Genomic DNA, 144179 nt, shown 5'->3' on the forward strand with positions numbered 1-144179 from the left:
GCAATAATATTTTGCTTCTGCTTAATTGTATTGTGGAAGCAATCAGTCATGCAGCAAAAGCAATTACATTTTTGTTTTTATCCTGTTTTCTTACTATTTCTGTTAATATCAAAGTGCATGCTGTATATGAGAAGGTGTTCTTTAAAGCACACTCTCTTTCTGTGAGAATGAGGAAGCAAAATATATCTAGTGGAAATGATATAAGTCTGGGTTTTGATAGCACAGCATAGAAAAAGAAAAGAAATGCACATTAACAAGTACCTCATCAAAAATATTCTATCAAAATATTTGTTATAGCTTTTGACTAAAAATAAATGAATTAGGAAATCACGTCTTCTCCCCATAGAAAATTACAAATACTGAACAAAAACAAAACACCTGAACGTCAAAAATACTCAGCTGAAATATTTTTATTCACATCTGCTGGTAACAATGCCCCATGGGCTTTCAAAAGTCTCATGCTACTACTCTCAGTAAGTTTGATTCATTAGCAAAGATTTTTCTTGTTGATGCACTTTTGCCATCATATAACATGACTATTTTTTTTAAACTATACTGAGTTTTCAGCTTGTCGGAGAAAATAACACCTACTTGCTAAAAGTTTGAACTACTATTTTTAAAAAAATCAGTGATTTATGTAATTGAAATATTTTACATAAAATCAAACTTTTTTCAAGTAGGTTTTCTCATAACCTTGAAATTTCGAAGATTCAGCACTAGAGAGTAAGATACCAGCCAATCAATTAAGCAGAAGTTTAAATCCCTGTTATGGGCAAGTTTGCCAGCCTCTAGATCAGACTTCCTAGAGCCCCATCCAAATTGACCATTAACACATCCATGAATGGGGCACCCACAGCTTCTCTGGGCAGTCTGTGCCAGTGTCTCACTGCCCTCTGAGTAAAAAAAAATTCCCCTAACATCTAATCTAAATCTTCCTTCTTATAAAACCATTTCCCCTTATCCAATCCTATCACTTTCTGGTCATGTTAAAAATCAATCTCTCTTCTGTTTCTAAGCTCCCTTGAAGTACTGGAAGGCAGTAATGAGTTCTCTCCAGAGCCTTCTCTTCTCCAAGCTAAAGAAGCTTTCTCAGTCTGTCTTTATAGGAGAGATGCTCCAGCCCTCCAGTCATCTTTGTGACACTCTTCTGTTCCCATTCTAACAGCTCCATGTTTTCATGTCTTGGGGGTCCCGGACATGGTTGCAGTACTCTAGATAGGGCCTCATGGTGGCAGAGTAGAAGGGGACAATCCCCTCCATAGCCCTTCTGGTCTGCTAGCGGACAATCTTGGCTCATGTCCAGCTTTGTGTGCACCTGGATCCCAAGTCCTTCTCTGCAGGGCTGCTCTTCTCCCGCTATATACGCATATCTAGGATTGTTCTGATGCATGTGAAAAATCTTTCACTTGACCTTGTTGAAGTTCATTTGATTCTTGTGGGCCTAATTTTGGAGCCAGGTCCCTTTGAATGACTTTCTTTCATTGTGTTATATCAGCTGCACCACTCAGCTTGATATCATCTGCAAACTTGCTGAGAATTCACTCAATCGCGCTAAGCCAATGATTAAGATGCTAAAGGGCACTGGTTTCTCACTGGAGGATACCACACACATCTGGCCTCCTCTTGGACATAAATCCATTGACCACTACCCTTTGGCTGTGACTATTCAACCAATTCTTTATCCATTGAATACTCCATCCTTCAAATCCATGTCTCTCAAATTTAGAGATATGGATGTGGCTGGGACTATGTCAAAGAATTTCCAGAAGTCCAGGTAGATGACATTAGTTGTTCTCCCAGCAAACATCAATCAGGTGGCTGAAATCCATCAAGATGAGAGTTGGAGAGAATGATGCTTCTTGCAGCTGAAGCGAGAAGGCCTTTTTCAACAAACTTCTCTTGGACATTAACCATTAGATGTCCTTTGTTGGTCTTGTCCCTGATTTTTATCCACAAGCTCTCAATCTGATCATGGCTGTTTCCTCTGGGATAAATCTGGGGCTTTTTTCTACTGCTTCTTAAAGCAACTGTTCCCTGGTTCTTCTACGTCACTAAGAAATACGTTCTCCTTTATCAGACCTGGAAGCCTTTTCTTGACGTCTCAAATGCAAGCTCACAGCTGACAGCAAACTTCTCTGGAGAGACTATCTGGGCAGCAAATGGGGGCCACATTTCTTCTCAGCAAGGAGACTGCAATTACTAAGACTGCCTTTTTTTTAGCAGTGATTCTAATGTAAGTCCTTGATTAGACCAACTCAGTGTGATTGTCCCTTCTGGGATCTGAACTTTTCCCACAGCCTCTCCTCTTTCCAGTTCCAGAGCCATATGTTTCTAAGATGCACTTAGGGGCAAGGGAGAAGAGTATATCTGCTTTGAGCAGAGGCAAAAGTCCAGTCCCCCTCATCTTGTGCATAATAATGGTCTGTCTTTCAAGGCTTAGCTTCCTCCCCTTGCAGAGACTTAAGACAGACCGATACTCTTTAATACCTTCATCTGTGACATTGACAATGGGGTCAAGTACACCTTTGTCAAGTTTGCTGATGACACCAAGCTATGGGGTGAGATCAACACACCTGGGGATGGGATGCCATCCAGAGGGACCCAGACAGGCTCAAGCAATGTGACTAGGAGAATCTCATGAGGTTCAACAAATCCAAGTGCAAGGTCTTGTACTTGCATTGAGGCAATCCCCACTACGAGCCGGAGGGTTGAAAGGATTGAGCACAGCCTTGCTGAAAAGGACCTGGGATACTGGTAGATGGCAAGACATGAGCCAGCAGTGTGCCCTTACAGCCCAGAAAACTAACCGTATCCTGGGCTGCATCAAAAGAAGTGTGGCTAGCAGGTCAAGGGAGGTGATCCTGCCCTTCTAGTCTGTGCTGATGAGGCCTAACCTGGAGTACTGCATGCAGATGTAGAGTTCTCAGTACAGGAGAGTCATGGACCTGTTGGAGTATATCCGGAGGATGGCCGCAAAAATGATCCAAGGAATGGAATACCTCTTCTATGAAGACAGACTGAGAGAATTGGGGCTGTCCGTCATGGAGAAGAGAAGGCTCGATGATGGCCTGGCAGTGGCTTTTCAGTAGCTAAAGGGGAGCTACAGGACAAGGGGAAATGGTTTCAAGCTTTGAGAGGGAAGATTTAGGTTGGATATAAGGAAAAAGTATTCTACAGTGAGGGTGGTTAGATGCTGGAACAGGTTGCCCAGAGATGTAGTGGATGCCTCATCCCAGGAGACTTTCAAGGCCAGTCTGGACCAGACTCTGAGCAACCTAATCTAGCTGTGGTGTCCCTGTTCATTGCAGGAGAGTTGGACTAGATGACCTCTAGTAGTCCCTTCCAACTCTAAGGATTCTATAATTAGATGATAAGACAGGGTTGTTGATCTGCCTGTGTCACTACACAACAACATGTGTCAATCTCGGTCTCCGATTGCTGGATACTTCTCAGACAGATGATTTCCTCTTGCAACCTGACCACTGCACAAAAAGTTCATCAATCTGGGCACATTTGCACTCATGACACCCTCTTCTTCCCTCTGACCTTGGGGGGACTTCCAGATTTTGTATTTCCCCACCATGTGAGGTCTAAGCAGCTCTTTTACACCTCAGGAGGTCTGTCTGGGTGCATGCATCACCCTGGGAAATTTGTGCCGTCCAGTTTGGTTCTCTACCTTGGCTTGGCAGTTGCAGTTTGTGGTCACCATTCTTTGTTTAAATAAAGTACGGCTCTCTGCTGTTCCCAGATGAGAGGAAAGAGAGTTGCTTTGCACTCTTCCTGAATGTCCTCACACAAAATGCTGTGCCATGTCCTGATTACTGGTGCTTAGGATCAACTTTTGTACATGCGGGGGTGTTATGCCACTGCTCCTGATGATGGTACTCCAGTGGAGAATTTAACTAATGAGTTTCTCACAGATGTGTGTAGAAATTTGACTTTTCAGACATTAACATTATCAAATAAACAATATTCAACATGGAGAAGACCTTTAGAACCTCAATATCAATCACAAGAAACCCACCCAATCCTGAACATATATAGTAATATATCTCATAATTTTATGAATATTCTTGGGATTAAGTTTTCATTTACAAAAATTACCACAGCAAGAATAGCTTTCATTCATTTTTATAGGGCAAATTATAGTCTCTACATAGTGTTTACTACAGGATTTTTTAAAAGTCAGAATTCATCAAATTTAAAAAAAAAAAAAGTAAATAAGCAAAAAGTTTTCTGAATACTTTGAACAAGAAACAGATGTTAAAGTGCATTTAGTAATGTCCACAGCAAGAGTTAAACTCTACATTAGCCACCAAAATCAAATTATTCACAATCTATCCAGACATCATAACCCAGTGAGCATTCAAAATAATAGCTTTTGTTGATATCTCATTATATTACTCATCAAATCATAAATTTAATACATTTTCTCACATTTAATATGGAATCATAGAATCACAGAATGGCCTGGATTGAAAAGGACCCCAAAGATCATCTAATTTCAACCCCCCTGACACTGGCAGGGTCGCCAACCACCAGACCATGTTGCACACAGCCACATCCAACCTGGCCTTGAATGCCTCCAGGGATGGGGCATCCACAACCTCCTTGGGCAAATTATTCCAGTGTGTCACCAGCCTCTGTGTGAAAAACTTCCTTCTAATATCCAACCTAAACCTCCCGTCTTAGTTAAAACCATTCCACTTGTCCTATCACTATCCACCCACATAAATAGTTGTTCCCTTTCTTGTTTATATGCTCCCTTCAAGTACTGGAAGGACACAGTAAGGCCTCACCAGAGCCTTCTCTTCTCCAAACTAAACAAGACCAGCTCCCTCAACCATTATTCACAGAAGTGTTCCAGCCCTCTAATCATCTTAGTGGCCCTCCTCTGAACCCATTACAAGAGCTCCACATCCTTCCTGTACTGGGGACCCCAGGCCTACGTGCAATATTCTAGATGGGGCCTCACAAGAGCCTAGTAGAGGAGGACAATCGCCTCCCTCTCTCCGCTAGCCACTCCTTTTTTAATGAAATCCAGAACACAGTTGGCTTTCTGGGCTGCAAGCTCACACTGCTGGCTCAAGTCCATTGTCTCATCCACCAGGACCCCCAAGTTCTTCTCCACAAGGCTACTCTCATGGAGATCTTCTCCCAGTTTGAATAAATACCTGGGATTGCCCTGGCCCAAGTGCAGCACCTTGCAATTGGCCTTGTTGAATCTCATTACGTTCTCATGGGCCCACTTTAAAAATAAATTGGATACATTGATTTTTTTTACAGGGGGATTGACCAGAAAATTCTACAGATATATTTGCTAAACAAATAATTTGATAGATTTTACAATTTTTCAGAATAAGGTGTTGATGTCTTTTCATTATTCACCTAGCATTTAATAAGTAAAATATTGGATCTCTTACCATTACTGAATTTTTCTTCCCTTAAATGAAATACTTTGGCATTCAAAATAATATTATGCAACTTTCTTTAAATCTCTTTTGTTTGAGTCTTGAGCCTAATAAACTGAAATTCAGTTTAGTAAAGCAGAGAGGATGATGTCTGCCTTGGGGAAACACGAGAACTGTGGATATGGGGTGCACAGCATGGCAGTGTTCAGTAGGACTCATATTCTGGCGTCTTGGATTTCCTGTTCTACGCTTGGGGCACCCTGCTGCGGTACATTTAATATTCAGGATGCAGTATCTAAATCAGTGCACAGCACAACCAGTTGTCTTTTATACAGTAGAATTCGCTTGAGTCAGCTTAAAGTACTGTTTCAGAAAAAATCATTTTAACTGCCAGTTTCCTTAAAAAGTTAGGGAAAAGATCTACTTGAAAGGTCACCTTTACTCCTTCCCTGTGCTGCCTTGTCACAGTTGTGATTAGAAACCCCAAAAGGACCATCAACTCATGAATAACCTGCTGCCACTACAAGGTTGGCAAGTCCGGGCCGTTCTAAGCTTCTCCAGTTCCTGAGGTCTGTTTCATGCCTGAGATGTGTCATGTCCCGGGGCTGGCAGCACTCCGACACCCTGAGAAGATACACTGAAGACATACTTAGAAGTATTCAGAGGAGAGGAGTGAGTGGAAAACAAGATCTGAAATAGATTACTGAGGGCTTTTCATTTTGGTACTAATCATTTGATCAGAATGTTTTGTTATACACTAAAACAATTAGGAAAAAAATTGCCATAGAGCTTAAAAACCACATCTACCATAATGACAGGAGCAAAACTGAGTTTGTCTGAACCTAGAAACAAATTACCTCTGTGTCTACCCAAATATTACAGAAATAATCTTGAGACAGAACTAAGGAATCATGGTTCTATGATTTTTTGGTTATCGGTATACCGCATCATAACATCTTGTAGTGCTGGGAATTAAGTTAACGCTCAAGTTCTGGGTTCCTGTCCAAAAGAGAAGAAGAACTACATACTCCAGGTGGCTTTGCAGTCAGAGAAGAGATATAACCCCTGGCAAGATCATATGACCTGCTCTTCTTTGTCAGGTCCTCCTCCCTGCTGCTCAACTGGACTGCACATCTCACCTCAGTGTTATGGTGAGGCCTGTCCATCCTTTGGACACTCGAAATTCTCTCTTTATATTTGATTTATTAGCTTCAATTCTAATTATATTATATTATAGTGTGTTATCTTGCATTCCGATACCATATTTAGTGAATTTGTTTCTCCTCATCATCCAGATCCTTGCCACATTTTAAATTATTCTGGGGTCCCCTGTTTCCCTTTTCCAGAGGCATGGATTTTATGAAATCCTCCATCCCGCTGGTCACAGAACTGTGCCGAACCAGCCCATAAACTGTTGACAAATTATAACTGCACTCTTCATTGAAAAGGTTACTATTTAGCCCCATTGTTGTTATCAAGATGGTAAACAGATATGAATTAAAAGTAAATAACAAATGTCTCTACATAAACTCATGCAAGTATACATGAAAGATGATCCAATACAGAGGACAAAATATAGCTCTAAACTGGAGATCAATGAGTTAATGAGAGTGTCAGTGTTGGTTAATGTAATGCTCTGCATGGAAAATGAATCAGGACTTACCTTCCCATGGTAAGGAAAGTGTAATTTTAAATTGTCTCTGATATCTACATGCAACAACTGTTAGCAAATATTGAACCTGTAATGATAATCACTGCATTTTAATTACTGAATAAGTTATGCTGCATACATTAATACACTTGCAAGTACTTTTCAACTTTTCAAATGCTGAAAATAAAATAGCAATAGGATAAGAAAAAGAATCCTGTTTTCTCAAAAGCATGCAAAAATCAAAGGAATCCAGTTCTCTCCTCGAGTAAATAGCAATTTTATTCAAAACAAGAAACAAATGAGTGGAGTTAAAAAAAAAAAAAAATCATATAATGACAGGCATGCCTTCCTTCTGCTTATCTTCTACCTTTTCCTGAACATCTTGTTCAGATGGAATAATAGGGCAATTGAAATGACATAGTATGACCTGTGTACAACACTCACTGTAAGCTGCATTCCTGAATATTCAGACTTTTTTTTTTTCTTGTAATGCCCACTTTGGAATCTAAAGCCCTATTCTGAAAATTGAATATCTTTGCAATCATTTTCATATAGAGCAGAGCAAAACAATGCTGAAAAACGCTTACATTTAAATAAATTAGAGCAAGCTAGCAAATTCCAGAAGTTGAGATAGAGAATGAATTGTGGGCATGAGGAAACTTTATCTAAAAAGAGTTCAAAGCATGTTTTATCTCTGAATTCTTGAGAGGTGAAAAGAAATTCAACAATAAAGGCAGCAGTAATAAAGTTAGCTTTTTTACACAGTAGCCAAACCTTTGTGAGGGCAGATCCGCTGCATAATCCCTATTTACTGGAGTCTACATTCCTGTAGGCAAATATAAATCTTCTGTTCAAGAATGTGTGCACAATAGAGAAATCTCTCCTTCAGCGCAAGGCTTCTTCACTACAGCTCATTGTCAATACAAGATAGCTGTCTGTGTATGGAAAAGAAAAAAACACATTGTCCATTGTAAGCTTAAGCCCTTGTTCTAAAATGAAGTTTACTCTAATTTGAAATAAGTCTTTCTTGAGTCACAGAATCAATATATTTTCAGGTAATAAATACATATAAATAAACTCTTGGAATTTTCAGTACGTAAATTACAGAAATGACTTTTTTTTTTTTTTTTTTTTTTTGCGTGTTTATTAAACAATTTCCACAGTATTTACATTTGATAAAATTTATAAAGAAAACAGTATTTCATCAAATTAATGTGGCATACAGACATTGAATATAACCAATGAAAGTTCTCTTTTCTGGAATACACAATGTATTGCAACCTTTAAAAATTAATGTTTCTTTAGGTCACTCTGTTCTATATGTTGTCACACGTGCTCTAATAATTGTAAAGCTTTAGTTAAGTTAAAGAATATTTTGCACCAACATGAGTGCAAAAAAAAAGGGAGAGGAGGTTGATTTTTTAACGTATTGTTACTCATTCATCTAAAAAGCTGGTATAACATATCTGTCATTTTGTAATTATTTTGTGATTCTCCTAGAAGACATACTACTTCCCTTGGTAGAGACTGTCTGAAGATTTCATTCAGATTACATCCTTCATGGAAGAATGTAGCTTAATGAAATTAATTATTATACAAGTTTATTCTTTATTCTTTAATAAGTCAGTTTACTTTGTAATATATTATTTCTAGATATAGTATATTATCATAGATACGATGTTTTGGCCATTGTTGCAGTATATGAGAAAGAGACAGTGGAATAGAAGAAGGAGGGAGGGTGGGAATGGAGGAAGAAAGAAAAAGAGAGAGAAAAGAAGGAGGAGGGGAATAAAGAATCTCTTTACAGTCCTTTCACTCCCTTGACATGTACTGGGAATTATTTGGCCTCAGTAAACCATCTCATCATTGACCAAGTGAAAGCTGGTAGATGACTACATGTCTGCAAAGATTAAAGGTATATCCTACAGTGTATTAGGCTTGGTATATTCTCTAGAGGTCTTTATTGTGTCTCACGGATGTGAATGTAATCAGATGATTTAAATAGAATGGATGGACTTTATATGCATAAACTGGATTTTGACTACTGCTCCTATTTTATCCCTTAGAAGTTTTCAGGCTGCTGTTACTATGCAGAAGTATTTCAGCTTTTTTTTTCTTTTTCTTTCTTTCTTTCTTTTTTTTTTAAATGGACTCATTTTTTCGCTCTTCTCACCTTCAGGTTGTAGGATTAGAACTTTTCGCTTTTTTTTAACTTCCCTTCCCTTCTCTTCCCTTCTTTTCCCCCTTCCCTGGCATATACAGTTTTTGAACCTTGATGCCTATAAAAATATTTGAAAAATATTAATTAAAATCTAAGAATATTTATTTTGCTTCTGTTATTACAGTATTCACATCTCACAGTGATTCTCAGCACTCTTGCTGAGAAGGAATTTATTATCCCCATTTACAAATAGTGAAAAATTAAATTATAGAGAGGATAGATGACTTGACAGCCATCATAAAAGAAATCTGTGGCATATTCAGTATTACTACCCCAAACTTTCATAATTTCCTTTTTTATATTTTGCTTCTTAAAGTCTTCTTGACTGTTTTTGAGTAATTGAAGATAAAAAGAGGGAATGTGTTGTAACTTCCAAGTGATGATCAGAAATGGCTTATGCTTTATAATTATTATTAAGATAACTGTATTTCTGATAATAACTGATATTATTATTATTATTATAACTGTAATTTTTGGTCCTTGTGTTTCTTTTCTTTAACTTCCATAAATATTCTGTGTTGCTTCCAGAGCTAATTCTATGGGCAAGGAAGTCAACACATTACCTTAGGCATCAAATCACTGAGCTGTCCAGTAAGTCTAAATTAGGTGACACTACAAATCATCCAGAGGAGATGGAATGCAATACAGGAGCCCATATGTCAACTTCATATGAGTCCAGTATCAGGTTAGTTTTCTTCAGACCATATTGGCAGAGAGAGACATGGCTTTGGCCTCAGAGCTGGAGCAGAGGAATTAATGGTAACTAGTTATTTTTCATTCCAGACCATCCTAGTGGAAAAGGTATTGGGTGGACTATTCCTTCCCCCTTTTCCATCCATGTGTATCTCACTGAATCAAAAAATCACAGCTACTTTTTGCAGACATCTATCTTTTCTTTCAGTTAAAAAATGCATTCTTGGAATTCATTATAAATGATATTTTGAGGTGAAATATGCTATACTCAAACAGAGAGCATACCATGAATTTAACATAAAAATAAGAAATGTTCAAAATATGTAAGGCATATAAAAGGGCATGGCATTTTACTTGCTAAAACAAGGTTTAATTCACAGAAGTTAACCAGAGATATATAAATTTAGTATTTTTTTCTCAAAAGAAGAACTCAATCTGTAAAAGGAAGGAGAAAAAAGCAATTATTTCCATGAGCCTAAACTATGAACTATCAAATTTTCTAATTTGGATAGTGGCTTCACTCTGAAGCTTAGCCAGCCTCTTATAATTTAACATGTAGCCCTGATAATCTGCTACATTGTGCACAATCATTGTGTCATTTCTAATTAAAATTGACAAACCCCCTGAAACTTCCCCTAGACAAATACAGCAAGTTTAGAATAGCTTGAACTACTTTAACTCTTTGAGACTGCATTTTTAAATAGGCACATTTCAGAAAAGAAATAATGTTCTGTAGGAAAATATAAAAGGCCAAGACAAATAGCCAGAAAATCATCATAGACTTCCTGCCTAAGCTTTACCATATGAGAAAATGTAGAGAAAGCAACATTCTCTTTAGATGTGTTAAAGATACCACATGCTTATTTGGATGGGGAATCTCTTAGAAAAATACAGCATTATACAGAATATGATCAGAGCGCCTATCTGGATAGCTGCTTGTCTGTTAGATTTTGGACTCCTACTGCAAAATACTGTGTGTGCTAGGACTCTGATAAATGGCTTAATTAATCTTGATAGAGGCAGCACTGGACCACTTAATAGATGAGCAACACTTGAAACCTTTTCTTGTCCAGCAAAAAGATAGCATCCTTGTAGTAGAACAAAAGATTGAATCTAGAGTGATAAACACCAATTCATGGATCAGGAAGCCACCAGAATCGTGTCTTTGTTTGTACATTGTGACATAGTTATGACTGTATTCCATTCTGTACTATATTGTAATTAAAACTAGTTGAGTAATTCAACATGTTTATAGAAAAAAATATCTTCTTGAAAATGCTGTAAGTCTTAGTGGCCAATGTTTTTCATAAAGGAAATGAAACAGTGCAAAAATTTTTACTAATATACACATATGCTGTGTACAGTTGCATCAGAGGGCATGCATTTAACATATTTCAGGAATTAGATTTTGCCTGCAGCAATGCAGTCCATTTTTTGAAGATACTGAGTAAATTCCCAAGACTATGCATGGGGGAAGGGGCAAAAAGAGTGGGGAAGGAATTAAACCAAATGTAGATCTGCAACTGCCTATATGTTAGTCAACTTCTGGAAATTGATGTTATCATCCTTGCAGAGAATGTACTGAAATAGCTTTTGTAGAGACATTTTATTCTGGAAGGAAAGCACAGTTTTATTGATAGTGGCTCTCTTTTGCTGCATGAATACAAAATATATGATGCTGAATCCTCAGTTATGGTTGAGATGCCTAGCTAGTATCATAAGAGACATATAATATAATAGACATACTCTGTAAGCTTCTACTTTGTAACTGTGTTCTTTGCATGTGTGTCTTGCAAGTAGAGAAATCAGGAGACAGAAATATGTGGTTTTGCATTTCTGTCTCTCAAGACAATGTAAAAAGAAATTAAAAAAAAAATAAAATAGAAACATATTCTCCATAATGCCTTTGATTTCTGAAAATGTTTATTTTTCTCTGTTTTGTACTTGAGTCAAGTGCAATGAGGTCCAGGAAGAGAGCTTTGTTTCCTTGAGATCTTAATGACAGAGAAAGCAGTTAACAGAAAGATAGAGTTCTATTTAAAAGTTCTCTGATCTAGAGATATTGAAATTATTGCAAGAAAAATAAAAGGGGAAAAAAATTGCTTTTCTCTGTTTCTATTTCTCACCTTTTCGTATACGCATTTTGTTTTCTGTTCCAAATGAGTGAAGATAGGAATTTTGAGGAAAAAATCTTCTATTTGTTACTTTAATTTGAAATCAGTTTTTGTAAGGTGCTTGTGGGAAAAAAAAAAAAAAAAAAAAAAAAAAAAAAAAAAAAAAAAAAAAAAAAAAAGATATTAAAGTCCACAAAATGTTATGGATTCTCAGATTTCCTAATGCAAGAAAATTAGCCTCTTTTTATATCTGTTATTTCTTTAGATTGAGCAGTGCATCTGAACTAGCCTCTGCTTTCTTGCTTTCATCCTTGTTTATGAGACATTTTAAAAACTTTTATCTCTGGCTACCTTTCTCCTCTCCTCTCCTCTCCTCTCCTCTCCTCTCCTCTCCTCTCCTCTCCTCTCCTCTCCTCTCCTCTCCTCTCCTCTCCTCTCCTCTCCTCTCCTCTCCTCTCCTCTCCTCTCCTCTCCTCTCCTCTGGAGATTGGATTAATGTAGAACATATTTCATGCACGTTCTTGTATGATGAAGTATCTGTTGGCTGACACTGAGGCTACTAGAAGTGCCCATATTTGCTCCAGAACATATGATAGTGTCATTGCAGGTAATGCTAATCCAATACTCATGATATCACCAAGGGACAGCTGCAGCTTTTCTCTAATTTTCGGTGTCGAATCCACACTGCAGACTAGAACGAAGTGGGAAAAATTCCCTTGAAAATAAGCAGAGCTGTCAATTTAGGTAGTGGCCACTGGGTGGGGCAAAAGTGCACATCATTAAGAAATGTATGTGCAAGGTGATAATTTATTAGAAAAAACAGGACAGAGGAATCAGATGGGAGTATTGAAATAATCCTATCAGACTATGAATATAAATACATCACACTGTATAATTTTCCATTGTTCCAGAATTCACACATATATAAAATAAGTACTTTAAAGCACACTGGAAAAAAAAAATGGCTGAAGACTTTTCCTTCAAATACTGTAATCATTTAAAAAGATGCATAGTTTATTTCTCATCTTTTTGCAGCATGGTTCACTGAAAAAAATTTGATTAGACCATTATATTAAGAATTTAATTTTATTGCAGTTCTTATTGAGATTAATATTTTAACAAATTACATTTTTCTTGTTCAGTTTAATATCTTGAGATGCTAAAAGAATATATACATGTTTTTAGTTATGAGCATGACTTTAGTCCAAAATAGCATGCTGTACTCTTACAGTCAGCATGACTTTATCTTCTTATAGATGGCCTTACCCATACTCAAATCTACAGTCTATTTCAAGTGATAACTTGACTATTCTGCATGAGGTCCTTGAAAAAAGACCTCTTACCCACGAGCTACTTTTGGTACTTTTCTGTGCAAAGGTGAATGTTTGGCCTGAATTCTTCAAGCCCTTAAAAAAGAATTCATAAGGAATAACGGAACAGGTATTTCAGGTATATTTAATCTCTTCCAGTCTTATTCCTGAAGCACAATAAGAAAATAAATAAATAAATAAATAAATAAATAAATAAATAAATAAATAGCCCATTTTGTTTATAATGCAACAGTGGTTTTCTAAACTAGCCAAACTGATCCACATTAAGTTGTCTAAGCGCTGAATCAAACATATAGCATTATCCTTCCTCTTCAGATGTAGTTTTTAATATATACATGGATATATATTTTATTTTTCCTCATTATTTTCTCACTTCTTCTTGACTACATATGCCTGTAACTCCAGAAAATCTCCCTTATTTATAGTCTTTTACTGTTTTTACAGAAGTCATGACATCAGTGGACAGCACAGTCTATAATACATTAATATATTTTGGAGGGAGAAAACAACACTGCATCTTATTTTCTAATAGTAAAAACCACTATATTTCCCCATGACAGGCACTGTTTTTTGCTGCCCTCAAAGCTTTCTTCTTTTAACAGAATTCTCAATCAGATCAACCTCTTACAGCTAAAGTAGATATCTGCCAACATTACCAGTCATTCTTGTCTTAGAGAGGACAGTTTCATCTAACTCTTTTTAGAGGCACTGACCACCTGCATGTGTTTCTACTTGCAGTGTTTGGCCGACAAAATGAACTGTTGATTTCAGTCCATTTCCTGTTAGTCAGGCATAGTAATTAGCAAAAATCATTAGAACAGATGTTGTTATCTGTTAGTGACTTTAAAATACAAGATACTGGAGAGCTGAACTACTTTGCATATGTCAAATAGTCTTATGCACATCATATTATTAATGATCCCAGACTATGGATAAATGAACTTAATTCTACATCGTTGTCACCTTTGCATTTTTTTTCAAAATGTTAAAAATTAAAGCGAAGAAAAGCAAACAAAATTGCAAATAACTGAGAACTTGTCCACAGAACTGGATGGAGTACAGTACTGTGAGTAGTGTTTTGAAAGATTACAGGACGATGAAACCTTAACTGCCTTTTAATCTTATTGCTCTGCTAATGAGAAACAAAGAAATTAAGAAGCTAACCATATGTGGAGATTACATGAAGAGGAATGACTCAAATATGGGGACATTGCGATAGATTCACCCAATAATTGTGTAATAAAGCTAGATGTTAGATATAAAACTCATAACTTCTGTCCTGTAACAACAAGAACATCTTCTCACTCCAAGAAATTGCCTTGCACTGCAAAGATAATAGTGCTTCTTAATAAATGTCATTACTAATAATACTTATAACTTGAAAGATTACAGACTGTTGTAGTACAACTGCCATTCAAACTGTATCTATTTATATGAGAGCTGAATCTTCTTTATAAAGCATTATAAACTCTGAAGAACTTTACAGACGTAGGTAGCTATGAATCTATACAAATGAGGATATTGAAATAAAAGTTTAGAATTCTGTTGGGTAACTTTCTCTATCCAACACTTATACAGCAAAAGGCAGTCTTCCGAATTTATTCATTTCAGGGACTCACAGTTGGATTGAGCATACTGTAACTAGTATATCCTTCTTCCAAACATATTGTTGCTTCCAAGCAACAACTCTGTGGGTTGTTCATCTTCCAAAAATCAGCCATGATCCAAGTTCAAAATAGCTGATGCATTTCCAGCCTATGCAGTGAGTACAGTGTAGATTTCCAACCAGATGTATATCTCCTGACTTATCGTCTTTGGCTTATGCCACTTTAATACTCTTCTTCTTTTCTGTAATTGTGTTCGGAATTATTTATGGCAGTACGTTCAACCTGGATTTGACATTCAATATACTATTGTCAATAGCAATTTGAAATATTCATTTAAGGCCTAAAGTAAATTTAATAAAAATTGCATAAGAGTTAATTAACATAAAACATCCAAATGCAAAATGCAAAATAAAATAAAGTTCATGTTTTAATCAGTAAAGCCTTGTTGCTTAACAACTCCTCCAGGCTTAATGTTCAGCTGAGCTTCAGGATCACACTCTTTCAAATTGCTCCACAGAGACATAAATCTGACTGTAACTACTGTATACTCTTGTGAGAGTGAGTACATGTGTATATTTCTGAGTAAGAATCTAAAATATAGCGTGCTGGTATATTGCATGTGAATTAATCTTTTCTGTAGTAGAAAAAATTGTGCTGTGATACGTTCCTATTTTTCTTATAAAACACTCTCAAATACCTTCAACTTTCTTTGTTTAAGGTGGTATCAGAGAAATTCAAGTCTTCTAGACTTAATTTATCTTTATAAAAACCAAATAATGTTACTGACTTCATTGGAATTTTTCTTATAGATAAAATAATAGTATATACCAACTTGTTTGAAATACAGTGCTAGCCCAATGTTTCCTCCACTGGAATGCCTTCACTCCTGAGACTAAACAAAAATTCTTTTAATAATCTGTTAAATCATCAATTCAAGACATACATAATTCAAAATAGCATCCAAATTCATACTTAAAAATAATCAAAACTAGATAAATTATCCAGGTTCTGTCCCATTATGCATTAACTTGCCCTGACTGATCTGTTGTGTTTCATCATGTTGACCATGATGATCATGTTTCACCTCTGTTGACCATGAATAGTGAATGAAAATGCAGCTTGAGATGTCTCTTCTTCCTCCAGTTTCTCACTCAAGTTCAGAAGAACTTGGCCACAACATGATAAAAGCAACATGGTAGTCATCCCACAGCTTCACTAGAGGAAGACTGTATAGCAAGGAATGCTGTTGTTTGACGGAGTAAGCAACTAAATGACCAGTACAGTTAGTTGGCCATGTTTTGGATTTAAAGTGAGCAGACTGAGCTCCAAGCAGATGTCCACTGACCTTCTGGAACCTTGTCCTGGCTGTTGTGCCTCTGCCTGGGAAGTCAAAGACAGAAATATTATGTAGCACTATATGGCACTGGATCTAGGTTGTAACAAACAGGCTTTTTTTTTTTTTTTTTTTTTTTTTTTTTTTTTTGTAAAAATATGTCCAACTGTTCCACAGATGTAACAAAAAAAACCTCCTCCTCTCCTGTTGTTTTGTTAATGGAAATCTGCTTGCATTGTTCTGTATACATATTAGTAACCTATGCTATTCTTAAATTTCTACTAAACAATTTTATTATCATGTAAGTTGTCTGAATTTTCCTTCCTAATTTTCTCTATCTGTGCTATCGTAATGGTACTAGTCTGTACCACAGATTGTGAGATTTAATAAAAGGGTTAGGAAGTGCATTTTGAGCCTCAGGTGGAAAGTTTCACACAAGTGCAATGCGTCTTTTTATTTTCTGAAGTCTATAAATGAATCTGCAGCTCAGAGAAAGCTTGCAAAAGGCAGTTATCAGAGGCAAAATACTTCACATTGTCTTGCCTAAGTCAAGCAGGAAATTTCTGTTGTGGAATTTGGATCATGTACAACTAATTGTATTCTAGAAATTGCCATGTTGCAGCAATAATTAAATGAAATAATGCAAATATTCATACTGAATATCCCCTTCATTTCTTTTTCTTTTTTTTTTTTAAAGCAGTGCAGTCTGTAACTCATCTGATAAGCACTAGTTGTAGAAAAAAAAGGCCAGACTTACTTCTACATATCGATATATGACTTGGAGAGTCACTGCATGAAAACTTCTGGAGTTAATGACATAGTGAATGGAAAAGATTTTTTTAAACAGAAATAGAAACAATGTATATGACATCTGAAAGTCAAGAAAGTCTCAGGTACATGCTTGATTTAAAGTTAAGTTACTAAGATGCAAGCTTTTGATGACTGACATTTACAGTTTCAAATGCTTTCTTAGGTATCAACAACTGTGCATCAGTATCTCACCAACAGACCCACCCTGTAAAACTGATTTGATTTTGAGGGTGTGGAGAAAATATAGTCAGGCTTCTTCAGATCTAATTTCCAACAACTTTTGTTTGATGAAACTTTCCAAAAGAAAGAGGCCTTCTGGATTCCCGAACCAAGGCATCACAAGCCAGAAGAATATCACAAACTGTAAAATTAACTATGGAAATGTAATATAAAGTAAGTATTGACATGGAACTCCTCTGTGTTGTACCCAAGGCTGCAATGTCACTTGTTTAAATTGAGTCTTTTTTGGTGACTCAGAGTGGAGAACTAGAGGAAATAACATACTTGTGAAGAAAATACGATCTAGGAAACTTTTGTTGCCTGACCATTTATATTTCCCATAAACAAGGATGATCCTGATTAAGGCATTCAAGAAATTATGGTAAGGATTTTAAGACTATTTCAAAGCATAATCATATGAACTGAAACAGAGCAAGAATATCAGACCTGGACCTATACATCGTACACTCTCTTCACCAAGTTCAGATACAGCATATGCTGTTGTAGAAAGAGTCACCATGAATTCTTCAATAGAATGCCCCAAAATCAACGCAAAAGTAGAGGTCAGAACAAAAGTGGAAGACAAATAAATTATTGACCAATCTCTGAAAAACAGCAAGGCCATGTTAAGTGCAGTTTATGCAGCCCTTTTTAAAGGAGAGATTCAATAAATTTACGGAGCTACAATCCTGACTCTCAAATGCAAGCAAATGAGAACTGAGTGAAGAATACATTTTATTCATATCAATCTTAGCTGTTGTGACAAAGACAACTGACCCTGTAGATGGCTTGTAACACAAGTACTATCAGTCACTGAATCTTTCATTTGCTGTGTTTCCTTACCTGGGATCTGTGCCCAGCAGCACATTTTATGTTTTGAGAGATTGTTCATCAGTTATAAGAAGGACTGTTCAGAGAAAAGCAGAGACTCTCCAGACAAGCAAGAGATATTTATGTGCCAAAATATAACTAAAATTAAAGCATTCACATACCACAGAAAGTCAAAAAGAGTTTTTTTCAATGGTCTTTTATAAATCTCTAAGTTTAGTCTAAGTTTACATGTTTCACAATTAAATGTCATAAAAATGTCAGAGTGCTTGATAATTTGCAGTTATTTCAGTATACAAATTATATGAAATTCAAAACCTTCTGAAAATCTATATATACAGACCAGACAATCCACTTCACTGTATAAAATGCATTTTAATTTAATCTTTCAATACTCATCTTAATAGATCTTACGCTGATCCAGCATTCACAATAATTTTAAATAGTGTGGTTTTATTGATTTAACTTGCAGTGTCCCAGCTGATCAGTTCCATGCATTTTTCCTCAAAACCAAGTGAACTGACTTGGAAAGTGGATTTACATCTCGTGTCTGAATATATCTCAGAACTACTGGTAAATATTAGATGAACCAAGCAACAAACTGAATTTGTCATGTTTTTGCACTCCTAATTTTCAGATCATATTTACTTTCTCAGATTTGATGCCAACATCTGTCCATATATGACCCAGATATATAGATGTATTTTGACAACGAAAGGTAGAATGATCTTGGTATTTCATTTTGATAAATAAAGAACCATCTGCACATTCACAGTTGTTAAAATCGTATAATATTGGGGTTCTTGCTGTCAACTTACTTCTCTGAGTAGAGATGCTTTGCTGAGGACAGAGATTTAGGTTTATCAAATCACTCCACTGTATTACATACCTACATCATTCAAATTAGTTTCAATAATGGTCATAATAAGCTAAGACCTATGAGATATAGTCTTCCTGGTTTGCACTGATTGTTTCTTTATAACCATAGACATAAAAATTCATAATAGGTATCATTATTGTGCTGGCTTTTTTTTTTTAATAAATGTATAGTAAACAAGGAAACATAAGTTCAGATTCTCTCTCTCTGCTCCCTCTCTCTCCTCTCTCTCTCTCTTTTTTTTTTAACTGTTCGCTATTTCTATTCTGCATTAAAATCTTAGCCTTGTGTTTTTACTCATGATTTCTTCATTTCACATTATAGCAAAATAGATGAGTGCACTGAATTGCTTTTTATAGATTTCTGAGCCTGATAGATGACTATTATTTTCAAAAGTATAGAGGGCATTTGATATCCAGTTCAATTCCTTCATGTCTCTATGAAAGTAGTAACCTCACCAGACATCAGTTTTGCAGGCTGTTTCTTCTTTTCATTTGAGAAGAAACGTTCTTTTAAAATGCATTTTCTTTTGAAGGGTCTTGTAACAAGCAGTAGTGGAATGACCTTTGCCATAATCTCTCTAATTAGAGATCATGCTTGGGACAAAGCAACTCTGTGTATCCACTATACTTCTAAAGAATAAATTTAGTTTCTGTGTTATTTGGGAACATTTCTGAGTTGACATTTTTGTATCACTGAACATAAAGTAGCTTATACTAGAAAATATAATGTTCAGGTTCTTCAAAACTGAATTTTCTACCGATGGAAAAAAAAAAGCATTGAATTTTTTAAGAAACTTTCTGCTTCTTATGAAGAAATCTCGATCTCTGTATACATAAAATCATTCAGGATGTTCATAAATGCTTCTTACTAACACAAACCAAACTGAGAATTCAATTTCATGGGAAAAAAAAATGAATAAATAAATAAATATATTTAAATATATTTATTTTGATACTCAAGGTATCCTATGTGAAGCTTGTATTTTATATTCAAAAATAATTTCAAGTGATTGTAGCATGCCTAAGCTATGGTTTTTTCCTGTTCTTACATGAAAGTCCTGTCCGGTCTTATGTGGCAATGTTTTTGAAGCAGAGAGGTTGCAGAGTTGGCCTTTGTGAGCAGAGCCAGATAGTGCTCCATGTCAGATCAGAGTTAACTTCAGCGGCTCCAAAATGGACCCACTGCTACCAGAGCTGAGCTATAAGAGCTGCTGTATGAGAGCAGATTTAAGAAAGGAGGAAAAAAAAAAAAAAAGTGCAAAAGCAACTTGAAGAAAGGAGTGAGGAAAAGTGTGGGGGAACAGCCCTGAAGACACCAAGATCAATGCGGAAGGAGGGCAGAAGGTGCTCCAGGCAGAGAATGGAAATCCCCTGCAGCCCAGGAGAGGCCCACAGATGTACAGACCATCCCCCCGCAACCCATGGGCACCACAGAGAGCAGACCTCCCCATGTAGCCGTGCAGAAGTCACCAGTACAACAGTGAGTGGTGCCTGAAGGAGGAGTTGCAGCCCATGGAGAGCAGCCCATGGTGGGGCAGGAGGACTGGGGGAGCTGCCACCCATGGGATCCTATGTTCAAGTAATCTTCTCCTGAAGAGTGGGCCTTGTAGTATGGATGTTACAGCAGTTCTTGAAGAGCTGTATCATGTGGGAAGTCCACAAGTGATCAGTTCAGACAGGATGGCATCCCATAGGAGGAAACCCATGTTGGAGCAGAGGAAGGAGGTAAAGAAGAAAGAGATTCAGAGATTAAGCTTCACAGATTGCAGTCCCCACTCCCAGCTTATCTGCACTACTTGGGAAAAGAAGGTAGAACAGGGTTGATAGAGGAAGGTGTTTTTAGTTTGCTATTAGTTTTTCACCACTTTAGTCTGTTAGTACAATCAATAAATTATACTAATTTCTCAATGTTGGTCTGTTTTGCCTGAATGGGTATTGGTGTGCGATTTCCCAGTCCTTTATCAACCTTTGAGCCCCCTTTTTTTTTTGGTAGCATTTTTTTCCCCTATTTTATTCGAGGAGAGGAAGTGATAGAGTAATGTGTTGGAGTTTATCTGTCCATCAGAGTGAAACTACAGTGGGATTCAAAGTCTATCCTCAGTCCCCTCCCTAAGGAAGTAGCTGGCTTCAGATAGTTTAAAGACCTGGAGATCTCTCCCAGTTAGTTCACACCATACAGTCTGTTCTGAATTTTGACTTTCTTTTTTTTTTTGCTGTTGCAAATAAAGATTCATTTGAGTTCCACAGCAGAGAATATTTCAGTATGTTTCAATATATAAATTCTTTCTATCTCTCATACAAAATAAACAAATAAATAAATAAACTCTCCAGGCAGAGGTGGATGGAGGAAAAAATAAAAAGGCATTTATACACAAAGTGAACCAGTAGGTTATCATGGCTGTCGTAGTAACAATCATAATCAGAGATACTGAAGGAGCATGAATGGTGTGCACAAACTCCAACCATTATCTAATTTCAATTCCCTAAAAGCATCTTTACTCCCATAATCTCATTTTCAGTCAATTAATTTGAGTCCATGTTCTGATTTTACTTCTCTGAGTTATTATTGTACTATCTGGGGACTATAGTGCCTTGTAAGAACCAGTAGGTATTAATACTTTACTCATAATCTTTTTCTTATTCTGGGCTTAAAACTAAATCAAGATCATAAGCCTTCAAAATAATTCAATTTTTGTTTGATTTAAATAATTTTGTTGATAGATCCTATGTACTCTGTCTGGAGAGTAAAAGGATTCTGAACAATGGGGAATGAGAGAAGTTCTTTCACCATAAAAATACAGAGCTTATATTAAACGTGAATTTTATTCCTAATTTATTGACATTTCAGTCCACATTTTCATATATCTGTTATCAGGCTCCATACAAATTAAACAAGGTAGAAGACAGTAGATTCCAGTGCAGTAGATGACTTTTTTCTTTGTGGTAAAGTTACTTAAGACTTGCAACTTCATTATGAAAAGAATAACCGCAGTTAATGGCCTCAAGTGGCCAAAAGAATGAAACTCCTGAACAGAACTGGGATAATGAGTTCTCATAGGGCTATGCTATATAGTCGCCGTGGTATTATGAGAATTACCTACCCCTTCAGAACAGCCATATGCAATTGGCCATGGACGCTGGTTCTTGAATAATCATTACTGAAGGGAACCCCATGAATGGCTGTGAATGGATAGAATGAGCACAGTTTGACCTGAAGAGTTCCTGTTAGTGGGCAAAATCTCTGAGTTGCTATCCAGTCTTCTGAATTGTCTTTGATTAACCCAAGATTGTCAACCAACCAAATGAAGGTATCTAATGTATGCACTAAATTGACAAGGTGATCAAGCTGACAATTAAAACTGCAGCCTGCGTAGAGAATGAAGCCATTTCAAAGTTGAACAGTCTTCTTTGGTTAACTTTAGCTTGTTTCAGGTAGAAAAAGGAATATGATGTGAATGTTTTTTATTTCCATAAAAATTATTTATTTCAAACAGTACTCACTTTTGGGTTGTGAGATGGAATAGTACTTTGTTTTATGACTCCTAATTAGCTTTTCATCTATAACATGACTGTGCATCATCCCCTCTCATCACTTAACAGCTTCAAAGGAAGGAATTTTTCAAAAAGTTCTTGAAATTCTAAATCAGTTATATTGCCTATTTCTATTATGTATTTTGTTAACTATTCCAAGGGGTAATAAACCTTAGGTTAAATGTAAAACTTTCTATAACGATAAGCTTTGTAGAGTCTTTTCACATTGTCAGATATTCTTATGGACTCTTGGTGAATAATACCAGTTAAGACCATACATATGCAGGAGATCAGACTTAGCTCCTCAAAGGTCTTTCCTGTTCCTGTCAGTACTGAAAGTGTCTGAAATATAATACATGTGATATGGATTGAACTTCTATGAAAACATGGCATAGCAATAACCAAACATGAGGTTTTTTTACTGGTGAAGTTTTTAAGATTTTAAGAGCTAGAGTATTTGGCTTTTAATCTACTTTATGCTGAGGTCTTTATGTATATGACTAGATATTATCAAATTATTTAGATATCATTAAATAATTTTGTACACATATTGGATATCAATATTTGAAAGCTTAAAGTGACTTAATTTCATTTCTAAGAAAAGGAAAACACAAGTTTTAGACTTGAAATTGTGGTGGGTTTTTTAAGTTTTCTTTCTTTGGTTGCTTGGTTTGGCTTGGTTTGGTTTACGCACGGAAAAAAACTGAGCAGAAGTTCATGTGATTATTTGTTTCCTTCAGAATGCGAATTCCCTGGTGCCTAGCTTATTAAAGTGCACATTGCTTCGGACTGACAACTGGCAAATACCCATACCCTTTCTGCTGGTGTTCTCAGCAGAGTTTGACATTGTCAGTCATACATTACTGCTTACATGCTGTACAAATCTGGCAAGTGTAGGCAGAAGCATGCTGAAGTGACTGATCTTTTCTGTCAGATTATTCCCAGAAGGCCCCATTTCCATCTCCAAAACTTGCCATTGAAGAAAATTTAGTAAGATTCTGTTCCTTCCCCTTTCTCATTCAGTAGCTATACTTCATGAAATTATAACTGCAGAAGATTGGGGAAAAAAAAAAAAAAAAGAATATATAACCCACAAACAGAATGAGATTAACAAAATAAAATAAAATAAAATAAAATAAAATAAAATAATATCCCACCAGATAAGCTAAAAGAGTCTTTATATTGAGATTCCCCAAAATGTATGTAAGAAGTTTTTTTAAGAAAATTTACAGTGAAAGTGTTATTAATGGTTATTTCTGCCCTACCATCCATATTTTTTATTCTGCCCAATTGTACTGAGATGGACTTGCTCTAAAATTTGAATTGGAAAGAAGAAAACAAATAAGAAGATTTTCTTCTCTTTTTTTTTAAAGCTTTGATTTAACTTGAATCATTGAGTAGTCTATTTTACAATGTAGCTTTACTTATGTGATGTCACTCCAGCTAACATTATGGTACGAAATGGCAAGAGGATGGGAAGGAGAAGAGGAATGTCTCAGCTTGCTTTATTGCCAGCAACACTGAAACACACAATTCCACATCTTGCATAGCTGAAATCAACCCTATTTAGTAGATCAGTGGACAGTTTATGTTGTCTTGTATATCATCTTACAAAAGAAAGTAAGTTTCCAGATGTAGTTCTTCAAAACCCCATATAGTTACAACTTTCATTGTCTCATAGAAAACAAAGATTTAACAAGCACTATGAAGATATATGTTATTTATTTACTAATTGTTTTTAACAGCAAAAGAAGTGGATTTTCTGTTGAAGATACAAACTCTTTCTGGACTTTATGTTAAAATTATTCTTTGAATATCCAACATTTTTTCCCCCTGATTTCTGTGCAAAAACAGTTGCAAGTAATAGGATGAAATACTAATAAAAGAAGATTGAGATAATTTTGTGACCATAATTAGTATCATTTTGTTTTGTTCTCCTTGTTAATTATTTATTAAGATTATTATTTGCACTTTCTGTTCTACAGCTGAAAAATTCTAAGTCAATAGGCAGAGTTTGACATATCTTTTCCCCTAGTTTCAATTTCTATAACTGCTAATTGAGTAAATACATCTTTTTCCTTTCTTCTTCAGTTTATTAAATTACCTCACAGATAACTGTACTTCAAAGGCCGTTGTGTGAAATTCAGCCATTCCATATGAATGCAGACCCAGAGTAAATATTATAATTCCTGATTTCCCCTGATCTTAAGTCCACAGTTTTATGAATTAACATAAATATATATATATATTTTATTTTTGCCAATCTTGTGGAATTACTCATATATACATAAAGATTTTGCTTTCCTGTCAAAAGCACCAAAGAGTGAACCCTTTTGAAGTGGTAAATTCTTGGTATTGTGTTTTAATGCAGTACTGTATTGTTTTGTTTGGCCTCAGCCTCAGAGAGCCATTGGTCTGATCCCTTGCAGAAAATACTGTGATCTGATATCTAGGACTAAACCAAATAAATGCAGGAGATTGACTGCACCAGAAGAAAGGGGGTGGGGGGTGGGAGGGTCATGGGGTGGGTTATGCCTTCATCTTTCACTGCTAATGCCTGCTGTGTGCTCTTATCTCATCTGCTAGATTAGAAAGAATTTAAAAAGAGGTAAATACTAAATTTTCTTCATTTGTATTTTTTTCTGTTCTCCTTGGATAACAGCTCTGTAGCAGGTTTCAGTTGCTGAAACAGGTTGAAAGTAGTTGGAAATGGTGATTATTCTTCTCTGAAAATTGATGGCAGAAATGGTTTAGAGAACTTGCAGATGACATTTCTAAGAATATTATAGTGGGGAGAAGCTTATCTGGAATCACATTTACTTGAGAGTATTCTGCTAGGAGTTAAATATCAAGTTGCTCCCCAGCCTGACCTGACAGTGTTACTATTTTAAATATTCCCCAATTAAATAATTAGGTGTAACTTAATAAATGTTTGAACACCATTTTCTTCCCTCTTTTCTCAGTCCAACTGTCTTGTACTTTATGTCATTATAGCTTACTTTTCAGCAAGAGCATGTCTTAATATTGAGTGTATCAAATCTAATCCTACGGTTTATTGTGGGCAGCCCCAGTTGGTCCTGTTCTAAGGTTTTCCCTCCCTTTCTGGTGAAAAGCGCATGTACCGTGGCCCTGCTGGTGGCCTGAATCACCTCAATTTGTTCTAGAAATCAGAGGCAGCTGCTCCATGTGAAAGGAGTGTGGACCACTGAACAGAGCATTATGACTGACCTCAGGCTGAAAGCAAAAAGCTCAGCCCTTTCTGTGAGGCCAGTCGAGCATGTGCAAACAGATTTACTGAAGTACAAAATGGTCCAGTGATTTAAAGCAAGTTTTCTTCTCCCTTTCTCCCTTTCTCCTTTCAGAAATGAAATGATAGAGGATAGCCTGGGCACAATCTTAGCAACATCTGTTGCCTTTCACTGGGGTCTTGGTCAGGGACAATATGTATTCAAAGAAATACTGACATTTTATTGAAAGAGAAAAAAAAGCCTTAAATAGAGGAGAGATTGGACATGTTTCCCAACACACACAGTTGGGTCTTTTTATGGGTCAGAATGCCTTTGGAGAAACAATTTTCTTCCCTTTCTCTCTTTTCCAGAGAAATTGTCAGAAAACAAATCTTCAAATTACAGAGCTCAGTAGACTTACAATGCTGAAGAACAGTTAAATTTTCCTTTGTTTGCTTTTATTCTGGGAACTAGAGGATGTTTGAAAACTGAAATCTTAACTATGCTTAATAACAGGACTGAAGGAATTTATGCTTAAGGTTGTTTCACATCTGTTACCATTTAATTTCTTTTCTCTTTTAAAACAGCAAAGCATAATGCTGGAGCAATTGCAGTATTTTAGTTCTATAGCTATGATTGATATCATTTACACATATTCTGTAAAGTTTTTGTTATGTTTGTTTTCTTATATGTTCCCCTCTCTTCCCTACACTCTCACTCCCTAAACATTGACTTCATTCTGCACTTAGGAAGAGGCAGTTACCTGGTTCTGTCTCCCTTTTTTCTTCACATATCTTTTCACAGGCAATTTTGTTCTGTCCAAACATGACATGCCTTCGTAAAAATGACAGATGAAGCAGCTGAGAAACTGGTGGGTATATTATTCTCTTGCAGGCATCTGCCTCTGAAAAGATACCTATTCTTTTGTTGGCTTTGGGTCTGAGGATGTATACCTCACCTTATACATGAAGCCATTCTTATCAGCTTTCCACTTTTTTGAAGATAATCACAGTAAATTAAGTAAAAGTTCCTCAAAAGAGGTCTAGTAGAGTTATTCAATTGCATATGTTAGCAACAAAACTTTACATAAATACAAAATTTTAGATACAGAAGGTAGTGCTAGAATCCTCAAGAAGACATCCTGCAGTGTCTCCAATTGTAATGAATTTTGGATTGATCAGACCATGGTCAATAAGATTGAAGAAACATGAATATGTGTGGGTGAACACATATTGGATGTGTGGATGAATGTGTATTGGATGAACACTCCATGACATCAAATGACCTAAAGGGATGGACTTACATGTGTGTTGTGTAGTAAATTATTAGCAGTTACCTATATGGTGGTACTTCTCATTCAGAGATCCTGTTCTTATCTTCTTATGTTCTATCTGTGCTCTGTGATTTGCAGAAATTTTTGATCTAAAAAAGTCTTGTCTCAGAAAGTTCACAGCAGAAATACACAGGACATAAACTACAGTGACTCAGAAGAGCAAATGAAGTACTTCTATTGAGAAAACAAAGCATGTAGAACCGGTAGCACTAAGGTCAGTACTGCTGAATGATCAAACATGGTGTCCTAGTGACCAGTGTCTAATGTCTCCAAAGGCCATACTGTGAAGGAAATACACTGAAAGAGTGAAGGGGGCTGAGTGGCTCTTGATTCTGATGCCAGGGCAGTACACTATTAACCTCCTAAACGTGGGAGCAAGAAGATTCTAGAGAACTGTCATTTTCTTTCACCTGACCTCAAGCCCTTTTCTTTCTCCTTCCATAAGCATCAGTAGATGTAGGAGGAAGTAGAACTGGTAACACACGGGTTTGATTCTGGCAGCATAACCATTGACATTCTGCCCTGGGACGTGCATTTTCAGAATGAGAAGGGATTTCTACCACCTTCTTTTAGGGTGGGACAAAGTGCTGTATTCCATGCCCTGAGCTTCTTTTCTGATTTACAAAGACTTGGATCTTTCAGAAAATTATTCTTCTCTTACTGAATCAATTTTTCTTTCCCCCACTGGTTTTAATGAATGCAAGAACAGGTAGAAATTATGTAGGATTAAGGGATCTAGAAAGTTTTAAACATTTTAAGCACAAAAGTGAGGTCTTGTCACTTTTAACAAAAGGAAAAAAAGATGAATATATTAGTTTGGTAGAAAATTGATATATATAATCATGTCTCCTTTGGTATTCACACCAATTAGTTACTACAGTGAGCAGTTCAATAGGATGAAGGTAGTCAATTCTTTTATCTAGCTCACCTACAAAATGTTTATATCTGCTTTCTATACAACAGCTTTCACATCACTTTAGAATTCTGTCTCCACAAATATTCAGGTACTAAATTTCAGTGTTCAGGTTAACATTCAGACATGAAAAGTTTGACTGTCTGAAAGTGAAAAAAGGGTCACAAGTATGCTTCTTGCTCACCATGTTTCCAGTGCTTACAATGCTTATTCTGCACATTTTGTAAATATTAGTATTGTTATATTTTATTTTTATTTTTTGAGGGAGAAAGAGAGTGTGTCCAATTACTGCTGTGGCCAAGTGAAAAATGTACAAATAAAATTTGCTTACATATTTGATGTGTTCATACAGAGGGGGCTATAAGCATCTTAAATATCAGTTGTGATGAAACATTGCCCATAGCTTGGTCCGATTATTCAGAAAAGTTTTCTAAAATTGTAGATATAAAGTCCTATTTTATTCTAGAAAATATTCAAGTTTGTAGTGACATGTTATACTGGAACATAAAAATCTGGTTTGGGCTTAGAGGTCAGTCAAGAAGTTATTCACACTAATTTTGTATAGATGATGAAGCATATAGACTCTGACCTAAAGTGATACATATTGCTGTGTATGAGCGTGTACTGATTGGAATTTTTTTCCGTGAGTAACTTAGCTGTAGATTTTCAGAAGACTGTTACACAGAAGCAGCTCTCTGAAGTCAATTGGACTTCCTGTGTTTAACTTTTCATAGGATCAGACAGATGCTCTCAGTCTAGAGTGCAATTCCTCTGAAAAATTGACCTCAGTTTTGCAACAGTGCAAATGCCCTGCAGAACTGAGCTTAATATCCAGCAGAAACTTATCTAACCTAATGTTTTTTTTTTCCCCTGCATACATCAGAAAAGAGAGAAGCGCTGATTATAAATCTTATAAATAAATAAATAGATAAATAAATAAATAAATAAATAAAAAGTATATAAATATAAATAGATGTTGATGCCTCTTCCCTATCAGCAGGATATTGCTAGCATGAAACATCAATCTGAGACCCCAGTGTTTATGGATGTATTTGTTTACAATCTGAACTATTATGTTCGTCAGTATTGTAGAGATGGTCATAAATGTGGCTACTGTCTATTAGAGAAACATTTTAAAATAGTCTCTACCACTGTAATATTAGTATTGCATCATGTGGTCCAAGGAAACACTAACAAATGGCACTTTGTTTACACTTTGCAGGAACAGTATCTTCTGCATTCTGCCCCCTTTTTAATTTTTATTACAATGTTTCATTTCCTATCTCTTAGTCCTAGCTCTTGCTTTATGAATTCTGAAGTTTTAAAAATAATTTTCACACATTTATTCACAGCAGCATTCTTCAGCTGTTGATTTTTTATTTTTATTTTTTTGCTATTGGTAACCCACATTTCTTGCAGAATGTTCAGTGCACAACACTGTCAGCTTTGTCCTGTTGTATTCTATTTGTCTCACTGTTGACCCTCTTGGCACAACCACTTATAATAATGAATGATATCTGGAGCCTGGCCACACAGACTACATTTTGGTCCTAGATTTCTTTGAAACCATCTATTTGTGCTCGCACGAAGTACCCATCCCTATGGGGTCATGATGAAATTCTCCATTTCTCTTTACAGCCTTCTGACAACTCACCACCATCTTCTTGAGAGATTTTCAATATTTCTTTCAGTTGATTTTTTTTTTTTCCTTGCTCTTACTGCAGTATGACTAATGAGTTATCCTCATTAACAGAATGTCTTTCTTTCAATTTTTGGCCATTCCTAGGATTAAATTTATTAACTTATAGATTTCTTACCTAAGACTTTCTCTGCTTCCTTTATCTGATCTTCCTGACAATAGAAACTCCATTTTAACCTGCATCCACATTTATTGACTTAGACAACAGCAAATTATTATTTTTACAGTTATAGTCCCCTAGATTAACCAGGAATATTTCTGAAGGGGAATATAATTCTTAAGATTATACCTGCTAACCACATATACCAGTGTGTGTGTGTCCAACACACACCAAAAGACTGTGAAAATTCAAGACAAAATACAGGGGAACAAGAGAAGAACAGCTAGAGCTATGATGGGAATGCTGAATTGGTAAAATTTCTTCCTATCTGTCATAGGCCATTGTGGAGATTTAATAAACTGACTTATTGAGTTGTTATTTTTATTTGCTACAGTTAATTTGTATTATTATCCAATTCTGACTATCAAATCTTCTGCATAAAGTCTTCTATAGAGAAGGCTGCTGAACTTTTTGGAACTGTTAGATATGTTCCAAATTTACTGTGGATCCATGTGGGTTGGAAAACACTCCTGCAATGTAGACAACAATGTACTTGACTCAAAAGCTCAGTTTAAACAGAGAATTAAGTCATAACTGGGTGGACAGTGAAAAGCAGAGACATTCCTGTGTTGAGATAAAGCCATTAGATTTCAATAGGCCTCTTGTTATTCCTCCTGCTAATTATAGAAATGAGTAAAAAAGATGACTAAAAATCAAACAAGCAATGCTAGCTGCTAGATTTGAAGCAGAGACAATGTGACCACAAAATGGACAGTGATCTCCCATGTGATATGAAGGTGAGAAGTTTACATCAGAATTAGAACCACCCGTAAATAATATCTCTGTACAGCAGAAGTCCTTACCTGAAAGTCTTGTATAATTGATTAACATTCATAGAGGGCAACCATGTGCTAATGGTTTTTTAGCAACATTTTCCTTTAAAAAAAGATCTTAAAGTGCAAGATCTTGTACAGCTCTTCCATTTGCCTCATGAAAGCCATATGAGATTTCAGGTAAAGCAACAAAAAGTTAGCATTTTGCCTCTGAACATGATATATTCTAGTATCAAACAAACTCTGCAAGTGGTTGCTGAGTGCGTGATGGAAGTTCTTTCTACACAGTCAATGAGTTATCAGCATCCAAGTAACCAGACACTGTATTTTGAATACATACTTTGATCACAAAAACAGAAATGCTAATATTGAGAGACTGACAGTGGCTTAAGGGACTGAGGAGAACCATAAAACTCTTTTTTTTTTTTTTTTTCCCTCAAGTAAAAATGCTCCCAAAGCAGTGATTACCAAAGCCCACATGGTCTAGGAAGTATTTGACAGAGTGTGAAAGTGTTTCCTGGTCAGTCCTAGATTTGCCTATGGATCACGTATACAGTACAGTATTACAACTCAGATTTTGCAGTGACACCCAGAACACTTTCAGAAGTCAAAGGAAAGGTGCCAGGAACAACAGGATCTTTGACACCTGTGGTTGGTCTTTGAAGGGCCTAGCTAAGACATAGATCTAGTTCTTCTTTTGACAAATGGTAAGCTTTCTTTTGGAAATGGTACACGCATACCTCTCAGGATGACTAAATGCACTATAAAACATATTAGAAAGAAATACAACAGCACTGTAAGTGTGGATTACAGCCAAAATCTTCCAGTTAATGTACTGGAATGCACTGACTCACTGGCAAAAGCCCACCAAGAAGACGGTCTAGAACAAATTGTATTTAAAAAATATATATTTATACATTTGCTTATGTTACTAAAAGTGGTAGATTGCCAAAAGTTACTAAGAATAATTGCTTCTTTATATTTGATTCTGCCTGGGCAATGAAATTAAATTGGCCTGCTTAGTCACACTTCCTTTTTGGAGTTACTGGACTGTTTTTCTCCAGTAAAAGTCAAAGGGTTTAATACATTTTATTTTGATGTGACAGGGTAAGCATTTAGGAAAAAAAAATAATGATACAAAAATATATATCCTATTTTCAACACAGTAAAAATAAGTTCAAATATTTTCACAGGCATGCAGTTTAATGATGGGTTTTGCTTGAGAGAATATAGATTTTTGGAAAACAAACTACATCCTTGAGAATGGTCGACTAAGTCAGTAAGAACATCATGAAATACTCCATGAGGGTCTACACATGAAAGCTTTTTATTTGGGTGATAATTGACTATTCCAATTCTGTTTAGTAATATCAGAAACAAAATTAATGAGAAAAAATCCTTCTAACCTAAATATTTCAAGTGATTGTAAAATTACTTTGTTCTAATTTGAATCTGAAGAACAAAGAGAGAGCTGGAAGGTGGTGGGTAACATCTGCCCCCTTATATTTTTTCTTTTATTTTATCTCACCCTCAAACAATGAAATACTCTTATTTATTTATTTTCATGACTGAGGTTATAGCTGCTAAAGTAAGTATGAAGATGTAAGGTTCCCAAATACAGTTTTCATGACAGAATGAATTTGAAAGAAGATGAAGGAAGGGTATTTGTGTTACTCAGCGAGCAAGAAAATAATTTGTCCTTGAAATTTGTCCTTCATGGATCAGTGCAAAGAGTCTTATTTTGATTAATTTGTGAACGATGAATTAGGGATTGGGAGAAAGAGGACAAAAGAAAGATGAGTCCTTAATTGCAATCTTAAGCAACTGTGTGCAATCATGTTTCAGGATTTTCTTGCCTGAATACATCCTATTACATTGTAACCACACGCTCAGATGCTACATAACTTTCAGAATGAAGATTGCTTCTAGTTGCCCTCTTTAAACTACCTCTTCTTTCCGCATGCCATATACTGAATTGTCTTGTCTGTAAGGGTGATATTAGAAATCACATATCTGAGAATGAAGCTATAAGACAACAAACACAGTGCTTTTACCTATTCTGTCTATAAAATATGCATACATGTAGATACTTCTGAATTCAAAGGATAGTAAAGTCCAGAAAGTAACATGATAGAAGATGTGAAAGGAAGAAAAAAAGGAAGAAAGAAAGATATATATAATTCTCTATTTTTTTTTTAATTTCATTTTAAGAAGTGACTTTGTCTTCACATTATTAATGTTGATACTACACTTCGTAGTATATAAATATATATGAGGAATTGAATTCAGTTATAAACACAGATTATTAGTTGGTTCATAATAGGTTGAGAATGCTTTTCTCATAAAGCTATAAATCAAAAGACATTGACCAAGGTTGCCCTTGGTATGATCCATTGTTCTAAAAACAGTAGGAGTTAAAAATATTTTTGCCCGTGGAAAATGTCAGTTCAGCAGCTCTGCCAGCACTTGGAACCTCTCTCTGCCTTTTGCAGGAATAGTCCTGACTCCTGGGCGATCACCTTTCAGTGGAGGACCTCCTTCATGCTGCAGACCCAGAAAGGCTTCAGCAGTGCTGAAACGAGGTTGAAAGTTTGTACTGCCGCTGTCCCTGCCGAACCAATCCCCAACAAAGGAGAGATTCATCTCCCAGACCGGCTTCCCCGAGCGACTGTGGGGCAGTGCGTGAATGCTTCAGGCATCAGCTAAGACGGAGCCTTCTCCTTCCCGGTGCGCAGCGCTCCATCCGGCACGGGCACACAGCCGTGCCTCGGCCGCCTCTCGCGCCGCTTTTCTATGGGAGCACCTGCTTTATTCATTCCATCTCTTTAGAAATACTTTTTTATTATCACTACCCCCCCCTCCCCCCCGTTTAAACAGTCAGGAAGGAGGGACGGCGGCACTGAGGGAGGCAGAAGTGAGTGGGCTGCCGTCCGCGGTGACAGACCCGTGCCGCTCGCTGGGGGAGTCGTACCGCGCCTAGCGGCCCGGGACCCGCAGAGGGCACACGGAGAAGGGACTCGCAAAGATGTCCTTGCCCTCCACACGCTCGCTGGCTTGCAACTCCCAGCTCCTCAGAACCTGCCAAGGAGATACGGATGCGAATAGGAGGCTTTGCGGATGGGAACAGGGGCAGCCTAGAGACAGAAAGAACAAAAATTGTAAAGTAGGGAACCCGGATACTTCGGATTTGTTTTGCTACTTCTCCTTCGCGCCCTGGGCGCTCGGTTGACAAGCTTGTATATTGGGGGTAGGGGGATGGGGCGGAGGGGATTAAAAAATATCTTAAACTCTCTGCCCCAGCTCCATGCTTTCAAATGCAAATCGGGAGATAGATTGGCTCGCGCCCCACCCCCTAGCCCTGCTCCTGATTTTTATCCAAAGGGCTCCATCTGTATATCCTGTCAAGGAGGAGGAGAGGCGGGGGGAGAGGGGTCGGGCAGGCTGCTCACTCTCTGGATCCCTTTTCAATAGCGACCACTGGGTCTTCGGGAGGTACAAAAAGTCGCGGTGCCTCCGCGCCCACGAAGGGAGCTGGCAGCCGGCACCGGCCGCTGAGCGGTGATATCCCCTGCCCAGAGCAGCATCCCCACCTCCACTGTCTCCTCCCTCCCTTCTCTCCCTCCTCCTCCTCCCGCAGCCAGGATCCGCACCCAGTCGGAGCTGGGCTTGGCACCGGCACCCACTTCTCGCTCCGTGCGCACAGCGGCTGTCTGCGCCGTGCAGTGAGTGGAGGAGGGAGAGGAGGAGGAGAAGAAGGAACAGGGGCAGCGGAGGCGCTCGTGCCTCCGCGGGTGCGGGCAGTGCGCGGGCGGGCGCGCAGTCCCCATGCCAGGCGGGCGCTCGCCGCCCGCAGCCCAGCCCCCGCCTGGGAGAACCCCGGCAGCGCTCCGCCGCTCGGGCACCGCCGGCCCTTGGGATTAAAGCACTCAGTGCGCCGGGCAGCCGAGGGAGAGGGGCTGCAGGTAAGTGCCGCCTGCACCTGCTCCTTTTCCCCACCCCCGTGTAGGCAGAGGGAGATCAGAGGAGTTGCGAGAAGGGCTGAGCGAGGCTTCTGTCCCCGTGTCTCTGCGCGGCTCTCCGCGGGAAGTTTTCACTCCGCAGTGCGGGGGGACGGCGGAGAAGGGGCAGCGGGAACATCGGGAACGGGCTGCGGTCGGGAAGTGCGAGCGCCGATGTTCTGCCTGTGTGTGCGCGCCTCCTGAAAAGAATAAGGGAACAATGGCATCTCCTGACTCTTTGGAGAAGTCTCACGGACAGGGGAGAGAGGGAGTGGGGGAAGGGAGGACTGTAGACTTCTGCACAGCGTAGTCAGCACCAGGCACCAAGTCCTCGGTCCTTTCTTTACCGAAGCTGTTGTCTTGCTGGAGCTCTGAGTTCAGCGCTGATGCTACAGGGCAACAGATTGAAGAGGCCGGGAAATCCGGACTTATTTCCCAGAGCTTTCCTTCTCTTATGTCAAGGATATTTTGGAGTTTGCAAACGTGGAAATGGTGGGAGCTTGTTTCTTTGATTAGTATTCAGTTGGTAGAGCTGGCTCTGCAGTGCTTGGCTGGTTGGTACTGACCCTTCCCCCTGCCCCGGCCCCCATCTATCCATGCATCCACATAGAGAAAGCACAAAAAGCAGATCGCGTGTACTAGCAATAAGCATTTTGTGATCTGGATCCAACTTGTAGTTGGTAAACAGAAGGAAATACCCTTCTCTGATAGAGGATTTAGCCTTTATACCTGTGCTTTCCAAAGGTGAGATAGTTCAGGTGAGCAAAGATTCTGTGAATGATGGCTTTCCCAGCAAACCAGTAGATTTAGGAAGGCAGGGCAGAGAATAGTGAGACACTTGATTCTGGGACTTGAAATGAAGATACTTTAATCTTTTTTCCTACTGGAAGGAAAAAAAATCTCATGTTCTGATAGATAACTTCTCAAGTCAAAGCAGAGACTTAAAAGGGCAGCGTATACTTAGTAGTTTCTCTAACAAGACATAGTGCCACACCATTTTTCAGCAAAAGCATTGGTGATCATTATGTTTTGCAGAAAATAAATTACTTTCTGGGAGGAATAAGAAAATCAATAGAGAAAGGAACAAAACTCCTACATGTCTATTTCTGTAACAGTCTCATCTTGCCAGTGGTGTGTCTTTTCTTTATCGTGTCTGCTAATTGCTCATGGGAAGTTTGCAAGGGTTCACTATGGCATAGGTAGATCTTATCCAGTTTCTGGAGAAGATAGGTCCATATAACCTCATGTGAAGAGTTATTCAGATGAATGGACAAGTTACATTAACAGCATGACAGCTGTGTAAGTAATTGAAGTTTTCTTAGATTATAACTTCCAAAGGTACAACAGGTCAGCAGATGAGTTGTAAAATGATGCTAGTTTGCTCTTAGCAATATCAGAGCAGTTTTAAAAATGTAAAAGTAAAGTCAGAGCATTTAGAAATAATCTGTGCACCTCATTAAAACTAGTTCAGTGTAATAGTGGTGTTAGCATCTTTGGAAGAAAAATAATAGTAAAAACTCCAAGTAAATCTAACCCAACTCCCAAGGGCCAAGTGCGACATCCTGTTTAAAGACCTTGTACACACTTCTCTGTCTCTCTCAGCCTGCATTTACCAGGGGATCTCATCTAGACATGCTTCTTTTTTAGGGGTGCAGAAAAAGGCTAAGTAAGATTTTTAAAATAATTACAGCAAAATCCACAGGTAGTAGAGCAGAGCAGAGCAAAGAATCTGAAAGCTGACTCTGACAATTTTTAATGTTAAATATCTGAAAAACTCTGGGTTTGAGAAGTTAATAGAGATGTAGAATGGCCTGGTATTTTAGGAAAATATCCAAGTTAATAATCTGGGCTACCACTGCATTGTTAGAAATGTGTCTGAGCTAATGTGAAGAAAAAAACGAAAAACAAAAAACAAAAAACAATCATTGGTAATGTGGACTGTTTCCTTGCAAAAGCCATTGAAGATTGGATTTTTAATCAGAGGGCATTTCACCCTAATAATGGGAGACTTTATTGTAATTAAAGTCTGCTGCAGGTCATTAGAAATGTGTTAACAATATCAGATGGCAGCCTTACAGCTCTTTTAAGTCTACTTTTATTGATATAATAGCAAAGCACTCTTGATTATTTGTCTTTGATTTAATAGCAAAGAAGTCTTATCCTTCCATATAAAAGGATAACAGTAAATCATTTATTTAGCTGCAGATTACCCGTGAATTATCTGGTGAGAAGAACAGATCCTTTTCATGTATAACTTTGAGTGCTTTGTCCATGTTTTTCTGTTTTTTTGTTTTTTGTTTTTTTTTTTTCCCCAGCAGTCAGACGCTTGACTCAAAGTCATTATTAATGCAAAACCTAAGGTTGTTTTACTCCAAGTTAAAGTCTTACTTTGCTGTAAACTTGGCTAAGCCTTTCCTCAAAGGTATTCAACACATATACAAACTCCAGTGTCAATGAAAATAGAAGGTATTTTCAATTTCAAGTGCTCTGTAGATGAGTACACTATCATAAGACTGTTTTAGAGACGGGCTGGTTAGGAACTTTCACTGTTTTTTTTTTGTTTTTTTTTTTTTTTTTGTTTTTGTTTTTGTTTTTCTGTTGGCTTCAGTGTCTGGTCAGCTCAGTGGTTCTTCAACAAATGTCTTTCCTGAGCCACCCAGTTTAGTGCTTATCAAGCACACTTTTTTTTTTTTTTTGGATGTATTCTTTCATGCTACTACTGGGCATTATTTTCTTGTAGCAATAAAAATCATTAAATTCTAGCTGACGAAGGGTGAATAAAATCCATGACGTTTACTTCTGTCCTGCCTGTCAAATCAGGCTTAACTCTGAGCAGTAATGCAGGAGTGCCTCCTCTGGGAATTCAGTGGTTCTGCAAGGAAATGTCACTAAGTCATTTCTTCCCCTAGGTATTATGTGAAATTTCTCAAATTAAATGAAGCTGCAGAAATTGAGCTTGAGGAAATTTAAATATTTGACTTGATTGGTCACAGAATTACAAATACTGCTGCTGTTTCTTTTCAATAATGAATCAAATTAGCATAATCCTTTCCAGCAACTTAGATCTATAAAATATACTATAGCAATGTGGAAGAAAAAACCAACAAAGCATTTTCATTTGGAGAAAATAATATAAATATTTATTTATTTTGTCAATATATCTAGAGAGAAGGGAGGAGAGGGGGGAGAAAGAAGCTCAAACAACTGGACTTTACAGTCACATACAGTATTATGATCAACTGCAGAGCACTGTGAAAAAACAAAACCAGTTTGGTTTTCTCTCTGCATATTTGTGAAGCCATATCATTTATCAAATTGTGTCTAGTGTTTTCCTGTTGTCTCACCAGGTTGTTCCACCTGAGTCAGAGGGTACTGGAGCCAACTTAGTGTAACAGTGCCATATGTTTGGAGCAGTGGTAGTTTCTTGCTTGATAACCAGATGCAGACTGCAGAATGTGCACTTCATCTACAGATCTCCCATGTGAATATTTAGGCCAACTAGCTGCAGGAGATTATGGTCTGTAATGTAATGTCATTTGGCACAGGAAGTTAACAGGTCTGATTTGGTTCCCAGGCCTCCATTTCATGGAATGGTCCCCACCTCACTTGCTTCAAGGTACCCTCCTACAAAAGGAAAAAACTATTTATTTATTTATGCGTATTTCTGTAGAAAAAGTACAGTGACCAGACAGTGCAATCTACACCATAATTAGATATGTTCTCATCTCCAAACACTTTGTTTCAAGGATCACAGAGTTCCTATGCCTGCAGAAGAGTCTCCTGTGATATTTAGATATGTTGCATTGCTATGAGACCTGCTATAAGTTCCTTAAAAGGAAATTTTCCACAGAAATTGGAACCCTTTCCAGTAGGCACTGTAAAACTGTATCTGAAAACATACATGTTTTGGCGAGGTTATTTTGTATGTCAGGGGCTCACCTGCTGGTTCAACTTTGTTTAAGTGATCCTGGTTCAAGATTCACTGTCAACAATTACCCTCAGAATTATGTCAACACACTGGGTCTTGTTTTCTTAAATATCTCAAGTGAGTGTGTGTGGTGGAGAGGATAACTGTGTGCTCTTGGCAAGCTAAAACAAAATTTACTGGCAGATGTTTTCTGGGCTGCAGTTCTAGAGATGGTGAGAGCTAAGTTTGACCAGTGAATTTTGTTATAGTATCAAAGACTGAAGCAATCTTACAAGAGCAGAGTAAGGGTGGAGAAGGCAAGAGGATTGAAAAATCTAAGTTAGACCTTAAATGGATGCTCTGATTTGAAAGTAAGTTTTCAAAACAGACAAATGTAATCCAGTCCAATGGAGCTTAGTAATGGAAAAGATTTGGGATTTCTGCTTCTGCCTGAAGAATTTTGTTGAAAAGACTTTAGAACAATATAAAGTGATGGACAAAATTCTATGTTAGGTTGACAAGGAAATAATGTGGTTCATATGTTCAACTGGCACTGTGACACTAGTAGCAGTATGTGAGTGAAAGTTTGTAGGAATTTGTACTTTGACTGCAAATATTAGGTGGTGAAAAAAAGAAAGGGAAAGCATCATGAACCTTCACCAAAGGCCCTTCAGGGCTGCAGGAATTTCAGTGGTGGGGAAAGAGGACTTCCACAAGGACATGTAGGAGACTGAAGACCTCTTTTGTCCATATCTACTGAGGCTCATGGCTACATTCAGATAACCAGAACTAGTCTTGGTGTGTTGTTTTAGAATTTATGAAATGAAACAAAATATTCAGAAGGATTTTCAGTGGGTGTAACTGATCCTTAATTGCTAGCAACAAGGGGAATTATTCCTTAAAGCTGAGGATTTTATTCATGATCTGAATGCTTTCATCATACCAAGATTGCCCCGTGGAGACCATGCATAATGGTGTCTTTTTGACTCTAGCAGATTTTTTTGGTGAAGTAGAGTAGTAACATTTTTCAGAGTAGCAGTGTTCACCAGATAACTTCTGCAACAAGGTTATGGGTCAAATACAGCCCAATTTTTATACAACAGATGGGAGAAAATGTAAATTTTATGGTTTATATTGAATTAAGAGTTTATTACTTTTTCGGATATACGTTATTCAGTTTAATGTCTTATAAAACAAGCAGCTATTTAAGAGCATGAAAGAGTAGGTGTTTGATGAATATTTTTAATGGACTTTTTTTTTTTTTTTTTTTTTTTTTTTGGTAGAGGGTGTGGAATGAGGTGGTATTTCTGTAGCTGTTCACTTAGCAAGTTACTGTTAGAGCAAAAGACACTACACATATAGTCCAGATCACAAAACATACTCTTTGAATTATACAGTGTTACTGTTTTCTTTTTTCTTTTTTTTTTTTTCGTATTTGTGAATGTCAGGGCTATATGCAAAGTAAATAGGGAATGCAAGCTTACATGTGGAAAGTAGAGCTTAGTGAAATCCATCTAAGTTTTAAAACTCCAATAGCTCTTTAAGAAGGCAAATCTTGAGAAGACATGTTTGCATTTTGGCCCATTTGAGGAGAGAAGTAACTTTACATAAATGTGAAATAACATACTAGACTAATGAATGACATTAATTACAAGTGCAAATATTTTTAGTTCATTTGTGCAGAACAGGATACCATTTAATAACAGAGAATGTTTAAACACAAAGTAATTGCAGGTCAGTTTTGTGTTTACTTAATACTCAGGCTTGTAAATAGAGATAATAGAGAAAGGACCTAAATCAGAGAATTCCATCCCCTCTGCTGCTGTCATTACTAGTCATATCTGTTACTGCAAGTGCTCCTGGATTAAAATTTATACCTTGATGAGGAGAAAAACACCAACATTTTAGCTTTCCTTTCAGTTTCGTGAATGCTGTGATGTTTCTTGTGAATTACATATTTATACTTGTGCACTTCACAGAGAAGGTGATGTTGAAGTGCTAGCTATGCTTGAACAAGCATATTTTCTTTTGTTTACATATAACCATATGCACTTCATATAAGTGTATACAATATGAATATATCTAAAATATCTATCGATATGAAGAATAAATATTAAATTCTTCAGCTTTTTTTCCCCAAATAAAAAAAGATTTTGTGCATTTCTTGCCACCCTCCTTTAAAAAAAATAAAAGCTCTAAGAGGTATAGAAATACTGGAAGATTTATTTTGAAGAAGAGAAGGAGTAGAGGGAAAAGAACTTCAGAGAAGTGTGCTGCCAGATAGACAAACAAAAATAATTGGGATTCTGGAGACTGTGTGATGAAAGGATTTTAGAATGAGTAAATGACAATATGTATATATTTTTTTTTCCAGGGGGTGTGAATTTTCTGCTTTTCATCATATTGTGCTGTCTAGCATATGGACTGTTTTTCAGTTGGTATTTTGGGTGCGTTTTTCAGTTCCATGCTGTGGTGTGTGGCTAGGGACCATGGCACTCCATATGGTGGCTTTCATACTTCCCTGCAGGTGTTAAAGAAAGGATATAAGAGAACACTGTTCAAGATAAAGGTTAGAGTGATTCTAGGTTTAATATGTCTGCTCAGAGCAAGAACAAGACATTTCAAACTGCTTAGTGGAAAGACTTTAACATATTGTAAATGTTTTACTGACATTTCTTAAGAAAATCCATTTCATATTTTTATCTCTGTTAAGTAACAATCTGCTGCCTCTTTGAAATAAACTGATAGCTTATCAATATCAGATGTGTTGAACCTAATGTAACTTAGACGCAGAGAGGGAAAATGAAGAGGTGGGCAAACAGCCCCTGCTGCAGGCAATGCTTTTCTTACCTGAGTGGGATGGAAGGAACTGCAAGTAGCACTAGGAGTGCAAAGATGTTCTCCTTGGTACATATAGTAGTCCTTCTAGTAATTACAATGTCATGTGGTTATGATTTACCCAATGGCCCACATCAAAACTGAGCTGCGACTATTTGGGATGAATCATTTTAAACTGGACTCTGCTACAGTTGCATGTTAATCCTGCTGGGAAAAGAATCTTGCTGTGTGTTGGAGTGGAGTCTCTTTTAACTGTAGCATCACCTTTTGGAAATTAGGATCTTTTGGTAAGGTATTCCCTGTTCTTTGTTTTGCCTGTGGGGAGACACTAGATTTTCACAAATGGAAGCTTTCAAATTGCTGCTGCTGCTTAGCATACGTGCTCCATGGGTTTGTGGTTTATCCCACTAGTCTCTAAGCAAAGACTTTCTGGTGCAGGGCAGTACCACAGAGGGGATTATTATAAAAAGGCTTTAAATACAGTCTATAATCAGAAGAGCTTTTTATTTGTTTCATGTTTGTGCCCTCTAGGTGCTTTGGCAGCACATAGTTCTGCAGCTAAAGAGCTTGACATACTGAAAACAGATATCAGAGATCGCGTTCCAGTCAGTTTTAATAGTAATGGCTAGGAATATAATAATTGAAGAACATTTAATGCATACATTATTTAATCTCTCCCCTTTTTAGATAAATACAATATAACAAAGGAGGCAGTCTTCATTCTTCCATGACTTCCTAAGTGGCAACAGTTCACTTTGACTGAAAGCCTTGTTATGCGTTTTAATTTCATCCTCATTTTCACCTTGTGTTTGGCAGCTCTTAAATACTTCTCATCTGCCTCACTGCTTGCTCAGACGAGAAGAATGCCTATTTCAGAGAGAATTGCTTACTTGTCTTAACGCAGGTGAATTCCCTAAAATGCAAAGCTGCATTTTCCTTCTGACTAACATAATGTGTGCTTTCATAATCCTTATATTAATATATCATTAGTCAGCTGGAGGATGTTCTTAACTGTAAGAGGAACAAGTAATAACTGATTTAATGTGTTAGAGGGTTTTTTAATCTTTACTGAATTCCACCAGTTACTAAATAATCAGGATGATGCACAGAAGGATAAAACTTCTGTGTGTTACCGCTGAAAAATCATCAGTCATTAAATTAATTTAGCAGTGAAAATATAAAATCAAATTGTTTTCTGATCATACATGTGCATAAGCACGTAATCTAGTCTAACACTCCTCTTATGCTTTAGGAATGCACGTAGAAAAAGAATGACTGGGTAGCTCTCAGAGCTTTTGAGCTGGTCACATTCAGATCTCTACAAATCCAAACATCTGGTCTACTGTGACTAAGAATCAATTAGATTGTTCTGTTTCGTTTTATACTCTGTTATTTTACTTTCCAGTAAGAGAGTTAAGCTAGCATATGTTCTTTCCATTAATATAGCTTCCTGCCTGTAGCTGGTTTATAATTGTGATGGTAATGGCAAGTAAAGCTGAGTATAGGAGGCAGAGGAGTTAAAAGACAAAACAAATAACTGCAAAATAATTACACTTGTTTTGCTTATTTTAAATAGAAAACAAAATCAGCCTTTGTCCTGAGGAAACAGATATACAGAAAGAACATACATAAGGAAATTTTATAGCTACAAATACAGATTTATCAGCAGTACTAATGCAATCCAAGGAACACAGTCTAAACTCTGAGTCTTAGTAGTAAACTCAAAGGTATTGATAATTAGAAAAATCATAAATTAACATTCCTGCATTAAGTGAATGTGGCAAAGAATTTGCTTTCTTAAATAAAATAAAGTTCTGACAACAGTTCTTGCTTTTTCTTCCCCAACAGGTACCTATTATGCCATTTATTTGGTGAAGACTGCTCAGCAGTGGTGACCTCTCCCAATCAACTACTCCATAAATTATTATCTCTGGACTCCCAGCTGACACCCTGCCGGAGGCAAGAGCTGCAGAGACAACTGGAATTGTGCCCATTCTCATCAAGGTTTTTTCTTACACGGGAGGAAAAAAAAAAAGATGAAGTTGGGCAAAGTGGAGTTCTGCCATTTGTTGCAGATAATAGCTCTTTTCCTGTGTCTTTCTGGGATGAATCAAGCTGAACCCTCGAGGTCCAAGTCAAAGCCCTACTTTCAGTCTGGGAGGACAAGAACCAAACGCAGCTGGGTGTGGAATCAGTTCTTTGTGCTGGAAGAATACATGGGCTCAGACCCACTCTATGTAGGAAAGGTAGGGGATTTAAGGAAACTTTGGAAGGTACAGGTGCCTGCCTTTCAATGAAATAATAAGGTGTAACCTGGAAATTGCAACTAAGTCAGTATGGTTGAAATACACTGGGATGGGTCCAAGTTATATATTTGGGGAAAAACAAAGACAAAAAACCTTCTAGCACTTCCAAGTAGAAATGCATTATGTTTCTGACTCCTCGTAATTTTCTAAGAGCTTTATATGTTGTCTATGCTTGTTTAAAGGAATACAGTGATGATAATATTTAACCATCACTGATACAATGGCAGTATTTTATTAATAATGTTAGTTATATTTTGTTGTGTGGGAATAGAGAAATATAAAAATATCCTTTCATAAAGACTAAAAGCTATCCACAGAAAACAGCTGCTCTCTGTTTTGCTATTTGAGAGTATTATGGTTGAGAGAGAAAGATTCAGGCATCTGGGGGTGTGACAGTGGAAAGGAGGGCACATCTGCAGCTCTGCTTGTCTGGCAGAATAGTACCTCAGGGGCCTGCTGCCCTCCATGGACAGTACAGCCCTGTGGCTTTGCTCACTCTCTGATGGGCACCAGACCAGCACAGAACAAGCCCTTGTGTCAGGGCATCCCAAATGGCTTGTTGTCAGCATCTGTAGCTGCATGTGGAGCACACTGAGAACAGCTGTGAACCCGAGACTTAGCTCATTCACTGTGCTGTGTTGATGAGCAGTGTGCTTCCTTCAGCAATTATGGAGTAAAAAAAAGAAAAGAAAACCCACCCCTCTTGTGTTTCTATGTAAGGTTTTTGTGTAATCATCTTAGTGAAAGAAAAACTCATTTCTCTATGTGATATCAGAATCAATAAATAGAGTTTCTCACTAAAATAGAGCAAAAGCATAGAAAGCACAGGAGTGACAGCTTTTGGCAAAATGGCATGCTTGCAGAAAAATAGTTGAAGTAATCTGAATTCAAATGCGTCAAATGTATGAGTGCTGGGAATTTCAGCATGCTTATTTCATCCTACTGAGAAAAAACCTTGATGTTTGTGTTAATGTAGTTAAGCACTTAGAGTTTAATCATGCCATCTGAATAATCGAGCTGAATGGGGATCTGCTGTCGTGATTAAAACTATGGTTGTGTTTAGGTGCTTTTGTGAACTAGGGCTACAACTTCACAGTACTGAGACCTTAGAAATAAGTGCTAGAATCAAAAATCATCTCCCCTTGCAAGGCTCACAAATATTTCTGTTAATTTGGAGAGTATGTAGCAGTTTTCATTTTGATGCCATGCAGCCACTACTTGGCTTTGTAAGTTTTGCCTTTCAGGCAAAACCATTTTCAGGTTGGAACTTCTCTTCTGCTTCTGGAAAATGACACATTTTGGCATTCTCTCCTGGTGATGGAAAAAATATATGTGCCTTACAAATTAGAATTTCTCTCCTGGAAAGGAAATGTCTAAGTATTTGAAAGAAATCTGGTTTTATAGCAATTCTTATATTCATATGATTAGTGTATTTTGGCCAAATGTACAGTGATAGTGCTAGAGTACACGATATTTTCATGCATGTGGTTATTTTTAGCCTCACAGTCTGCTCTTTCCTTGTCCTTTACAGATGTCCTAACATTTATGAGCAGATATCTTCTGAAAAACAAGCAGTCTTTTTTTTTTTTTTTTTTTTTTGTAACATCCTGTACCCAATGTTACCCAGCTTTTTTTTTTTTTTTTTTTTTAATCAGCAGTATGAATTCATGGCTCAAGAACTTGCATTTGTACCAGCAGTTCATTTTATAGGAAAAGCAGACATAAATCTGCACTTGCAAAAGGAAACCCTTCTTCCTGGAAACAGAGCCCTTGCTGAGCATCTTATGAGATAAGACATGCCCAGTTCCTAACCTTCACACTGGAGAGGCTTTTTACTATGTGATTCCTGAGGTGCAATCATGACCAAAGCTGCATTCCCATGCAGAGGAGCAAAGAGGTGAAGAAGTGATTTTCTTTCTGTGTTAACATATTATGTGCTCACTTCACCGCTCTGAAGTGAGCAGCAGTCACTTTCCCCTCCTAAAAATATTGCTGTCCTTGTTTCAAACCTTTCAGGTTAGGGACTGACGAGATTGAGATTTGGATAGGAAAGGTTGTTTTTTTTTTTTTTCCCCCCTTGGTGAGGAAAGTGAAGAGCTGCATAATATGTCTCTGATCAAGTGAAGTGGAGACAGCAGTCAGACTGCCTTGTATTCTGTAGAGTGCTCTGCTCCTGGGGAGGTCAGTCCTGCGCTCCCTGAACAGAAGTTCAGGATGCTTTGTGGGATGCCCTTCTGACTGCATACCCTGGAAGGTGGAACCTTGGTAATGAAATACCATTGTTATTTCCATGTTTGGCATTAATTCTGTCCTCCTGGGTACATACACTTTGACACTTTTAATCACTTTAACATGTGGGCTAAAATCCTATTGCTCTTAAATTATAATATGTTTCCTATTTGCTTCAGATAGATGAGATGCTTAAAATATTTTTCAGCCTAAAATATATTTTCAAATGTTTTCATACTAAGACTTCTTGTCTACACCAGGGCATATACTGCAAGGTATATATTGAAAACTATTTATTCTGAGTGGTGGGGGCTTTCTTTGGTTTTGTAAAAAATATTCATGTTCTTGAGGGAGCAAGGGCCTATTTCTTCAGTTTCTCTGGAGAAACCTCTTGAGGAGGACCTGTAGGAATGAGGGATGACGGAGATCTGTTGCTGCTGTTTGTTTTTGTTTTCTCTTCTTTTTTTTTTTTTCCAAGTTGGTCTTTTCTATCCATAGCATAAATTTTAATCATTCTAGGTTGAAACTTGAGTAAATCTGAGTGTCTTTTGGGAGGTGCTTAGCATATAACCAGATTGTCAACTGATTCATACACAATTTCTGTCAATCTGTCAGCAGAGCATATGTTATATTCACTGAGAGGGCTGAAGCATTTAACTGTTTAGCTCATTTACCTGTTTAGATAGGCCCTTTTATCTATCAGATGAGCCATGTGGGAGGTGAGGCAGTTAACTATGATATTTAACTAGCTGGAAGCATAAGTGTCTTCTGTTTTCCAAAAGCTATTTACTATTTCTCTTTAATATGTCTTGTAAAATGCCTTATTCTGTATTTTCCATATAAAGTACTTTGATGGAATCTATTTAGACAAACAAAATAATAGTTCAGAATAGTTTTAAATGACTAAATACTTAAAACTGGGGAGTATATGCTACAGTATTGATTTTTTAAAAAATCTGTACGTAGCCATGTAATTAAAGTATGTATAGATATGCACAGACAAAAAGAGATGCAACTGAAGTATAACTGTACGAGTCTGTTAATATCCTTTTTAGATGTTTGGTCATATTTTCTTGTTATACAACCAAGCAAACATCCAAAGAGTGTGTTTTTGTGCATTTATTTTGGTTTGATTAGTCTTCTTTAGTTTCGTCAGTGTTTCCCTGCTAGAGTGTTATCTTCCTGGAAAGCATTGGAATGGCACAAAAACTTAGTAATACTTTTGTCTTTTAAGAACAAACAAACAAGAAACAACAAACAAATTAAAAGAATCCCACAAATAAACTTAGTGTTCGCAGCCTTGTTTCATTCAAAGAACTTCATTTCACTTAGTACGAAGGCTGGCAGATAGTCTCACTTTTTTCATTTGAATGCAGACCAGCTCTCTTTTTTCAATGGCTCTAGATCTAGGGATAGATAAAGATGGGGACAGTTTCAAGTAAATTGGTCTCTAAGTTCAAATTTCAGGCTGAGAGAACTGGGACAGTTCAGCCATGAGAAGAGGAGACTCTGAAGTGAACAGATATTGGCATTTCAGTATCTAAAGGGGGGCTGTAAGAAGGGGATAGACTTCCTTGTAGGATCTATTGTGATATGACAAGAGGAAGTGGTTCTAAACTAAAAGAGGGGAGATTTAGACTGGTATAAGGAAGGAGTTTTTTATAAGAAGTGATAAAGCACTGAAGCAGATCGCCTAGAGAGGGGTACTGCACACCCCATCTCTGGAGACATTCAAGGTCAGACTAGACAGGAGTCTGAGCAACTTAACCTATCTTAGCTGTCTCTATTCATTGCAGGGAAGTTGGGCTAGGTGATTTCTAAGGCTGTTTTTTATTGTTGTTGTTATTATTCTCCCTGACATCTCAAAGATATGAAAAGAGAATAAGGAAATGGCGTTAACTGAGCGCAAAGACAAAAGGTTGATATTCAGCTTTCAGAAGCTCATTGGTAATTCTCAAAAACAACACTTAGAAATTCTGTGGTGCCCTGCATGTAATTGTTTTCTATAATATGTTGCAAAAGATAACGTAAATCCTAACCCATGTTTCATAGACAGGAAGATCTACAAAGGAAAGAGGGGCAAAATAAAAGGGAGGTTAAATGAATTAGTGAAGACCATATAACTTGTTAGAGCTCAGATTTATTGCCTTCCAACTATATTTTACCTGTCTCTCTCTCAGTGTTCTATCTCCCTTCTAAGTGTTCTAAGCAGGTTTGCTGCATTTAATTTTTAAACTTAGATCAAAGTGCTAAAATGCTATCATTTGCATCATTATTTGAAGGAGTAATACAGAATGAGCGAAACATTAACAACAACAACAAAGAAAAGTAGTGAACTTGATATATCACTGATTTCCTAAGACATTTTCAAGCAGAATTTTCATGCCAGACTGAGATAGAGAGGGGAAAGGGCACAATAACCAAAAGTGTATTTTGTCATTTGGCTTATAGCATGGAATGTCTATTTCAGCCTTAGAAGTTTGGAGAGATGATGGCTGAGCAGAGGAGAATACTATTTTTGTTTGTTGGGTTTTTGTTTTGTTTTCATTTAAGGTGTCAGGGTGTATGTTAGTAAGGTGGCACTTATTCACATATGATATTTTTCTCTTGCGTGTCCCTGTATCAAGCCATACAGACGCAGTGAGGAAATAGAGCTTTTTTTCTCAATTATAGCTAGTGTTTTTCAAATATCTGGTAACTTTTTTATTATGTAGGATAATATGCATCTTTGCTAAGATACTTTAAAGCAGTGAGTACTGTGGAAGCACTGGCCTCAGTCAAACTCAGAGCAATATGCTGAATACCAACCACTGAAACAGATGGAATTTCATCAATGAATGAAATGGATGAAGACCTCCCCAGTTGAAGTAATCTCTAGAAACCCACTGCTGCCGTTTACTGTCTCTTTTGGAAATGGAAAAAAGGGAGGAATTACAAAGGCTATATATAGACAAAAGGGTGCAGGCTACCGTATTTCTGTATAAGGGAGCAGGAAGTGTGTTGGGTGCAATTCCCTGTGGAACTCTTTTCCTCTTATTGACTGTGGAGGCAATCCACAGAGACCTGAGATCTTGCTCAGCCTCAGGTATTCAACCCTCCAAACAGTAAGATAAATATTTACACTTTCTCTGAAAAACTGCAGGTGAGCACCCAGCTGAAAGTGGCTACAGCTCTGCACAGAACTAATTTGTATTTCTGACCAAGTCATTCCGGGGCAAAAAAATTCCTCATCTCTTTTTACTGTGCACTACATAGAAAACAAAGCGTAATAACTCAGAGAAACTTCCTTTGTCTTTGTTATATATAAATATTTTTTTTCCTTTTCTATTTATGTTATCTTTACTTTTAGAAAAATCTTTAAAGCACTGTTTTATATATTCCCAAAAGTGCATTCTTAAAACTGAAAAAGCAAATCTACTGTGTTTCTGATATTTAGCCAACTCAGGGACTCTTTGTTGTTCTGTGCTGTGAAAATTGATAATAGTTGACCTTTTAAGTAAAATGGGACTTGCCACTTCTGTCAATATTATTCCACCACAAGTGCTACAAGTGAACAAACAAAATACTCAAGTACTGCTTCCTTACTGGATTGAATAGGTCTTGGCAAAGGGGTGACCCTTCCACACAGAAGTGGTATGTATTTACCGGCTCAGCTTGTAAAATAAAGTCACAAGTGGCAAGGATTTTTCTTCATTGAAGAGTCACTGTTGTCTCTGTGTTACTCCATGCTTTATTTTATTTGGATTACCCTGAATAAGAGTTCACTGACAATCTGAATGTTTCTACTTAGCATGCAGGGCTAAAGTGTCTCTGGGGAGAACAGTGAGATTAAGGCACACAGCAAGAATTATCCAAAGGGATAACCTCAAATCTGCTGCTTTTTTTCCTGATTTATTTCATTAGTCTGCACAGCTATAGTATAATTTCTTCTTTCTCTCATTATAAGAAGTCATTGTCTTGCTCACATAGTTGAATGGGTACAGAAATGGTTTTTATGCAGGGGATTTAAAGTGATGACAATTTCACATGCTCAAGCACTAAAAGACAATTTATATGTAACTTCATTATTAGAAGTGATAATAGAGTTGAGAGTCTTATGGTTGGATACTGAACTAGGACATGAAGCTTTCTGATCTTTTACTATAATATAGAACATTGATCCTTAACACGTGGCATTACAAAAGAGGAAGGTTAGTGAAGGTGATGACAACATCTGCAAATTAAGTGTCACTCATTGCAGTTTTTAATTCAGTGGCAGATCTATGCTAGTTATATAAACTTGTAATACCAGTTCTGTGTTTCATTAGACTGAGACTTTATTGACAGTGCTCTACTCTGGATTTTATGGGGCGTTATTTAAAACTATGTTTTATAGGTTTCTCTGATGAAAAGCAAGAGTAAAAAGTAATTTTGCAACAATACGTAGATTGAAGACTCCTGTGTGCTTGACTGTTTATCACAAAAGGCCTTATTTTCATGAGAGCTTGAGGAGCTTTAGAGTTTTGATATCAGTCAAGCTCATGCGGTTTCAGCTGATTTTTTTTTTTTTTTTTTAAGTCATATTCTTACATTTCTTCTTATCATATGTCAAGCTTGCTTTTAGTCATACTGTCTGTGCTATTGGCTGTCCTGTTCTTGAGTCTTCTAGTCTTATAACCTGTTGGAAAAACATGTCCATAAAACAGGGGCTACCATGAATTGTCAATGTTTGCATTATTCTAGTGCTAATGAAGTCCAGTCAATGAATCAAATTCCCACTGTACTAGGCACACTGCAAGCAAACACAACCCTGTGTCCTCAGACAGGAGTCTTGTAAGACAAGATTTAAGAAATAATAGAATCCAGTGAAATATGGACATATCAGTCAACATCCAGAAAACAGCTTGAGAAAAATAGCTTACTCTTGTGCATTGGTATGAAGACAGAGTATTGCAGTTCTGAATGTGAGTATCAACACTACGTTTTAAATAACATGAGCAGATAAAGGGGTGTTTTCTTGCCTTTGTGTTCCATCTTTTATGGGTGATAACTTGATGGAAATTTTTAAGTGCAGATCCATTTGATACTTGCATTTGTACAAGGCTACTAGTCAAAAAAAAAAAAAAAAAAAAATTCTTTCAGACCAATGAAAATAAAGGAAATCTTTCCACTGCTTTCAAAAGATATAAGTGTATATAAAATTTTACATCTTGTAGTCTGCTTTGTATTTTCTGTGCTGTTGGTTTTCTTTCTTATACCATGTATTTAGTATATTTTTCATATCACAGACTAAAAATTAATCCAGATCTACTGCTGATTTGTCTTTTGACTATTCTTTCTTCTTTGCTGCACACCATTTTGTTTTTATTTTTTTTTTAATATCATACTGCACTTCTCAACTTCCTTGTCCTTTTTTGAGTAATCACTTAATAAAACAGTACCCATGTATGTATGTATGTATGCCAATTTTTTTGGTGCTTGTTTTTACTGGCCGGGGAACGTATCTGATACCTCACTATTCAGATATCTTGAAATACTGGGAATGATAACCCAGCATGTTGGCTCTTAAATATAGCAGTGATTGAGTGCTGGAAAATCTCTTCACTGTAATAGAGATTTCTGTCTAAACAGTACGCACTTCCCTGGTAGGAGTGTCTGAACTAAGTGTTAAGGCTGGAGCAGTTGAGAGAAGTGAATAGGCTTCAGTCACAGTAATTCTTAAATACCTTATACTACCAGCACCTTCTCTGTTGCTTTTTGCTCTGGAAGGAACACTTATTGTGAAGTCAATTAGAGATAAGTTACTCTCAGAAAAATCAGTGGAATTTATGCTGCTAAGAGAACTTTAATTCTGTTCCGACTGTCTAAGTGGTCAGTATGTTCGTAGTATGACTACCAGAGCAAACTGTGAGTAGATGTTTAAGGAGGTCCGAACACTTATAGTCTAGCAACTTTGAGGCTATAAGAAAGAAGAACTTGTTTCTTTTTTATTTTTATTTTTAATTTAGCTAACTTTATTCCAGGACATTCATAGTAGAATTCTATCAGTCCTAGAGTGGAAAATACATTTCTCTTTTTAATAGCATTTTTAATATTGATTTAAACAGATTTTATATTCAGAGCTTTCAAATAGACTGATTTTTATTAAATATAGAACAGCATAACAATTCTTATTAATTCAGTGTTTTAATTTAAAAAAATGGTAGTTCAAGAGAAAAGGAACATCCTTATGATTTCTTAGTACAAGAAGTTAGAGCTCAGGAAAATCAATGGCCTTTATTCCCCAGGATACTACCAATGAATCTTTGCTGTATATATGGTGTTCTGCTTTTTTTGTTTGTTTTTTTATTTTATTTTATTTTATTTTATTTTATTTTATTTTATTTTTTCTCTCTCTCTCTGTGATTCACTGTAGTGCTGAATTTGGATTATTAGCAACTGGAAATCTACTTGTACTTTGTCAAATTTAAAAGATCAGATTTTGTTGCAGTTAGATTGTATGCTATCGCCGACATTTTGTAGTGACTTCATTTGGAAGAAAAAAAAAACATATAGATAAGTTAACAACAATGTTTCTTGTGGAGCTTTCCATTTTGAACAGAAATATACTGCATAAATATGCCGTTGCTATGCTATATTCTGAGAGTTGGGATGATGTGGTAGCAGCAAGCACATATTTCGCTGTAACCTGAGACTATGATAAATGTAGAAGAAATAAAATTGATGAATGCATATGATTTATGAGATTTTACTTATATGTTTTCAAATAATGAAAATATAGAAACTAGCCATTGCTCTTGCATCCTAGCTACAAGACTGAAATTCAAGTTTAACTATTTCCATGGTATTAACTTTTATTTCCTTAGCCATTATATTCTGTATGTTCAGCTTTATAATTTAAAGTGTATAGAAAATATCTATTTTGTTTAATATGTATTTTATTTGCGCAGAAAAAAATAACACAGGTTTTATTACTGTGTGTTTCTCCTATTCATTACTAAGACAAATTCATTTGGATAAACTAAAAAAGGTAATGATGAATCTGCATTAACACTTTGCTTGTATCAACAGTACACATCTGCATTGAATCTCCCTGTTGTTTCTGTTTACTATATTTCATTTTGTACTGTAGAATGGGATTTGAGTGGACAAAGCTAGACTCCAGTTAGTCAAAATTAAATCAGAATTATGAGATTCATAAATATATTTACTGAGCTCCTAACAGGACCAGACTATTCTTTTTGGTAGTCCAAAGAAAAAATCTAGAACACATAACATGGACACTAGTCCTTCAGCACCAACTATTTCACTCCCCATATTATTGTACTTGCTGATGCAGACTTAGATAATGAAGGAGATCTACTGATGACAAAAGAGAAACACATGATGAGAAGTTGTTGATAAGCAAAATCAGTGTAAACATGCTTATAAAATTGTATATTTAGGATTCATTCTTTTAAACGTTCATGACTCAGCTAAAAGATAGCTCTAATCGATATTCAAGTGATGGTTTTGCAGGTCTGTGCTGTTGCAAAAATAATTTTGCTCTTTACATTGGTTTAAAACATATGGTACAGTAGTAGCTCTATATAAATCATAAGCCATATAGCAAAGAATCAACATTATTTTATCTTCCAGATAAATAGGAATGCCAAGAGAAATACAGCTCTTTTGTATTTAATAGTTCACGTGAAGTTATTCATGTACCAGAAAATACAAATATGCTTTACTCTCTCAGGCTCTCTTTTTCAGGATGCTCCTCTGGGGTATGGTAGTTCAAAACAGTTGGGAATAAGGCACATTTTGTTTTGTTTTGTTTTGTTTTTAATGTGTATGGTCTGTTAAGTTCTGTATTTCATTGAGTAATTAAAGATTTAATCCAGAACATTGAAAAAATTAATTTTATCAACCTTAGAAAACCATCTGAGATTATCAGTTTTTGAATTCAGTCATTTGACTATTCCAAATTTGGTTTTGAGCTGATATTTTATTCCATTTAATAAAAGAGGAATACTGAGGATTGATTGGCAAGATTCTACCGCATATTCCACATTTTGATGATAAAAAATAGTGTGTTCCTTTTGTATAGTGATATAGTGTTCTTTGAGCACTGAAAGCCTATTTTATGATGTTTCATAGGGATAAATAGGATATATGTTGCAAAAAGTAAGAATAGTCAATCATAATGTTCTACCTATATCACAAGAGACCCTTTGGTCTTTCCTAAGTAGAAAGGACTAAACATAATGTCATTTTCCAGGTAACGTGAGAAGATTTTTCTGTGTGAATTCCATGAAGTGTTACCATAGTCATACTATCTCATTTACTCTTCCTATTTCAGTCAATCATGAGAAATTGCACTGAGTACCAGAGGGATATACAATTTTCTTGCTGTGGAGTGCATGAGAAGAACTAAGCCCATTAAATTATTTTCCATCTGAAATATTTCCAAAATATAGAAAATCTGGCACTTGGATACAAATGTAAGGAAGATAAGCTATTCAAACATTTCATACTGAGGTATCAAATCATAAATCTCCTGACTTGGCAATCAAGAAACTCACTATTTTATTTTTTCCTGCAGAGGAAGATAGGTACTATGTTAGGAAAGATTTACTTTGCTACACCTTAACAATGAAAAGTTTCCAAATGCAGCTGTGAAAAACAGATGGTAGTTTCTAAATTTTCTGTAATTATGGTATAATAGCAATACTAGAAATAAATTGAATATTTAACTTCTTTCTTACACAATTTGCACATACATGTGTGTAGAATAAGCATTTGGAAAAAAGCTTGGCATATTTTATGCTTTTTTTTGTTTGTTTGATTTTTTTTTTAGCTTCTTACATACCATTTATATCAAATCTTTAAAAAAAATCATCTTCTTTGGTGTTTGTAATCTTCATATATATTTAGGCTTTTGTCCTCTCCACGCATCTCTTTCCAATAACCACTCTAACTGTTGCTAAAAAAGCAATATACGTTTCACTTTCTTAGAAGTTTTCCTTATTGGAAAGCTTTGCAGTCTTTTGTTAATCCTTATGGCTCTTCTGTTCTTTCTGACAATGAAAAGTACAGGTACAAAAGTGCTTTACTATACTTTCAGCTAAATAGGAAATAAGCAGAGCAAAACTATTATATGATTGAAATTGCATAGTTTAAATTTGTTTCTTTCCTTGGAAGCTCATGTCCACTTCTACACTGTGGATCTTAAAGCCTTACTACGTTTCTCTTTTAGTCTCTCAGCTGAAGTGTTTGTTTCTCTTAAAAAAATTTGAAAAACGAAGGTATTATTAAAACTTAAAAAGTTATTTAAGCTCTCTCTTTGACCAACAAATTGAATTGAGCCTGGTAAAAGGAGGGTTTATGAAGGAAACCAACAGGAATGTTGTTAGTGGTTAATTGTATATGTAAATATGTGTAAACATGTATCTGTAAGAAACGCTTGAGACAGCTTATGCTGAAGAATAGCTGATTAGACTGACAGATTAATTCAGTTCAGATTTATCTTAAGACTGAGAGAAATGGTAAAGGTTCTGATTAAACTAAAATTAGTTTGAAAAATCTGTTCCCGAAGGGAAGGTGCAAGAATCATAGGAACCAAGGTAAAGGAATATGGTATGTTTTTTTCTGAATCCAGAAACTGATGTAAACTTGAAGAAGATACTGGAGCACTTGTTAAAATATTAGTTTAAATTAAGATATAAAAGTCATATGTATAGGTCTTGATTCTCTTTGTTCTGTACTAATTTTGCTATATTCCTGAATATAGGCATACGTTGTTTTAAGTCATGTTAATTCACCACACAGTGATTCCGGAAAAAATGCTTTGTGAGTAGCTAATGTTAGGTGACTTAGTTATTCTTAATATAGATGGGAAATGAGAGGAGCTAGTCAAAGGTCCAGTCATACTCCAATTGTGGAGAAGACTAGGACTGCCAAATAGCAGATACAGTTGAAATGGACATAAAGGTAAGTAAAGCTTATTTATAATGGAAAGGAGGATGTTGTATGACAAGGCAATCTGTGATACTTAAAAAGATGTGAATATTTCTTATGAAACACTGTTATGGACAGGAAGAATTTGACCTGAAGAAGCCTGAAACATGAGAAACACAAAGACAAACAAAATAAGACAAGACACAAAATCCATCTTTTCCAGGCTGTTTTTCCAAATTTTACTTCTAGAAACACAAAATGAAATAAATGATTGTTTTTCATATGGGATGGGAAAGGTTGATGGCCCAGCTGCTTTGTTTTGCTTTTAAAATGTCTGCTAGCAGGCAGCAAGAGCATGAGGAATACAGAACAATAAGATGTCCATCCTGATGAGAGATCCTCCTCAGACATTTAAATATTGTAGGGTCTGTATCTGCGGACAACATTAAAAAAGATATTTACCTGTGCATTTGTAATAATTGTATCTTCTGTATATTGAGATACAGCAGTTCACTTTCTAATTCTGCCTATTTTGTGCGTGCTTTGTTATAATTCTTAAACTGCAAAGAACAGTTTGGAATATGGTTGTGGACTGTTGCAGGAAGAGCTAATGTTGTGGATCAGATTCAATTCTCCAGAAAATTACTTCATAAGGAAATTAGCATGATGCAGAGGAAACATGCTGCATCTTAACCATCAAGGTCAGAAGTGTTAGGTTTATTACAGTGAAGAAATCTGTAAGCAGTAATACAAATTTTCTTGGAGTTCAGCATTCTTGCATATTTAAATAACTTTGCTGAAAACAGAACTCGAACAGAACTGAAACAAGCTCAGATGTGCCATCATAGAGAGTAGTGGGATGAAACCAGAGATTTTTTTGCTTTATTTTATTTTTCCCCATTATTTGTTTGATCTGCTGGACTTACAAGTATAAGCAAAGATGAATGATAAGTTTGAATCTTAATCTGTTCTTGAAATCAAACTACGCTTTTAGTTTCAGTGGTAACAACAGAAATTTTGGTATTAAGTAATATAGATTTTCTTAAACTCTAAATCACTGAGATGCTCTAATGTTTTATAGAGGACAGCACTATTTTCTGACTAATAATTTGAAAGGTAAAGTAAGAGTTGTTCTGTTCTTCATACTTCTGATGCCATATGTCCCATTACTCAAAAAAACGCTTTCCCGATGTTTTTCTTTAATCACAGAATCAGAGTCATAAAATAGCTTGGGTTGGAAGGGATCTCAAGGATCTCAACTCCCATGCTGCATACAGGGCCACTAACCTCCATATCTAATATTAGACCAGGTGACCCAGAGCCCCAACCAACTCGGACTTGAACAGTTCCAGGGTCGGGTCATCCACAGCCTCTCTGGGCTACCTGTTCCACCTCACCATTCTCTTGGTAAAGAACTTTACCCTGATATCCAACCTGAATCTTCCCTCTTACAACTTAAAACCATTTCCCTTTGTCCAGCCATTATCTATCCTTTTAAGGAGTTCACTCCCCTCCTTTTTATATGTTTAATGTTGAACTAAAAAAAAAAAAACCTCAATCTTTTTAAAGTTTCTTTTTAACCTCAATGGAGAGCTTAAATATCTTTATGGTGGGACTACCAGAACCACATGGAAAATCAGCTTAAGAACAAGAATTTCCACACCTTAGCCCTGCTCACAAAGTACAATACAAAAGTGTAATATGTGTCTGCTTACAGAGTACAGAAAATTTGTTCTTAAAAGAGACAATAGAATTATACTTTGCCAGTAGGTTAATTCCATGTGTGAGTAACTCTTGCCTCTTCTGGAGAAAATTTTGTTCCACTTATTGTTGCTATCAGTCCTGCTGAGCTAAGCTAGATGATGTCAGCAAATGGCATTCTATTACTTCTCAAGTGTCATCTATGAACTTGTTTTTTGTCTTTTGTTGAGTTACAACTGCACAACCCATCTGTAAACTATGCGACTACATTTTGACAATAAGACCAAGAATTGCAAGACAGCAGGGGTTTTACTTATATGATGAGAGGCATCATCCATTTCGTGGAATGAAAGTTTGTATTTACAAAACTCAACCAAGTCTGCACTGCAGGCAGCTTACTTGTATCTTGTCCAAAGTATATTTGAAATGCAAATTGCAGAAAGGCATTGTTGGTTTTGTGGTATCAATTTGTAGCAAGTAGCATGTTAGTAGAAAGTCTTTCTAATCTCTTGATTTTTATTTTTTTTTCCCCCAGTAGTAAGATTAGTTTGTTTTATTAATTCTGTTTGTTCTTTGATACTTAACCTTAATTCACTAGATTTGATATTGAGCTACTATTTTCTTTTATCTTGCAGTACCATTTTTTAGTGTATATATATACATATATTTACATATAGACAGAACACAGCTCTTACTCAACTTGCATGCTTTCTCTGAGAATATTGGAGCAGTTGATAGTGAATTCTGGTTCCTATTATACAACTATTGTTTTTGTCTTTTGAGTATTCCACCTTCTATAAAAGTAGCTGCAGAGAAGATTGAAAGATACTCCATATCTAGTTCTGTCAGTGACTACCAGTGTTTGATCACTTCTGTAGACAACTTGCACTGGAGTTTCTTGTGTATTCTTCACTGAAAACAAATAAAGCAATCTTTTTATGTCCTCTCACTTTACTGATAACATATGATTGGAGGTGAATAGAAAAAAAACAAAACAGGAAGAAGCAATACAAAGAATATATGCAGAAAAATTAAAAGCATATCAGGCAGCTAGCCAACCAGTAAATTCCAACAGGGCAGGGGAACTGTGGAACCATTAGGAGGACTTTAGGGCTCACCAGCTAGCAATGTGACGAATAGAGTCACATATACGAATAGAATAGAATAGAATCCTATAAAAATACAGAGAGATCAGAATAATAGAATATAGAATTTAATAGAATTGGAATTCTTTTAAAGTGGATGCAAGGGTGCAGCAAAGGAGCTGGAGACTTTCCATCTGCTTTGTATACAAAAATGATTAGATTGTGATCTCTTAGTTCGAGAAGATAGAAGTGAGGCATTATTCTGCCAGGATGAGACATGCAAATTGGATCAATTAAGCTTTGAAAATGCTCAGACAATCTGGTGGAGAAGTTTACATGCTGCATCAAGTGAAACTTAGAGAAGATCAGTCTGGATGCTGGAGACATTTATTATAGAGATTTTAAACTCTAATCTCCAAGAATAATTCATTGTTTTCAGATACCTTTATAGAAAGAAAATAATTAGATAGCATAATAAAGGACTCCGTTAAGACGTACTTGGTGGTACAGAAAAATTAGTAACAATAATCTCAGTTCAAATGACTGGGGCAGATGAGAATAAATTCAGATGATTGATGTTGTTGCAGCTAATAGAATAAATAATGCTAACAGTTCATACACCTTCATGTTGACCGCAGTTCTTTAGATACAGGGAGCATTCTTGTAAGGAACTCACTGCCTGTTCCATTTTTGTTAAACTAGAGTACACTTAAAAGGGAAACAAAGTGCAAATGATCATTAGATAAAAATGGTTTAATTTCGTCAGTGATCAGGTGAGAATTTGAATTATGTACGCAAAGTAAAATCTTGCAGAGTGCTAAAAGATTAGATAATTAAAGGAGTCTTTATGAAAATCAAAAATTTTTTAATATATGTGAAATACTGGAACCCTCAGAAATAGGTTTTTGAAGGAGGACTTTAAACATTTTCTGTAAAATACAGATGGTTTTCCAAATTAAAAACAGTTCTGCACAGTTTGAATTTTAGTGTAGAGACAGCAAGTGCACATGACCAACATAAAAAATAAAAATGATGTGCTTCATTTATTCATCAATAGCACATAAATTGATTGTGTTGCCAGCACTGAATGGAAATGACAGAGAAATAGAGCAAGAATCTTTTATGGTGAGAATACAAAGAACAGGCAAATAAATCCTGGGTTGGCATTAGCATTGAATAGGGCAAAATTCATATCCATGGATTTTTTTTTTAAAAAAAGCAATGAGTGAAATTCAGTTTTAATCCATAAATAACTTGCCTTCATTTTAATGTCAAAATATGATTTAAGGGGGAGAAAAAAAACAGTAATGACTGCCTAGGAATTTGTTTATGTTGTCTTTATTGCACACTCCTCACCAAAATAGAAAAAGCATCAGGAGATCACTGCCCTTTACACACAGCTGTTAAAATCCCTATAAGCTGGAAGGTTTTTATATACAATTAACCTAGCATTGTTCATGTAAAGGCAGTTCATTATGGTCTTGAAATACTAATGCATTATCCTTTCCCTCAAGTGTTTTCAGAAAAACAGCATAAAACATGGGCATTAAAAGCATTTATTTCCCAGCCTTAATCCTGTGGAGTGAAAATGCCTATCAAAATATGAATTACTATCTTGAGATCAGCCCTCCTAGGCCTGCAAATTTTAATGGTTTAAAAAAAAAAAATTAAGAAGAAACCAAAACTTTTAAAGTGTTTATTCACAAGGGATCACTTCAAATTATCTGAACAATTTAAAACAGATTTTCAAAGGTCTGTATTTATTGTGCATACCCTACTCCAGCTTGTTCTGAATACTGAACAGCTACAGTGTAAATTTATATAATGAAATCGCTTAAGCTTTCAGTGTTGCTTCTTACAATTAGTTGATGTGATACACATTGCTGTTTATTAAAGTACCCTTTCTTTGCTTGGGGATTAAGGCTGTGGTTCAGAAAGGCGCTTAGGCATATGCTCAGTACCAACTTCCATGAACAATAAGCAAGCCCTGAAATGCGTGAGCATAACATCAATGAGGATGCTTTCTTAACCTAGAAAATTATAAAATGCAGACTTAGTTTGAACTTACAAGGTCTTTATTCTTTGGATTAGTTTGAAAAATTAGCTGTTAATTAACTAGCCAGTATATACGAATTGATGGATGGATATGTATACTGCAAATATCTGAGGTAAAAACAAATAGGATAAGCCACCTTAAATGAAATATATAAGAGCAGAGGAAAAAAAGAAAATTTTACTGCTATTTTTTCATATAAATTATTTACTCATGAAAATTTTACAGAAAAATTTTATATTAAAAATCACGTATTATTGCTGTTTCCTTGACCCACTCTCAACTTTGAGCAGATATTACTGTATTCCCTGCATACCTCTCCAGGGACTAGTTACATGTGATGTGGACATCATGTCAAATTCTTAATTTTGCACTTCAAATCTAGGAATGGTCCCACTGATCTCTGTGGGAATACTCACAGCATTTGGTTTGTGGTAATGCTTTGAGAAACATCTAGGTAGTATGAATTATAGCATGTAACAGATGTAATCGTATGAAGGACTGTTCTATAGCATTTCAAACTGACTATAAATCTTTCCTAAATACAGCACTAAGAACTGCATTTGTCTAAACTTCTGAAATGTTTGACTGTTCTTATGAAAGGGAATATAAATTTAATTTTTGCAAAGCAAAATATAATAACAGATGCTGTTGCTCTGCCATGTATGTTGTCATCTCTTTGAGTAAAAATAAGTAAGCATATACCAATCTACTATTTCTGCTTTATTTTAATAATTTCATAAGTTCTACTTGTGCTGTCTGCCGTAGTCCAGCACTCTGTAAGCTTCCACAAACATAATTAGTCAAAGTAATTTCTTTAACTGCTTTACAGCTATCTATTTTACAATTGTATTCTAGCCTGAAAAGGTTTCAGTGTTTCCTGTTGACATAGAAGGTAAGATTACAAGTGAAATTTTAGTAGAATTAATTTTTAAGAGCAAATAAAATTTCAATATTGGATACAATGTAACATCAAACACCACTATATCCCGCTGCTTTCTCTTACAAAAAAAATGAAACTAAGTTTTTTTTTTTTAAAAAAAAAAAAGAGAAAAAAAATAAAGAAAGGAAAAAGAATAGAAAATAGAAACAAAATCCTGGAGGATTTAAAGCTTGGTACAAATTTCCTTGGAAGCCAGCTTCTATGAAAAAATCATTACTAACCAAAGAGTGCTGCAAGCTATTTTGGATAGTTGAAACAAAGTAATCACTCTAAACTATAGATCAGTAGTTTGATAAAGAAGAGGTAATATGAGAGGTGTTATTTCTTTTCTAAAATAAAGACATTCAGTATAAGTATGTACTTTATCTCAGAAATTACTTTAACAGCAAATGAATTTTTGTTTGTAAAGTTGGTATTATTGATAAGAATAGTTCAGCAAGAAGAGTGTGTGATTATTTTCCCATTCGGTGCTATTACAGCTAATTCTTTAGACATAGAGATGAAAAAGTAGATCCTTTAATGTGCTCTCATCTTTTGTGATTGAAATGCCAGACCTGAATTATCATGGATAAGTAGAACAATTGATAGAGGCAAAATGACTTATTGTCCTGTTGTTCTTTCCCTTATTTTTGTTTCTAAGAACAGAAAACAAACAAAAAGCATTCATCTTGCATTAGAGTGGATATATAAATTCTACCATTACTGTCTTCTTCCCGCTCTACTTGCTTCCTGTACCACAGTTTTGAAGTGCATTCATGTCTATTCTGGTCCCTAATAAATAAATAAATAAATAAATAAATAAAATCCAAGACTTTAAAATCATGAATTTTCTTATAATGTGCAATGCTATAAAAAAATTTTGAGATTATTCACTCTCTCCTTCTATTTGTATTTTTTTATATATAGATACATGTGTTTATAAACATATTTTTTTCTTTTAAAGAAAGTGTGTACTCAATAGTTCTTTATATATATTAATGTGTCAGTAGGAATTGTTTGATGTATAATGGAGAAGTAATTTGAGAAGAATAGTGAGTGAAGTTTCTTGAAAGCTATTTTTGTAAGCTGCTACACATGCATAAACCTTTTCAAGCTCATGGACATCTGCTAACCCAGAGATATTCTTCTGTGAAGTATGCTAGGGTCTTTGATATCCATTTGTCATGTTGCATTTTTTAAGCCTGTTCACTTTCATAAAAGATACACGACTAGTAAAGGAAGAGATCATCCTCACACAATTTTATTATTCTGCTGAAAGAGAGAGACTTTAGGAGAATTTTGTCTTATGGCTTCAGTGATTCTTGCTAACAAAATAATTCAAATCACTGAACCAGTAAATATGTTGGTTTAGTAGGTAATTGTAAATAGTATGGTGCAGTATGGATCATATGAAAATACTAGTGATATGTGTGGAGGAGAATTTATTCTCTCTCCTGATTGTAAGTAAATGTGGAGTCTCATATACAACTAGTAAGAACAGTCTTTCAGGATTATGTAAAAAGAATTTTACTCCAGTTGTATTTTGACGTGACTTAAGTGCTCTAGATTCCCACATAAATGAGTTTTGAGACTGTTTTCTTTAATCAAAAATCAATGCAGGCCAAAAAGGAAGAAGTTTTTATATGGTAAGTCAGAGAGCAAATTCACTACTCTATATCTTGTTTTGCACTCAAAATAAAAATACCGAGGAATAAATTTTTAGGGACTGACCACGGTTTGAAAGAATTGCAATATGCATATTTTTTGCATAGGACAGGCCTAGTTCAGAGTGCTCTGTCTTACTCATTCTAAATTCTAACAGACGTATTTTGATAAACTTCAAATATGACTGTGTGAGGGGAAAAAAAAGGCCTGCTTTCCATTCTACTGAATGTGTTATGTTGCCTGCAGGCTCTTGGTGGTGCTACAATACAGTAATGTTGTGCCTCCCCCCAAGCTGATTCTATGCAATTAGTATGTGATGATGCACAGTATACAGATGAGTTTTAGCTCCTGAAGCTACCAGTCTTTTAAGAATGGGAATGACAAATAGTCATTTTGGAGACCGACATGCCATGACTGCCCATTAAAACTCCCCAAGAATACTCAGCTGGCTACATATGTTCCATCTACAGCAGCAACTGCTTCTGAGTTCTTCCTGTAGCTATGCTGATCTTAACGGGTGGCTGCACAAGTCCCTGTTGCTACAGGGCATTTTGTGCTCTTATAAAAATTGGGAGTGGTATGGGTAGACACAGATTTATGAGTATTTCAGTGTCTGCAGATGTAGGAAGACACAGTAAGAATATGCATGTGTATGAGCATATGTGTATATATGCATACATGCACATTATGTTTCTGTATGTACGTGATCACTATTTGTCTTTATGAGGAGTTGTCACAGAAGTGCACAGAAAGAAGGAACTCTGTGGATGCAATTGGATATTATTGAACGAAAAATGTCAAAAATGTGATATGATTGATCTTAGCACATCCAGTTTTCAGTATTTCCTATTAATTATTCAGTTCACTAGTCCTTAGATGACAGTGCCTCTTACTCCTAAGGAATTCTTCCATCTAAACTTTATTGTTCACTTAGAAGCCTAGGGGGTTTACTTAGCAACTAACTGGAATGTTACAAAGTATAAATTTTAGACTTTTGGTCACTTCTATTTTGAATTTTGTTTGAATAACAATCATTAAGGGCTTAAAAAACTTCACTGTTCTCTTTCCTGCATCACCTTCCTTTTTCAAAGGGTTGACAAAATTAACATTCATTTTATTTTCTGTGGCTGAGTCATTACTTATTCTCCTCCTGCAGAACTACCAGTCAATGGGGAGTATAAGGACTACATACTACTTACTGAACTCTCCCATGAATGTGGCTGAATCTTTGACTGAAGAAATAGCATAGATAAAGAAAGGGACAGTGAAGTTTAACTGTTTATTCTAATTTTAATCACAGGAGAAGATGTCTGAGGAAAATCATAAAATTCATATTTCTTTAATTTCTTAGAGTGCTATTAATATTGAGTAAAGTAACAACTGACAAGATTCGTGTTACCACCGATTTTGAGTTCTGTTGCATTACACAGAGCATGAAAAGTAAATGCTGGTAATACTATGCAGCTTTACTCTCAAATACTGTTCTTGTTTAACACTTTCCAATCACTTGATCAGTTCTATTTCCAATCAGTTCTATTTATTACTTTGTGATTTTTTTTCTTTTGTACTTTAAGATTTATTTCCATACTTTTTCATTCCATTTCAAATTGTCTGTGTTCTTCTGTCCTCCTTTTCATTCTCCATCTTCTCTACCCCAACACATTCCTTTTGAAGGCTATCCTGTCTGTTAGCCACTCTGCTTCATTCCTGGTCTCAGAACTGCCAACATTTTTATCCTTGTTTGATTGTTCTTAAATCCACATTTCCTCCCTTCCATCTTTATCCTTTTTTATTTATTTTCTCTCCTGTCCAGTGCTTAATTAATCAGTCATCTGTGAATACATAAAAGATAAAACATTATACTTACTGGCTATATTACATCCTATTGAATATGAAGATCTCTGAGGCCCAAAAAAAGGAACATGAAATTTGTTTGCAAGAAGGTCAAAGAGGTGTGGGGTGCCACAGCCGGTACTCCAAACTGGAATACAAGCTTGAATTTGAAATGCATTTATTTCACATACTGAACACAAAGTGCACTTATGGGCTATTTAATCTTTCAATATCCAGTTACTTTTGGGTGCTTTTGGATAAGTATGTATTAGCTGGTGGTCATTCTTAGGTCTCTAGTGTTAGCAGTTGCAAGGTAAAAGGTTTTTGGAAACAGTCTGAGTTCGCGCAGCCTATAAGGATGAGGCTGGAAGAGTTCTCAGGAATGTCTTGGACCTCAGTCATTTCAAAAGCTTTTGGGTCTTCAGTCTGTTCTGGGCACTCTAGATGAAATTCTGTGGGTTTTAGTTCAACACAGAGAAAAAATCTTGCCTATGTTAACAGGGTTTTGAGTAAGAATGCTACAAGCTCCAGTCTACAGCATGGGACCTTGCTGTGTTCCCACATGTCTATTTTTGCTTCTACCTGATGAGAAAAATGTCTGGAGGCAACAAAACAGTACATGGAGTTTCTACTATGTCAAAGTGGAAAACTGTACCACTATGGCACTGTTGTCTCTGTCAGTTCCGTACCATATTGCTAACATTGCTGGGACAAGGAAATTCTGGCAGCATTACAAATTTATACCCCAAATTCCTTACATTTAATTTTCCTTTAATTACAAATGTAAGGAGTTTTGGATATAAACAGTTATGTTTACTTGATCTCTTGTCCTCAGTATAATGTGTTGAGCTGAAAAAAACAGAATTTAGATGAATATATTTCTTTTTTAGTCCAGGATTGTGCTATAGCTTTATACAAATTAATTAAACCAAAAGAAAACGAAAACCCATCAGGAACTTCTTTCTCACTTTCTCAGTGTTTCTTGGTGGGGGAAAAAAAAAAAAAAAAAAAAAAAAAAGAGCCTGCTGAACAGTACTTTCACTGCTGCCTAGGTATGAATTTAATCATGAATCACAAGGTTTTTCTGACATCAGTAATGTTGAAAATCTGTTTCTGTCCCACATGATGTTTGCAACAAGACCCATAAGGAAATACAAAAAGATGTCTAAAGCCATTCATAATGAAATATGGTTATAGTTTACAAAAGTGAGAGCTTCATAATTATCTCTGAAAATAGCAATAATACCAATAACTAATGTTTGTGATACTCTTACACATTTTAGAAATTTGGTGTGTGTGCAGACTGGATTTTAGTTTAATGTTTACTCCGATGACTGTGCTACACTTTAAATATTAATATTTAGATGTTATCACAATTAAAAATACTATTATTGACAGTGATAATCCAAGAGGAAAAGGGATTTCAAAGACCTTGTAGTTGCAACTAAAGTAAATATTAAATCCAAGAAGAGAAGTTTTAAAAACTTTGTTGATGTAATGAACAAGATTTAAAAGAAAAGGCCAAGTGAAGTCTTTGTTTGCAATTACCTACCTTTCCTTTATCTTGCAATTACAAGTTTGACCTGATCACAAATTCCTTCTCTAAGTTTCCCCAAAATGTAGCATAGGCATATTCTATATGGAGGTAAGAGTGCCTTTCCTTCACAGTCAATTCTCCATTGTTTTGTGACAGTTAGTAAGTTTTCTGTTGTTATGTCATAATAAGTTACAAAACAGACAAGACAATTGTTTCTGCTTGAATGTTCTTTCTTCATTTTGTCTTTTTTCTTCTTCCTTGTTTTTCTATACTTTTAGAGAGAAAGCAGGAATAAGGATGCAATTTAACCACTTCCACATGACCAAGGTATACCGGTGCCTGTATGGTCATAAGGGTGTATAAATTATTCCTTTCCCCTCTTTCTAGCTACTTTCATATGAAGAGAGGAAAGGGTGCAGGCAAGGCAACTCTATCTTGAAAAAAAAATAATTCAGTTGTTCTGAAGACATGTGCATGTTTCTTCTTGTGTCAGGAATCTATGGAGCTGGACTGCACTGACCATGTTGTGTTTTCTCTGTCTGTTTTTACACTGTCACCATTACTCAGGGATCCTGCTGCTACTGAAAACCCATCAACTCTTTATGTTCTATCTGAGCTTTTCTTCTTCATGGCCCCATACCTGAATGTGTAGATTTTGCACTAAAATGTTAGCCATGCTGCCACAGTTAGAAACATCAACAAAATTAGAACTTGGAGGAATACAAAAGCATATGAATTTTGCACCTGCTTTAAGGGGGCACAAAGTGAAAATCAGAGTAATAACAAACCCCTCATTTAGAACTCGGATTATTGGTGGCCAGATAAGTTGCTTTTAATTTAGTGCAATACCTCTGTTTACTGATTTTAAAAAAAAAAAAATAAATCCTTCTTTATTGAAAATAATGCTTTAACATACTTTAACAGAATGTGATGTACAGATCTGTACCTAATAATAGACTAAACTCAGAACATATTGAGTATTAGGGATACTGAAGGAAATACATTTCTTAGGTTTCAGTATTCTCTAGAATAATCATGGTTATAAATGCATTCTTTGGATGCGCTCTCTCTCTATCTTCTTATATTGTAACACCTGAAACTACACAGTATTTTGTAGAAATATTGTGCAGGACTCTTAGGTCCATTATTTTTGTTCTTAGTTGTAAATCTTTGATGCATCTACATTAATGACCTTTGAAGATCATTTTTTGGAGGATTATACTGGAAGGAACTGAAAATGGCATAAAACATATTTGAATTTTTTCAGAATAGCTTCTATTTTCATTGTTCTCTTGTATTTTAAGTTTTCCCATAAAATTACTGAAGAACACACAAAAATTTTGAGTCAAATCCTTTAGAGTTTTTAATATAGAATTGTTTGTACCATAGTTAGATAAATCATCTTTTCAACAGTTAGGTGGGTGGACAATGGTGCTTTCTTGCTTAAGCAAGGGCTAATGTTTTTTTCATAAAGAAAAAAAGTATAATAAAAAATGCAATTTTTTTTCACCTTTACTCCAAGACCCTCAAACTTGGAGTAACAAAGGCCATCACTAACCTCCTTACTAATCACTGCAGTAGCAGTTTTCTATCAATGGTTTCAAAAAGTGACTTTTGTTCAGCATGTCACTCTAGAGCATGAGCCACTGTAATGTAAACCTTCTGAAGTTTCATGGACTTCAGAGTGGATCTCCTTAATACATCTCCTGATATGTTAATCAGTTACTACCTGAGCAAATGGGAAATGCTGAAGCTACTATTCTTCTTTTTCTCTACTATGCGTAAGTCTTGGTGCATCTTTGAGGATTTACAGTTCTAATTTCGCCTCTGAAAGTCTCTTTTCTTTTGTAATCCTGCTAGAATGTATTTAGATTAAGACGCCCTGAATAGGAAGGTGAAAGGGAGCCTGTGCAGACCTACAGCTTGAGATCCAGATGCGAGTGCTAAAGTCTGGTGTGCTGATGGATGAGGCTTCACCCTCATGAGAGAGAACTAATGTTACTCTCTGCAAGCTGAGATGTAGATTCAGTTCCCATCTCTGCCTGAAGAATCTACTTGCACATCTCTAGTATTCAAACATCTGCTCTACCTGATAAACAGCTGAGTACGCTGATATCATCTGCTCTTTCTCTCATCTAACATATCCTTAGCTATGCCATAAAATGAGGAATTATTTTTACAGGGAGAACGGGGAAGTCTCAGCCATCACAGAAAGACCAATGCTCTGTCAGAATACGAAATACGGAATAAAACTGAATCTCTTCAGGGAGATTATAACATTGAATCTTTGTACCTCGTAGCTTCTGTTCTTGAGTTATATGATGCTGTGTAAGTCAAGGGATAATCTTGAAGTACAACATAGGGGAAAAAAAGAAAGACAAGCTGAACAGATTCTTACTTGCATACACCTCTGTTCCGATATAAAAAAGATGGGTACTTCCAGTCAAGTCTGAAAAACTAGCAAGAGCTACTGCTGCCAGATTTGTAAGATGAACAGGGGTATAGTTTATTGAGTTAACTCAATATTATGGCTGAGGAATAAGCATTTCTGTGGATGTTCAAAGAAACAGGGTGCGAAATATGTCTTCTCTTGATCTGCTCAGTGTCAGCATTGACTGATCTTGAGTGTACTGAGAAACAAGAATTTAAAGACTTGAGAAACTGCACCAAAGCATTCCCAGACTTATTCATGTATCTCAGGAGTTACATAGCAGTCAAATGAGGATAAGCTACATTTTGAAATAATGTACCCTAATCCAGTTGAGGCACCCTAGTTCTGTTTTCTTGATCCAGTCCAAAGCTCAGATTTATTTTCTATCTTAAAACTGAAATGGAGTATCCTGCAATTGCAAAACTATGAGATATATTAACAGTGTAAGAAATTTTTCGTCCATCTGAAAAATTCAAAATTGGTCACCAGTTCTTTCCTTCTGATATAGGAATAGCCTATAAAAAAGCTGTGCAAAGTTATGCTGAAGATAGCAATTTTCTGCAAGTGTACTATGGAAGTAATAATTACTCTCAGTGATAATTCCAGCTGAGAGGAAGAAAAATAAAAATAAATAAATAAATAAAAAGGACATTGTAATGATCATGATAGTAAATGTAATACTAAACTCACCATATTGAGGAAGAGCAAGTAAAATCATAAAAGGAACAAAGAATGTTGTCTTCACTTATTTTCAAATATAGTTAGCTTTTTAGCTAGCTAAAAAGTAGCAAGGAGCATGTGTGACACTTTGACATGATATTATGTTGCTAATACAAGTCTGAGAAAAATGAGGTTTGTGTAAGTCTGGATTCTGTAACAGGAAAGTGTGACTCAGTGGAGAAAAAGGAGCTACAAAAAATATGGAATCTTTGTGACTTAAAAGAACTCGCAGAATGAGGAAGAAAGCTTCTTTCTGTAAACCTGTTTTACTTTTCCAGTGGGAGATATATTTTGACCCAATGGGATATCTTTCTTCTGAGTCTGCTTCAAGTTTTCCAGGGAAAATACACTTGGCATTTGATGCTGTTGTTCAGACAGCATTAGGACATTTTTTAGTCTCTCTCGTTCTCTGTATTATCCTTAAGTTAGATGGCAATGAAGAATATATGGAAGTACAGTTATTGTTCTACTACATAGTAGTGAGAAACCAAACCATTGGCCAATCCATTCTCTTCATTTGAAATATTTTAGTGAACTGTACAGTAAACAATGGGGAAAAGAGTATGTAATATCCCATACAGACATAGGAGCAAACACTAACATCAAGTTTATAGTGACATATATTTGAAGCCACAAGCTTTAGTAAGGCAATTGACAAAAACCAATAATTACACTTAAGTGAGAGTAAAGGTATGTAATGTGTGTAAAGGTTTGTACGTGTGTGGTTGTGTAAAATTCCAATACAAGATACCTATAAGACAATATAAAATGCATTTGAAAATGTTTATAGAAGAGAGTGAAATCATTTTGCTCAAAAGAGCAAGCTGACAGATTCAAATGGTCCCTCTTGGGCTGTGTGCAATAAACATTCAGCTTATCTTTCCAAGAACAATAAAATTTCATGTACTACTGCTTGACATAATTATTTTTACATATCTCCATGCCACTGACTCTCTTGGAAGTTAATCTCATCTCTCATCAATTTTTCACCAGCTTCACTCTGATGTTGATAAAGGAGATGGTTCCATCAAATACATCTTGTCAGGCGAAGGGGCAAGTTCCATTTTTATTATTGATGAGAACACAGGGGATATTCACGCTACAAAGAGGCTGGATCGAGAAGAGCAGGCCTACTACACGCTCCGAGCACAAGCACTAGATAGGCTGACTAATAAACCCGTGGAACCAGAATCTGAGTTCGTCATTAAGATTCAGGACATCAATGACAATGAGCCAAAATTTCTGGATGGTCCTTACACTGCTGGAGTTCCTGAGATGTCTCCTGTGGGTAAGTGCAAAATAGACTGTTGGTGTTGTGGGAAACTTTTTACTACTGCCTTTTAAAAATTTCATTATTTTTTACTGTGTCACACTAAGATATTTAATTATTTATGAGCCACCTGCAACAGTTAGATATTTCAAGACTTAACTGGAAATAACATGCTAGATTAAGTATTTATTCCTTTCAAAATTTTGTGAAACTCAAATAGCTATGTAGGAACACAGCTAAGCATTTTATGATGTATTTCTCATTCCAGTGCCCAGAGACTTTGTTATATATTTCTCGTTAACAATAATAAATTTCACACCTACAGTATGGTATTCAGAGATGATAATATATCATTTTATTCAGATTAAGTTTGTTCTTAACAAACTCTTCAAATTCCTGCTGCTACATAACATTTTTTGTAAGTTTTGGGTATATTCTTAACAGTTAGTTTACTGTGAATCTTTCCCAGTGTTGATATCTAGTTCTCTGCAAAGAATATACAAGTGGAAAACACTGGGGTACAGATGAAGGTGGTTGATAAAATTCCAATGGATTCATAGAAAAATGGCTGGTAGAAGCTTCAAACCCTCTCAGAAGCTTTTATTCCTAAATTCAAATTAGGGAAGAATTTCAACATTAAGTCCACCATCTCTTCAATTTTAAAGAGAGCAAATGGTTATTTGTTGGCAGGTGCTAGTGTTCCATCAAAAGATGTCTGATTCAGGCCAGATAAGATACATTTTGATGAGTTTTAGTTTAATTTGAAATTATAAATAAGTTTATGACATTAAAAAGCATGAAAATTTTCACGTCAGTGGAAATATGTGTATGGGAACTCAGGTTCTTAATCCCCAGTTTAAGAAAGTTTTATGGTGATTGCGATCAGGAATGTATTTGACTGATTTTAGACCATATACAAACTTGATATTCTTAGGTAAGACTGAATTTGCTATGGTGTTCTCAACTCAATTTCTTGTATTTTTGCATACTAAACAATGCCTCTATATTAGAGCTAGAGAGCCAGAAATGACCTTTCCTGCCAGTGCACTGTGCAGCAATCATTACATTTTACATCTGAATCTCACTTTAGGAGCCAATAGAATATAAGTAAAACAGTGCTAATTAGTTTTCTATTTATTTACATTATTGAACAGTGAACATTTGATGCTTTCTCTCATTTAATACTTGATAGTTACTGTTACTGAAACACAGTGTGAATGTCTGAAGAAGCAGGGGTGGTCTTGGATAGAAGGGTAGACACCAGATTTTTTGAGAAAGATCAGGGATGAAGTGCAGTTTTGATATATTCCTGAGAAATTCCTTCAGCACTTGGGAAAAATAATTGGATAATAAAAAATTAAAACATAAATATTCAGCATTTTTAGAATATGTTGTAAATATTAATTTGTTTTATTTTAGGATTTGATTAACTGAGCTATAGAATACATAAATAATTAGTATTTTACATCTCTGTTTAGCTCTCTAAGGAATAATATTTCTACGTATCCTTCCTGGATTAGTTAACTCTCTCCTGTACACATATAGTGACATATGAAAAACTCCTATAAATATCTGAGGTTTACCTACACGCACAAATCTGTGCTGTAACGTGTAGTTTGCAATGGAGAAAATAAGGACTGTTTTAAAGGGAGCTAGTTTTGCACATTTTGCCAAATCTGTACTGTATAAATGACTGAAAGAAAGTCTGTCTCATGTGGACTGCATTATCAAATATATATTCAGCTTAGGTGGAACACTGCAAAATTACTGCTAACTGTAAGTGATGAAACTGCAGATGAAACTGCCCTTAGTCAACACAGATTTTGACAGTGCATGTCTAAATCTGTGTTGACTAAGAGCATTTTCATCTGACCAAACTTTGTGACTCTACATTTTAAACAACTTCACTGTTTGTATCACACAACTACTGATTTCTAAATTAGGGATTACTGTGAAGTTCTTGTGAGGCACTTGTCTTACATAGTCACATAGATTCATAGTTTATTCATATAACACAATTTTTAATTAATCAGCTACAGCATTCATGCAATTTTAAGGAGAAATTATCTTTTATTTAATATGAAATTATAGCATTCACAAGGATTTTTAATTGGATATTAAACAAAATGAAAGAGATCACAGGATTATGAACCCAAATTAACCATAAAGATTGGAGAATCATAACCTTTAACCAAAAGGGCAGTTACAGAAGTAAAATGATTCTGTATTACATTTCACAAATATTTTAGGATATTATCTAGGGCTAATTGAGGTCAATCTTTTTTATTATTTGAAATGACTTCAGGTCAGGTTAAAATTATGTTTGGGTCAGGTCCAACTATACTGATTATCCAGAAAAGAGTAAATACCTTTTTACAGTACATAGCAAGAACCTAAAAGATACAACTTTTCTGAAGATCTTTGTGGATTTTTTAAAATTCCTTTTACTTAAAAAATCTGACAGCATTATATTTCAAACAAACAAACAAAAAAAAGTTGCAAATTATACTTAAAAGGGGAGAATCCTTGTTATGTTACACACAAAAATAGCTGATGTGAGACACACACGTTTGTCTTGATAATAACTAGAAATAAAAATTCAACACCAAACATAGCTTTGTCTTTTTTAATTTTCAAGACTCTCCACATATATGAGCTTTACTTATTTCTCAACAAGAGAAATACTGTCTTTCTTGCTAAATTTATTATACTCGATAGAGATGGATTGAAATACTTAATATATATTTAAAACAAAGAAAAAAAGGAAAGAAAGGGAAGGGAAAGAAAAGAGAAAACCTCTACATCATACTAAGTCTTTGGTACCAGTGTCTAGTTGAGACTGTTGCTCTACATTCACAAACATCTGTTTCGGTTTTTCTGACCTTGGGCTTTATCTGTGAGTAAAGGAAGACTAAAAAGGCTGTGGGAAAGGGGAGGAAGGATTGAGCATAAAGCCTGCCTCAAAATCCATTATCCCCTGTTTTGTGCTCCTTGAGTGGAAATGCTTTATAGGTATAATTGCTTGAGATCTGAATGAATGCCAGAAGCTGAAGCAAGAAATGCCACACAGTGTAGATTAAAACATGGCTGGACAATTGCATATAGATATTAAGGAAATATTATGGATACTTTCATAGTAATGGTGTTTAATACTTCTAGTAGTAGCTGATATCACTCAGAAATGTGGCGACAACATAAAAGTGTTTTGAACACCATACATCATTAACTTCTATTAGTCAATGTCTTTACTAACTGGCTGTATTTAAAGGCTTATATTTAATTTTTTAATGTGGTTACATTATTCAACTTTATAATTCAATTTTAAGGGAGTGCATAATTTCAAAAATTAGCATTTCAAAAACCTGGCAAGCTGATTTTCCCTTAAATGTTAAAAACTGAAGTTACATACATTTCTTATACAGACCTATTTAAAACTTTGATCAAATGTCACGCACTGTAATAGTAAGATTTTTTTAAACACTGTTTCTAAAATAATAAACTCAGAGATGTGATGCTGGTCCATTTGAAGAATTGGTAACTCAAAATAAAATGAACCCTCTTATCTTGCCTTTATTTATCCCTATCACAGAAAAGGTCGCTATCTGCAACATGTCCAAAACATCTGTGTATCTTGACTTAGGTAAATTAAAGTACAAATATCATTCTAAATTAAAGGTCCTCTCCACAAAAAGTTTTCCCTTCCTTTTGCCCTAATATCATAACCGAAGTAGTTGTCAGATAATTGTGATTCTTTGATATCTACCAATATGTGTTAAAGTTTAGGTTAAAAATGACAGCTTAAACTTTCTGGAAAAATGGAAAAGTATGCCAGCCACCAAAAAGCCAGTTTGTTATAGCAATCATCAGTAAAAAAAACTAAATGGAACACCCTTTGATTAGCAGCACAGATTTTCTCCTCAGTATTTGCTGCCATTGATGAAAAAGTTTATGAAATGGTTTCAAGTAGAATTCATTTTAATTAAGTGATATTCTAGCTTTGCTACTAAGACGTAGATAGACAATTGTGGAGAAATCCACAGCTGAGAGGAAAATAAACTATTTTTCAATGAATTGACCCTATTTATCTTTTTGGCCTGTGTCAGATATGCAAACTCTAAGAAATATTTTAAGTTGAAGTTGTGAAGCTACAGGCTATAACAGTTTATTAAGGGTAGGGTTGGTGTTCTGTTTACACCTCAGCCCTGCTGCAGTAAACAAGGTTTACTAGATCAGAGAGTTTGCTGGATGGAAAAAAGGTTTGGTCCTGTATGTGGACTGCCAAATGGTACCTCTGAGTCTTAAGGCTGGACACTTGCATGATAGATGACCACCTGGGTTGTAAGATTAGGGAAAACATCCAGGAGTAAAGAAGAAAACAATTTAATTGAGGAGCATGAACTATCCTTTTGAAAAATGATTTTGTATTTGGAACTGTGATGCAACTGATCATTTTTCCTTAACTCATAAATTTACTGACTATCAATAGTATCCATATAGTTTTCTTGGTTACTCTTTCTTTAAAGAAAATTAAGATTTGAATTTAGGATCAGTCTATTACTAGAAAAATTAGGACGTCTCTGTTTTGCAATGATGATTCTCTGAAAGAATGCTTATTCTTCAAAAGACATCCTCTTTCTCTGTAATTATCTGGAAATCTTTACTGTTGATCTTTCAGTTCATTATATTTCCTTGCAACTGATTTTCCTACACGTAGCTTTATTCACATAGTTAAAGAACCTTTGTTAGCCTGCATATTCTTTTAAAAAATATTTTGTGCAAAAATCTCCCACTAAACATAGAACTTATGGAAACTCAAATTTTTTGAGAAAAAAAGAATAAAGAAATAATGATAACAGTAGCTGTTTTTTTCTTCAAGTTCTTTTTCTTCTATGAGATTAAAGAAAAAGTAATTAGTACAAAGGAAGTAGAAAAGTATCATCATTTTCTATTGTTGTTTACAGTCAAATAGGATGAGTGCAGAAAGATTTGGCATTAGAATTTCTGCCTAATTTTTTCTTGTTTACTTGTTTGTTTTTTTGTTTCTAGAGGATATATGTGTTTGAATGGGTAAATCTTCAGTTTAAGAGAGAGCCAATTAGATTCAGACACTGGCTTTTGTGTGTCTCACAAATGGTAGAGTCTTTGCTACATCAGTAGATTCTTACAGTGAACAAGCCCTTCTAAGCTTGCAGGATTTCCAAAATTTCCATGTTGAGACTGCAGAGCCTGTAATTGCTTTCATCTTGTATTGGTTTGAAGTTCTTGAAAGAGGCAAGAGCAAGGAGTAAATGCATAACTGTCTGTGAGGTTTATAAGTACTTTTCTTATATTTGCACACACGGTAAGCTTCACTGGCAGGATTTAGACACTTTGCATATGTGTTAAGCCTGGCTTTGTCAAAGAGTACAAGGTGTCAAATACTCATTATTATATCCTTCTACTCAAAAGCTTGAGAGACTGGAAAGTTTAAAATAGATCTCAGTATGAAATTGCATTACAGAGCAATCTGTAAAATCAGTTTGATGTACAGAATCAAAACTCTTAGATATTTGTGAACATAACACTGATGTATTTTAAGTGTCCTGTAACAGATAAATGACTTGATGGATTAACTAACAGTTTTCTTTTTAAACTTCCCATCTATTTAATGTAAAATTTCAGACTGAGAGTAACATTTTCTGTTCAAAAATATTATCGTCCACAAGAAAGAAAAATAGAATTTGAGATAGAATTGCAATCATAATACTTCGTCATTGACACTACAGGAAAAGAGGTCACACACGTGGGTTAGTTAGGTCATAACTTAAGTGAATAAATTTATCTTATGAAGGATGACTTTTGGTCAGAATTCATCCCAGCAGGTCTCATCCTTTCTTATCTGTACTATTTTATAAAGGGTCTCATTTATTCCTCTCTTTTTCCAAACCTTGTCCCAAAATCCATTTACAATTTTCTACTGACCTGAAGACAGAAAAGATGAGGAAAATGGATGATGCACAAACTATATAAGACATAAAAGATTTAAGAATTTTTCCCGAATCTTTCCTGAATATGTCCATATAAAACAGATCAGAGTGCAACTTCTGTAAAATTCACCCTAGTCACTTATTAGTACAGCTTCTTGTTGAAGAGTAATTTCTGGATTTGTTGCTCTCATATTTATGTGAAAAACTGTTTTCAGTTGGAAAATGATCACTCTCTGTGACAAATACTGTTCTCTAATCTTTTGACTAAATCCTGTTTAACAGGGAATTTGATCCTCTGCTGAAGGGGGCATCTGCCAAATTGCTGCAATATTAATTTGCAACTTAACCTCCAAATGGTTCCCTAAGGTGTTGAGTGGAAGGTCTCAATGTTCCAGACAATCTGCCAGTGAGAAATAATAATCCTTTCTGCCTATCAAAAGATGGTGACCATGGCCAAGGCCCTGGCTCCCAAGTGTTGTCTTATTCTGCTTTCAGCATACATCATGGAAACGGTGAAGAAAAATTAAAAAATGGGAACTGACAAGGAGAATACAACACATAAGAGGTGGATCCTGAACGAGATTCTCAGAAATATACACCTTTTGCTAAGCAGATAAACATCTTTTCTTACTAATTCCTGTTAACATATAGACAGTTCTTTTAGATACATTATATGGCAGATGATTACCAGAAATAGTACTAAAACATTGCAGATACAGTGTGAATAGTTTTTAAAGGAATTTAGTGGGAACTCTCAGATGTTTGTTGTCTGTCTTAGCTGAAATATAAACTCTTTAGTTTTCTCTTGTATATAAGTGTAACTAATTTTGTAGGATAAAATTATATATAGGTGTCTAATATTAAAAGATATAATGCATACATATGTGTTATATTTTAATCTCTAGCTGCTTATCATTTATAATTTTAATATGTTGACTTCAAAGGGAAGTCAATATTTAATACTTAGACATATTTCAGACATTGTCATTATTAAGAATGTTTCATTTCTCTCACATATTCTCCATTAACTAAACTCAGAAATAAAGAAGTGAGCTACTGAGCGATATGGGCTTTATCGCTTAAAGACAGAGAACATTTGGGAAGTCCAAATAACTGATACTACTGGTTTACAAATAGGACCTTATTTTTCAGGCTGAATTACAGAAAAAAAAAAAAAAAGAGTATTTATGCAAAAGACACCTCACACTCCTCACCCTGTTTCAGTTGTATGTTGGCATTGTATGTTGAATATAGTTTGGATGTGTGGATTTTATATGTACAATAGTTTCTTAAATATTTGCAGGTACCTCTGTGGTTCAAGTGACAGCCACTGATGCTGATGATCCTACTTATGGCAATAGTGCCCGAGTGGTTTACAGCATATTACAAGGACAACCTTACTTTTCTGTGGAACCAAAGACAGGTAATTTTCTACAAATTCTCTTTACCATAATGCTGAGAAAGTAGAAAAAGTGCATTAAAACATGCTGGGAACTTGTTAGTGTAGTCTCTTGGTTAATTGAATACAGTAGAGCTTTGTTGCTCTTTTGTATTTCTGAGTAGATTTTAAAAATCACACGAGCTATGTGATAAGCTTACATTTTTTGAATGGAAATTTTTATCTCCTTGTCAATCTTCTAGCTCGCTGATCTACTGTCTATTGCAGTATTTCTGAACAATAAAAAATTGAAGATGCTGTGAATATGTTTTATTTTCAGATTGTTCTGTAAATATACAAATATCACCTTCTCATCAGATTTCCTACACTATAGATTTATGCCATGACTGACTCTTCATTTTTCTTTTTAAAATAGAGTTTTGTTGTGGAAAATATATCTTTTCTTCATCAGTTTGAGCATTAAAGCATAGTACATCCCATTCTCATTTGACACACTATTTTACTGCTACTTTCAAAACATAATTTTTGAAGCATTTTTTTAATTATTATTTTTATAAATTTTGTGAATATTGCTAGCCATAGGAAAATGCAGTCCTTATTCCTCAGTTTTAACAAACATTGTCCTTCCTGTTGTATATTTTGTTCAGTTGTGGAACCCTCACTACAAAAAGGACTTTGAGTTGCTCAAGCACATGCAGACAGAGCATCAAAGCTGGTAAAAGGACTAGAAAACACAACATATAAGGAACTACTGAGGGAATTGGGGATGTTTTGTTTGGAGAATAAGAGACTGAGGGGAGAACTCCTCTGTCTCTGTAACCAAATAAAAGAAAGTTGTAGCAAGGAAAGCATCTGTCCCTTTTTTCAGTGATAAGTGAAGTTACACCAGGGGAGATCTAGCTTGGGTATCAAGAAGAATTTCCTCATGTAGAGGATGATCAAGCATTGGAACGGGCTGCCCAGGAAAGTGGTAGAGTGCCTGCCCCTGAGGTATTTAAGAGACTGATATTTAAAAAGCTGTGGCTATGTGAAATGTGGTTTTCTGATGGGAATCAGTAGGTCAGGTTGATAGCTGGACTTCGTGATTCTAAAGGACTTTTCCAAATAATATGATTCTGTGGCTTGATGATTTTACAGCATCATTTCACACAGTGTTTAAAAAAAAAAAAAAAATCAATTTGCATAATTTCAGTCTCCTACATGGAGGAAAATTATAATCTGCATTTCAGAGATGGATAAGCCACAGCAAAAGAGAAACAGAATATTTACCCTATTTGTCATTTAAAAATCAACCAATGAAACAAAAAGAACTGCTGGGTAACAGATCTGAATCCTAATGTTATGACTAAAATGTCACACTCTATTTAACAGCACCTAAACTTGCAGAAATCAGTGGTATCAAAATATTAACATATCTGTGCATTCATATATTTATAAACCTCCATATATTCATGAAAAGGTTCATCCTCTACAGGATTATATAGTACTTTCTTTTTCTCCAACAGATATGGTGTATAGTAGGCTTTTTTTTGTCTCTCCTTTTTCTTTAAGAATTCTTTAAGAATTGAGACTGAAATGTTTTCATACATTTTCATTTTGATGTTGTACTCAAATTTCCTTTATGCGTGATAATTAGCTCCCAAATGGTTGGTTATCATTGCTTGGCAATTTAAATGTAATAGAAAAACAAACGGGCTAGGTAAACTAATGTAGATACAATAAACTTATGAAATTGTATGTTAATTGTGCTTTTAAAAGTCTTGTCAAATAGGTGAAATAATGCCAGAATATCTGTAAAGTAAATGTTTCAGCCCATGGCAAGTCCTGAATTCAGAAGGGAAGAAAGAAATAAAACTGTGACTAAACATTCAGCAAATATCAGATGAAGAGTTATGTGCCCTAGTGTGCCTCTCCTTTATTTAGATTGTTTATGTTTCCTTTACTGCTGACACTGAATGCTGTTGGAGTATGTAGCTGCCTCTCTGGAAATCAGAGCTAGCAGTTCCACTATGTGCCAGGCATGAAATATTCATAAAGTCATCACATTTTGAATAGCAATATTTATTTTCTGATCTATATCAACTGAACTGAAAGAATGAAGCATGGAGCTTTCTTCAAGTTTACATTTCAAATCAAATAATTACAAATTGTATGCAGATTATCAAATGGATATTAAAAAAATACTACAGGTACTACAGTATTTCCTTTAATAAATCAGGACATCTTAATTACATTAATGTTTTCAAAATAGTTATTTATTAAGCAAATATTTGGTGAAATAAGGTAATTTCATATATATGCAAAGTGTGGCATGATATCAATATTAGTAAGTCTTAATGTGGTGAATGATTATTCAAAACACTGTGAAATAATTTTGAACTTGGAATCTTAAAAATGAGTACAGAATATTCTGTTCTTATCTGTAAGACAATGGGAAATCAAACACAGAAGAGTACATCTTCCAGGAAAGGAAGTGTCATGCAAATAACTATAGTTCAAGGAGAAGTAAACATGGTCGTGGACCCAAAGAATGTACTACAAACTAAAACACGCTGTTTTTGGACTACTTAAAGTAAGCTTGTAGCATAGCAGTTTATTTCCTACTAAAATATTGTAATATCAGAGTTGAAGTTATTTCCTCCCTTTTTGCAGTCATTGGTCTGCTGTTACCTTTTAGGGTCAAACTCAGTTTTCACATTAATGTATTTACTTCTGCAACTATTGACATAGCTTGTATTGCTGCAGGTATTATCAAAACTGCCCTTCCAAATATGGATAGAGAAGCCAAGGACCAATATCTGCTAGTTATTCAAGCAAAGGACATGGTTGGGCAAAATGGTGGTTTATCAGGAACAACATCAGTAACTGTCACTCTGACTGATGTTAATGACAACCCACCCCGCTTCCCACGACGTAAGTTACATGAATTGTAGCATTATTTCTAAACATTGCTATTTCCTTTACTTTTTATGTTATACCTAAAGAGAATAGGAGTACTTGACTTCCTTATTAAATATTTGAAAATCTCTCAGAGCAAGTTCTATTGTTATTATTATTATTGCTACAGCTACTACTACTACTTTGGAAAAATCTTTTTTCTTTACCTATTTCAGATCAGTTGAAATAAAGTTATATAGAGCAGGTGCATTTATTGATGTACTTTGCTTCTTCACTACAAATAAGAGGACAAAAAGTAAACACCTTAAAACTTTTCTATCTTTTGTCAGCTGGACTTCAGAATGAACAATTTCTTAACTTAACTGTTAGTCCTTCCTTTGTCACTTCAGCAGGATTTATCTTGTGCATGGAGTGTTTCCTAAGAAACTGCAGATCTGTAAAGTCATCTTCCCTCAACTATCTCTAACCAAAGTGGCTATCATCCCAACCAAAGAAGGGAATACACAGTTGTAATGTCATAACTGTTTATAACTAACATTATGTCTGGTATGATTTTTATTTTATTATTATTTTTTAATTTACACTATCTTATAAAGTCCTCACAAAATTAAGTTAAAGTAATGGCGGAATATATTAACTGTACTCAACTCCAATGATATAAACCAGACTTCCTGCCACTAAGAATTTGAAACAATGATAGAATAACAGAAGTTGTTTTTGAAAGTGAAGATATTATTGCCTTTTGACTGCAGATATCTTTTTGACAGCATAAATACGGTTTTATATTTGAATGAAAATACTGGAATATTCAAGATTGCAGGTGGTGACTTTACTTTTAAAGAAATGATTGTACCTTGGTTTCTAGTCATATTAGGAGTGTAAGCTCCCTAATCAAGATGTAGATTTATAAGATGATAAGGCTTTGTACCAATTTTACTTAATATATTTGCTTTATTTCCTTTATTTGTGGAAAACAAGTTGTATTGTTTACCTTGGAAAATTGCAGGCATTTGTATGACTAAGTGTTAAATAAAATTTATGCATCTTTGTCTTGGATTTCTCTCTCATAGAAGAAAAAAAAAAAAATCCATCATAACGAAAACCTAGAAAAGAAATTTAAAAAATCATATTGTAAGCTGAAACACATTTTCTGGTAGCCTGAGTAAATATTCAGTTGCATGAGTATAGATTACATTTTAGCTTGCAGACTCAGAAATCTCTGAATTTGTTATATTTCTGAATTTCGCAGGATCATATCAGTATAATGTCCCAGAATCTTTACCTGTGGCATCTGTAGTGGCCAGAATAAAAGCTGCCGATGCAGATGTGGGACCCAATGCTGAAATGGAGTATAAGATTGTAGATGGTGATGGTTTGGGAGTATTCAAAATTTCTGTAGACAAAGACACCCAGGAGGGAATCATCACAATTCAGAAGGTAAGTCTGAATTTTCTGACTGATTATGTTTGAAGCTGGGCAAGATAAGGGAAGGAAATGTGAAGGTACATGTGAAAATTGTTGTGATATTTTTGTTGCTGTTTTTTCTGTTTGTTTGTTTGTTTTATTGGGGTTTATATTTGTTTGTTTCTTGGTTTTTAAAAATTCTCCAGCACAAATAGAAATCTCAAATTTTCTCTCATTTCTTTTTACATTAAAGAAAAATGTATGTCTTACAGTAGAAACGTAAGGTCAGAATCCAAAATGAATCCAAAGCATAACTTTAAGAAACAAAAAATTCTCTTTGATTAATCATGTTCTGTACAGGAGATATGCAGTATTATCAATATTTATTTATTGGTAAGACTACCTATTTTGTAAGAAAATATTTTATTTCCTATATTAATCCGCAGCCCCAAAATATTAAAACAAATATTTTCCTTTTAGCTTTCAATATGTGCAGTTAAGTAACTAACAATTTAAAAAGAAAAACCGTGTTTACATAAAAATATTAAAACTCAGTTTTTTTGCATTTCTGCAACAAATTTTAAATGGTGTCCTTTTTTAAAATAAGTGTGGACTGAAATATTTTGGCAGAAAATTTTAGTTTTGAGGAGAATGATAAAACAAAAAAAGAAAATCTTGCACAGAAGAGCACGTTGTGAATATTTATCACTGGCAATGCTAAAAGTACATGGTCCTATCTCTCCTAAGTTATTTAATATCCTGTAAAATATAAGACTGATTTAGTATTTTAGAATTAGTATATTCCTGAACAAACGCCTATTCTTACAGTTTGTTTATTTGGATAATATTTCTTACAGAGTTACTCTTTAATCTTTGCAAATTTCATGCAACAATTTTCTTTTTTTTTTCCTTCCAAAGTACCAATATCTTTCTAAAGTAATATAAAATTTCAGTACCACATCTTCTTTGAAATAAGTTAATACTGCATGATGTGGCATAGTAACGGGCTAATTCTCTGATGCCGTGAACACCAGCTGAGAGCTGGTAACCATCTGTAGATGTCAGTGAAAATGCAGGACATTCAGCAATTTTGACAGGCTCTAATAAATGTAATATAAATCATTTTTTTTCAAGGGAAAAGCAATTGTCTGAGTCTTCTTGTAGACTGCTAATTCCTTCTTAGCGCATTTGAAATACAAGTGATGAAAAATTAATCCATTCTTTGTACAACAGCCAAACTCAGTGTGGATACTTCAACTTGTTCATTTTAAGATTTTTGAGGAAAGATCTGGAAGTGTTATGGCCACCCGAGAGGGAGGGTGCTTATCAGTATCACGGAAAGCAACACAGACAGTTGGGATTGTCAGCAGACTAGTTTGGGAGCTTATAAAAACATTTTAATTTTCAATCTATAGTTGTAGTCACCAATGCTTTTTCTGGGACTCTCTTAATTCTAGTGCACCAATAATTGTCCAGCAGAAAAATAATTGTCATTTATTATTTCTGTAATCACTTTCATTAGGGAACTGAAATGATTGTTTCAGTACTGAGTGTTTGTGAAAAGAATTTCCCTATGATATGGCTACCTGACTGCAATTTTTGACCGAAAGAAAAGCCCAAGGTTTGCAAATAATATTTAAACCTAGTAAATGCTGCTGTGATTTGATAAAATAATTCAGAATTTTTTCTTTGCAACATTACAAATTTTCTCTCATTTTCCTACCATTATTAAATACATTACCCCTGTTGTATTCAAACATAAATCCTCATGTTGAAGGGCACCTCCCAAATCTCTAGATGCTATTAGGTCTCTATTTGGATTCCAGGGAACTTAAATACCTTGCTCAAGGATGAAAGATCTTTCCTATTAACCTTGCAAATAAAATAGTACAGAGAGTCGACTGCAAGGGAAGAAAGAAGTGAAGAATCCAAGCACAGTAGCCACAAAAAACTGCAGCTTCTCCTCTTGAGGGCAGGCACATGGAATACCATTAATGAGTGTTCGTACGTTAAATGGGCTTCAGCTACAAAGGCTAGCCTGACAGAGTCAAGCAGACATGATCCTTGCATTACGATGTGAGCTTTTTAGTAAGGAATGAGGGAAGAAACCGTAGCATGATAACTATGTAAACATTTTACTACCTGGCACATGAAGTTCTGAACACTTCCGAGAGCCATTTGTTCTTTCCTTTTCATACCCCTTAATTCAGCTGAGACACTGAGAAACAGCTCAGCCTCCAAATGTGTGCCCATCATTTTAAACTTGTGCATGTCTATACAGTCAGATAATATTTTCTCAATTCACATCAAGCAGAAAGACTTCTGAAAAGGTATACTTCGGTTCTAAAAGCAAATATGCTCTTTAACTTTGCATACTTTTGCTGCAATCACATACACAAAGGCCACACATCCAAAACAAAGTAAGTATGATTGAGCATACAAAGGCAATACTCCATCCACTTTTGTGCTGGGTGTTGTGGAGGATGTTTAGCAATTGATTATCAGAGCTTCACACACAAGCTGAAGATTTTATGCTCTGTTCCTAGGATAACCATTTTGAAACTATTTGAAAAGTGGACTCCCACACTACAAATTAAGTTTTTATTTTAACATGTAAGGAGAAAAAAAAATTGTTAAAAAATATGTTAAGATTTAAGAATTCTGTGAGAAAATTGGGATTCTTTGTGCTCCGAGTGGAAGAAATATTAAATGAAAAATACCCAAGGATCAGCAAAAACTGCAATGTATGCATTTATGTATAGAAGGTAAAAAAATTCAACAAGTTTGAAAAAGACAGGTATCAATGACAGAGATAATATAAAAGATCAAATATTTAGGAATTTCCCAAAATTACTTGTCTGTAATGTCTTGACTAATTTGACTAATTTAACTAATTAATGACTATAGGTTTTTGGAGTGAAGGTTGAGAAAGTTTATGAATGCAGTTTGAATAGGTTTATCTATTTATTCATTCATGTGCATTTGTATACATTTTTCCTCTGTACCTCAAAGACTCTGAGACTTTAAAATACCAAAAGACAGGAAAAACAAGCATATATTTTTTTATTCTAACACTGATATTCATTGAAATATGTATTTTATTCTGCTTTCATTTAAAAAAAAAAAAGTATTGAACAATTTTACTTGTGTTAATGTAATTAAATATATAATGTCTAACTTGCACTGTAGTATATAACAAAATTCATTAACTGACTTCACATGCAAATAATTTATCTAACATGTATCTAGGAGGACATATCAAGTACAATAATACATAATATTAATAAAAATAATATATAAACAAAATCTTCAGACTTGTCAAATGAAACATAAGCTCCTACTTTACTTTTCTTCTGTACAGAGCAATCTAAATATGTCACCTACTCATATTCCATGCTAGAGTTCTGATGTTGCAAATAATGTAACAGCTTGGTTATTCTCTAACTCCAAATTATTTCTTCCTCTTCAAACCCCAACTCAGTACACACAAGCACACTTTAGTGAATTCCTAAGTAAAGCTCAGTTAGGTGCCTAAATTACCATAAAAGAGGATTTAGAAGAACATCAATATTAGATGATCTTTTAGAAAAAAATCTCTCACAGCTTCTGAAATGGAACTGGATATTTATATTCTACAAAAGTATTTGAAAATTTTATCCTCATTTACAATGAGACTCAATTTTCCGTCTGTAAAGTAGGATTAATTCCTTCCTATGATTTATTTGTAATTCTCATTCTACTATAAATACTCTGTTTGTAAGGATGCAGATCTTTTGCATGTGAATAGTATATCATTCCACAGTGATGAGAGTTTTTGGAAGGAATTTTTCAGAAGATATTAGATTTTATTTTATTTTTTTTAATGGGTTTGATTGGTCTTTACTGTAACACACTTAGAACTGAAGAAGCATTTATGGAAATGAATAATGTAACAAATTTTATAGTGTCCTTGTAAAACTATGTGTATACAAGTTCAAAATGAGTTCTTGTTGACTGTTTAAAGAATCCTGTTCATAAGAGAAATAAAGGGATTTTTGGCTTCATTACTCAGCAAATTAATATACAGACCATATAGAACTTCCACAGCTTTACTCCTAAAAATAGTGTACCGAGAGAGACATCATATATGTATGGTTTCAACTTCATTCACAAACTTGCAGTCTACGGTTAGTCTTCAGTAATAATAATAGCTGAGTTGCAAAATATCTTAAGATAAAATCTGATATACAATATGCATACTCCAACACCTTTATCGGTTACTTGGTGCTTCAAGTATGATAATGATAACTTAAAAGAACAAAAGGCTGCATGGTACTTTTTTATTATACCTATCATGTGGAAGTTTTTGAAAGGATATAATATCTGATTCAAGCTGTTTGAAGCCTATAGAGAAATTTATGGAGAACTTCATTGAAAAAAGTCTGAAGGCTCTGCTGAGAGCTGTCTTGTCATACTGTAGCAAATGACAAGCATGAAGATTTCCCACTGTATTGTTATTGCTCACTTTATCTTCATTTCTTCCCCAAATACATGGCTCTACTATCACTATCACCAAACCATTTGAATGTAATCTAGAAAAATGTGAAAATAAGTTTTGCAAGTACTTTCTCATAGAAATAGGCTGCTAAGATATTATTCTACAATCTGACGTTATTTTAAGAGTAATAATGGCAATTATAAAAATGAGGTTTTTATGTGTAAGCCTTTGACTGAAAAGCTATCTTTCTGTTAGTGTTAACATTTCTCTTTTTTTTTCCAGGTAAAAAATTTGCTTTCAATTCTGTATCAGAGTTTACAGTGTAAGAACTTGAGCCTACCATGGTTCCTTTGAAATATAATGTGCATTTGTTTGATGTACCGCAGTTTTCAATATAAAACCTCCACTAGACTTAAAAATGGGATTTTCACCTCTGTAAAGTACATTATTAAAAAGTTACCATACAGTAAAAAATGAACATTACAAAAATAGGTTTCCTGTGAAAGATAACTTCATATCCAGTCTCTGAAATGTAGATAACTTGTTTTGTAATTTCCTTCACATAGGAAAAAATTCTTACCTCTTTGAAGAAAAAGACAGACAGAAAGAAAGTAAACACAAGAACACAAGCCTGCAGTTGAGAGAAAGATAAATGGTCCCGCACAGGACCTAATCAGTTAACATTAATGCACAGATATTAATGAAGCTGTGAGGATCTAGTCAGAGCACTGAAGAACTGATGTATATACATTGTCCTTTCAGCCTTCCACAGTGATGTAGTGATTTGTAAGCTGCTGACTTGGTACTTCATTACTGGAATCTATGCTTTTGTTTTAAAAGGAAATTATAACAGTATAGTCCGCAGGCTAGTTGAAAGTTGCTTACTAAATAAAAAGCATTAGTAATAACTGGATAAGAGAAAGGAAAAAAAAAAAAAAAGAACTTCTCAATTCATATCATCAGTCTTTTAGTCTGTAGTACATAATATCTTCATTGTATTGTGCATTATTTGTTGAAAGATTTCTTTCAGATCAAGAAAATTTGCACACTCACCATGTCTTAGAAATTTTGTTTAGTTTCGTGAACTGGAATATGCATCAAAGCTTGGTACTTTTCTATGAATCATAGAATCTGAGATTTGTATCTTATTGGAGTAGACTGAGGATGATGACTTCAGATTTATGGTCACTATCACATCCCACAGGAAAAACTACTGTAAATAAATTCTACTGTAAAGAACTAAGGAGAAAATAATAGTGTTGCGATTTATAATCTTCTATCATGTGATGATGCAACCTTGCCCTTACATTCTCTACCTCTTCTAAGCAGCAGTGGTTTCATATCACATATGAGTACATCAGATTTTTTCTTTGATTGTTTTCCACTAACAAAGAACTTTTACAATTTCATAAACTGTCAGCAGCTTTAGGTACCTGATATAAGGGAATTCAAGGGTAGGATTCATATTACTGAAAGCAGATGTTTACATCTTTCAGTTATTGAGATTCATTTTCTACTGGCTGCTGAAAAACAGACAGTAAGTAGATGAGGTGATTTCTTCCCTAGAAGGACTTCTGCTCACAGTAAGCAATGTATGATAATTTTGAGAATATAATAATTTATATGGCTAACTTAGAGAAGGTAAAAATTGCCCTGAGTAAGCAGGCGTGTTAAACATCAACATCATTCGTTTTTCATCTTTTCCAATGAATGTATTCTCCTTAGTCCCTACAAATGCGAGATTCCACTCAAATATATGAAACATAATGGTTTAAATGGATATGTAAAACTTATGTTAAATGCCCACATGGAAAAGAAATGATTTTATGATTTTTAATTAAAACACTAAATATCTCATTTAGTCTTTTGAAATCAATACAGAAACATAAGAACATGTGCAAAATTTTCATTTAAATAATTTCTTCATAATTGTGCTTAGTTTAACAAAATTATGCTCTGCGCGTACTATGTATCAAATTCAATTTTTTCATCATTATTTTTTCTTAAGTAACAGTGATGTTGACATTAATATGTCATAAGAAGCTGTCTTGTCTCCATCTTCATTAATTCCACATGTTTGATTAAGTGTTGCTGTAATTTAAACTGTCAGATTTCAACAGATATCAGTGATTAATGGAAATAAGTTAGCCTTCCCTTCTACAGTGTATGCAACTTCAAAGTCAAAATAGTAACTTGAAAATATAACAATCCCCAGAATAGGCAAAGTTTTGTGATACTGTTATGTTGAATCTTGGAGTCACAAGATATGTGATGTATGTAGGAATATTTAAGTAGAAAAATCACTACTTATTTTGCCTTATAACTTGGCATACACTGGATAGGTATTTGTTATTTGTTTTTTTTTTGTTGTTTTGTTTTGTTTTTTCTTTTTAACAGAAAGTAACAACAATAGGTCCTCCTTTTTATTCAGTGGAAAACATGCCGAAGTTTAGAATATTTAGGTGTCATGACAAAGTTTCAACTTTTCTATAGTATTAATCAGTTGTACAGGGCTACTCAAAGCATCATGGGAAGATTAAAAATAGAAGGTGTGCAACAGCACTTATTAATATATGTTGAATAGAAAAATAAGCAGTATGAAGAGTACAGTATAAACTGGGCTAATTACTTGTATGTTTATTTATTTATTTATTTTAAACCCAACAGTTTCTAATGAAAACTAAGTTACCACAGAATTTTCTGTCTGCCGTGTCAGAGAGAATTATAGAATCATAGAACATCCCTAACTGGTAATCAACAACACCAGCTCTTGGCTCTATACAAGTCCACCCCAAAATCAAACCTTATGTCTGAGGGCAGCACCTAAATACTTCTTGAATTCTGGCAGCTGGCGACCATGACCACTGCCCTGGGCAGCCTGTTCCCACACCCACCACCCTCAGATGCAGAACCTTTCCCCTCCTCTGTCACAGCTCCATGCTGTTCCCTCAGATCTTGTCTCTGTCACCAGAGAGCAGAGCTCAGTGCTGCCCCTCACTCTTCTCATAAGAAGCTGTGGGCCCCCCTTCAACCTCCCCTCAGCCTCTCCTACTCGGGGCTTAAAAAGCCAAGGGACCTTGGCCATTTCTTATACATCTTGCCCTCTGGGCCCTTCACCTTCTTTTCCACCCTCCTTTGGACACTCTCTAATAGTTTTAAGTCCTTCTTATATTGTGGCACCCAAACTGCATGCTGTGCTTGATGTGAGGCTACAAAGCACACAGAGCAGTGCAAGTCAATCCCTCCCCTCACCTGGTAGAAGTGTTGGGCTTGATGCACCTCAGGGTATAATTGCGACTTTCGGCTGACAGGGCACACTACTGACTCGCGTACAACATGCATACTCATTTGAACACCTAAACTAAAGGTCAGCCTAATGTAACCCCATTTACTACAATCCCCTGAGACTGACCCCTCAGCCAATTAATCAATTTCCAAAACTGAATTCTGATTTGAATTATATAATTTGTTAAAACATTCTGCTTTTTTATTCAACAAATATCAGACTTTTGTCAATGACACTCTTCAGGTCATAATTTCTGTAGTCCATACAACACCGTTACAGAAAAAAAAAATATTTCCATGTGTGTCTGTCTTCTACCTAACTTTGCTGTTCATCTGGCAATATCATTTGCATTATTTTCTGAGAGATTTTTCATCTTAACATAGAATCATAGAATGGCTTGAGTTGGAAGGGATCTGAAAGCCATTCGGTCCCAAGCTGCTGCTGTGGGCAGGGCAGCTACCCACCAGATCAGGCTGCCCTGGTCCCAGTCCAACTTGGACTTGAATGCCTTCAGGGATGGGGCACCCACAACTTCTCCAGGCAGCCTGTGCCAGTGCCTACATCACATTACGTTTGCATTGTGGCTGTGAGGTGTGTTCCATGGCTCATATTTTGAAATCTGAAATATAAAGCCAAGATTAAGAGTCAAAACAGTGTCAGTAGCAATACACACTGACCAGTATCCAGTTGTATGAACTGTATTGCCCAGTGTTCAGACAACATAACACTTTTTGGAGAACTGAATACTTAATGCAGGAAGTGAGCGCTTGCATGAAATGAAGATCATATACTTTCCTGTTCAGAAAAGATTTTTGCTGCCACATGAAGTTTATAAAAGTTTCCAAGTGTGATGTATTGCAATCTATTTTTCATTTCTAAATCCAGGCTGTTTACAGCTGTATTGTAATGCCAGCTTAATCGCAGACTTTAAGATGCTCATTTGGGATTTATTTTACTGTAACTTGATGGAAAACTTAGACCCTCACATTTGTAGGTCAGCAGATGTGTATTTCACCTCTGCTACTCCTCTGAATGAGTGCAGGAATATTTTGCAGATGCTGTCAGATTATTTTTCAGGCCCATTTTAGATATTTATGATTTGTTCAGGATCAGAAGTGTTGAAACCCTTTTTTAATCTGTCTTATGCACTTAGAAATCTAGTTTGAAAAGACAGTAGACTAATCAGACTGCAGTTTTCAAATGCTTGGGTCTTTTGTTTCTGTTCTTAATTTGCAATTGCAAAGAAATATTAAGCTAGGCATTTGCTGCAAGCTGACAGACTAAGAATCTAGATGCAAAGTAAATTCTTTTCATATTAATACGATGCTTTTCTTCAATAATTTCCTTCGGTGTCTGTGAAGTAAAAGATTTTTTGATTCTGAAAAATTTTTTGTAATGGTACTGTTTTCTAGACCACAATTATCCCATGAATGCTGGAGGATAATTTTGGAATTCTAATGTAACATTAATTCCAAAGGAAACTCAAAATTAATTGAAGAAAATAAAAGTGGAATAAAGGTGGAAACAAATTATAAAGATTTTGCTTAATAAATAAAACAAACAATCTTCAAGTGTCTTCTAAAAATCTTATCATATATACAATGTAGTTTGATAGATTCCTACATTATCTCTACAGATTTGCACAGAACTTGAAGAAATAGTTGATAATTAATGTCAATGAATGCAAAAACAAAATAAATCAAAATAAAGTGTTTTCAGTGAGGTGTTTTCAGCAGTGAATAATATATTTATTTCTAATGTCTGTTACTATGGCACATTGTACTTGATACTTACAAGGAAATATGAGTAAGACAAAAATAATTCATTCACAGCATTGAAATGGTGAAGGAATATTTGATTCCCATTGAAGTCACAGAATGTTTTATTACTAACTCAGAGAAATCTTGTTTCATTCACAAAGCAGAATTTACACATTTATCTTTCCCATTACATCATTGAGGAATACTCACTAGAACAAATTTTAGTGGAACTAAAGGTTGATCTTGAAAAATCCTATGCATACTTTTCTGCAACAAAAAAAAGCATGGAATCACAGAATCACAAAATGGCTAGGGTTGGAAGGGACCTCAAGGATCATGAATCTCCAACCCCCCTACCACATGCAGGGCCACCAACCTCCACATTCAATGCTAGACCAGGATGCCCAGGGCCCCATCCAATCTGGCCTTGAACACCTCCAGGGATGGGGCATCCACAACCTCTCTGGGCAGCCTGTTCCAGCACCTCACCACTCTCTCTGTAAAGAATTTCCCCCTGACATCCAACCTAAATTTCCTCTCCCTCAATTTAAAACCATTTCCCCTTGTCCTGCAGTTATCTACCCTTTCAAGAAGTTGATTCCCCTCCTCTTTGTAGGTACTTTAGATACTGAAAGGCTGCAATGAGGTCACCCTGCAGCCTTTTTTTCTCCATGCTGAACAAACCCAGCTTCCTCAGCCCGTCTTCACTGGGGAGGTGCTCCAGTCCCCTGATCATCTTTATAACAAAATATAACTCACAAATATTCACAAGTCTATTATCTTCCATTTTTTTGTTTGTTTCTTTTTTTTATTTAGCCAATTTAACAATTTTTTAACAACACTAATGCAGTAATGAAAAATAACTTTAGTATCTCATGATTACCTCATTGTCATTTGGGTTGTGTTTAATCAGACTGAGCAAGACACCGCAAACATAGTGCTTGGAGAAAGCTGAAAGAAGAGCCATACACTGTGCTCTGTCAATCAGAAGTACTGTTTGGATGAAGATGGCAAAACTCATTTTTTACTTTCTGACTGTTGTGAGTTTTGCAGCAATGTTATGGGGTAATACAATTTTCAAATAATTTTTCCTGCATAGGAGTTGGATTTTGAAGCTAAAACAAGCTATACCCTGAGGATAGAAGCAGCCAATATACATGTTGATCCTCGCTTCCTAAGTCTTGGGCCCTTCAGCGACATGACAACAGTGAAGATAATCGTAGAAGATGTTGATGAGCCACCTGTGTTTACGTCACGTTTATACTCCATGGTGGTGTCTGAAGCAGCGAAAGTCGGCACTATCATTGGAACTGTTGCTGCCCATGATCCAGATGTCTCAAATAGTCCAGTCAGGTAATTAGAATTATAGTATGATATAATTACTTAGGTTGGAAAAGACTCAAGATTATCAAGTCCAACCATCTACCTGACATATTGATTCCCATCACTAAACCTCCTTAATGCTCCTTAGTGTCACGTCCACACATCTCTTAAATATCTCTGGGTTTCAGGAATTACCACTTTTTTTTTTTTCCTTGCAGAAGGAGACAGAGATACTCTTTGCATATTTTTAGTTTTATACATATGAATTGATAACATTTCAAAAATTAATATATTTAAGTCTCTGTAAAGAAGGTCGGTAAGAAAAACAAATAAATAAATTAGCAAAGATATAAATTCAGTATTCCAAAACAAAAATAATCCTCATTATATTACCTATATTAATTTATTTGTAAATTTAGGAAGAATGTGTATAATCAAATTATGTTATTTGTTCAGTTACAGACAAGATCTCTCTCTCTCTCTTTTCATTTTCTGATTGCATTATACACAAGAATGTAGTAGCACTCAAACTGTTTTACATGGCAAAGCACAACCAAGAACTCACAAGAAAAATATATAGCAATAAACTGTTTATGTTAGACAAATGGATAGGGTAAGACATCCTGTACTTGTCAGGATGATTAAAGGCAATAGTCTTCTGGCTTTTGTAAGTTCTGCTACAAATTAAATATCTTCAGTTGAAATAGAAACATATATGAACGGTATAGACACATGACGATCCTGAAGATCTTCCTTTTTTTGGCATATGGAGGACTTGTAGACTTTCCATAATCTAATGTCAAAGAGCATAAGGAACCTGTCAGAAAACAAAATAAAAAAATAAATTAAAAAAAAATCAAATAAACTCTGATTTTACGTTTTGCTACATCTGAGGGGGAAAAAAGATCTCAGAGGAAAAGACTAATCACCTGAATTAAAACACCAATGAGTTACCTGTTGCTCCTGTTATGCATAGTAGTAATATTGTCAAAGGAACATAAGAAGGATCTGTAAGGTAGTATTGTAACTCAGGAATTCTGAGGACATAAATAGCTGTAGCAGGAAGACAATAATGCAGTTGAAATTTAGTAGTAAGTTTCGTTTGTTATTATTGTTTGTTTAGGGCAGCGTAGAAAACATCACATTTGGATGTCGTCTTTTTTGGTGATGCTAAATTTTTACTTGCATATGTAGAATAAGACCTTGTGAAACTGATAGCTCCATTATTTTTGAAGCAGGAATTCTAATTGTAAAAGTAAAGCATGTGTTTTATTCCTAGAGGTGATACAAGTGTTCTCTCTTTCATACATATATTTGCAGCAGATTCAAAATAGCTGCTTCCTATCATGAATAAACTAGTCCTAGATGGATGAGTTGGCAGGGATTTACTTGTGAAATTTATCTGTGATGATCTTTCTATGCTGTGGCAGTGTTTTCTGGCATGGATGTTAGCATGTGGTATATAATACAGTTTTGCAGAACTGTGTAGAGAGGATTAAATCCAGTTCCATAAGTTAAGTCCATGCTCTGTATGATTTTGACTCCTGTGAAAATCTAGGGATGAATTTATTGGCCCTTTTAAATGATTTTTGGTTTTTTGTTTTTTTAACAATTCCATCATAAAAAGCTGTTATATCACCGTTTAACTGACGTCTGGAAGATTTCTTGTGTTTCAAAGCTGTTTGGAATTTGAAGGAGATAAAAATGATTAATAGTGAGTGTTTCTCAATATGCTTATGAACTTGCTATATATGTTATCAGATGCACTGACAAACTATATAGAGATGTCCTGCGTCTTTGTGATGCACATAAGAGACCAGACTCTCCTAAAACAAGAATCTGTTAAAGGGGATTAAAGCATAAAGCTTTTCATGATCAATTTAAAAAGTTTTATTTTTTAATCTCTAAATAAACACTCATAATTCCAAATATTGGAATATGGATAGATTAAAAATGTTGATTTGTTACAATTCAGAAAATGTTGCAAATAATAGATCAAATATAGTTAAAACTTTGACAATACAAAAAAAAAAAAGGAGGAGAGGAGAGGAGAGGAGAGGAGAGGAGAGGAGAGGAGAGGAGAGGAGAGGAGAGGAGAGGAGAGGAGAGGAGAGGAGAGGAGAGGAGAGGAGAGGAGAGGAGAGGAGAGGAGAAAGTTTGAAAATAAGAGGTTAGTTCATACGGACCTGAGAATTACTGATGTTTGAACTAGATTAAATAAAGTGTTTAAACATCCTGCAGTTCAAAGACTTTCAAGTTTTAACAGCCCTAAGGAATTAAAGTATTGAAAGTGTCTGAAATATTTTTTCAGAATTTGAGTATGGGTAAAATATTTGTAAAAAGGGTTAAACAAAACTGCTTGGTTCCTATGTATAAAAAATATTTTTGATTCTTGATTCATAACAATCTGTCAATCTGTTGTCTAATTTATATAACATGTTTTCTTAGGCTCTCACAATCTTTCCCTTCCTCCTCTCCCTTCCTTCCTCCCTTCCTTCTTGTCTTCCTTCATTTTAGTTTCTTTCTTTTATTGATTTTGTGCTTTTTCTTTATGTTTGTGCCTTTCTCACTTTTCTCTTTCCTCTTTCTTTCCCTTCCTCTCTCTCTCTCTTTCTCTCTCTCTTGCTTTACGATTTCTTACACTGTTGTAAGAAAGACCTTTGAATTTTCAATTTGCAGAGTAATAGCGTTAATAATTAGGAAACCTAAGGGCTGACAGGAGATTGAACCTGCCACAACTGACTGCTTTGCAGAGGTGGCAGAGACAGTCTCTAGGGAAAGCTTGACAGGAACAAAGCAGCTGAAGAGCACAGCTGACCAAATAAACAACAGTACTGGCATGAAAGAAAATAAAAATTGAAGTACAGTTCAAGTTGACTCTACAAGGAAAAAAAAAAAGTACAGAGAAAAAGGCAGAGCCTCAGTTCATGAAAACTTCTATTATTTGTATCTGTTAAAGTTTTTATGTCTTTCTCTTACTGTGAGATAATACAGAAAAGCAATGCTAAATGCATAACAGGTCTCTCTCATAAAGATTTTGTAGCCAAAAGGGTTATAACACCATAATACAACAGAGTAGAAACTGGACAGAACAAACACATCACGCCAAAATATCATTATGTCTGGAAAGTCCTGTTTTTGCACTATTGTCCATAATTCTTTCCTTCCACATTGTTAAAAGGTTTTGATTAATGCTATATCAATAATCTAATATGTTGTCAGTGTGACAGTAATTGTAATGAACACACTTGGTCTGATTCAGACATTTTAATTTATCTTGATCTAAATGACAGTGCAAGATTCTGACCCAATATTAAATTGAATGTCAAGAATATTCCAGCTGTAAATCTAATACTGCCTAATCAACTGTCTCTTTCTCTCAGAAAGGGTATAAGCAAAACACCCACAGGCAATCTGACCTTTTCACTCTTGCTGTTTTCTGTTTACTAAGAAGCTCATTTCTCCTTCCTAAAACAAGTTTGAAAACAAAAAATATGTTAAGCAAAAAAATATAGGGCATGAACTTAAGTTTCTCTAAAGACAGCAAAGTGCTGGGAGCTGATGGTGATGACATACAATCACGTGATCTACTCTCCATCCTCTACTCTCCATCCTCTTTTTTTTTTTTTTTTTTTTTTTTTTTTTTTTTAAACCCTGCCCCCGAATACCTGAAATTCTGAGTGGCTCTTTTGCTAGTAACAAAGATTTATGCCCAGATTGCAGGCCCTTGTGGGAGCAAATCCTGGCTGATACATCTGCTTAGAGAACTTCCAACTCACTTTATCTTTAGTTTGGGCTCAGGAGGATACTATTCCATGAGTAAGTGAATTTCTCCATTATGACAGAGAGGAAGAAAGAGGAACTCCTACAACTTCACTTGAGGTAACAGAGCCTGCCATGGTCAGGACAGGGCATTCATTGACTAGCTTGCATGCTCTTGCATTTACTTACAGCTTTGCTTCTTTTAAAACCCTGTAGAAAATGGACAAAGCCAAGCTCAATATGGGGAAACAATGGAAACTGTCTTTCTAATGAGAAATCAATGAAACATTTTTACAAGTTATAATTGAACATAAATCAAAAGTTTTCTTTCATCCTTCGCCTAGGTACTCAATAGATCGAAACACAGACCTCGAGAGGTATTTCAATATTGATGCCAACAGTGGAGTCATTACAACTGCCAAGTCTTTGGACAGGGAAACTAATGCCGTTCATAACATTACAGTCTTGGCAATGGAGAGTCGTAAGTAATAATTAAAAGATTGCATGAACTGCTTATGTGCAAAACTTGAGGTTTAGTTGCGCCAAGTGCATTACCATCAGCTGCACCAAGTGAAAATATTACAATGTTTAAAAACATGATAGACAAAATAGCTCTTCTCACTGAATGTAAAAGATACTTATGTGATAAAAAAAAACCTCACAGATATACAACAGATTAAGCATTCTCTATTTGCTTTTCCACACTTTCTATAGACTTTTAACTTTAGATGAACAAGTACAAAGGAAAATGAAATTAGTTATCAGAAATCTCACATTAAATACCATTAGAATAAAAGTAATATGGAATAGATTATATCAATTAGCCCCTCCTAGTTGTGACACTCATAATTGATTGCTGTTGGTCTACCACAGCACTCTTAAAAAGGATTAAGAACGTGTGAATACTTATGTGACGTCCTCACTGTTATGTAAGATATTAACAGATATTTTGTACTTGATAGTTTTTTTCAAGTAATGAAAAAAGTGATGAAGAACCAAATTCTTTAAGTGTGTACAAGAATTCTGTTAACAGAACTGTTAAGTGTAAACCTGTTCAGCTCTCAATACATTCTGTGAAAAACTATATGTGCCTTAATATTTGAATAATTTCTTTATTTAAATGTAATTCTTTTTACTAGTCTACTGGGCTACCTGGGTTGGCCTTGGGTGTTTGCTATCAGTCCATAACACTATGTCTCTGATGCTCTTTCATCCTCACTCTCTTGCTCCACTCCCCCTTCTTCACTGATGTTTGCAAGGCTGTTTCTTTCACATTTTCTCCCTCATTTCCCAGCTACTGTGCAGCATTTTGCATCTTTTCTTAAATACATTATCACAGAAGTGCAACCAGTGTAACTTATTGGCTCAGTTTTGCCCAAAATTAGGTCCCTTTTATATCAGTCGAGTGGAAAGTTAGTGTCAAAATTGCTCTATATTTCCCATGTGGAACAAAAAGAAAAAAAGAAAAAAAAAAAAAAAAGAAAGATGTGATCTATGTTTGAATGTATTTCTTTAAAAATTTATAATGTTTAATAAAATTTGTTTGCAATACACTAAAAAGATAGATACATCTTTTAATGTTTGTACAGTTTTTTATTCTGTCCTGCTACATCACTAATAGAAAAAAACAGTGGTAATAATAACAGTAATGTAGTCTCTCCAAGTCAGAAGTTTTATGTAACAGAATAGGTACAATATACCAAATGTTCATTTTCTTTATTCTACTAACTATATACTCTTTGAGGTTCATCCACCAACTATCTACTGTTTTAAATTAAATGGTGACATTAGGTCTTGCACAAAATCACATTTTATGTAGAAGTATACATCAATTAATAACACTGTTGAAAGGTACAGTTCTGTGTACACATTAAATACTTTGGGATTTGCTTGGAAATACAAATTCTCCCCTCACGTTTGTTTGTTTCTTTGTTGATTGTTTGTTTGATTTACATAGCTGAAAGAATTCTGTTTTTAACTTCTTAATTTGAATTTAACATAGATTACCTTCGCCCATAATAACTGGGCTATTCCTGATATAAGAAGTGCTGTTTTGTCTCACAGTGTATCCTTGCTGATGGTTGCACGTTATTTACTATTATCCTTCCATAAGATACAAATCAATGCTCTGATTAATGAGTTAGATTTTCAAATTAGCCTTGAAAATAAAATCTTGATTTCATTGACACTACTGAAAAACACAAACATTGTTCTAATTTGGTCCAGAAGATTAAGCTAAGATCTTTTCTCAGCTTTCTAAGAGGGTTTGTAATTGATTTAGCAAGCATATGCAAAGAAATGCAAATGAAAAACATACTAACCCAAAGAAAATTCTCATAGAATTCCACTTAATTAAATTGTTGGCTTTTTTTTTTTTTTTTTTTTCTTAATAGAGAATCCAGTACAGATTGGGAGAGGATATGTAGCCATAACTATCCTTGACATCAATGACAATGCCCCTGAGTTTGCCATGGAGTATGAGACAACTGTCTGTGAAAATGCTCAACCTGGCCAGGTATAGCTGTTGATACTTTTTTTGTTTATTTTTATCAGATAGGCAGTAATTTATTTTGAAAGTCTAACAGCTTTAAGATAAAATAGAATCAACTTATGGCAGTAAAAATGCTTTGATGTGCAGCACAAGCTTATTTTCCTTAAGTCCTAAAATTTTCACCCTACCTGGTGATAGAAGGGTGGACTGTTTGGTGGATAAGGAATTGCAAGGTCGCAGCCAAAATGTTGTGATCAATGGCTCTATGTCTGGGTGAAGGCAGGTGATGACCAGTGTCCCTCATGGGTTAGTCTTGAACTAGTACTCTTTAACATCTTTATCAGTGACACAGATGATGGGGTTGAGTGCACCCTCATCAGCATTTTGCTGATGACATCAAGATGAGTGGTGTAGTTGATAAAGCAGAAGGAATGGATGGACATTCAGAGGGACCTTGATAAACCCAAAAGGTGGGCACCTGAGTTCAACAAAGCAAAGTACATGTCTCGTTCACATACACTTGGATTGGGGTAATCCCAGATATATACACAGACTGGAATAAGAAGGTCCTGAGAGTAGCCCTGTTGAGAAAGAAATAGAGTTCCTGGTAGATGAAAAACTTAACATCAGCCAGTAGTGTGCACTTGCAGCCCAAACAGCCAACAGTATTCTGGACTGCATCAGAAGATGGTTGGCCACAGGGTGAGGAAGGTAATTGTCTCTCTCTACTCTGCCCTCATGAGGTCCCATCTGGAGTACTCTGTCTGGTCTAGGGACTCTAACACAAGAAGGATGTAAGGCTTTTTTAGAGGGTCCAGAGGAGGACCATGAAGATGATCAGAGGGTTGGAGCACTTCTCCTGCAAAGACAGGAACTGGGCTTGTTCAGCTTGGAGAAGAGAAGGCTGTAGGGAGACATCATTACGGCCCTTCAGTATTTACAAGGAGATTATAAACAGGAGTGAAATCAACTTTTTGCATGTCTTGATAGTGATAGGACAAGGAGGAATATTTTTAAACTAAGGGAGTAAAGATTTTGATTCAATATCAGGGGGAAATTTTTCACTGAGAGGGTGGTGAGGTGCTGGAACAGGTTTCCCAGAGAGTCTGTGGATGACCTGTGCCTGGAGGTGTTCAAGGCCAGGTTGGATGGGGCCCTGGGAAACATGAAGTAGTGCTTGATCCAGTGGTCGGCAGCAAGAGGGTTGGAACTTAATGATCCTTGAAGTCCCTTCCAACCCAAGACATTCTGTGATTCTTCTACTGAAGAGAAAAATGAAGATGTAAAAATGACACATTCTATGTAGTTTTAAAAGTTCTAATTTCCTTACAGCATAGCTAGCATATTTGGCTAAGCTCATTGTGTTTTAAATAATGTTAGGAATGATTACTTCCTCATAATTTTTCTGGGAAGTGGTCTCAACATTGACCTTGTTCAAAGGCAAAATTCCTATCTTTCCTAAAATGAATATACACTTTTATTTTTCTTAGGAGGTATGGACCATAAGGTAGGAATTTCAGAAGAGAGATATATTCCTAGCAAACTCTCTAGTGTTTTTAATTTCTAACATTACTTCCAAATAGTCCTAGATTCAACTAACTTTATGAAATTCCTCATAGTCCTAGACTCTGATGCTGTTTATCCTTGGTGTCTGTCACATTTTAAGTTTTCCATTTTAACTTATAAGATATCTAATTCTCCTTTCCTTCTCCCAGAATGCTAGTAGATGTCTCATTCACACAGATCCCACTTACTTATTGGGATTCTTTACACTTTTGTGCCTTCTTCCAGAATATTTTCCTTACTGTGGCAGATGTTGTTTATTATACATCTCAAAAATACAGCAAGATTTAAATTCTCAGCAGAAAAAAAAAAAAACAAAAAACAAACAAACAAAAAAAACCCTACATTTTTTAGCTCTCATTCATGAGAAACACAGGAATAGATAAAGAATATTCTATTGGCGCATCAGCTTCTTGTCCATGTGGTCCAGTGAGAACTCTTGTGTCTTAGTATTCATTCCTTTAAGGATTGTAAGCAATATTACAATCTTTTCTTAGAGAGAATTTTTGACAGAATTTTACAAAATAAAATTTTAAAAGTAAAAAAGAAAAAAAAAAAACTATTATTATGCTTAGGAGTTGTCATTTTTCTTTTCATAGTTTTTTCTCTTTAAAATAAGAAAGTACATAGAAATAATCAAAAGCATAATTTGTTATTTGCAAAATATTACAGTGCAATATCAATTGCAACAACTGATAACTACAATAAGGCTATGTTCGGTATACTCAGAAGTGCTTCTTCCACCACTGCACAGTTTATACTTTAAACACTGATAAATGACAGGACCTAATTATCTTGAGGTCCTGCAGAGCATTACTTTTACTGAATAAATTTCAAGTACAGGGAAAGTAATGAAAAGTTATATTTCAGTTAATAATAGTATCTATACCTGCTTGGGAGTTTAGAAAACCAAAACATGATGTAAACAAGATTCAAGGGAGACTTGACTCTTCAGTAGGTAATAGAGAGTTTATATAATGTGCATGTATTTATTTTCCTTCACGTGCCAAACAATTGAACACCTGTTTATCTCAAAACAGATCATCCAGAAAATCAGTGCCATTGATAAAGATGACCCACCAAATGGTCATCAGTTCTACTTCAGTTTAACAGCAGAAGCAGCAAATAACCATAATTTTACGCTTCAGGACAACAAAGGTAAGAATATAAAGGCAACATAACCTGTTTGTTTGAGTAAATATTCACGTCTAACACCTTCTGTTTTGAATATACTGTGCTGATTATGACCTACATAAACTTCTATTATGGCAAGAATGTAAATTAAAGTAGAATCAGCCCATAAATTAATTCTATCTGTAGACTATCTGTCAAGGGAATAAAGCTGTTGTCTGCATCATTTAAAGCCTTGAGCCAAACACCAGCTTCATTTTTTTTTTTCCAGAAGTCGCTCTTTTCACATTTTCCCCTGTATTTATATGTTTTTGTCTAGACTATACCTTGGGGCATTAACTGAAAAATGTCCAGGAATTCATGTTTTATTAAAATAACTCAAGGCATAAAAAATAAGTGCACAGGGTTGGTTTTTTTTAAAAAAATAAAAAAATAAAAAAAATAAACAAAAAAACCCACATATTTTCAATAGGTATACTGTCTACTGAAGAATGATTTTGAAAATGGAAGCTGCCTGCAGTATTTACACAGACTTCTTACTAACATTTCCCCACAGACTTATGAAAAGACTCCCATGGACGTCACATTTCTATTAGTTAAAATATCTGAGAACATGCTTCTAATTAGTGCTCTTATTGCACTGCATAGTATAGTAGCTGGTTATGAGTCAGTTTAGCTATGAGCTGAGGCAAGTAGAACTACATGTCACTCTGAACGCAATTCCTCCTATTTATTTCCATGGAAAATACAACCAGTACAAAGAGCACAATAAAAGTATCTGATAGAACATATTTTCAGATACAGAAAACTATTTCTCAACACAGTCACCAGTATCTATGCATTTTTGTCAGTGATGAACAAGAGCCTGTGTGCATCATCTGTAAAAATTGGCACCAGCAGTGGTGAATGAATGTTGCTGTGGCCACCACTGTAACACACCACATGCTCCCTCAACTATGCTCACATCTTCTGTTTGGTTTCCATAAATGTTCACAAAGTCAGTGGGTGCCATTTTTTCCAAGTGAAGAAATTCAATTCCACACCTTTTATTCATACACACTTTGAAGTCAAACAGAATTTTGTTGGACTGGCCCTCTGTTGCCACATGTTGCATGGCAATAAAATTTAACAGAATATTGGTGGGAAGGCTCAACATCTACTGCTATACCACCATTTTCCTCTGATGTTGTGGGCCAACAAAATAAAATAGAAGGTATTACTTTTAGACCAACACTAATGAAGAGGACTTTCACTGCTCTTTCTTATACCAGTACTAACCAAATTTGCAAAGTCATTTTTATTAATAAGACAAAAGAGACATACGGTGGACTAAAGAAAAATGTTTGTACAGATTTCAAAGAATTTCAAAGAATGTACATATGACCTAAAAAAGATCTCTCATGAAGCTGTTTATTGCCTTTTCTTGCATGTAGTTATTGACATACATAATGTTCTTCATACGAGAAGCTTACAGTTTGAAATGAGGAACTGTAAATAGTGATCAAAATAATACATTTCTAGAAATCTGACACTGTAACAAGTACTGTAAAGTATTCAATAAAAAGACAGTCTCTTTTTCAAAGAACATATAATATGCTAAGGTCAATAACAGATCCTTCTAATGCCAGTAAAATCAGTGGAGTTACAAAACAGTGCAGCAGTTGCCTCTTCTGACATTAGATTTATATATGGTTCTATATGAAGAAATGTTTGTATGGTTTTCCAGAAAGGTCATAATAGATGACACAATGAGTTACCTCTACCAGACTATCAATGTATCTATCTATAGAAAGACAGATAGCTAGATGATAGATAGACAGACCGACCGACCAACCTTTTCTATACATTTCTAGGAGATGTATCTCCCTACCTCTCAGGAGCGATCAACCTGTATTGAACACAGTGAGTTTTGCAAATCTTTTCTGGAACACACAGACTTTTTAGTCATCCAGCTCAGAGCAGCACTGCAGCACACATTTCAGATTCATTATATTAATCAACTTGTTGAATTTTGGCTGACATGGAAAACAAGTGCATGTCTTTATTATATGTGACATTACCTGTATCTGTGCGCCAATTGGATAATTTCTTTTTTACATTTTGAAAAAATCAATCGTTGGTCTTCAGAATCTACTCACCTATGAATATGTTTATGAATTCCATGCTATCTATACTGCAAGTAGTTGTAACAGAACTTTGGAAATTAGATATGAAATATATGCAAATAATCTATTTATTGAAGTGTGACTTTTTTTCTTCTCCTTATGATAATCGCATCTTCTATTATACATCAAGACTGTGGAAATGTGAACATACTAAAACCAAATAGACTTCTGCAATTTTGAAACAGTCTTTCATGAAGAACAGAAATATTTCTGTTTAGTTGAACTTGAATTTTCAGCTGATCCTACCTCTGTAAATAAAGAAATGTATGACCAGGAAATATATACTCATTGAAATAATACGAATGTCCTTCTAAATTCTTTTGAGTGAAAGTCTGTATTATTTATGTTCTAGTAAGATCAAGTATTTTACTTTTATCCTTTTATTCCTTCACCTAGATAACACTGCAACTGTATTAACGAGAAGAAATGGTTTCCGGAGACAAGAACAGTCTGTTTTCTATTTACCAATATTCATTGTGGACAGCGGATCACCTTCACTTAGTAGCACTAATACTCTCACCATAAGAGTCTGTGATTGTGATGCAGATGGTATTGCTCAGACATGTAATGCAGAGGCATACATCTTGCCTGCAGGACTTAGCACTGGAGCCCTGATAGCAATATTGGCTTGTGTTTTAACACTGCTAGGTAAGCCTTCTTTCCATCATTATTATCTTTTATTTAAGTAACAATATATAAGTATCTCCAGTTCTTTAGTTCTTTTCTTACTTTTTTTTTTTTTTTAATCACTACTACAATTTTAATAGAATATCTAACATTGCAAGCTGAACGTCATTTTGCATCATGAACTGCACAAAATCCTCAGTCTGGGACTTAAAAGTTCAAATGTTTTGTTTCTTTTACAAGCTGCCTCCAGAGGCATATATGAAATAACATTAGATGGAAAAAGATGATTTGCAACAAATGTATTATTTAAGAAGTAGACAATACAGTTTATGGAAGTATTTCCCTAGTTTAGTGTAATAGCTGGTCATTTTCAGATCAGCATATGTTCTTTTCAGAGAAATAACTCTTTTAAAACATTTCTTGAATTGTGGAGAACAAAAGACACTTAGGAAATACAATTGATATAATTTACAAGCTTAATTTGTTAAGCTTGCAACTGGAGGCACAGCTGAATTTTATGTTAAGCAGTGAAACTACAGCTGTACAAAAGACAGGGGGAGCAATCAGTTCGTAAACAGTGAAGAAGTGTCAAGAGCCTAGTTTAGTTAGCATTTCTCATTTTGTGCCAAATCCTTAAACAACATGCCTGCATGGTAGCATTAGAAGACTAAATCAGGGAACAAAGATGAAGAATCATCCTTGCATCTGTGAGATGCAGGTGAGCAGAGGTGTAATTTCACTTATTGTCAGAAAAATATAAGAGTCCCAGTTGTCACAGGAATTTTCTTGAGTGTTGCTATCATTGGAAAGGTTTCTCTATTTGCTGGATTCATATATCAACCCAAGAGGAAGAAGACTATAGTCTTCCCAAATTCATGTAGTCCAAGTGATGAATTATCTGTTTCTGTTATCCAAGTAAATTGCATCAGATCAACAGATTTTTGTTGGTGCCTTTGTCTGTGGCAGAATTTTAACCATGTGTAGGAGATTTCTCATTGACTGTGGGTTTTTTTTCACTATAAGGATTAGACCGTATATTCCTTCTCCTACAAATAAATGTTCCTTCTGTTACTTTGTAACAAAATAGCCAACAATATAAGATTGTTCAATCTTACTTAACATATCGTTAGACCTAAACTTAAGAAGAAATGGAAGTGAATTTTTTCAACAATTTTAATGAACATGCTTATAAATAAGTTTTTTCTTATAGTATTTCTAGGTCATCTGTATTCCCTAATGAACTTTATTTGCACATACAGGTTAAATGGCACAGTTCTAAAAGATACACAGTGCTATGGTCTTCTGTCAAATGACAGTAGAAAATTGTCCATTGAAAGTATCTGTCAAATGCATTTAAGTATTCTGTAATAGCAATCTATTTAATCCCAAACTGGAATGTCACTATTTCTGTTAATATATATATATGAAAAAAGAACTTCTGAAGAATGAATAAGAAACTATCACAGCTAAAAGTCAGATTGGCCTGCGCATGTGCTTTTCAGAAAGAGGAGTCTTATGCGTTAAACAGTATTCACTGGAGATACAGCACATTATTGAGTAATAATAACTCTCTTTTACTACTCAGTATACCAGGCCTTAAACACAACGAGTAAATTAACCTAAGCTTTTATTCCAATCACCTCTAGATTGCACCAAACAAGCATTTGGTAAAGAACTGAGGACAAACTGTGTGGACACAGATTTTGAATAATGGGCTGTGCACTGAAGAGGAATCTGGCAGATGACTGCCTTGCCATTGATTTTAGTTGTCAAGGAATTGGTCTTTCAAATTTATCTATATGAATGTGTCCACTGTTTATCCAAGTAGGCATTTCAGTGTACTCTCTTTGCTTCTTTTCTAAGCCATTCTTTTGGGGTACAGTTCAAAGTTGCAGGCACAGTTTACACTGTGTTTGTATATTAACCCTGGCTTTGAGTCCTGCAATTTGATGTTAGATCCTGAAGGCATTTTGTTCCCAGCCAGGTTTCAATATTCACAGGTAAGAGATACCTAAGTATCATGTATCTCCAGGGAAACCCCAAACAAGTCTTGTTTATCTGATTCCAGAGTCTTTCTTCCTGTCATTTGTTACCAGAGGGCAGTTTCTGGACCAGTTGCATGGTGTACTGCTAGGAATTTCCTTTATAATCCCATTTCCCTTTCACATACTTTCCTGATAAAAATAAAAATAAAAAAATCCTGAAGATCAAGTAGTATTGCATAAAAAATAGACTTCAGCTGTTTGTAAAGATGGATGAGATTTGCACAGATGTCAAAATGTCACGAGTAGATGCATTCTGGTGCTAATATCTTGAATTCTCAACAAGATTTTGTCTGCTGAATGTTAGTTTGGTGTGCTTTAATATTTGCTCTTGCTCCTTAGAACCATTTTTCTAATAAATAACCATTTGTCTTGGTGAATACTGAGTTTGAATCAATGAGATTTCTCAGTGTAATCATTTTTATTTTAATAACTGATCAGTTTTAGATAAGCACAAGGTTTTCACTAATGTTAAGAAGGAAAATTATTATTATGTCATATTAATTTGTTATGGTCACATATAACGTAGAAAGAACTATTTTGTTCAAAGTAAAATCATTTTAGAAGTTATAGACATTTTACTGAAATATATTTCACTCCATGGTTTGACTGACAGAGATTAAATTCTAAATTTTATTGCACAAGAAAATTCCAGTACTTGGTTAATAATTCAAAAACCTTTATAATTATTCACTTTGCAGTGAGGCTGTGCTTTAAAGAAAAAGCATAATAAAGAAATGTTTGCAATTCTATAAAAAGCATACAGAGAACTGTCTTATATTCTTTTTAGAATACATAATTCTTAGTGAAATAAGAAAGATTTACTTCCTCTTAAATTTGGATGGTAATTTAATTCAAGGTAATTTGTTTTTCAGTTACTATCTTCCAGACACAATAACTGCTTATGTTGAAAGTGTTTTGTATAAAATATATGCATAAAGTCATACACACACACACACACACACACACACACAAATAATGTTCAGTTGTACATAACCCAATTTCATTCAAAAGGTTAAAGATTTTCTTTGTATGTAAGCAATAGGAAGCTAGGTTGACATAATTCGCTTTCATGATTTTAACCTTCCATACTTCTGAATATAATCTATTCCTTTAATTTCCTGACTTTCCTTAGAAGTAGTAAAGAAAATCTCCTGTTTTTTGACATTAGACTTTATAAGTTAATAATACACTGATTAAATTTCAAAATATATATTTAAATTGTTAATTTTTTTTCAGTTGAGAGGCGGTTACGTTATTCTCATGGCACTTAGCAGAACCTAATTAAATCAACACATCTAATTGTGTAATTATTAAGCAGGAAGAAACAGTCCAGGTCATAAGGATCTTATTCTTTAAATGAATAAAAAGGGTAAAGAATGCAACAGTTTCATATGCATGGCTCTTTGTCTTACAGTTGGAGAACTGATAAATCAATAACTGTTTCAATCTGGAGGTAATTCAAATTAAGTCATTCAAAAGATGTCTGAATATGCAGTGCAGAACTTCTTCTCTGAAAATGATATACCTTACTAAGGTCAACAAGTCTGGGCAATCAGAAGTCACAGTTGCTTTGCAAATAGCAATCCAAACTGATTAAGCAATTGCGATACATGAAGCTTATTAACTTGGGAATTAAATACAGATTTCCTAAGCCATGGCCTCTGCTTTCCTAGATCTCATTGACTGTACTATTAACTGCATTATATAATTAAATAGGTTATTAGTGTGGTGGTTAGATGAGTAAAAGATTTCAGTCTTTGGCTTTACAACTCATGCAGCTAAGGCATAAACCAGTGTGCATGTTCACTTGCAGCTGTGGTGGCTTATTGTTATGTAGTGTGTACAGGGCCTTACAATGTTTGTGATCTAGGTCTATCATTTTCTGTACAGCTCTGCATGTAGGCTTCTTCAAATTGTATTGGAGCTATTACTTCTTCATAATTATGCTGCAGTTTTCTTAAATTCAAAGGACAGAAACAGAGAAGTATGCATGAGTAACATAAACCAGATTTTTCACTAGATCACACTAAATTGGAAATTTCAAAATAATTCCATTAAACAACTTGCAAATGACAAAGCAAAAATCTCTTCCTTCATTCAATATTATTTCAAAAACTGATTTAGCTTAACTGACACTATCGATGTTATGATTATAGTTGTACAAACACAAAAATAAAATTACATTTTATCACATAAATGCAGATGACAAGAATGCAAATTGACTGTTTTACCGGTTAAACAAAATCAACATCTTTTTACCAGTTCAGGTAAATCAAAACAAAAAAGTTATTTCAGATGTATATCAATTAGTTCTAATTATTCAGTCTTAATCCTCAGTTATCTCTAATATCGGTTATCAATTTATATGTTAAATCACACACAAAATCAGTCCTGGCATCTCTTTAGCATCATTCAAAGTATTAGCGTAGAGTGAAAGGCAATACATGTGTCCCTATGTTTTATTTTTTCTCTAAAGAGCCTAAAATCATTTTTTCTAGATATTCAGACCGTCACTAATTACTGTCTTACCTCTGCTTTGCAATAAATATAGGAGCAAAACCCATCACTTTGTGAGAAATTGATCAGTTTTAAAATAATTTTCACTTGATTTGGATATCAGTGACATTTGTTTTGTACTTGTATTCATCCTGCAGTTGCTGAAATGCAACTAAAAGCTTTGTTCATTGAGAGGTTAAACATTATTGTTCATAGTTGTTGGAAGGGCTAGAAAGTCATAATCTCATAAAGCCATCTATGCTAAAAGATTTAACCTTTAGAAGGACTCCAGGTTTCTCTTGGCTTCAAGCAAGTGTATGATGTACAAGGAATACTGCATAAAACATTCATTGCATCTTGATTTTTATTGCACCTTCAGGCAGACTTGCCTATAGAGCTTCATATTTTTTCACTTATTAACAGTTCTTTAACTTTCAAAATGAACACTGTTAAGAATGACAGTAGTGGAAAAACACGTTTACACTTGATTAAATAAAATGATTATTTGCTTACATACATGGCAATAATAATTGTGTCAGTAAATATTAAAAATACTAAAAAAAAATATGTTGATAGCAATTTTGACTTAAATGTATAATAGCACTGTGAGCAAACTGATTTGTCTTTCACTTAAAAATACCTTTTATAATAGGAAAAAGCCGAAAAAGTGAAGTGCAACTGTTTTCTGATAACTTTGATATGAAGATAGTACTGCTATCTGTTGTATCTACTACTCAATTTCTATTTTGCAAATATCAGAATATTTTGAAATTTCATAAAAGCATTCTAAAGGTCTAAGTCCTACATTTTCAAACTGCTTATGTAAATGTTATTGAAGCAAAGTACTCTAAACTAGTGGTGTATGAATTCAATAGACAAGATAGGATTCAGGGAGGCTAGAAGGATTCATAGAGGCTAAAAGTGAAAGAGCCTGGATTGATACTTTTAAAAATTCTTGCATGAAAGGAAACGCTTTCAAGAGTGTCCTATATTATATAAGGGCTGCTCTGAAAGTAAAGCCTCCTATTTTATGATGTTGGCCCACAACGTCAGAGGTGGATGTTGATTGTATGGCAGTAGAAGTTGAACCTTCCCACCAATATTTCATTACATTTTGTTCCCATGTGACAGATGGCAGCAGAGGGGCGTTCTGAAAGAAAAGCATCTGACATGGAAGTGCATATAAAGAAAAGATGTGTCACTGGAATCTCCCATGTGAAAAAAAAAGCACCCATGGACATTCATAAATGCTCCCTGAACATTTATGGAGACTAGAAAGTGAATGAGAGCATAGTGAGGTGATGGGTGGTGTGGTTCATCTGTTGTTGTTTACATGGAACTAAATAAGAGGTGTTACTTTCAGGGCGACCTATGTACAATTTATAGAGGATGCTTTTGAGACTGCCAAGAGAAGTTCATTCTTGATTTTATCTAAATGAGCTTTTTATTTTCCAGAAGTTTATGAAGCATTTAATACTCATCTCAAAGTACTCTAAGAATAGATGTCAAAACTAAGATATGTGAATGCACATAGCAATATATTCTGAAGTTTAAAAATAAGCAGTAAATCCAAACAGATCAATTGAATGTGGAATTATGCTTAGTGTTCAAGTTACTAATATTTTTACAAACATAGCAATGCCTTCTCTTTTCTAGAAGTATCATTATCTCAGCAAATGTTATCCTAATGCTACAAGATAATATTGTTTTGTAGGAGGATGATTCATGTCCTACATATGGGTGAAATATTACTGGCTTCCATGTTTTGTGTGCCATTAGTGACGCTTCTTTACCAAATCTGTGCTTGAAAAAGGGAAGTCTTGACTTTTTTGCTCACAGTATTTTTGGGTGTCACCATAATTTAGCATTAACTTCTGAGCTAAAGGAAATATTAAAGACTAGAATTTAAAAATAATAATCTTTTCTCATGCTAGCTGATCCAGTAAAATCCAGTGCTGACAGTTCTCATTAGAAATAATTCATATACCTGAAGTACAGTGCTTTGGACTTAAAAGGAAAGTACAGTCTTACCTAAAAATTCTTTCAATTTATGTCTGTAAAAGAGTCCTAAGTTACACATGGCTTAATAATTCAGTCATCCCTGATCTAGTAGTGTGGGTAGGTGTTTTTATTTTGTGGGTTTTTTTTTTGTTTTTTTTTTTTTTTCTCCCAGAAGGGAAAGAGATTGGCCATATACTTTAATTCAGGCACTTCCCAAAATGTGGTTGTTAAATTCTATTCAGTTACTTTATGAATGTGTTTTTACTGCTTAGGCAATTAAAAGTACAAGAAAAGGTCTCTTTTTTATTTCATGGCTGTGAGATTGTATAGTAAGACTGAATCAGTCCTGAAATTTATGTTTAGCAGATAACATAGGATATAGAATTAGAAATGAAGACATTAATTCAAAATGGCTTTGGAAATAAATTCTTTAACAAATGAAAAGCTCATGGCTTAAAAGCCACTTTAGAACCTGCTAGATTTGAAGTCTAACTACATAAATTGCCTGCAATTTCATTGTGTCTTTACCATATAAATTAATGAGTGCTTTTACCCCTATGAAAAATATGAGCAAACTTTAACATTTCTAAAACTTCAATCTTTTTGCATTCCAGTTCTTGTCTTGCTGATTGTCACCATGAGGCGACGGAAAAAAGAACCCCTCATTTTTGATGAAGAGAGAGATATCAGAGAAAATATCGTCAGATATGATGATGAGGGTGGTGGAGAAGAAGACACTGAGGCTTTTGACATGGCTGCCTTAAGAAACCTCAACATCATCCGAGACACCAAGACCAGGAGGGATGTGACACCTGAGATTCAGTTCTTGAGCAGACCGACTTTTAAAAGCATCCCAGATAATGTAATTTTTAGAGAATTTATCTGGGAGAGACTAAAAGAAGCTGACGTGGACCCTTGTGCACCACCCTATGACTCCCTGCAGACATATGCATTTGAGGGGAATGGCTCGGTGGCAGAGTCTCTCAGCTCATTAGATTCGATAAGCTCAAACTCTGACCAGAACTATGATTACCTCAGTGACTGGGGCCCTCGCTTTAAAAGGCTTGCAGATATGTATGGGAGTGGTCCAGACTGCTTATACTCATAGCCTTGGAATCTTTCTCTGAAAATGCACTGAGGAATACTAAAACAAAATATCTCAACCTTACAGACAGAAAAAAAGTTGTAAATACTTCTCCATTTTTAATTTTTTAGGTTATTTTTTTGCCTTGGTGGAGCATACTTTCATTAGACTTGTCCTAGAGACTGCACTGACCACAAAGTATATGAGCATTTGATATCATTTTTAATAAAATGAAATGCTCAGACACATTCAAATAGATAGCAACCCTTAGATACCTGCAGAGGTAACTCACTTTCAAGAATATGCTATGCATGGTAACCTCAATGAGTCAAGGCAGATGCCTTGACAGTATTGCTATGTCTAGAACACAAAGTCGATGGTATATGTATTAAAAGCATGAAATTTTTTAAAAATTACATATTCCACTACATTACAATATACAGGATTTGCAAATGAAAACTTTCTAAAAAATTTTCATTACAATGTTGTATACAGATTCCTAAGATAAATGCAGAAAACAGACATGAAAACAAACAAAAATTCAGATCATTTTTTATTTGTCCCCGTTTTTTTTCAAATCAATTTAGTGGGGAATCTCTGTAAATTTTGGGGTAGTTTTATGAAAAATAAAATTGCAATTTATTTTAAGAAATTCTGAATTTGTCAACATACTGGCGTATTTTATAAGCCACATAAAATGAGAAATATGGAGGGATGTCCTTAAGGTTGAAAAGTTTTGTGATGCTCATGTAGGTATATTTAAGGTGTTGCTATCTATTTGTTATTTTTTATTATCTCTTCTGATTTGTACAGGAGAATTTAACCTTTTTTATTATTATTTGACGTAAAGCATTATATTTATTTTGGAGCTCTAATCTCCACTAAATCCAGGTCCATTTTACTGCCTCAGAGTATTAGACTTGTCAGAACATGCTGATTTTTCTCCAGTCTCAGATAAATGTAGGAAATGAAGCATGGAAATGGAGAAATTACAGTAAAGAAATTGAGCCCACCATTCATCTCTCAGAAAGGAGAGCAGCTACAAGGACATGCAGTTGTTCTTCTGAGCCATTACAAAGTCTGAGACATTTAAATAAAATATTTGTATTTTGCATTTTTGGAAAGAAGACTACAGAGGTTGCTGGGAGTGGTATTAAAGCAAGATTTAATTTCAAGGTCAAACGTCCTATATGCTTCAAAGACTGCTTTTCTCCCTCTCTTTATCTTTTGCTGATGATGAATCACAGTAAAAGACTTTTAAATTTCTTTCTTATGTTAAGTAATGTAATACTATTAACTCCAGAAGCCACCTCTAGATCTTACTGCACACATGTATTTTCCCCAAAAGTGTTGTCTCAGTACACATAATTTCTACGCTGTTTCAGGAGTGCCAAAACAGAAGGATAACTGCTGTTGGTTAAAATACGGTATCGTTTTAAGTAGGATTTCTTAGAATAAGACAACTTTTTTATGATTCTGACTATTTATACTTCATCTTTCATGATTTATTATTAGATAATAAGGCATATATACCAGTAAACTAGTGTTTTTAAGTATTCTTTCAGATTGTTTTGTTTTAGGTAATCTGTAGATGAAATCCTAAGTTAGACTCTGCTCCTGCAAAATCTTTCGCTTATACCTAACTTGCAATGATTTGATTTGCCAGCAATTACTGAGAGGTATTCAGAATTGTTTGTAGGATTTTACTTGTGAACAGAAGGTACACCACAGAGAATGATGCTCACTCTAAAAGTACTTCTTTCTGAGAGAAAGATTATTGTACTAAAATTCTCATCTATGGGTGACACAAGGCTGGGAAATGGGAAATCAAGGTTTTGGAATTTTTGTATCCCAGCATTATCAATTAATGTGAAAATGGCCTTCAGCTTTATCAGAGAAAAACAAAATAATTTTAATAATCTGCAACATAGGTATTTAATTTTGAGTTACATTTTGGTAGACAATCTTTGATTCACACAATTCAGTAGATTTGCTTCTAGTTGTACTAAATATATATATATATATATATATATATATATACGTATATATATATGACAGATTTTGTAATGGAACTGAAAGATATTGCCCATGACTTTTCGTCATACGTGTAAGATTTTTCAATAAAAAATAACAAACCAAAAAAAAGAAAAAAAAAGAAAAAAAAATGGAGAGTGATCCATGTGTTTGTAGTTCAAAGAGAATGAGATATAGTTAAGCAAGCATTAAATCAGCAAGTTATGAAAAGAACAGTTTTAATTCTTTTTGTTTGTGGGAAGATAATTCCTTAATCTGGATTGCAAGTCAGCAATGATGCTTTTAGCACACAGCACTCAAAGGAGATTTATATCTGGTTTAGAGTAAGCAGCCCAATTCTCTTGCTTTTCTACTTTATATGCCTGGAGGGGGGAAACAAACAAACAAACAAAAACAACAACAAAAAGCAATGAAAACAAAAAGGTCCTTTGTTACGAAACTAATTTATTTTTGTGTATGTATGTGCTTTCTGTGGGAAAAAAATATGTTTATGTTTCTGTCTATTTAACACTATCCAAACTCATTATTATATTTGTTTACTGTTGCAGAGTTCTAAAGTAATCCAACATTTTATTTTATTTTATTTTACATTAACTATGCTTACCTATTACCATATTATTGCAGTAAGAGAGAAATTCCACATATTTGGTGACAGATGTTACTATACTACATACATATGGCATACAAAACACATTCACTACATACTGCTCTCTTTAACTTACCTCATATATGAGTTTTCATGGGTCATATTCTGATTCAAATTCTTCTTTTACTGTTATTTGTGATAGTGTGATGTTATAAATCATATTTTACTGAACAAACAATGGAAAATATAAGAAATACATTTTCTATCCAAGAATAATTTCAGAATTATTTGAGCTAATTAATTAGAAAAACTATTTTAAAAGAATTTCCATTTTATTTATTAGCTGATCTTTCTAAAAATTCCAGTATGACCTTCAGGTCACAATTCTTACTTAGAAATCCCTCAAACTTTGCATCAACTCCTAACACACAGTGAAATGCCATTGTCTGTTTCCTTCTCCTTTATAACAACTGAAAGGTCTTTTTTAAATTGAGATTTCAAGACCCATTTAAAAGTTTATAGCTTTAAGAGAGCTACTAAAAATATTACGCTGTTAAGAGTTAAGGCAAGACAGCTTTGACCTGTGTAAAATCTATGAAATTCAAAAGAGCTAAATTGTTGTAGGCAGTGGCCATTCTGATATTTTTTATGTAAAAGAATGAATTTATTAAATTTAGTATTTACTGTATTAAGTTATATTCCCATTCATCTATAACACAGGTCTTCCTAAGCCTAATAATTTCTGGCTGGGCTAGGCTGACAATCACTAAAGGATTTGAGAAATGTCAAGATAATTATATGAAAATTCCCATTCTCCAAAGTATTCAAAAATAATGTATTATTGATTCTTATTTGCATGTTGTTCTTTACATTGTTTTAAAGGTAGATGTGACTGTCATTCATAGGAATTTCTCTTAAAATTCAAGATGTCCTTATTATTATTTTATCCTATTAACTCTACATCATCAGCATACATCAGTAACAAAATATTTCCCATCCTTCTTATTTTTCTTTTTCTTTCTTCCTCTCCCTTCACTTTCCTTCCCTCTTCTCTCAGTAGTATTTACACACTTAGCTTAGATTTTAGAATTGTTGAGGTTCTTTACTGAGCAATTTCAGCATTAGTAATTATAATGTGTTCTTGAGGCATGGAAGAAGAGGGAAAACTTATAAACAGTAAAACATCATGAATTCAAAATGTCTCTATGTGCACTGACTTTAATGCAGTAGATTAACCATTGCTGTCCCTCAGTGCTCCCTAATGTATTCATATATTTTCCTGTCATCAAGACCAGCTACTCATTTATGAACATGTATGACATCTAGCCAGGTATTATAGACCATTTAAGTCTGACAAGAATGATCAGTCTGAATTTTAATGTCCTCATGGTAACATAATCATCAAAACATCCTTTATTATTATCACACTGTCAAAATTACATGAAACATTTACTGATGCACCTAGAAGCTGTGCGAAATCCTGATCATATTGAAGTACCAGCAAGATGACTTCCAAGAGGCATCAAGATTTATACACTGTTAGGAGAGACTGATAAATGACCACTGACAGAATCAAAGCAAGACTGCCAAATTGGTCAGGGTGCTCTTTCTTTTTGTGCAATCTCTTACTGTTCTTTCCCTTTTTCGGAGCTGCAATCCCCTTCTTTTTATAGTAATACCTTGGTGGAATATTTTTTAATAGTATAAGCTATTTTCTACCAGCTTGGTATAACCTTCCTGAAGTAAACAGTACCCTTGCTGACAAAGTTCATTATCTGATACCTGTGCACAGCTCTTCCTCCCTATAAAAAAGGACACATAGAATTTCCATGCTACCAAAATCAAATTATGACACTTCTTTTTAAAAATGACTTTGTGATCATCTGTAGCTTTATTTATGTCAACTATAGATACAACCAAGATCTTCCTGTTTCGCAGTCTGTTGCCTTGCTTGTTCTTGAGATTTTACTAACACAGAAAGGGAAGGTAGAAGAAAAAAAGACAGAAATTAAGAGCACCTGGTTTTTTTATTGCTTCATACATGACCTAATTTACCAGATGCTACTGGAATATAATTTCCTCCAAGGTAATAATGTTTCCATAAAGTGGAAGGATACCTTCCAAGTACTTGGCCTAGTCTCATCTTCATAAAAAAAGAAATAACTATTAAGGAGAAAGATTAAAAATGTAAGTGGCAAACTTAGTATGTAGTTTGCTATTCCTCAAAAGGTTTTTTTCTGTGTTTGTGTGTAATGAACCCCTGAATGAAAATCTCATATGACATCTAATCTATTGATGTGGTTACCATTTCTATGTATGATATATTCTATGCCTGGATATTTGTTCACATTTTAATTCCTTTAAATTTCTAGTAGATTTTTATTGTGACATATAGAATACAACTACAGGGATGAGAAAGTACTGTACATTTGCTACCAAGGACAATGTGAAGATTCAAGCAGTGAAAAAAATGACTTCTTTTAAGCAGTTTAGTTAAAGATAAACATTTTGTGTCCCCATTCCTCTTCCTTTCTCCTCTTCTGTCCTCTGTCCCCTGAAAGATAATGTATGACACTTAAGCTTTTGCTAATATATCATTTTCCTGTTTTCTGTACACATTCATTATCTTTGTAGTAGTCACACATAGAAGGTAAAAGGAGAACAAGCTAGCGTCAAAGTCAAAGCTCAAGAATTTGGAAAAAGATTTAATAGATTCCTGTTCTTTACTGCTATATGACCTTGAAAAAATTGTTCTACCTTCAAGGTAGAACTATGATTTGTCTTTCATTGTAACTTATTAATGATAGCAAAACAAAATAATATGAAAAATTGATACCTAGAAACAGCTGATCATGACAAATAGATTAATATATTATGTATGACATCAAGATTCTTTTTTACTGTGGCTTAACACAGGTCAATATACTTTATTAGTACTTTAACATTAACACAGAACATATCGGTTTATGCACAAAGAATTTTCATGAAATAATTTCAAATAACTGCAATGAAAATCTAGGGCTATTTCAACATTAAAAATAGTTTCTTGGAAATAAAAAGATATAAAAAAAAATCAGATTTTTTGTCTTTATGGGTAGATACACGTACAGAGAAGACAGGATGGAAACCTTTTAGCGTTTAACATGCTATAATGAATGTTTATGTAAATACAACTGAGAACAACTGAAAGCAAGACAGATACAGAAGAGGCATCCTTCAGTGACAGACTTTACTCAAGCTCATCTTGCCATTTATCACCATTTGTTAAAAATTGCTTTATTCTGGTGTGGCCTCTGTGTTCTACAAAACCCAAAAATTCAAAACCTGAATAGATTTCTTGTTTTCTGGTTAACTTGCACTAATGAAGAGATAGGGGCAGGGAGGGTTCAGATTGCATATTAGGAAAAAACTACTCTCAGAAAGAATAGTGAGGCATTAGAACAGGCTGCCCTGGGAGATGGTGGTGACATCATTCTGGAAGTGTTCAAGAAAAGTGTAGTTGTGGTACTGAGAGTTAGTGGGCATGGTGGAGATGAGCTGCTGATTGGACTTGATGATATTGATGGTCTTCACCAACCTTAGTAATTCCCACATGAGCCTATGATTCTATGATTCTGTTACCAAAGCTGCAGTTGACTGTCAATCTGTTATCTGTTAGCATAAGCCTGATGATGTGCAGAAACCGTGCAAAAGGACAAGGTCTTGCTGCCTGATTCTACATCCTTTCCTGTATGCGTCCATTGTTTACCTCTTTCTCAAGTTAATTCAGAGAGAAAAGTTTTATCTAATTGAATTATTTTTGTATTGTACTCCATATACTCTGTTCCAGAATCCAGACCTTCAAAACAGAAACATAATGTTACTACTACATTTGCTACTGCTAATAATAATAATGCCAGGGAAATGAGATGTTAGTGGACATTAGTCAGAAAAAGAGGTTCTCTGCCCAGATTTGTCACAGCTTTGCTCTGGTTGGTTGATTCATCCATCTTCGGCATCTGTTGCTATAGAGCTCTGAGGAGGAAAAGAGTGTTTCCCGTATTTTTGAGAATAAAAATAGCACATTTACATAATAAATGTGGGATTGTTGCAATTGTTGGCGGGTTTTGTGAGTGTGTGTGTGGTTTTTTTTTAATTTTTGTTGTTGTTGTTGTTGTTTAGTAGTAACTATGAAATATACTCATGGGTAAAATTGAGTCTGGAATAAGTCAGGAGTAAACAGCTCCTAAGTCAGCAGCAATGTAATTTCAGTGTTATACAATATGATGACAAAGGAGTATCAGGAGTCATCAAGCATTCCTGAAACTGATTAGGCTTTACGAAAACATGAATGCAATGCAGCGACCATGCTAGTGAGAAAAAATATTATAGGAAAAAAAATGGCCAATATTTTACAAAGTTGTATTACAGTGGAAGAAGCCATCTGTGTAAGTAATCAAAAAGGTTTGGAAAATTTATATTTTTATCTTTTAATTTATTTCAACAACTCAATTTTGCTAAAATAAAATGTATTTTGGTAAGCCTAACATTTAAGTAATCTGAGATCAGTAAATATAAAGTTTATTGACTTTGAAGCTCTATCAGATGAGGGAAAGTTCATTTACACTATTTGCCATTTAATCATAAAAAAACATAGTTTTGTAAATTTTAAAATACATATCTCCATTTGGAAATGTGAAATTAATGTCACCTTCAATAGCAAGTTCTACTGGCAAAGCAACATGCGGGAAAATGATCTTGATCAGAGTGTCTCATTCTGTACAGCCTCTGAAACTTATCTACCATGTGCATCAGGAATCACTGTCCTGTTGTAAGTGAAAAGGAGGCAGCTTAGGGAAGCAATAATCAGCTCTAGTACCAAAACAGGTTTTGCTCAGTCACTTTTTTATTTGATGGTGAATGAAATTGATATAGGTTAATACAAAAAAAAAAAAAAAAAGTACACTGGTAATTTTCAACTTGATCAAAATCTCTGACAATGGTTTAGGTGAAATAATTTGCAAGATTTGGGCCCCTAAACCTGGAGTGTTAATTATTTTTGCTAACAGTGACTTGAAAAGAATGCTAATGCTGCGATACTGAAATAAATTTCTAGTCTATTTAGTTCTATTTAGAACCTCACAGAACATGTTTTTCACTGTCTGCTTTTAACATGCTTAAAAAAAAGTCAACAAAGGGCATTGAAGATAAGATCAAAGAATTCAAAGATGTCTTTTCCTAACTACAACAGTTACTGGGATACTTTATTTGTCATCCAATAATTGGTGCAATATGTTGACAATAACTTTGTACTAGAAAGGTAGTGAATCATCCCAGAGAACAGGATGTCTCTCAATGAATAAGGCTACAGTTAACTCTTCAAATGTATTTAGGTGCATGATCCAGTGTACAGCAACTAAACACATCTAAGGACTAGAAGCAGGGCTGTTCCCTCATATTCTAAACTCTCTAGAGATCTGACATTTGAGCACAACACTTTTTAGGCAACAAAATGTGGCAAGACTCTCTACCTTAGGAAATCAAGTTAACAGAAGTAAAAGCTTATATGTAACTAACTTTTTACATATTTTGTTATGATTGGGAAAATAATCATAGTAATTATTTACCTACAAATGTCCAAAACAGAACATGAAACTTAAGCTGTACATTTCTCATTAACACTACATTATTTATGAAGCTTCCTTAAACTTTCTTGGGAATCCTTGGTAATTCACAGTGAATTATCTTATAATTCTAACTATCATTAAATTATTATGCCTCCTTTCTCCACCTGCTGCATCAAGAATTATATAGTAGGTCAATAATAAAGCTTTTTTTTATTGTTTTTTTTTTAATTTTTTTTTTTTTTTTTTTTTTTTTTTTACTATTTTACTATTTGTTTGTGCTTTTTTGTTTTGTCTTGGTTTTTTTTTTTTTTTTTTTTTTTAAATAAGAATTTTGCATTTTGACTGAACATGCTCAGGCATAAAATCAGACATAGTATAGAATAGCAAGATATCTTGCCTTAGAATACAGCTGTGATATCTCATGAATAATTTTATTTTATATATATATATTTTTTTATAATATTTTCTATACATTACAAGACAGAGAAAATTATATTGCTTTTACTCATCTTATCCAAGGCTCTTGTATAACATGATATTTGCATCCATCAGACAGAAGAGTAGGCATGTGAAAGATGACATGATGCTAGACTAAAAGGATGTGACTTTAACCAGGTTGTACGCAAAGCAGGAGGACATAATAATGGAGATGGAAAAAGTATGACATTTACTGCATGAAAGAACATTTCTGAAAGAATATTAAGATGACAAGACAAAGAATGTAAGAAGAATCTGCAAGGTTTGAAAATAAAGTGAAAATAGTCAAAATCTAGTTCAGTTGAACTTTTGAAGGAAAAGTACAACTGTCAGTGACAACGATAAAAATAGACAAAGGTTGGCAGGGTAGAAAGAGAAGTAATACCAGTATGTAATAGAAAGGATCAAGACCAAGATTAATCTATTGCAGCTGCCAAAGTAATATTTTGCCTCAGATTTATTTTTTTTAAAGTGACTGTTAAAAATACTGGTAACCAAAAGAAATACCAAATAAATAAATAAAGGTAGAGGATGTTAATAATGTTATTAATGTTATTAATGTTAATTTTATTAATAAATAAATTAAAAGGTAGAGGATGTAACAGAAATCTGAATATCTGAGAAAAAATGGAGACAAATCTTAGACCGCATACTCTAACGAAGTTGGGATACTCTGTTATCCTTTATTCCTGAAAAATTTATTCCTTGAAGTAGTTATCACTTAACACTGAAAGTCATGTATTACAAAGGAATGCTCTCTGAATGTGGAAAATGCTTGAACATATTTTGTAGACAAAGTTACCAAATCCATGGAATTCCCCAGACCCTTAAGCAAGTCACAAAATTACATTAAAGAGATATCACATTTGCTTTAATTCATATATATGTTTGTAAATGCATATAGATACGTATATTTCATGGTGGATGAGAAGCTGGACATGAGCCAGCAGTGTGTGCTTGCAGCCCAGAAGGCCAACTGTGTTCTGGGCTGCATTAAAAAGAGGGGTGGCCAGCAGGGAGAGGGAGGTGATTGTCCTCCTCTATTTGGCTCTTGTGAAGCCCCATCTGGAGTGCTGCGTCCAGGCCTGGGGCTCCCAGTACAGGAAGGATGTGGAGCTCTTGGATTGGGTCCAGAGGAGGGCCACAGAGATGATCAGAAGAAAGGTTGAGGAAAGGTTGAGGGAACTGGGATTGTTTAGCTTGGAGAAGAGAAGGCTCCGGGGAGACCTCATTGTGTCCTTCCAATACTTGAAGGGAGCATATAAACAGGCAGGGAAATGGCTTTTTATGAGGGTGGATAGTTATAGGACAAGAGGGAATGGTTTTAAAATGAGACAGGGGAGATTTTGTTTAGATATCCAGAAGTTTTTCACCCAGGTGGTGATGCATTGGAACAGGTTACCCAAGGAGGTTGTGGATGTCTCATTCCTGGAGGCATTCAAAGCCAGGCTGGATGTGGCTCTGGGCAGCATGGTCTAGTGGTTGGCAACTCTGCATATAAGAGGGGGATTGAAACTAGATGATCATTGTGGGTCTTTTCAACCCAGGCCATTCTATGGTTCTATGATTCTGAGAAAGAAGTTGATACAGTCTCTACAGAAGGTGATATTTCGAAAGTTCAATACTCATAAAAAATTACAAATAGCTAGTAATAGGAGACTGGCACCATTTCATCAAATAGATCAGACCGGAAGTAAATTAGAGAATGATTTTCATCAGTGGTTACTTTTGGGGTAGATTTGTTTAATATTTTTATTAGTGGCCTGCATTTAGGAAGTAAACATGTGTTCTGAGGTTTGCAGGTAACACAAAATAAAAATTATTATCCATACTCAGGAAAATCAAGTCAGTAATTAGAAGAATCAGATGAACTTCTGGAATAAATAACAAAAATAAAATAAATAATGGAAAGCATAAAATATGTACTTTAAGTTTAAATAGAAATTACAAATAGAAATTATATCAATTGTATGTGACCAAAGCAGAAACATAAATACACTAGTGAGTCACAGGGAGGATGTGTGACATGCCTGTGAAAAGGCTAAGAGATTTTGAGTGGCCCTGCAGTATTCTCAGCAGAGACAGGAAAACATTCCTCCCACTGTGTAACGTGTTTACAAGATCATACTCAAAATATTCCACACAGTCTTAATCACCTCATAATTGTGCAAATAACCTGCATTAGGTGCAGAGAAATACTGTTTTTTGTTGCTATTGTTTCCTTTTTTTTTTTTTCTTTCCATCCTTTTCCATCTTCTTGTAGACTTGTCAAAGGCTACTGTACAGGTTCTCAGGCTCTAACAATACTGTAAGTTTTTCAAGTGCTCTCTTGGCATTTCTTGCTCACTCAAGTCATAATCACATATCATTAAACTAGTTGTCAAGAAGTCATTGTCAAGGCTTAGTAGCAGAAAACATTGGAATGTTGGTTTCATTGGCTTTGCAGTTTCCTCAGCTAAATGATTTCATCTAACAAGTACCTACATTTTTTTTCTGGAATAAGAAAGTTGCAATGTCTGTGATGACCTTAGCTATATTTCCATATAATTTTGTAGCTTTTTATCTCATATGGAAATAATGACGACTTTGTTTTATTGAAATATGATTGTGTTGTGACTTGTGAGACATTCAGATATTTTTTGTGCACATCCAACTAAATGTTGTCTAAATAATAATTTACAGTGAACACTGGACTATATAGCTATAGTTTTTTTGTTTGTTTTCCTCTAGGTTCTATTTCCTTCTTTATTTGTTCCAATATCTGTGTTTTAACTATATTCTTGACTGTTTTCCCAAGTTGATAACAGAGGTAATACTGGAATTACCATAATTCTCACTTTTTAAATCATTAAATAACATTATTGAAAAGTATAAATAGTATTTAAGAATAGACAAAATACATGTAATATTTTAAAATGTAAGATTGATATTGGAAAGAGCACTGGTCTAATTGTTAGAAGGTCTTGAATACTGCTTGTGTACTTACCTACCAAATAATTGATTTTAGTCAAGCAATTTCCACTTTTTCCCATTACTGATACTCAGTTTCCCAGTTTATGTCATATCTGGCTGAATATCTGAATCTACCCATTACCATTAACCTATGATTTCACTCAAACTATATTTACTCAAATCCACTTTCCAAGAATTATTTGGGAAAAGACAACTTACTCTGACAGGCTCATGCCTTATGCTATTTGTGCACAGACTTTATCACTCAGTTATAACTGCTGCTATTCTTTGCTTTGCGGCATAGGAGGCAACAAGAAATTTAGAAGGCATTTCCATTATTTTTATTATAGTGTTTCAGGAAAGAAATGGGGAACAAATGTTCAGAGCTTAGAGAGGGAAGGAGAGAAGATCAACTAAGATTAAACAAAGGCAAGTCGTACTTTTAACACTGAAGAAAAAAGTGAAATTTTCACATTTTCAATGAGCAATTTTACTATTTCTGATTTTCTAAAAGCAGCAAGTAAAAGTCATTATGAAAGCAGAATTGTGTGACTATTTTTTCATATTATTTCTCAATTCTTGTTTCTTCCTCTGCTTTCTCTGATCAATTTTGGTAAGGAGGCAGCAGGAAATTGTAGGTTCTCAGTTCTTTTGTTTTCTGTTTTGAAACAGTGTTTAGAAATTTATGCATATGAGAAATATAGCTTTACATAGAAATATAGCTTTACAAAGTATATATTTTTGAAATAAATTTCACTCATCTACAGAAAGCAGAATGTCTTACAATGTCAGATTAATTTTTCTGACCTGTTACATTTGAATCAGTAATACAATTGTTTCCCTTAACTGGGGAAAGGTTAATGTAGAATGAGAATAGTAGTCTGTGATAAAAGTTTACATTTTTATTGGATGTTCTGAATGAAGAATTCAAAGTATTTTTCAAGCTTAATTGCATCTAGCTAGGTAATACAGTTTGATTTGCACAGAAGAAGCTGAGACCTGAAGCACAGACAGTTAAACTGATTTACCCAAGGCCACACAGCAATTCAATTCCAGTAACAAGAATAAGATTCCATAATTTCAGTCTTTTTTCCTGGCTAGATCTCATTCCTGTCAAGCATCTGTCTTATAGACAAATAACCTTGGTCTCAATTGTGAAATGAAATGAAAGGAAATGAAGTCACCTTATGCAATGTTATTAGCTGACCTGTCTCAATGAAATATTATATCCTCTAAATATGGTGCATAGAATTTTTTTTCTGTTCCTAAATATGTTAATAATATAATTCTCTTTCTTCTGGAGAACTTTTAGATATAACAGAAATGCTGTGTCACCAAATGTACATCCTTACAGCACCATCTTATGCAGCTGTCTAGACTCAAGAGCATAAGGGAGCAGATGTGATAGCAAAGGACTGACTGCATTAACAGCTTAAATAAAAAGCAAATGACATATCAACCAGAACTGAGAAGGAAGCGAAATACCTTCTATCTAAATATACACATGCAGCCGCAGCTGCTTCTGAGGTAACACAATGTGCCTTTCTCAATAGTAATTCCCAAAAGCAGGTGTAACTTTCAAGGGATGAGTCACTGCAGAAAGTCATTCAGACCCATGACATTTCTAACATCAGCAGTTAGTTATTTTAGTTGGTTTTTAGCTTGTTAGACTAAGCAAACTAAGCAAAAGTTTGCCAGGAACATAAGTACACTCTGCTGGCAATCTCCATCTGTGCCTCCTGAAGATTGATCTGTGTTTCAGTATATTGGTAAAAACAAGAACAAAACCAAGTAGATAGGAAAGTCAGGATAAGCAAGAGAGAGCATTTGATTAAGGTTTCATTGTTTGATAAAACAGCTGTCAATAAATCTTTTGTTCATCTTTTACCTTTGCAAAACTGGGCACTAGCCACTCTGTACGATGCTCAGTAGATATGGAATCCAATTCTCTACTGCCTGAAGGCAGTGTACTTTCTTACAGCTTTTCATAGTGTGTATAAAATATGGCTATTCTGATCATACTCATGCTTTGCACATAAGATAGTTATTACCTAGGGCAGTGTGGATTCAGATTAGGAAAAAAAATATATGAAAAAGACATTTTATATTGAAGTTAGAAACTATGGAATAATAACAAGCACGGGCATTTGCATGATCTATGAGTTTTTTATCCAGTGTTTGCAATGGTATTAATCAAATTCTAATTATGAATTCAAGCAGATGTTAAAATATTCAAAATGTATAAATTTTTCCAGTAGTTTGCCATTGCATTTAAAACTGCTTAAAATTATATTTTTGACATGCTTATAAAAACTGTAATGTAATAATATATGCAGAAAATATATTTTATGTACAGATTTAGAAAAAGATTCTTCCTGTATCACTTTTGAGCACTCTAATGTACCTATTAATTATTGCTGAAAGTATTAGTGAACTAAAATATCCAACAATGTACAGAATGAATACAAAACATCTATTTCTTCATTTTTTATAGTCTCTAAGTATATCTTACCAATATAAGCTGAGGGATGAAAGTACTGAACGCAGATCAAGGGACGTGATACTGTCCCTCTACTCTGCACTGGTGAGGTCTCACCTAGAGTACTGCATTCAGATTTGGAGTCCTCAGTACAGGAGAGACATGGACCTCTTGGACTGCATCCAGATGAGGGCCACAAAAATGATCAAAGGGTTGGAATGCATCTGCTAAGAGGACAGGCTGACAGAGCTGGGGTTGTCTAGCCTGGTGAAGAGAAGGCTCCAAGGTGACGTGATAGAGGCTTTTCAGTATCTAAAGGGGAGCTGCAGGAAAGCAGATAACAGACTTTAGCAGGTTCTATGGTGATAGAATAAGAATAAATGGTTTTAAGTTCAAAGAGGGTAGATTTAGTTTTGGTATAAGGAAAAGATCTTTTTCACTGAGGGTGTCAAATCATTGGAACAGGTTGTCCAGCAATGTGGTGGATGCCCTGTCCCTGGAGATTTTCAAGGTGGGGCTGGATAAGGCCTTGGGCAACCTGGTCTAGCTGTGCGTGTCCCTGTTCATTGCAGGGGAGTTGAAATAGATTACTTTTTAAAGGTCCTTTCAGTCTTGCTTTATAGGAGGGAGAGGAGGTTCTTTTTAACATCTGTGTACCCAGCGTGAGATTAAGAAACAACAGTTCAAATGTTGGTCTGACCAGTTCATTACAGATCTTAAACAGAGAGATGGGGAAGACAAGAACAGACACTATTATGAATTAGGGTAATGGGGAAGGGAAGGAGGGCTATAGAAAGGATGGGAAAGAAGAAGGAAGGAGTCTTTGTATGCAGCAAGAGGGAGATAGTCACCACCATGGATCCAGTGTGGTTTATATTTTAGTCATTGATCTTCAGTAGTGGTGGGTCATCGGCATTGTTCTGTTAATGACGGTGACCACTGCAATGAAGGCCACTTTTCAATGGCAGTACCAACTTATTTATAAGTCCAAAGTGGCTGAGTCAGCTCTCTTTGGAGTGGCAGCTTCTGGCTGTGGGATCTCAGCAGAAACTCCTTTGTTCCTATCTTCCTGGCCTTGCCAGCAGATAAGAGGGAGCAGGGAGGTGCCAACTTGTATCTTGCCTTCACAGGATACATTCCCCCAGTTTCCCACAGCAAACAGGAGCTATTTGGTCACAGGCTAGATCTTCCTATAGTAAACAGTCCTGAGCAATCTATTCCGAAGACAGACAGATCCAAAGAAATGTTTTCAAATGTAAAATTGTCCACACAGTGATGTTGATTGCCACACAGCAACATCCATCTCTCATCTCCTAGAGTCTTATCACAAGAACTACCTCAGAAAGCAAGCTTTGAGCCACAAAGTAATGAAGGATTTGTACACCTTCCAACTCTAAGGATTCTCTGATTCTATGATTTTATGATCTTGCTGATCTTAGTTCACCTGCTGCATGCTTTAAGGGCAATTTACAGTAAAGGACTGAAGATTTTCAATTGTCATTTCTTTTTTTGGATTCCTACTGTTTGAGGTCCTACAAAATCTTTTACAAGATGTGATTAACCATTTTATTCTCATTCATTCTTATATTTTTTGTTCACATACTAAAAGTAGAGCACTTTAGTGAAGGTAATACCTTTTGGTAAAAAAAAATAAATAAATAAATCCACAAATTATACTTTCCTCTCCTCTCATACCCTTTTGTTCTAAAGTTTTTGTAACAAATAAGTGGCAAGGATGACTAGATGAAATTGCAGAAGTAGAGTATCCACATTTTGCTGTGTTTTTGAGACATGGGAATATTTTTAGTGTAAACAGTGTAAACTAAATCGACATTTTAGATAACAAGAAAATGAAGTCATTCAAAGAAGCCTTGAACATTTTGATAGATATATCAGGTCACCAGATCAAGATGCTAGTAATAACATTAGAATGACCATGGCTCAGACTAAAGGACTCAGTAATCGAAAATGAAAAAAAGCTCAATGGTTGGTCTCACTTGGTGGTTACAAGTCTTCTCCACCTATGCATTTTGCAGAATGTTTTAAATGGATCAAAGGCTCAGATCATGAACCTACACAATTTTAAAAAAGCACATCTATTGATTATAAAAGGCAGAGGAAGTAAAATGACATAAATGTACAATTATTTTCACAGTGTGATATTTAGCTGTTCCTGGTGCAGCCAGCCAGCTTCAAAGGTGAATGCAAAGCAGCAATTCCAGTCAGTATATGGAGACAACTTTTCTGAACAGAAGTTATGCAGTTGAAGACAATTCTGAATTTAAGGATAATTGTGTCAGATCATGAAGGAGATACCAGAAAAACAAGACTATCTGACCCTTTCAAGAATTACAGCATACTGGAGGGAGTAATCAGAAGACACTAGTACTGTGCTAGTTCAGGGAGTACAAAGTGACAGGAACTACAAAGAAATGCTTCAAACAATTTTCTCTCCCTCTCCCTCTGTCTCTCCCTCTTTTTCTTCCTCCCCTGCTCCTTCCCCCTCCTCTCCCCTCTTCTCCTCCTTTCCCTCCCTCCCTTCCTTCCTTCCTTCCTTCCTTCCTTCCTTCCTTCCTTCCTTCCTTCCTTCCTTCCTTCCTTCCTTCCTTCCTTCCTTCCTTCCTTCCTTCCTTCCTTCCTTCCTTCCTTCCTTCCTTCCTTCCTTCCTTCCTTCCTTCCTTCCTTCCTTCCTTCCTTCCTTCCTTCCTTCCTTCCTTCCTCCCTTCCTTCCTTCCTTCCTTTCTCTTGCTTTCTTTCTTTTTGAAACTAATACAGTTTATGTCTAGTCAAATCATTCTGAGCTCTCACAGCTATAAATCAAGTTTGAGCATGAATGTTTCATATTTAATTAGTAGGTGACAATTTTGAATGTTAGCCACCAGCTGCCTACATAGCCAGTTAATTTCAAAGTAATTAGAGCCTCCTGCATATTAGTTCAGGTTAGCTGTTTCTTGCTTTATAGTTACTATTCTTCTGTACTATACTGATTAAACGGTAAAAAGACAGAGGGAAGCAGGGAAGGAAAGAAGGAAAGAAGAAGAAATAAAGATATGAAGCAATAAAAAAAGCAAGCAGTACTTAATTGCTATGTGATAAGCCCAGATTTTTATTATAATAGCTAGGAAACATAGTTTAGAGGGGGTAGGAAGAAAGAAAGGAGGGGATGTAAAGCTATTTTCATGCTAACATTTTTGCTTAGTCTTTTCAGTGATTCTGTTCTGAAAAATATCCATGACTTGATCCCAAGGCACAGACTGGGATCACAGTTAAGCTGATTCCACTGGCCCCAGAGCATCAATCACAAATTGCACAGATTTAACTGTGACGTTCTGACTCCATGTCTCCACCCCATATAGAATAAAGATGCAGCTGAGAACAAGCAAAGACCTGTAAGTCTGAAGTTTCAGTTTTCAGCCAATGAAACAGCCACAGCAGCATTCCCCAGCTGTGCTTATTGAAACTGCACAACAGTGATAATTACCAAATTTCTTTATTTATAGAAAACTGATGTCTCATAAATATCCAGCTGTGCTTTTATATAAGTTCAATATGTGCCCATGTTCCATTAATATGGACATTTGGTAGAAGCATTTTTAACTGTTAAAATGCAGGATTAAGATACATGAATGTCCAGTAAATTTTAATTAATTTTTAATGCAAAAAAATGCTGCCTTCCAGGAAAATCAATATGAATTGCTACCATTTTCAGTGAACTCATTCAGCCGTTTTTACCATGAGTTGTGGGTTTTTTTTTTGTTTTTGTTTTTGTTTTTTTTTGTAGCTGCGTTGTTGCTGTTTTGTTGTTGTTAATTTTTTCATTATTTGTTTTCTTCAGCCATATGAAATGACAAGAAAAGAACAGATTCACAGAGTTTTTGATTGAGATGGCTAATATGCATAGTCACTGACTATGCTAACTATAATGCTGAAAACACTGGCACCGAAAAATCTGTCAATGGTTTCAGGCTGCACAGGCTGAGCAAAACAGAAACATTGATTCAGACCAGATAGCTGTAACATTTAATTTTTTTTACTTGCAAACAAAAGGAGCAGCAAAACCCTGACATAACATTAAATGACTAATTTTGAACTTAGAACAGATCTTTCAGTCACCAAGGTACTGCAGAGGCAGAAGGCAAGTTGTCAGTAATTAAAGGCTTGTGGATTTAAGAAAAAAGCGAGGTGTCAGCATTTATGCAATGAAGGGTAAGAGAGTACCTAGGATCAATCTAGCTGACAACTGCAGGGAGTTCTGCAAATGTTTGCAAGTGACTTCTTAAGAAATATTCGTCTGAAAATGCCTGTACCTATAAATGGATTATGGTATCTAAAACTCCACATGTTTTTTCTTGTCAGTTCTGTCTGCTGGCCTTTTTCTATCTCGTCTAATAAGATTTACCTTAATTTTTTTTCGTCTTGTTTCAACGACCAGAGTAGCAACAGCAAGAAAAACAACCAGCCCTCCTTTTTTGACAGAAAAACATCTCTCTTTTTATTAATCGAAATGGCTCTGTAGGCTTTTTATTTATTCATTCATTTTTCACATTGCAATGAAGGCCTTTTTTGCACATTTGCATGTTGTGTGGCTGCAGAGTCTATATATAACATACATATACAAATCTGGCAAAGTTTTAGTCTACTGCAGATGAGCTGACTGCTTTGATCTCTTACCTCCCCCAAATAAAGTGCAAAGCTTTCAAATGCTACCCTGCCCCCATGTAGTCACTTGACTAAAATAGATTTTAAACTTTTCACCTGCTAATGTTCTCCTTTTCTGAAAACACAGTGAGGATCCAAAGCAATAAAAAAAACTGGCAGAAGTCCCAATGTCATCAAGGGAAAGAGGAGGAGAGAACTCTGGAAACTAAATTAGTGCTTAAAATGTCAGCGATTAAAATTAATTGAAATTAATTAAGTAACTCCCATCTTCTTGTTCTTCTTCAATGTTTATTCAGTTTTGATATCAGTACTACAGTAAGCTCAAGCACAGGCTGAAAACAGGTTGAAAGCTCTCAGGGCCAGTGATCTGCTGTTTCATTCCCAATCCGTTGTAGAATCCTGTCAGTCTGCTCTGGTTTTCTGAAACCTGGCCCATCAGTGCAGGTCCTTGCATTCAAGCTCATCCCACTGGGCAGCTGGGGACAGCAAGGCAGCCCCAACACCTTGGAGGGAACTAGGCCAAGGGCAGAGCTCAACTCTGAGAGTAAATATGGAGATCAGATCAGCCAAGAGGTCCAAAGTAATTATAAGCCTTAGGAAGGAGGAAACAGACATAGAAAGAACTGCACGAGATGACACCATGAGTTTAACTTCATTATGATTACCAGTTTTAATGTTTTTTCAGACTCAATTTATGTAAAGCAGAATATAAAGATAGACCTGGAAAGAGTAAGAAATGTGTTATACACTGCCAGAACAGGGAAAAGTAATTGTCACCTGAGAAACATTAACAGCTATGCTGGTGAAAGGGTTGGCAAAAATGCATATGTAAAAAGAACAAAGTAATTTATTTACCTTTTGATTTTTAATATTTAATTTTTGAGGGGCAGTTAAAGACAAATTTTTTGAGAGGAAAAAATTCACTGAAATTTTAGATGACATATACCTTTAAAACTCTTTATTTTTTCCAAACCTGGCTCTAGTTTAACATTTCAAGTGGGTTTTACTTCTAGGTTTTTTTGTTTTGTTTTGTTTTGTTTTCAGATTTCTCAGTTTTATTCTATAGCCAGTCTTTCCCCAGCTACTATTCTTTGCCTGCAAGAGAATGTGGAGTGTTCCTTGGTAGTAGCTTGCACTTTATGTCTTGCTTCTTGAACGCAGAATGAATTTTCTGTACTGGATACTTGCTGTCTCATCAGATCTTCCTCATTTTTAAAATGTAAGCTAGTTCCTACTGTCTTTTGATTCCTTTAATTTATTTCCCAAACTTCATTCTGAATTGAGTGTTTTCCTTCCACCAGCTGGTATTTGCCTGGGCTTCCGTTTCTTTTATAAATAGTGCCAGATATGGATGTATTTAAAGTTGTCCTTGTCAGCATACCTCTCAGCATTACAAGACCTATGTGTATGGCACAAGACTTTTTATTACATAGTGCAGACTGGAACTAACCGAATCTCTTTAAAAGATGAATTACAAGTATAGCAGACTAGTGAATGTGGACTGAGCATACAACTTTACTCAATTTGAGAGAAAAATGAATATATTCAGAGTTGCTAAAATCTCAGCTTTCTAGCTCAAGCTGTTGAAATTCATGTTTTAAGTTTTTCCAATCTATCTGTTACTGTAACTGAAAAATTTTCAGAACTTGTCTAGACAACCTGATCTCAGGTTGAATTTAACCCTCCTTTGGGCAGAATAGTGGACTTGGTAATCTTCAGAATTTACTTTGAACTTACGTCTATCTATACTTTGATGAATTATAATGCACATGCTAAGGACAGGCCTCTTTTCACTACTGAATTTAATATTCTTTCTCAAAGCCCTGTGATATTGTCATTTTTAATTTACTTTTATCTCAAGTTTTAGGTTACTCCTTAAAATGCTGCTTAATTTTTTTCTAGTATTTCATTTGATAGACTATTTTTTTTCCCTTAAAAATAAGCAAAATATAGGGAGAGTCATAGCTGTAATTATTATTGTGTATATCATTTATTCCTTCTGATTTCCAATAGTGATATTACTTCTAATTTTTTCATGTTTCTTCCTTTGACACTAACAATGCAATTACAGTTCTGTATGCAGTTACCTCAATTTCATTAGTTACTGGTGACAGGAGCACCTTTCATTCACTTTTTTTCCCCCATAAAGAATTATCCTTTGTGAAACTGACATCTCAACAAGCTTTTAATTTCATTGTGCTTTTCTCTCCACATCAGACATAACATATTCTTACTTCTCAATATAATATATTAGCAAGGACAGCTGTGGAGTAGGTATTTTTTTGAATCAGATTTCTCCTTTTATCACTTCATTCTTATGTTTCTTTTAGTTTTTTATTTTATTTTATTTTATTTTATTTTATTTTATTTATTGATTTTAGTGCTATGTTTGCTAAGCAATCGAGTCTCCACTGATTGGATTAGCCTTTAAAAGCCCTAGAGATATGGAAAGAAAATGAGTGACTTCTGCTTCTGGGAAACTTTAAACATCACAGTTTAGAGATTTTAAAAATTGGAGAATATACACTACAGAAACAGTTTAAGGGAGATATAAGGCCAAGTAGAGTTCATTAATTTACTTCCCAAAACAAGAGCATGAATTAATCTTTATAATACAAAACAGAAAACTGTTTTTAGAATCATAGAATCACAGAATGGCTTGGGTTGGTAGCGACATCAAAAACTAAATCTATTTCCAACCTCCCAGCCATGGGCAGGGCTACCATGCACTAGATCAGCTGCCCAGGATCCCCATCCAACCTGGCCTTGTTTGTCTCCAGAGATGAAGTATCCACAACTTCTCTGGGCAGCTGTTCCAGTGCCTCACTGCCCTCTGAATATTGAACTTCCTCCTAATATTGAATCTAAATCTCTTTCAGTTTGCAACTGTTCCTTCTTGTCTGTCACTATCAGACCATGTAAAAAGTTGTTCTCCTTCCTGCTTACAATCTCTAAATAATGGTAGGCTACCATGTGGTTTCTCCGGAGCCTTCTCTTCTACCAGCTGAACAAGCCCAGCTCTCTCAGCCTTTCTTTATACGAGAGATGCTCCTGCCCTTTGAATACCACTGTGGCCCTCATCTTGACTCCAACAGTTCTCTTTCTTGTGTTGGGGCCCCCAGGCCTGGTTGCCAGATGAGATCTTGTCCAGGTCTGGGACCCCCAATACAGGAGAGATGTGAAGAAGTTGGAAAGGGTCAAGAGGAGGGCCATGACGATCATCAGAGGTCTAGAGCAGCTACCCTGTGAAAACAGACAGTGGGAGCTGTGCTTGCTCAGATTAGAGAGGAGAAGGTCTCCTCAGACCTCATTGCAGCCTTCCAGTATTTGAAAGGGATTATAAAAAGGAGGGGAATCAAGTTTTTACTTGGTTAGATAGTGATAGGACAGGGGGGAATGTTTCTGAGCTCAAGGAAGAAAGGTTTAGAATAGATGTTGGGGAAATTCTTCACATGGAGAGCGGTGAGGTGCTGGAACAGGCTGCCCAGAAAGGTTGTGGATGCTCCATTTCTGGAGGTTTTCAAGACCAACCAGATTGGATGGGGTCCTGGGCAACCCGGGTACTAGATGTGAAGATTGGTGAATCTGCCTGTGGCACAGGGGTTGGAACTTGATGATCCCTGGGGTCCCTTCCAACCCAAGCCATTCTATGATTCTATGATTCTACGATCTTAAAATGGCAGAGTAGAGTGGGACAATCCCTATTCCCTCCCTCTGCTGGCCACCCCTCTTGTGATGCAGCCCAAGATAGTGTTGACATTCCAGGCTGTAAGCACACACTGTTATCTCATATCGAGCCTATATAGTAAAAAGAAAACCATGCATATAGTTAAACATTGATGTTCTGTGAAATGATAAGTAAGCAAATCTTCTTATCAGGTAGTATTATAAATTAAAATAATAATGAAGTTTCCACTGTCTACGTACTGTAATAAATTCCAGCAAGGGACATATATATATGTCTATTGATTAAAATCACCTACTATGAGGTGTATTTTGAGCTGACTTTCTGTCAATTCTTCCCTATTTAATAACTGTTCATTTTCAAAATCATTTTCAATATATATTTTGAATTCAATGGGTCTTAATTATATGCCAATTTAAATCTACAGTTATGACTGAATTCCCCCCCTCATCTATTCAGCTTCTAGATTCATAACCACTCCTTATTCTACATTAACCCTTAATGTACAACTTGTAGTTGTTTCTGGTCAGAAATTGTAAATGCTCTGACTCAATGTTTTTAGAAAGATAAGTACATTTTAAAATCTTTTGTTAAATAATTAATTGAATTTAATTGAATTTCATAGAATTTAAATTATTCCATACACACATTAACACAAAGCAGGTAACTTGTCATTTCAGGTGCAATAAAACTACTAAAAATGTATCACACAGCAGAGAGGACCATAGAAAATAGACATTTTGCTTACTCTTTCCCAATTCCAAATGTATTGCATAGTTTTAGTTATTACACACAGCTACAGCAGGGACTTTTTTCTTATTATTTGTATTTCTAGTCTTTCACATCATATAAGAAAATATTTTCATGTAAAAACTGAAATTCTTAATTTCTGCTATAAAAATGTAATTTTATTTGTCCCTTTTAAGTAATCAAGATTTTCAAGCCTATCAGTAAGACTGTGAAGTACAAAAATAGTACGAATCAAGAGTTTATGATTCTCCGAAGGCAGAAAAGCTGGAATTACTGAATGACAAACAAACAAACAAACAAATAAATAAATAGAACATATTTCCATAACAGTTTAGTGAGAGTTTTCCAGATGAATTTTCTGCTCTGACATTGAAGAACTACTGAAAAAATGGAACAAAAGGGGAAAAGGGAACATGCACAAAAGATAAGAGAAAACTAAAAAAAGAGGAAAGAAGAAATGCCTTTTCAGGACATTGTCAGAGGGAATAAAAAAATTGTGTAAACATTAAAAACTTCTCCCAGAGTGATGGAAAATAACCCAGAACAGTTTTTGAAGTCAGTGGTTAAGCAGTGAAAGCCTCTGGAGACGGTGAGTGCAGATACATGCCTACTGATGAAGGATGAATAGCAACTGTCCTGTAATAGGCAATTTTTTGGAAGAAATGTTTGTCTCAGGTAAAACTTTTCATTTTACTAACCTGTCACAATTTCTTTCCACCTCTTCGATAAAGAAGACATACCGTCCTCCATGTCTCCTGAAATCACAGGTTCCACAAAACTCCCAGTAGAAATCAGGACATTATAATAAAGATCTCTAGGAGAAGTAGAAACTTTAGGTGGTTAGCTTTGTAATTTTGTTATAAACTTTCATAGAATCCTCTAGAAGATAGGATCTTCTATCAGGATGCTTATGTTTCACTGTTCTATGTTGGCAAGAGAGCACTGTATTAGCATTTTAACTATTATAATATATAGACATAGAAAAACAAGTGTTTGAATTCAGACCACTAGATCTGACACATATCACCCTTCCCACTTTTAAATCTTAAAGTGACATTGGAGTGGTTTCTCTTTCTCATTGACTCTAGATATATTTGCACAGGAAGAACTTTAAAAATTAAGCCTTCTCAGTACCTCTTCAGGGAAGACAACAAGACTATTTTATTACCTCTCAAGTTAGAGATATAACTTTTGGGGGGAGTGACTTTGTTTCTTCTATGCTTTTTCTTTGTTTGTTTCCAGGAGATTCTGTTAACTATTTCCACATTCTTTCCCTTTTCTTCAGGAATATCTTCCAAATCTGTTATACTTCTTCCTATTTATCCTCCCTGACTTAACAATTTCTAACATTTTGTTACAAACACCTCAGCATCTCAGTCAGCATGATGTTAATAATTTTAAATTCAACAGATTATAAAATAACAGAGATCAACACAGGCACAGAATATGAAGCCTGAATTTGAACCCCACAGTAGTGATGTATCAAAAATTGTTTGTTTGTTTGTTTGTTTGTTTGTTTTACTGAAGGGCACAAGAAGGTTAAAGAGGACATTTAAAAAAATAAAAATAAATATTTTATGGCATGCTAAATAAAATCATATGTTTGTGCTGCAGAGAACATACACATGAAGCTTAGCTAGAAAATATAAACAGATCATATTATGGTGACATCCCATAGTTGGTTATTACCTACTAGTTCGTATTATATTGCCCAATACTCATTAAAATTATGAGTAGTGGAGTGATGTGATAAAACAAGTGTGCATTTATGTGTGTGAGAGAGGGACAATAGGATAGATTATATATGAATCCTCATGTCCTGATTCTGCTTCTAGGCTCAAGTTAGGAAAGAATCACAGAGGAAAGAAGAATACAACTTCATAATAAATTGTTATTTTTTTTATTTACACTTACCAAATGTATATATTTATTTATTTCCTGTACAGGGCTTATCCATGATTTATATATTTTCTTTGTGTAACTGGCATCCTAAGATCTCTGATCAGAATTGGGGTTACTATATTCATCTAAAGTTACAAATATTTTATCTAAGAATTTAAAAATTAAAAATTTTAAGCATTTAAAATTTTTTAGCATTTAAAAATTTGAGCATTTAAAAATACTCAAAAGGCAGAAAAAAACGGTCTATCTCTCAGAGAAGAAATATTTCTCCTCCTGGATACGCTGTAGCACATTTATCTATACTATAAGTAAATGCCTATTTGTCAATGACTTGTTGAAGGATGGGTATATGGAACATGTTGGGACTTGTCTCAAAATACAAAATCCAGGCTCTGCAGTGAGGAAGTGACTGCTGCTAGAGGACACTATTGAATGCTGGGGCCAGCTTCTGGAACCCCAAGCAACCAACAAAAAATGCATAGGGACAGGTTTAAATAAGGGTGAGACATCCTATAAAGGTGCTCTGCTAGGTCAACCACATGAGATCTCAAAGAATTCCTCCTACTCATTTGGGAGAATTTCTTGGACCTAAGTAGTGCATGAGCCCTCCTGAAGAATGCTGGCTGGCGTCTGTTTGGAGAGGCTGCAGTTTGACCTTCCTCTCTTATACCAAAGAACTGAAGGCTCCATCACAGGATCCCTGGGTGATGATTGTATGTATTTCTTTCTCTTTTTCTTTATTTTCTTCTCTATCCATCTCTCTTTCTCTACCCTATCTCAGGATAGTTAGCAAGATAGTACTAATTAGATACACCAAGCCTTGTTGTTATTCGTGATTTTTGCTATTAACAAATCTGCCTTGTTTTTGCTGTTTTGTGTGATTTCATTGCTGTTTGTGTTTGTGTTTTTACTGTTATCAGATTTTCCCAACTTGCTCTCATTGTTACAGAATACTGAGGATAGTATACTGAATAAATTGTTTTATTAATCTTGTTATGTTCCCCAGGTCATTAAAGTGGCTGAGACAGTCACCTCACCACTGACGGGAAATCCCTCACTCAAAGCAAACAAAAAAAGTCTCACCTTCCTTAAAACCCAACTGGGATGAGATACTATTAAAATATGTTTTTTATTTAACCATTTACTAATATATTTGCTGAAAATGACTATCTTATTTCAGCCACTCAATCTAATAAAAAAATTTGCCAATCTGCAAAACAGTTGCTGGATAACAAATATTTTAATTTAGCTTTCACCTTACATCCACATTGTTTGCTTCTACTAGGAAAATTGACATTATATTTCAATCTGATTCATATTACTTCTGTTATGCCAACAGATATTTCACTTAGAGATTTCAGTTTCTATTGAATCTGAAAACCATAATAACCATGCTCTGTATTTATTTTAACTTCTATGAAATGACCCAGTTACCTAATAACTTCCCTATTATGTACACTTCTAGTTTGAAGGAACTAGGAACCTCAGTTATAGTTTTGTAAAGACCAGTGCAGTTTTTTTCCTCAAAACATAGGAAATGCATTATGTTCATTTTGTTTGAGCAGATACTTATGAAATTTATAGGATAACTTGGAACAAACTGTTCCATTTGCCATGATAATAACTATTATTGTACAAGTACTTATAATGAAGAGAGTTTTGGCATGAATTCTCTCAAGAGAAGGTGGGAAGTTTCCTGTCTCTGATTCCTGTGAGTTTTGTGCATGAAATTTAAACAAAAAGTTTGTGCTTGTTTGCAATTCTCTGCACCAAACTCTTTAGGCATTATTTATTTATTCTCCTAAATCCTTTCTGTAGTGCTATACATTATCATGCACCACGCAGTAGAGATCAACTCCTCTTCAGAACTCATCGTCCACAATTATTTTGATTTGGTTTGCCACAGCTTTCATTGTCAGTTAAAAGGAAACAGTCCTGAATTCTCTAAGGGTAAGACATTCTGATACATATCTGGACTCCTTGAGATCCTAGTGGGTATTTAATTTCACTGAGACTTTTAGAATTTAGATTTCTGAATCTGCACCAAAGATTTGGGGAAAACAATCTTGAGAAAATGAGTGTAGAGTATCAGAGATTTAGTTATATATAAAACCATGTGCCAACATCTTTTAAAATGAAACTTCTTTTTTTTTTTTTTTATACTATTTTCCAGTATCTTTTTAAGAAGGAATTTTTGAAATTGCCTCTTATAAAATAGGACATTTTCCTCCGAAATTACAGAATGTCATAAGAAAAGGAGGTCTGATTTTTTTTTTTTTTTATTTTTTTATTTTTTGATTCTTACTCTGCATTTTTATGTGGCGGCCTGAGCAATTCTTAATTTTTTAATTGCTTCTTAAAATATTGCTGACAACTATTTTCATTTTTCTCTCCAGGAAAGTTTTGTTTTCTTCTGTTGTGCAAAGTTTCTGGGAAAAACAAACAAACAAACAAAATAAAATAAGCATTTTTATTCATTATTTCATGTAAGCATTTGTACGGGGAATATTGAATGCAGTGCAGTGCATAAGTTTGTATCTACTGAAAGTGCTAGTAATGTGTATGAAATGAATTAGCTCCATTCTTGTAGCCTTAAACTAAATAGTAGTAAGCTGAATGGAATATTCAGAAATTGTATGCTTCAAATTTAATTTAACATGGCAGTTAAAAATTTTTGGAGTAGAAAATTTCTGGTGCAAGTTAATTGTTTTTTTCTTATTAGTGGCACTTAAAAATACAGGGAATTAGTCTAATAATATTGCCTATTCCTAGTCAGAAGTCAATCTTATTCTATATTTAATCGCTAATTCTTGACCTATGCCTGTGATTCCATTATTCTCATTAGGTTAAATGTCCTTCTTGTCTAATATGTTAATATGACTTATATAATATTGCATATATGTACTTGAATATAGTGATAATGGTCTGACAACTTCCAGTTATCAACCACATGAGATATCCTTCCCCCACTGCCATAGCAGAACAGTCTATAAGAAGATAAAACATACTCATTTCTTTTTCAAGCACGGCAATTCTCATCCTTTGTCTCATCCAAAACAAATCGCACAGGGACTAAATGAATATGCAAAATCAACAAATAATGTTATATAACTCAGTATGTCAAGCTTTCACTTGTACTGGTAGAATATATTATGAAGTCACATTTGTTCATGTAGCTATGGCAAGACAATTATGGACAGAGAGCAAAAAGGAGAGGATAAAGTGATCAAAGTAGCAAACTAGATGTCTAAAGCTATACTGGGGAAAAAGGATGCACAAGGCAGGCAGCCATATTTGCAGCTTACGACTCACAACAACAATTAACTTAATTGACAGTGTTGGGACCCCAAATCAGAAGACAGAGTGTTGTCTTTATAACTTTTCCAATTATAAAGACAAAAAAATCTTCAATTAGATGATGATTAATCTGTAGTTCACATCTATAGGGATGAATAACATTCTTCAGTGTTTCACTGTTGATCACACTTGATGCAGTTTATGTGGCTTTTATGCTATTTTTCTCATACATATATCAATAATATCTGTTCCAGAATAAATAAATAAATAAATAAATAAATAGACTTATAAGAAAACTATTGCACTATCCCTAAGCTAATATATCTAAATTATAAGAAAACTCTCAGTGACTTCTCATTAACTATTACTAATTTAAAATGCAAAAAAATATAATGAAATAATATTATAAAACTAGAAATCTGTTTCATATTATGGATTGGAATTCCTCAATTTGGAAGCCCTGATATTATTTTGGAGAGTGTGAAGAAAGCCAATTGCATTAAGAAAGAAATATTTCTCTTTCTTGCTCAATCAATTTCGCTTAAGCATTAGCAAAAAATAGAATTGTTCTTTGTACAATGAATATTTGATAGGCAGTTCTACTTTTACTGAGCCCTAAGTGAAAGTGAACTAGTGAAGAAGAAAATTATCAGATTTTACATATCTAAATTACATCATCTAAGTACCTCTTTCTTCATAGCCCATTTGCTTGAAACCCGTGATTGAAAAAAGCAAGCTAGTGAGCTTGAGTACTATCTGAAATATATGAACACTATGGGAAAATCTTTAGTTTATTTCCAGAATTTCACAGTCATTTGCTCTTTTCTTTCAAAAACAATTACATTGGCATTAGCAACATTTTTTTTTTTAATGAGCTAACAATTAATAATAAAATCTAGTTAATATGCAAAGGCTACCATATTACTGCTTAATGCTGTGTTAGGATTTGAGCAAATCCAAGAAAATTTTATTTTGTATATTTCAAAATATCATAATCTTGCCAATGCCATAAAATGCATTATGCTTTTACAGACTCAACACTGCTGGTTTTCTTAGCATAAATATTTCTTATTTCTTTTATGCAATTTATACTGTACTAAATAATACCTTTGCAGAAATATGTAGTATTTGTATATTAATGACCCTACACAAAGCACATGAAAATATCATGTAAAAGCAAATGAATAATCAACTAGAAATATAGAAATCTGGTTATGTTCTTTAATTACATTTATTTACATTGAGAGTACTTTTTTCAACATAAGTTAGTTCTTCACATGAACTCAAAATGAATAAATACACTGTACACTACACCCAATTAAGGCAATGGTAAATATAAACTGATGTCAGCTAAGATTATCAATATTGCCTTTCCAGTATATAATTTTATTTTTAAAAAAACAACACAAATTTTTGCCAATTCAACCTCCAGTTTAAATGTACTAAAATAATTTCAAGTATGACTTGGAGACTTGTCACAAAATGTATAGTATAAGTCCTTTGACACCTAGGAAGGGTGGAAACAGCATGTTGCCTGTACCCAGGCAGCCTTCTGCGCTGCTATTTGAATAGCTATATTCCCCATGTCTTCACTGAGTATAGGACTGTACTTGGCTCACAGATGGCCAACTCCACAGCAATGGTGGCCAATACTAGGGCTCAGACAACTCTGAAAACGAGCAGAAGTTCATATATATGTTATGTTTTGATTCTCTATTTGTCCACTGCCTTCTCAGATTATTTTAAGGAGACTTGGAGTGATCCAGAGCAGGAACCCTCACAAATGCTCCTGTTACCAGCCAGAAAGAGAGGAAGTACTTGCTATGGGGAAATGTCCTTGAAATGGATCAGCTAGAATAGCTCAGTGATAGAAGCCAGGAAGAACATCTATCCAATAGCTAGAGAAGGCAAGATCTTCCCTCACACAGCTGTCTTAGTCCAACAGTTCTATATTTATTGGAGAAAAATCTATCCTCTAGACAGGATTTCAGTATATTATTCATGTCTATTGTCTGTCTTGAAGATAAAAGAATGAAAACGTAAATCTGATAAATTAGTTAATTCTCTATTTATATATATAAAAAATCAAAGATATAATTTTACTGTTAACAAGAGACTTATCTGAAAATTATCAACATTATGAGGTAAGGCTGACTTCCCTGACATAACTAAGTCGTTCTCAAAATAGATAATAGATAATGTGAATAAATCTCTGCATCCCACAAGAGAAACTTGACAACTGTGGATAGATCATTGCAACATCATCAGCAATACATGAGAACAATATATTTCATCTACCACAAATAGTAGAAGATAATATTACCTTCCAGAAGGAAGTTACATCTACTCAGATGAGACTTAGTAATTAAATGTGTTCCTGTTTATTTGTGAATAAGGCTTTCTTCATACTGTTTTCAAATATATTTCACATTTTTGAAATGCTACAGTTGAAATTTATTTTGAGAATTTTAATGAGCATTTTTTCTGATGCCAATAATTGGTTCATGTACACATTTGTTTTTACATTTCAGTAAAGTAGAAATATATTCTTTCAATTACAGAAGTCAGATTTGAAGTTTGAAATGGAGGAGAGAGTACACTGTAGCTTTAAAAAAAAATCAAATGTATTGCTAAAAATATATTTGGTGCTTTGTGGAACTTTTTTTGTGACCAAAAAAAATATCACTAGGCTTAATAACAATGGAATTTGTAAAATCATTTCAGACTG

At 35.0% G+C, this 144179-nt stretch overlaps 1 protein-coding gene across 4 annotated transcripts; it reads left to right on the forward strand.

The window, feature by feature from the left end:
• Positions 1-34404: 34404 nt before the first annotated feature.
• Positions 34405-119691, forward strand: LOC125690953 (cadherin-7). 4 transcript variants are annotated; one of them, XM_048939772.1, is made up of 12 exons: positions 34405-34695; positions 43325-43722; positions 70870-71164; positions 78416-78535; positions 81257-81424; positions 82659-82846; positions 93436-93689; positions 97766-97902; positions 99815-99936; positions 102516-102633; positions 105168-105419; positions 112555-119691. In XM_048939772.1, the coding sequence occupies exons 2-12, from the start codon at positions 43513-43515 to the stop codon at positions 113046-113048; spliced, it is 2358 nt and encodes a 785-aa protein (XP_048795729.1). In that variant the 5' UTR covers positions 34405-34695; positions 43325-43512; the 3' UTR covers positions 113049-119691. The 4 variants fall into 4 exon arrangements, with proteins under 4 accessions (XP_048795729.1, XP_048795730.1, XP_048795731.1 ...); XM_048939773.1 differs by lacking the exon at positions 112555-119691 and adding an exon at positions 104460-104508 and having other exon boundaries at positions 105168-105245; XM_048939774.1 differs by lacking the exons at positions 102516-102633; positions 105168-105419; positions 112555-119691 and having other exon boundaries at positions 99815-99942.
• Positions 119692-144179: the final 24488 nt, after the last annotated feature.

This window comes from Lagopus muta, chromosome 3, assembly GCF_023343835.1.
Source record: "Lagopus muta isolate bLagMut1 chromosome 3, bLagMut1 primary, whole genome shotgun sequence".
NCBI lineage: Eukaryota > Metazoa > Chordata > Aves > Galliformes > Phasianidae > Lagopus > Lagopus muta.

Excerpts from the sequence above, each read along its gene's own strand:
- LOC125690953 (XM_048939772.1), top strand. The coding sequence starts at position 43,513 with ATGAAGTTGGGCAAAGTGGAGTTCTGCCATTTGTTGCAGATAATAGCT. Across the intron at positions 81,425-82,658 it reads CCCACCCCGCTTCCCACGAC|GATCATATCAGTATAATGTC; the intron begins GTAAGTTACATG and ends TGAATTTCGCAG. Across the intron at positions 97,903-99,814 it reads AGTCTTGGCAATGGAGAGTC|AGAATCCAGTACAGATTGGG; the intron begins GTAAGTAATAAT and ends TTTTCTTAATAG.